The 144,179-nt window shown below is 34.4% G+C and overlaps 9 protein-coding genes and 1 long non-coding RNA gene across 13 annotated transcripts; 6 read left to right on the top strand and 4 right to left on the bottom strand.

Annotated features, from left to right (window-relative positions):
* The first annotated feature begins 41,752 nt into the window (after positions 1–41,752).
* Positions 41,753–58,927, top strand: LOC149905900 (uncharacterized). Of its 3 annotated transcripts, XM_090105415.1 has the most exons (14): positions 41,753–42,048; positions 51,745–51,819; positions 52,024–52,152; positions 52,517–52,626; positions 52,720–52,936; positions 53,288–53,365; positions 53,547–53,677; positions 53,777–53,912; positions 53,984–54,064; positions 55,524–55,796; positions 56,127–56,357; positions 56,579–56,851; positions 57,290–57,408; positions 57,572–58,927. In XM_090105415.1, exons 1-14 carry the CDS (start codon positions 42,040–42,042, stop codon positions 57,639–57,641), a joined length of 1,932 nt encoding a protein of 643 aa, XP_089961541.1. In that variant the 5' UTR covers positions 41,753–42,039; the 3' UTR covers positions 57,642–58,927. The 3 variants fall into 3 exon arrangements, with proteins under 3 accessions (XP_089961541.1, XP_089961543.1, XP_089961544.1); XM_090105417.1 differs by lacking the exon at positions 53,288–53,365; XM_090105418.1 differs by lacking the exon at positions 57,290–57,408.
* A 990-nt stretch (positions 58,928–59,917) lies between these two features.
* Positions 59,918–62,937, top strand: LOC149905899 (protein RER1). Its single transcript, XM_090105830.1, has 5 exons — positions 59,918–60,170; positions 60,505–60,609; positions 61,074–61,170; positions 61,731–61,954; positions 62,751–62,937. Exons 1-5 carry the CDS (start codon positions 60,096–60,098, stop codon positions 62,832–62,834), a joined length of 585 nt encoding a protein of 194 aa, XP_089961956.1. The 5' UTR covers positions 59,918–60,095; the 3' UTR covers positions 62,835–62,937.
* A 6,579-nt stretch (positions 62,938–69,516) lies between these two features.
* On the top strand, positions 69,517–72,537 carry LOC149905898 (serine/threonine-protein phosphatase 2B catalytic subunit 3-like). Its single transcript, XM_090105252.1, has one exon. The coding sequence runs from the start codon at positions 69,761–69,763 to the stop codon at positions 71,246–71,248; it is 1,488 nt and encodes a 495-aa protein (XP_089961378.1). The 5' UTR covers positions 69,517–69,760; the 3' UTR covers positions 71,249–72,537.
* Positions 72,538–74,990: 2,453 nt separating this feature from the next.
* PIG-P (phosphatidylinositol glycan anchor biosynthesis class P) lies at positions 74,991–76,508 on the bottom strand. The gene is made up of 3 exons (XM_090105861.1): positions 76,150–76,508; positions 75,820–75,942; positions 74,991–75,605 (listed from the first exon to the last, which is right to left on the bottom strand). Exon 3 carries the CDS (start codon positions 75,485–75,487, stop codon positions 75,008–75,010), a length of 480 nt encoding a protein of 159 aa, XP_089961987.1. The 5' UTR covers positions 75,488–75,605; positions 75,820–75,942; positions 76,150–76,508; the 3' UTR covers positions 74,991–75,007.
* Positions 76,509–82,555: 6,047 nt separating this feature from the next.
* Positions 82,556–95,005, bottom strand: Dp1 (satellite-binding protein 1 Dp1). Its single transcript, XM_090105930.1, has 17 exons — positions 94,927–95,005; positions 94,782–94,848; positions 92,222–92,489; positions 90,991–91,206; positions 90,712–90,918; positions 90,229–90,444; positions 89,323–89,506; positions 88,996–89,126; positions 88,726–88,909; positions 87,692–88,648; positions 87,027–87,313; positions 85,809–86,054; positions 85,565–85,702; positions 85,384–85,478; positions 85,089–85,302; positions 84,711–84,923; positions 82,556–84,456 (listed from the first exon to the last, which is right to left on the bottom strand). The coding sequence occupies exons 3-17, from the start codon at positions 92,441–92,443 to the stop codon at positions 84,217–84,219; spliced, it is 3,750 nt and encodes a 1,249-aa protein (XP_089962056.1). The 5' UTR covers positions 92,444–92,489; positions 94,782–94,848; positions 94,927–95,005; the 3' UTR covers positions 82,556–84,216.
* LOC149905896 (uncharacterized) lies at positions 91,222–92,027 on the top strand. The gene is made up of 2 exons (XR_016457112.1): positions 91,222–91,396; positions 91,432–92,027. It is a non-coding gene; the product is annotated as an uncharacterized LOC149905896 (long non-coding RNA).
* A 1,454-nt stretch (positions 95,006–96,459) lies between the features above and the next one.
* On the top strand, positions 96,460–105,686 carry Sf3b1 (splicing factor 3b subunit 1). Its single transcript, XM_090105153.1, has 21 exons — positions 96,460–96,643; positions 97,012–97,280; positions 97,455–97,581; positions 97,655–97,734; positions 97,953–98,147; positions 98,639–98,831; positions 99,180–99,430; positions 99,562–99,751; positions 100,109–100,392; positions 100,570–100,773; positions 100,878–101,076; positions 101,190–101,348; positions 101,606–101,898; positions 101,973–102,131; positions 102,948–103,136; positions 103,230–103,412; positions 103,529–103,707; positions 103,873–104,118; positions 104,340–104,552; positions 105,025–105,241; positions 105,451–105,686. Exons 1-21 carry the CDS (start codon positions 96,616–96,618, stop codon positions 105,607–105,609), a joined length of 4,017 nt encoding a protein of 1,338 aa, XP_089961279.1. The 5' UTR covers positions 96,460–96,615; the 3' UTR covers positions 105,610–105,686.
* Positions 105,687–108,571: 2,885 nt separating this feature from the next.
* Pex23 (tectonin beta-propeller repeat-containing peroxin 23) lies at positions 108,572–115,528 on the bottom strand. 2 transcript variants are annotated; one of them, XM_090105431.1, is made up of 6 exons: positions 112,306–115,528; positions 111,425–111,621; positions 111,061–111,270; positions 110,888–110,974; positions 110,462–110,786; positions 108,572–109,867 (listed from the first exon to the last, which is right to left on the bottom strand). In XM_090105431.1, exons 1-6 carry the CDS (start codon positions 115,109–115,111, stop codon positions 109,698–109,700), a joined length of 3,795 nt encoding a protein of 1,264 aa, XP_089961557.1. In that variant the 5' UTR covers positions 115,112–115,528; the 3' UTR covers positions 108,572–109,697. The 2 variants fall into 2 exon arrangements, with proteins under 2 accessions (XP_089961557.1, XP_089961558.1); XM_090105432.1 differs by lacking the exon at positions 108,572–109,867 and having other exon boundaries at positions 110,540–110,698.
* Positions 115,529–127,813: 12,285 nt separating this feature from the next.
* On the top strand, positions 127,814–130,341 carry LOC149905892 (mpv17-like protein). The gene is made up of 4 exons (XM_090105520.1): positions 127,814–128,325; positions 128,399–128,538; positions 128,754–128,885; positions 129,811–130,341. The coding sequence occupies exons 1-4, from the start codon at positions 128,205–128,207 to the stop codon at positions 129,988–129,990; spliced, it is 573 nt and encodes a 190-aa protein (XP_089961646.1). The 5' UTR covers positions 127,814–128,204; the 3' UTR covers positions 129,991–130,341.
* Positions 130,342–135,618: 5,277 nt separating this feature from the next.
* LOC149905891 (F-box only protein 21-like) lies at positions 135,619–141,066 on the bottom strand. The gene is made up of 10 exons (XM_090105676.1): positions 140,716–141,066; positions 140,487–140,618; positions 139,865–140,011; positions 139,425–139,611; positions 138,887–139,072; positions 138,454–138,761; positions 138,240–138,378; positions 138,081–138,155; positions 137,783–137,990; positions 135,619–136,557 (listed from the first exon to the last, which is right to left on the bottom strand). Exons 1-10 carry the CDS (start codon positions 140,892–140,894, stop codon positions 136,379–136,381), a joined length of 1,740 nt encoding a protein of 579 aa, XP_089961802.1. The 5' UTR covers positions 140,895–141,066; the 3' UTR covers positions 135,619–136,378.
* Positions 141,067–144,179: the final 3,113 nt, after the last annotated feature.

Raw genomic sequence — 144,179 nt, 5'->3', positions numbered from 1 at the left:
TCGTTTTATAAGCGAGAGAACCTGTATAAATTATTTAATCTCATAATTAAATCATATTATAATACAGTTCATTTTTAATCGAATATTAAGATCCTTTAATGAACTTAAACAGTGCTTCATGAAAATAGTCTCTAAATATATTTCTCTCTTTGGGCTCTAATAGTCGTTGTCTAGGCTTCACTACATAGTATAAAACAAAGTCGCTTTCCCTGTCCCTATGTCCCTATGTCCCTATGTCCCTTTGTACGCTTAAATCTTTGAAACTACGCAACGGATTTTGATGAGTGATTCAAGAGGAAGGTTTATATGTATAATAACATCCATTAAATAGTGGAGAAACACTGTTATTTTTGAGGTTTCTAATGTGATGTCGTAAATAATTACATTTTTTTCCGCTTACATTGCAAACGCAGGCTGAACTCTACGAGTTTTATCAAAATAATGTACTTAGTATTATACACATTGAAAAGGTCTACAGAAAAGTCCGCGATGGTATAATATGTCTATCTCTTATGGATAACCCACAATAACTTTTTTTTGTCATTTACTTTTTACGACAAAGAATGGCTAATTTTCGAAGCGATTTTAACCAATACAGCATTAATCCTTAACCAATTAAATACCTTAAATACATTGTTCATTTAATATAGATCTATGTGGCCCTTTACACCGTATGATTCAAGTGAATATTTTCGAAGATATTACAGATTTAAAAATTGCGGGACGTAGCGTTGGCGGCCGCGGCGGTATTCCGCGAAGCTGGAGCGGGCCGCTACGTTTTTATATACAACGTTCACAGTTTTTCTGTTGTGTATTTAGTATCAGCATTGCACCCGTGCGAAGCCGGGGCGGGTCGCTAGTTCCTAATAAACGAATTAAATGGCAACATTCTTGTTGGTTGATAACGAAATCTATTCCAATAAAAAACCTTTGATTTCGTTCCTGAAACCGCTAACATCGCCATCCTAGTGTTTAAAACGTAGAAATCCGCATTGAAAGTATCTTATCAAAAACACAATGTAGTTAAGAAATAATATTTTTATCTTCTTGCATTTCACCATAAAGTACGAGCAATAATAGTGTGACCATTTGAGATAGATTGTTAGAATTTTAATTGACAAATATTGACCTGAATGAATCCATTGTTAAAAACTTACGATACAATGAATGTTGTGCTATAATTTCATCAATTAATATAAATACAAAAAGCATTACATAACTTTAATGATTTTTTTATTTTTATATAACATAACTACCTACAAAATAATTTAAAACTTAAACTTGTCTGTTACTCAATCACGCCTGAACTACTGAACCAATTTGCATGAAATTTGGTATAGATATATTTTGATACCCGAGAAAGGACATAGGATAGGTTTTATCCCGGAAATCCTACGGGAACGGGTTTTTCAAAAAAAGGAAAAGGAAATCTAGTACCTACCTACATAATAAACACAAACTCTATTTTGATAGCTGGCTTACACACGCGTAATATTTGCTGATAATATTAATTAACGAATAATTTAATGTACCTATATAATAATACAAATCTAGTAGATACATAGATATACTTAGTAAGCATACTCAAGAGTTCAAGATTCTTATGGCTTCTATCAGAATTAAAGATTTTCCCAGTTATCCCAAAGTTGTCCAGTCATTTGTAATAATGCAACAAACGGGATAGATGGAGAGATAAAAAGGTAGGTTTGCATTGAGATAATATTACTACGTATGGAGGAGACACCACGAACAAAATCTGTGTGCCATTTTTTTGCTCTAACTAAGTTTTAAAAATTATTATCTAGTTAGGTACTTACCGATGAAAGTTATTCCTTTGCACTTTTCCGTATTATTTGTATTATTTGTGCAATATCGTAAAACACACGAAGGCATATTTGATGCGTTTCACTTTAAAACCATTAAAAAAAACCGCTCAAGATACGCCATATGGCATATGTTGAACATAAGTGATGTAGGCGGTGTCGTCTCCATATGTCAATGTATGTTTGCTTTGAGATGGAATACAGGAAAGACACAAGGGGGTTTTTGTTTTTATGGAAGATTAAAATAATAACAAATTCTGGAAATTAGTGTACAAATGAATTGTTTAACTATTTTAAATTATAATTTTATTGGTAGGTACTCTATTTTAAAAAACTATGGTGAAAACATATTTTAATGTAGAGATTTTTAAACTCATCTGTCGAAAATTCTATAGATAGTATCTCCGTCGTCTTCAAAATTTTCTTCCTATCCCAACCAAAATTCTGCTAGCACAATCCCTCCTTTTACCCATACTTGACTACGCCGATGTAAGTTATGTTGATATTTCCGTAGACCAATTAAACAAGCTCGAACGTCTCCAAAATCTTTGTATCCGCTTCATATTTGGTCTGCGGAAATATGACCACGTCTCTGAGTTTCGTTCTCAGCTCAAGTGGCTACCAATTCGTTTACGCCGGGATGCTCATGTGCTGCAACTTCTATATCAAGTTTTGTTTAACCCCAAAACTCCAAAATATCTCAGGGAAAATTTTGTGTTCAGAGGAGAAAACGGAGACTCTGTCCGCTCATCGGAAATGCTCCGGTTAAGAATGCCAGCTCATCATACAGGCTTTCTGGGTAACTCCTTCACTGTTCGTGCGATTAAATTATGGAACGCATTGCCGGAACCAATCAAGAAGGCGCAATCTTTGAATATTTTTAAAAATATGGTTCGTGATCATTATTTTTCTCAGTTACCCTAGTATATATGTATATATTATGTGTAATTTATTATATATTTTATTAGTATATACTTAAGTATATTATACTATTTTTATCTCTTCTCATATGCATGTAATCTATTTGTGTGTATGTATTTTATTTAATCTCTTAATTTTGTGGCTTGTATATTATGCTGTTTTTATTTTATTTCATTTTTTATAACTTTTATTTATTTTTTATTTTTGTTCATATATTTATTTATGCTCTGCCCTACTCCTATCCTTTACTTAATTTCTCTCTGTACAACCGGTTGTCTGGAAGAAATCGCTATTTAGCGATAAGGCCGCCGTTTGTTACAATGTATCCTAGAATAAGTCTCAATTTGTAATTTTCAGAGCAATAAAGTAATAAATAAATAAATAAATAAATAAATAGTAATTAATCATCCTCATAGAATTAAATAATCATTTCGGGACTTAGCTCGAAACGTTAACAGCTAGTCATTTTCGCATATAAATACAATGTTCAAACTTGTCATATCAACGACAATATATTGAAATACAATATAGTGATAACCAATAATTATGGAAACGAGGCAATACATTTTTTGATTAGGCTAGGAAATGCGGGTTAGCGGAGCCGCGGGCTCCTCGGAGTCCCGTGCACCCACCATCCCGAAGCCGCGGCGCCGCCGCCCCGCTCCGTTCGCGGTCTCCATGGCGACCAGCTCAAATGACGTATCGATCCCGCGACGGGGCGGAGGGGTGCTCGCTGCTCGCGGGGTGGCACCGCTCCACCCGCCGCGCCGACCCCCTTGCACCCCTGCCACTGCTCTCGACCGTTGGCCCATGCAAAATGACGGATGTAAAGTTTGGATATACCTCCTTGGAAGGAAATGATATTTTCATTAAAATGAAAATGAGGTTATGTTTTATGATTCATCTTCCCTCGACATATTCAACTCTAATCAAAGATTGAGAGAAATGTTCGAACACAAATATCAAATTAGCAACAATTTAAGGGAATGGAATTCCTGGCGATCTATTTTCCTTTTATTGGGTCGTAAATCGTATTTATTGTGACTTGTAATATTATTTTGGTACGGAATAAGAACATAATTTAATATCAAAATGGAAAATCAAAAGGGCAATTCTGTTTCATTTTCTTTTATGCTTGCATAAATACATATTATGTATAATACTTTTTGGTATTGCGTAATGATTAGAACGTAAGTTGAATGTGTTTTATTTTATAAATCTTTAAAGTTGTCACATGTAGAGCAAAACAAGTTTAAATTGCAATCACTTTTGTTTCAAGGACTTTTCTTAATCATAACTTCAATACGTACCTTAATACCATTAAAAGTTTAGATGTTAATTTTATTAAGTCGTGGTGAATACGATCCTTTTATAATAAAGTATAATCTCTCAATTTTTTTTACTTTAGCGTCCAAGTCACCGTCGCAGAATAGTCTTGCTGCCTAAGATTTTGAATATTTCATAACATATCAATCTTGCAGGAATTAACATAGGAAATTCAAAACTTATTCATTAAATCAGAATAGTATTTTACTTGAATCCATAATACACACACAAACAGCATTTCTAGGATTGTTTTAAGTCTGACGCTTATCATCAGGAAAACTCTATTAGAGCTAAATAGTATGCGGCTTCAGAAACACCGACGAAACTTTGATTAGTTCGAGGTATTAATTTACTGAAGCTAATTTAGTAATGCAATTAGAGCTTTGAAATGAGTATGACGTATAGACTATTTTCAATTCTTAATGTTGTATATTATTCTTTATTATACTTAAAAATACTTAGGTAACTGTAAATTAGGTACTCTGTAATTCAATTTGTATTTTAAATGGATGTAAGAATTTCAAATTTTCAGTACAGTCTGTAGAAAATAAAAAAAAGTTCAACAGTTCTTTGGCATATTATGATAATATACAATAACATATTTTGTAAAATTAAATTGTAATACTGACATGATTGCCGGTTCTTCTCCATAGATACCGCTTTCCGAATCGGTGGTAAATGTTAAAAATATTTATTGACGTTTAAAAAGTGCTTCTGTAAGAAGTCTTATTGAATAAATAAATGTTTGAGTTTGAGTTTAAGTTTTAAAAAACTTTCATGAAAATAATTCCTAATCAATATTATACTTACAGTCATGTGAAAAAAAACTTCAAGCATTTTAGATTACATTTTAATAAAGGATTTTTGAACAACGAAATTTTACCATATTCATCAGAGCATCATTAATTGTAATTTACATATTTATAATATGTTAAAACTTTTATGATTATTTTTGTTATACTAACTTTGAATGAAATAGGAATTTATAGAAAACGTGGATTTAAATATATGTAGTTACGTTTATATTGTTTAAATAATATATGAGAAATCTAAGATAGACGACTTCTAATGCAACTAGCCTATGGCTAGCAATTAGCAAAACTATTACTCTATACCTATTTTATAGTTACATTTTTAAATTGACTCATTGCTATGTTTTAACGTCTCTTCGAAATTTTGTTTCAAACATTAACATAATTAAGTGGTTCTCAAAGTTTTCCCATTATAAACTTAGCGAGAAATTTTATTTTTCCCTCAAGTCACAGGTCTCTGTGTGCGTTCATGTGCACGACACGGCGAATTGGATTTACCCTTGTGTGAGTAAACCTACTTTTGTCGACGGAACAGGGGAGCCTTAGAGGCATTAAATATTTATGCGAATATGAAAATTATTTTAAGAACATGCAACACAAATACGTACCTACTTATGTTGTTGTTTTATTTGGTCTTAATTTTGCCTGTCTTAATTTATTATTCAATAATAGGTACCTACATGTCAATCGTGTTTTATAAATTTTCCCTCAAATTAACATTAATGAAAACGTATAAGTTTAGGTTTTCTTACAAATAATATTTTGTTTATTTTCCCTGTGGCTCTAATAATTTTTTTCTTTGAAATTTGCATTTTTGTTATTAAATTAATTTTTGATTAAATGTTGCTGTACTTGCGGACTAGACTCGAAAACAACATAAAAATATTTTCTGCGTAACAGAGACTCTAAACATTTAATTTTCAGTCATAACGTCCTCCCTCAATGCGAAGCAAGAAATATAGATCTGCGCGAGCAAAACCTGTACTAAATCACTGGTCTGCATTATTTTTATTACATAATAAATAATTCGTAAATATAAATAATTTTTCAATTGAAATCTATTTCTTTTTATATCTAAGCTTTTTATAATCATATTAAATAAATCACACAAAAAGTATTCATATTCGACACGTTCGATTGCGAGAAGATTATGTTATAACGTGGTTATAACACTTAATTTATTAAAATGCATTTTCAAAGATTTTGGTTTGTTCTAGGAGCATTTTTTTTCCATGCCAGGAATTAAATATTTTCGTTGCTAGCTGGATCCTGCGGTTTTACCGACGTGGTGGATTAGTCTTTGCTTATCCATACTATATACATTAATTAATTGTCTCTCTTTATACCAAATTTTATAACTACAGATCCGATCAGATGTTTTTTACGAGAAATACAAACAAACATTCAAATATTATATTCTAAAAAACTTTCACATTTAAAAATAAGTAGGATTATTAATCATGTTAGATGATAATTATCTATAGTATGGGAAAATTAATTTATTCAGATCGAATAATTCGTGTAGTTTTGAAAGTTGCTACAGTTATTCCTAAAGATGTCCAGATGAATATACAAAAAGCCCCCGAGGGAGGGACACAAGCCGGCGGCGGGGGAGGGGGGGAAAGGTCTCTTTTTCAAGGTTTTTGCTTGTAACTCGAAATTTTTTTCATAATATCTCTTTAGTGACTTCTACATTAATTATCTACATTAAATTTCCTATAAATTACGTCTCAACATTTTTACTGTACGATCAATACTTTAGGAGATACAGAGTATTAAAGGTAAGAAAAATAAGAAACAACATAGTTTTACAAATTTTAATTATAAAAAGAAATAACATCTTTTTTTGCACGAGTATGCCGACTTATTAGTCAAATTGTGTTTCATCTTCGTCATCTTTATCACTAACATCGATAGGGGGTCCATTAGTACAAGCTCCTAGGCAGCCGTTACAGATAAGACTACACATTTAATGCCCGCTTTTCGGCAACTGCATTTTCCGGAACATCCACTTTTACATCGGCAAAAAATTGAATTTAAAAACGCTTCAGGAGCAGGAGGATCCAAGGTCGTGATTGGTTCTAAGTATCGACTCTTCGCTTCCAACCCCATATTTCAGGAGGCAGTTGGTTCCCAAGCCACTCCTGTACTTGATGGAATACTCTGTAGGCGTGATATTTTGCTGACCCTTTGGTAGGGGGGAGGGAAGAAGTAGTTTCAGTGGGTGTGATACAACCTCAGCTATTTACAGGAAGGGAAAAACATCAATTATCAAGATTTTTGATCAAAAGCCGTCACTAAAGGAAACAGCAACTGTATTTTATGACCCAACGTCAACTCAGGAGGTTATAGCAGAAGCCGGAGAAAAAATGTTTCTTGCAGTATACCGAGCGCCCTGTACTCAGTCTGAGATCAACAGACATCGATTCACAGTTTTTCTGAAATCTTGTACCAAGCCCAAACCGAATCTTTCTTCCCTCCCCCCTACCAAAGGGTCAGCAAAATATCACGCCTACAGAGTATTCCATCAAGTACAGGAGTGGCTTGGGAACCAACTGCCTCCTGAAATATGGGGTTGGAAGCGAAGAGTCGATGGATACTTAGAACCAATCACGACCTTGGATCCTCCTGCTCCTGAAGCGTTGTTAAATTCAATTTTTTGCCGATGTAAAAGTGGATGTTCCGGAAAATGCAGTTGCCGAAAAGTGGGCATTATGTGTAGTCTTATCTGTAACGGCTGCCTAGGAGCTTGTACTAATGGACCCCCTATCGATGTTAATGATAAAGATGACGAAGATGAAACACAATTTGACTAATAAGTCGGCATACTCGTGCAAAAAAAGATGTTATTTCTTTTTATCATTAAAATTTGTAAAACTATGTTGTTTCTTATTTTTCTTACCTTTAATACTCTGTATCTCCTAAAGTATTGATCGTACAGTAAAAATGTTGAGACGTAATTTATAGGAAATTTAATGTAGATAATTAATGTAGAAGTCACTAAAGAGATATTATGAAAAAAATTTCGAGTTACAAGCAAACCTTGAAAAAGAGACCTTTCCCCCCCTCCCCCGCCGCCGGCTTGTGTCCCTCCCTCGGGGGCTTTTAGTATATTCATCGGGACACCTTTAGGAATAACTGTAGTAACTTTCAAAACTACACGAATTATTCGATCTGATCGACGATTCTGAGTCTAATTTGCTGTGGCTACTACTATGAGTTGAGAAATCGATAATATTATGATATGTATTATTATTTTTATTATATAAGGAAAAATCAATTTGTTTATAGGTAATTCATGTGAAAGTAAATATAAGCTTATACATATATGTAGAGACGACTATATTACGTTTTATTTGTTTAATTTAAAAGTTATTAACCATTTCTGATAATTGTTTAATTTCAATTATCAGAAATGTTAAATAACTTTTAAATTACTTTTTTTCTCATTAGCACTTAAAAAAATTATTAATAGTATTTCTAGATTTTTAAAGCTGCGTAGAAATTTTTATTTTCGCTACGCGATCGGGATGTAGATTCAAACACCATGCATATGAAAATAATATAATATATTTTTTCTCATTTAAGTTTCTAATATGAAGATTTTAATAATATTGATTGGATGTCAAAACTTTTATTTTTAGTAAGTACATAGTTAGCTACTCTATTTCAAAAAATGTAATCTATACTAATATTATAAAGAGGAAAGGTTTGTAATTATGTATGTATGGTTTTCACGCATAAACTACTAGACCGATTTCAATGAAATTTAGCACACATATAGAGGGTAACTTGGATTAACACATGGGCTAGGTTAAAACATAAGGATAAATCCCGGAAATCCCACGGGAACGGGAGATATGCAGTTTTTCTTTGAAAACGCAGGCCGTGGTGGTCGAAGCCGTGGGCAGAAAGCTAGTGAATTATAAAATCATATGTAGTAAGTGCGGTAGTAATGTAGGAAAAAAAGGGATTAGTTTTCGTTCACGTATAAAATTGAATCTGTGCTCAAATATTATTTTATTAAATCTATGAAAAACGAGTAGATACTAACGCTATTCAATACTATGATGAGATGAAACGGATATAAGATGTCCTTCTGCACTGTTTTTATAATAAAACAATAAAGAAATTTTTTAAAAAATATATTAAGTTTGATAGTTTAATCAAGGAGTTGATACGCAGTTTGACTAAATCTATGTGTGAATCACAGATTCCAGCTCACACCTAAGCCCCATATTAGAACACCTGCAATGCAATAATTTTCTAGAGATTCATATATAAACCAACCAAACCAAACCTTTATAATATATAAAGGTTGCCGGTAGGTTTATATCTGATATAGGCAGACAGACGTACACTAAATTATCTAGTTCTATTTTTAGTGAGAGACAATTTAGTAAATAACGTAAAAATTACATGAATTTGAAGCTATTTTTTAGAGCTGCAGCTGTTTTCGATGCCTGACGGTAGACTTAATGTCGTCAAATCCCACAAGTGCTTATTTATAAAAAAAAAATTAATACTTATGTAGTCGAAAAAGATATTTGAAAAATATATTAGGGGATTTTGAAGGTAAGAATTATAAGTCAATAATCGAAACATTTTATAGCTTGAGAAAATTTAGCCGAAAATGGGTCATCAGCGGAAATAATTCGTGTAGTTTTGAAAATCTCTACAGTTGTTATTTGACATGTCCAGATGATCGCATCGAGAGTCCTCAAGGGCTGACATTTTATCGTTTGATTTAGTTGCTAACGATAAAGTAATATCTGTTAACTGTGGTAATATCCGATAAAGCCTGATAAAACACAATACTACCACAGTATTACCATCCTTTTTTTTTTTTTTAACGTTGGGAAATGCATTTACGCATCCCCCTCTGCAGTTTTTCTGCGTGAGGGGGTATGTGGGACTCGCGAGAAGCCCTACCCACTAAAACCCAACGGTGGCCACCATTCGCCTTCGACGGCAGGGGTTAACAGCCAGGCCTTATACCCCCACCGCCTACGTGGTGAGTGCCGCGACTTGGCGACTCTCCCAAGCCCATAATGTGGCAATAGGCGTCGGTATTCAATAAGGATATCGCTGCCCTATTGCCGGGCTATTCCACCTTCTGTCGCAGGGGGGGTCGGTTTACTTGCAGCGAGCATAACTACAGTATGCTCGTTTCTACGTAAACCTCCCCCTGCGTGTGTTCGTCAAATCCTGTCTCAAGGCTGACGCTGGGCGTAGAGACGCCTGCGTCTGCCGGGTCTGCGTCGGCGCAGAGGATCCGCCGTTGGGTCATTCTCCCGGGCCCTCTCTGCAACCTCCTTCGCTTTAATCACAGCCTCGCAAAAGGCCACGACCGTCCTCCATTCCGTGTCGCCACTGACCATCATTTTCGCGAGACCCTGCAGGGTCAGCTCTTCCTCTCCCAGCAAGTCTTCAAGAGGCCTTCGCTCCGCCGTCCATGCCGGGCACTCGGCTAGGGTGTGATGTGCCGTATCCAATTGGTCACTGCAGTGGTGGCAGGTGGGGGCCGGTTCCCGACCTATCCTGTGCAGGTAGCTGCCAAAGCATCCGTGTCCTGACAGGACCTGCACAAGCCGGTAACTGAGTGACCCCCACCTTCTCTCTGCCCACTCTCTGAGCACTGGGCTAAGCGCGCTGAGAGTCCAGGCCCCCACGCAAGATGAGTCAAGTTCCTGACGCCATTTGAGGAACACCGCGTCGCGAGCGTCTCGCTTCCAACTTTCTAGCGTTTCAGTGGACAGTTCTTCGTCCCTCTCTCTTGCCTCCGCTCTACGCCAGTAAACTTCCGCCAGGGCGGCCGCTTCGAGATGCCAGGGTGCAGTACCGGCTATGGCGCAAACCGCGTCATAAGATACGGTGCGATACGCCCTTGCAACCCTAATAGCTATTACTCGCTGCGACCGCCTCAGCACAATCGTGTTGCGCGTTAATAGCTTATCGGCCCATATAGGGCATCCGTACAGCGCCTGCGAGCGCACCACCCCGGCAAAGAGTTTTCGACATGCCCCGTTTGGTCCTCCAATGTTCGGCATGATACGGCAAAGAGCCGCTGCCGTGGTGGTGAGCTTCGCAGCCAGAGTCGAGAAGTGAGCTTGGAATGTCCATCGCGAATCGAGCACCAGGCCGAGGTATTTCAGTCTGGGCCCAATTCGGATGGGCACTCCACTCACCACGATTGCTTCTTCAGTTTGTGGTGCTCTGCGATGGCCATGCAAGCATATAGCCTCCGATTTGTCGAGGGCTACTTTAAGCCCGAGGCTTTTGATCCTGGCAACTACCTGTGCCACCCCCGCCGTGGCTCGGAGTCGCGCCTCTCTGAAGTCTCGGCCCGTGGACACTACTAGGGTGTCGTCGGCGTAGCAGATGGCGCTTACTCCTTGTGGCAGCCCTCCTTGTAGCACGTGGTTGTACCCGATGTTCCACAGAAGGGGTCCCAGTACAGAGCCCTGTGGTACACCGCGTGCAACCCTATGCCTACCCCAGCCGTCCTGCTTTGGAAATGTAATTTGACGCTCTCGAAGATATGAAGAGATGATACGGCGAAGATACGGCGGCAAACGGTGTCGGGTCAGACCATCTAAGATTTTGTCCCAAGGTAGGGTGTTAAATGCATTGGAAATATCCAAGGATATTGCCAGTGCTACCCCACCCTGGGAAACACATCCTTCTGAAATATCACGCAAGCGAGCTATGGCATCCACCGTTGAACGTCCTTGCCTAAAACCGTACTGGGCTTCGTTGAGGTCTGGTCCTATCCTTGCCAGATGATTTTGTATGCGGCTGGAAATAATACGCTCAAAAAGCTTACCGGCTTCGTCAAGCAGGACTATCGGCCTATATGCTGATGGCGAGTCCGCTGGCTTGCCACTCTTCCTTAATAGCACGAGGCGTCCCACCTTCCAGCGATCCGGGAACCTCCCACTCTTCAAGCATTCGGTTAGTAGCTCACAGAATCGCTGGTCTAGTCCATATGAGAGAGCAAGGGACAACACTCTGCCATGCACGCCGTCGGGGCCCGGGGAGGTTGTTTTTCTTTTCAGGCGGTCTACCGCCGCTTTTAATTCTACTAAAGACACGTCCGGGATCATTTCTTCACAGGTCATTTCCTCCTGATCGATATTCCCAAGTCGGTCCGCAGGATCATTTGTAAGACGGCCTGGAAATAAGGTAGTTATTACCTTTTTGAGCAGTGCTGGTTCTAACCTGGCTGTAATTGGAGGGGCCCAAGGACGCAGCTTATTCATAACCAGCATGTAGGGGCGCCCCCAGGGATCCAGATTTAGTGTATCCAGTAGTTCAGCCCAGGCTCTTTCCTTTGCGGTCGCGATAGCGTCTCTTAGTGCTTTTTTGGCATTCTGGTAAACGGCGTAGCGTTCTGCCTCTTCCTCGGTGGAGTAGTCTGCACGTCTTCTTCTTCGTCTGTATTTAGTGTATTGGCGTCTAGAAGAAACACAGACTGATCGGAGCCGCGCAAGATCCTCCGACCACCAGTACACTTTATTCCGTGGGAGAGATCTTTTTAGCCTCGACATTGCGGTATCTGATATTTGCGTCATTGTTTCGCCAAACCATTCTGCCTCAGCGTCGACGTTTATGGCGTCAGGTTTCGGGCACCAAGCCTTAATTATGGACGCTAGTTCCAAAAGGTGTCCATCCATGCTCCTTAGGGACCATCTTGGGCTTCTTTCTATAGGAGCAGGGCATGCGTTCTTCGTAGATCCTGTCATCGGATGAACCTCGAATCTGATATACTTATGATCAGATAAGGTTTCAACCTCTGACAGGACACGCCATCCTCGGACCCGATTGGCGAGAGGGGGACTCGCAAATGTCACGTCCACCACCGAGCCCCCCTGCATGCGCACACATGTGTTTTCGCTGCCTAGGTTGAGTGTAACCAAATTCTGAGCCGCGAGCCATTCCAAGAGGACGTCTCCCCGAGCATTTGATGCCGAGGAACCCCATGCCACAGATTTTGCGTTTAGGTCCCCCGCAATGATGATTTGGTGAGGGCGGCCCCATTGAATCAAGGAGCATACTTCTCCCAAAAACGCTTCAAACTCAGGAAGTGTTTTATTCGGTGAGAAGTATACTCCGATTACAATCGTGTCTTCGAACCTGGCAGCTACGCAGCCATGACCCTTCGCATGCGCACGAATTGGAGGTGATCCTTCCGCTTGCGTAACCACTATAGCAGCAACCTCGTCGAGGTCACCGATCCAATTCTCTCGCCCGGGGGGAACAACATAGGGTTCTGATAGAACTGCGATATGGATAGACCACTGTGCCAGGCTTTGGATCAGCAGGTCTTGAGCCCTTGCACAATGATTAAGGTTTGCTTGCAGAAAGCGTAGTTCCATGTTACACTTTGGCGGTTTCTGTTATCTCCATGTCTGTTCGCCCTACTTGGGTATCTGCGGTAAGCTCATTCGGTTTTCTTTTTGGCGCTTTGTCTGCTGAACAGCCACTGCCACCCAGGCGATGGTCTGCTTTCCTGCCTGCATCCGCGCAGATAGTGCAGTTTGGCTTAGCAGTGCAGTTGGCGGCTTTGTGGTCCGGCTGCCCACAGCGGTAGCAGAGCTGGCTGCGGTCACACTCGGCTGTGCAACGGTTAGCTACGTGACCAACTTCGAGGCAGCGGAAGCAACGTAACTCTCGTGGTTTTTGAATCGTTACCCTCGCCGCAACCCATCCGACGAGGAAACGTTTTTCGGCGATGTTCTTGGCTGCTGTTACCGGGCAGTTCACCCAAGCTGCGTACAAACCAGATCTGTCTTTTTGCAGTTGGCTCACCCTTATCTGCTCCGCTGGGCATTCTCCCTTTGCAGCTACGGCTTCCTTCAAGTCAGTCACTGTGATAGACGCGTCTAAGCCCGACACGCGTAAATCCGCCATTTTAACCGGCCTGGAGACTTTGATGTCTCTGTCTTTGAACAGGGTCTTCAGTTTGGCTGACAGCAGATCAGCCTTATCGCTGCTGTCGGGCCCGGAGATCTGGATGATGGTAGCTCCCGTAACCGCCTGGCGGAATTTGACACATTCAATGCCCGCTTCTTTTAAGTCTATTTTGGATCTCGCCTCCTTTAAGGCCGCAGCGTACGTTGCGCCGCTGTCCCGGGCCTCTGTAGGGATTGTCAAAACCACTGCCGCGGATCGCGGAGCTCTCAGCCTAGATTGTGTTGGCTTAGGTAGTTTAGACTTCCTTCGTTCCGCCGTGTGCTCACCGATCCCAGGCTGTTGGACCTTATTCGTTTTTGCCCTGCCTCTCTTTCCCACCACTGTCCAGTCCCCGCCGGAAGAGATGGGCACCGTAGGGGACTCCGCGTCAGGACACGAAGAAACCACTACTGCAGGAGAGGGAATGGATGCAGGTTCCGCCGGTTCTTTACCAGTTCCTTTCTTCTTCTTCTTCTGCTTTTTCTGTCCCTTCTTATTCTCACCTCCTTGTTTAGTTTCCGTCACATCCCGGGTCAGTTTGGAGAGGGTCTTTGTTTTCCTTGGTCTCGGTCCCACATCCTCCGAGGCTTCGGAGCAACTCTGCTCTCGGATGCCAGCAACACGTCTTCCTATCCCATCCTCCACAATGGAGGGGCGAGGTCGTTGTTGAAGACTCGGTTGAGCCTCTAAGTGTCGGAGCCGTGCATCAATTAGTTCTCCTAGTTGGCGTACCATCCTAGCCTCGAAGTCCTGTGTCAATGTCAACTCCGCTGTCTGTGCAGAGGCAGCTGGGCCCCGCTGCATTAGTAGTCGCATTTCCCGGATCTCGTTTTGCAGAAAATCCAGTCGTATACGCAACCTCTCATTCTCTGCACGAAGCGCTCTCGTTTCGTCGGTAAACGTCCTCATCGCAAGGGAATCGGTATCCTCCCTAATAGCCTTAGCGGCGTTTCGCAGGTCAGCCACAAAGGTGGTCTTTAAGTGGTTGGACACTTTGGCGATCTTTTCGACCGTTGCCAGGTGTGTCTCAATCCTCCTCCGTACATCTTCAGTCGATGTGTTCATGCTATTGGTAAGCATGGCAGCTGTCGAGGGTATGAGCGCAGATTTTGGCTCCGGATCCACCGAAGTTGGTAAACTTGGTTCAACTTGTGCTTCGGTATTCTTCTCTACCCTATGCGCCTTGCGGTAGCCAGTTCTTGGTTTCCTTTCCGAAGGGATAGAAGTATCACTCGAACTTCCATCGTCTAACCGTGAGCGTTTTCCGCACCGCCAAAAGCGTGACTCCTTGTTCGGAGTGCACAGAGCCTCCCGGCGGACCAGGGGACTCATAGTTGCCCGCGAATTCATGCTTGCCACAGAGTTGGAAGAGTCCGACTCTGCGGCCACTTCTGTTACATTAGTAACTGTAGTAGGTGTAGGAGTAGCGCTTATCGCGCGTTCCAACACAGAACTACATCTTCTATCTGCCGATTCTCTCAGCATTCCTCCTTCTAATTTTTGGGGTTGGGGTTTCATAGTGTACTAGGTAAAGGTCCCACGAGCATGGGGGATATATGCGGTCCACCCGGGAGGTGCCCCCTGTTCCCGGGTAACCCTATTACACCCCGGAGGGCGGGCGGTATCCGGGGGTTGGCCACTTCGACTTGATCCACTCGCCAAGCCACCTGCCACCCAAGGAGGCAGGAATTCGGCGCCGTGCTTAGGCCCCGTGGGGCGCCCCAACGCCGAATTGGAGGGGTTTTTTCTGAGGTCACCTTCCTCTTGGGCCAGCCGATTAAGGCAAGCCCCCTGGTCTCTAACGTGCCGCTAGACATGACAACGTCACACGTTAGAGGTAACAGTTTGCCCGGCGGAGGGCAAAAGCCCCAATGCCCAGCAAGAGACATCCTCCTGCTAGGTCCACCGCGCCGCGGTTCACCAACCGCCATCCATCGCTGTATTTCAGCCGCTGGTCTCTAAGGACCTTCTTCAATGATGCCCATAGGCATTCCGTCAACCCGTGATCTTGTTCGGGCGCATTCATACAGACAAGCGGAAACAGTGGTTCACCACCACCTGCCTGCTGGATGAGCCTACTCCAGGGCCGCATCCCGTATAGTTTTATGAAAAACGAATCGGGAGCGGCACGTGTGTATTCCATATTAGCTTCCCCAAGATGCTGGCTTGCAACCCAGGTACTGAGCCCCCCCGCCGCGACAAGGCTTGGAAAAGTGGGAGGGAACAGTATTACCATCCTACAGTATGGCGACGAATGTACTTGTGCAGAGAAACGAAGGGGAACTGGCGGGGGGTCGGGCGACGCGGGCCGCTTAATGCAATGACGCTGAGTTTGCATTAACTATCGCGAAAGGACGACGCAGTCGTATTTTTTGTGTAATAATTTTATTATACATAGGTACTTACATGTTCTATTATGACGCGCAAAAACTGTTCCGTTTACGGATGTAAATCTACATTGAAATCCCAGAAGGAAACAATATTTCAGAAAGATTGTATTAATTGTATCTGTTGAATTAAAATCAAAGCTATGTATATGTTGTCCTCATTATTTTCTAATCAGATTGTACACCCCAATGCGAATGCATTACTTAGTTAAATGGTATAATATACAATTAAGAACATCCAAAAATAAAGTGTCCACGTAAATAATATTTAGCAGTACAATATCTGTAATTATATATTTATGAACAAATAATTACATCAGATTTAATAATCGCAATTATTTTGAATGTACATATGAATAAATGATTTCATCATAATATTAATAATCAAAATTGTTTTATTTCCCATTTGTTGCAACCCTAGCGTATTTTCGTGTGGCAGCGTAAGTACCTACGCTGGCGGCGGCATCGCGCGACATCAAAGGCGATTCCTTACTGTAGGAAATAATATTGTAATACTGTGATACTACCATCTGTTAAGTGGTTCTGTCAAAATAAAGTTTCTTATGAGAGTTTTATTAATCTCTTGAATCTGTAAAATCATTAACATTTTTAAGTTTTCGTATCATTTTCTACATCGATAATTAAATAAATAGGTAATTATTTACTTCATCCATTTGAATTATATGGTTGCACTACCCAGTTGAAAGTTTATTAGATTGTAGTTAAATAGCTTATCGTTTAGTTACAGCTTTTAATGATTCCGATGTTTTCATTACCAATGTTTTTTTGCTTTTGCCTGTTTTTAAAAATTAACATAGTTAAAGAACTAAGAGAAGAACATATTATTGTATTACCAATCGATTTGATAATCAAAAATGTCGGTTTTATACAAACATACAGATTACAGGTGAAGCTAATTAATTAATTATTATTAATTACATAATTGTATTAAAACTACTTAAAAAATAAGAAAATAAAAAGAAAGATACCTACTTATTTTCCTTTTATATCATAACAGAAGTAGATGTATAGTACATATTATAATATGCATATAAACTTAATTTTAAAATCAATCCAGATTTCCACATTCAATTTAATAATGACATACCTACTCAAATAGATAAATGTTTGTAAAATAATAATTAATAATTATAAATCATTTTTACTTACTCATTAAGTACAGTTAACAATTTCTCTCGCTAACCGGTTCCTTAGTTTGAACAAACTAACTTTGTAAGCTTTATGAGTTGGAACTGGTTATTTCATAAGATAATAGCTATGTTCGTTCTTATAGTAACGACAGATTATAATTAAGTTTTTAAAAAGAAAATTCTCACACTTTTCCATCTAAAACTTTGTCTCTAAAGCTTAAAAGCTTAGTTTTTGCTTGCTTGTTTACCTGTGGATTAGAATAATGTAAATTACATAATTATTTTTTTACATAATAATTAATTTACACAATAATTCCTGGGATCAGAAAAATTGTAATTTGGCAGAAAATGACTATTTCTTTTTTAGTTATAGAGGAAAAATAGGTTGAAGTTTGGCCGTAAATTTGCTATCTACAAAATACGTATTCCATAATTATTCTAAGTATGTACAGAAGAAATAAAAACCTGAATGTATGGACTTGTACAAAAACATTATTTTTAAGTATGACATGCAATAAGAGACAAACAAACAACCAACAAAAATACTTATTGTGCACCAAAATTATACCTATACTTAAACGTAAGGAAATATAAAAAAGACACAGTTGAGCACAAAAGACGGTCTTATCGCTTAAGACAGCGATCTCTTCCAGAAAACCTGGTGGTTTAGGAAAAACAGTGTAAGTATAAGTTTATAAGCAAGAGGTGGCGCGTTTATAAAGAGACAAGTGGAGCTTATGAGAATTAGCTTTACATACTATTCGTTTAGACTTTAGACTAATGTTGATTCCATAACTACATTTTATCGAAGAAAATATCTAGGCATTTGTCCTTTTTACTGTTTTGAATCTTCACGTTACACAAATAACTAGTAAGAAGTATCTCTTATCTCTGTCTCCATACATAAAAATGAATCCCTATTTCCCTTGGTCAATTAATCCATCGCGCCTGAATGGTTGTACCGATTTCGATAATTTTTATTTTTATGTGTACGTATTACGTTTAGTATTTAGGTAAAAAAATAAAATTATTTCTCTCACACACAGCACAATACAAATTAAAAAGATAAATTACGCGATATATTTATTAGCGCTTACATATTAAATCTAACATCGAAAGAATTTTCCAAATCGAACCAGTACAACTAAACAAACAAATAAACTCTTCAGCTTTATAATATGTATTATAGATTTCAATAAATACTATATCTATTTATATTCATGCGGTATTTTAAAATAACAAGACCGGATTATAGGCATACTTAAATGCTATAACATAAGTACTAGTAAGTATACAATGTCTTGACCTAGATCTAGACGAAATTACACATAAAAAACTACACTGTGCAAAACTTAAATTTGTTTTATACATTTTACTAGCTGCTCCGCGCGGTTTCACCCCCGTGGCTCCTCTCCTGTTGATCGTAGCGTGATAATATATAGCCTATAGCCTTCCTCGATAAATGAGCTATCTAATACCGAAAGAATTTTTCAAATAGGACCAGTGGTTTCCGATATTAGCGCGTTCAAACAAACAAACAAATAAACTCTTCAGCTTTATAATATGTATTAGTATAGATTAAAATTGTTTTAACGTCCACGATAATACACATATATTCTATACTAATATTATTAAGAAGTAAAGTTTCTTACTATGTATGTTTGTAGGGGGCAATCTCCAAAAAAAACCTACTGATCCAAGCATGAAAATTCTTTCACTAATTTAAGCAATACTACATTTTAGGAGAGTCTTATACTATTTTTTGCGCGGGTCAATCCAGGCGAAACCGTAAACACCTTATCTGATAAAATTCAAATTAACCACTTCTTGTGTTTTTATAGATAACTCCTGGAACCTCACGGTAGCACGCTATATGACGTTTACTGATGCTGAAAATAATCAAATTAATAGGTATCTGGTTTATTTAATGATTTCCTTGACACGTACATTATACGGGTAGCCCGCAAACCTCAAAATCACGCAGATAGTCAAAGGCATTACAATATCACTAAATGTAATCTAAATTAATTCAAATACTTAGATATTTCTTGTCATTTATCGAGGAAAATAATAATATAGGCCATAATATGTTAGTCTAGACAGGCTCGTCATAAAGTTATCGTCTTTCGTAATCTCTACCATATGAAATTACGTGTAAGTAAACACACTAAACAATAGTTTCGTAATAGTAACGCATACTTTCATTATAATGAAGTAAAGTTATTAGTGGTTGATTCAGCAGCGAGGCGCGCGCTGGCCGGAGTGAGCGCAGCTGTCAAGGCCAACTGAGGTCACTCCTCCGACGATCTCCAAGCCACGGTGCCCGCGACCGGTTTTACAATTTTTAGTCTCTTTTTATTTTCATTTTTGTATACACGACGCTGAGACTAAACAATGTTTATAATGCCAGCCTCTGCGAGATTAACTTTTGTTTAATATGAAATAACAACTCTTGACTTTCTTTGTTTAGATAGATAGCTAGGGTGGAATATTTTTGTCGAATCTTATAAGGCTTTGCAACGCCGATAACAACGATTTCGGAAAGCGAAGCTCTGAATGTACAGGCATGGTATTACATTAACCTTTTCCTGTTGAACTTGTTTGTGTTCAACACAAAACACATTTAGTTTAGGTAGGGTAATTCCGGGGTAGATGGCCATACAGGAGAGATGGCCTATTGAAATATTTCAGGGATTCGTTCACTAGGGGTCACTATTTAGCACTTAGTTCGATGCGCGTCGTGCGTGAGGGCAAAGGTACGGCAAAAAATTAATCGAAAAACAAAGAAAAAGTAAGTAAATCCTTTGTTTTTTGATTCGAATGGCTTGAATATTTTTTAGATGTCAACTGTTTTTCACAACTGTGGTGTTAGTTTCTTAAAATAATGGTGATATTTGAATTTATTTTAAAGTATACGAACAGTGCTACGTTATAACCTCAAAATTATTTGTTTCATGTCATTACTTGTTTTAGTTTTTGATGTGGCCATTTCTCCCGGAATATAAGGACAGATGGCCAATTCTAGTCGGTATATGATGGCCATAGTTACATAATATAAAAATTATGTTTTGTAAAAATAATTGATTTATTTTTATATTTATTTTAGATGCCTAATAAATAAGAGAGAGGCAGTGGCTGTGAGAGGTCGGAAGAATCGGTAAAAGCAGCTATTAATGCTGTAATGATAGCTTATCCGTACGCGCAGCAGGGCTCCAGTACCAAATACCAAAAAAACATTAGAATGAAAAATAAAAACAAAAAGAGCGTGTGTGCCGAGCACACGTGTCAGAAGTGAAAGTTTTTTGACAAAATTCAAAGATACCAAAATCGTCGCCTTACTCTATGACGTGACGGTATTGTCTTGACGCGACCTTGAAATTTAATCTCAGCGCGCTTTAAGAGGTTTCACTCCAAAAATAATGTCAAGAAAGCACCAATGGGACCTACTTCATTTGGAGAAGACTTAAAAGACTTAAAATTAAAAAAATGGGACTAAAAAGTAATCGTAAGCCTACAATTGAGTTATGGCCATCTTAACTCTAGTGCCATGGCCATCACACCCGGACACCTCGGGAGAGATGGCCAATTGTGTTTTTTAAAAAACTGAAATAAATAAGGTGTTTTTATTAGAAATTGTTACTTTTATGTTTAGAATATCATAGTTTAATCTTTAAAGTTTAATAAAAAATAAATACAATTACAAAAACAATAGTATTTCATTTCTGACAGAGCTGAGAAAAAACTATGGCCAACTACCCCGGACTTACCCTAATTATATCATTGATGCGAACATTAACCGTTTCCTTAATTATTGTCCCTCTCTTAGATGCAGATATTAACGTACCTAATAAGTTTACAACCACAATATAACCAAAACACAGAAATATTTATTGCACTTGCGTATACAAGGATAGATATTTCTTAAGGGCCCTGGAGGTACTGGAAATCCTTGAGATAGTAGAGATGGAGATTTAAAAAAATAAAAACACAAATCTCACTATAATAACAAATAAAAAACTTACTACATAATTACATATTACATTAGACACAACTTTACATTGTAGATATTTATCGCAAAAACTCTCTATATTTAATACAGTAGAATTATAGATTGATGCAACGTGCCGCCATCTGAAAATTTATCATTATTCATACCTTTAAAAACATTGTATCTTATTATTTTCTTGAAATAATAGAATCAAATATACATAAAAATATTTTAAAAAGAACCGTTAAAAATTCAGTCTTACTCTTTCCGCCGCTCTTGAAGGCGTTGTCTGCAAATCCCTAGATGACACGATGCACTTTCCTCCTCTCCTCTTAATCACAGATTAGGTAGTAGACCGTACACTTTATGCGGATGACTCGAGTAAACCACAGTAAACAGGTGATCTATATACTTTTAATAGATACTTTTAATAATGTATCCTGTAAATCTTACCTATTTATATTTTTGAGAATATTTAGGAAAAAAAATTCTACCGATTAAGTATACAGTAATAAAGGGTTTTATAATAATGGAAGATAAATCTGACCATAGCTTGACCATTGCTGGTTCAGGCATTACAACATAACGTTAACTAGGTACAATAATTTAATGGTTTATACTAAACTAGAGGTCCGCCCTGGCTTCGCCCGTGGTACATATTTCGCAATAAAAGGTAGCCTATGTCCTTTCTCGGGTATCAAAATATCTCCCTACCAAATTTCATGCAAATTGGTTCAGTAGTTTAGGTGTGATTGAGTAACAGACAGACAGACAGAGTTACTTTCGCATTTATAATATTAGTATGGATTATTTACTTACAAAATACTAATTAAAGGCATCAATGGATATAAATTATTGACGACCATACAAAAAGGAGAGTTGAAGGAAAACAACCACATACATCGTTTATTATTTTATTAAGAACTAGCGGTCCGCCCCGGCTTCGCCCGTGGTACATATTTACGTTTTCTCTACATAAAAACCATCCTCGTACTTCAAGGAATATAATAAAAAAACAATTATCGAAATCGGTTCAGCCGTTCTCGAGTTATGCGCTTACCAACACATTTTGCGATTCATTTTTATATATAAGATTTCTTGAATACAAAACAAATTGTATTCAAGAAATTCTTAATAAAATAATACCTAAAACTTTCCCGAAAATTACGATTTCCTTTTCAGTGAAGAATTAAATGTTGACTAATGACTTCATCTTTCTTGAGACATGCAACAATATCTCGTCTCCATCAGGGCTGATGTTGTTTTTATAATATGAAAAACTATAACTTAAAACGCATTAGCAGAGGCCCACCTCTACAAATATATATGTACTTTACGATTTCAATGCAACAATAATATCAAAGCACCTATAAGAAAGCAGCACATTGGTTTATGAAAAAATGCCTATATTTTGCGACTTTTCTCCTCAATTAGTATTAAAAAAAGATTCCGCTTTCTCCTTGTTTATGGAGCTATAACTATATATACTTATTTCCGAAAATAAACTATTTATTTTAAGTGTTTTATCGTTTTGCCAAAAAATTTCGTCGATCACTTCCTGTAATTTTCTTCTTGGTTAATCCTTTGAAGTTAAAAAACGTTTTGTGTGCCTTTGTTAGTTCTGCCTACCTACAATGAATTAATATACATATATGCAAAACAAGTGTTTAGTTCAATTAATAGTAGGTATATAACCCTAGTGGTTATACAAATAATACAAATCAAATAAAATCATTTTTTTCGGTCTGTCCCGCAGCTTTCACGCAAAAGCTACTCTTGCGGACGGATTTTGATGCAATTTGAAATCGCAGGCTTAGCGAATTATTATATAAAAACATAATATATGAAATACCAATATCGTATTGTAAAAATATAATATTATATCAACTAATTATTGAAACAAAAGAAACTTCACTAGTCAAAGTACCTAATTAACTAGAATCAAATAACTTAAAAAAATTTATTATCATAAAATGTGTAATTTTCTATTGCTAAGCTTTTATGTACAGGTACGCATATCAAGTTAAATGAGATTTAAACTTTACATTAAACAGAAATAACTATCTCGAATATAGACATTTGTTTATTTTAAGTACTAGTTTATTTACTTTGATTGCCAACAGATGGCGTGTGTTATGTTCACGTTCCCGTGTACTCCGTACAGTAAACATGCAACCCTCATCGTTAGCTTCGGAATTTTTACACGCACCTCGACTTAAAATGCTTAAATGGCTATTGAGATACTTGAGGGGTTTCCCAGCACCTGACACGGGGTAAAAACTTTGATTCGAGTAGCGGTCAGGTGTTTGCACTTGTTTTTCTTAATTGAAGTAAATCAATCACAAGGTATTTGTGAAATTTTTATCACATAAATCATATGGTCACCCTACTAATGTTAACATTATAAGTAGGTAACTTATCATCATGTTATCAGTGATTTTATTTTTTAATTGAAATTGATTGCCTTAGATTTGCAATCATTACACAAATATGGTATCTAGTAAATTTTATTTTTCCTAATCATAAACACTAGATATTATTTTCATAAATCTCTCTTTTCAGAGCCTTATCAGGGAAACAATACATTATTAAATAAAAGTCTTTGATTCAAATTATCATCATTTCGATACAAAATTGTATTTAAAGATAAAAAGGAGAAATATCAACCAAGTGAAGAACAATGGAGTATTATGTGGTAATAGTGGAAATATATACGTTTACGTATGCGTGGAAAAAAGTATCTAAACAAATCGCGGTATTGTTATAGCCCATACATGAGTAAAACGACTGCTTCATTTAAATATTATTATGGCCATGCATCGACCACAATATATTGAAGACATAGACAATTTATATTATTTTAAGTAGGTACTGTTGTTTGGAGCTCTAGTGCTCCAGCCACGTCTATAATGTTATAATTACGTAATACTTTCAGAATCAAAGTAGTAAAAAAACTATGATTAGACTTACGCCTAGATATAAAATAGATATACATATCTTAAGACGTAATCATATGTACATATAAATCCCATAATAATTAGTATTGAAATGAATGAAAAGTGACCAAAACAGGTTTAGAGCTTATGAATGCCACCTGCATCTATACATGACAAAATTTTTAATCTTATCCTGGTTCAAATAAAAGAAAAAGTCAAACATTACACCAGTGTAAGTTGGTCCCTCTGTTACAATCCTGACTTAAGTAAATATCGTAAAAAGTTTAACTTGTTAGATGAGTCTTAAAGGTAGAGGTCTTTTAATTTGGCTACATTCTCTAAGCGAGTCACTTGTCGGGGTCATAACCTGTTTGCGACCCCTCCCTGCGGGACGTAGCCTTACAGCCATTGAAGCTTTGACCTATCGAAAGAATTATATTTGTTTGTAAAATGTTCAATTCTATTTATAATTTAGGTTGCTTTGTAAAAGGTTAAACTGCTATTTATAAATTCAAATTCCGTTATATCTAAGTTTTAATTATTTTCCTGTTAAGTATATTTACAAAACATAATTTATATACTGATACGTATTTCCTGTATAATAAATTCGTTTGGACTTTCGATTGTTCTTCGTAAAGCAAATAAATATTATAGAGATACGGAATACTAGACCAAGTACCAACCAATTATTTCCATTAGGCAATAATAAGTTGAGTGAACTTGTCAATTAAGTACACATAGATTATTCGATTTACGTTAAGTGACGTCGCGGTCTTGTTATTATAATATGTATAGCATCGTTCTGTGGGTCTGTGGATATTGTTGGGGCGCACAAAGCGCGTGCAGCGGGCCGTTGTGCCTTGTGAAATGTTGCGCGACTACTTTTTTCGTCTGGATTCTATACTCACGATAGTCGTTTTTTAAGCCCCAAGCTCGAGATGTACAGGTTTATCTGTTTAAAATTTATTAACATCGAGAAACAATTTAAAAACCTTTTTCTTTAAATGGCCCATGAGATATTCATGATGAAAGAAAATGTATGCTATTATAATTTATTGATTGTATTCATAAGACAATTTTTCAATACAGGTTTTATTTGGTTCCTGAGTACCTATTGTTGATATAGAGTCGTGCATTGTTTTGTCAGACTTTTATTTACTATTTCATATACTATTTCATAGGTATACCTACCTAATCAATGTAGGTAATTAATTATTCTATATTCTTAAATGTTTACTTGTGATATTATAAATCTCTAATAAAAACAATACGATAACATCAAATGTGTAATTTTGTAATGAACTCACTAATTAACACTTTTTTTTATTCCGAATACTATTATAATAAAAAATATAATTCTAAATGCAATGCAAATCGAAAGAAACTGCCAAATAAGATTTAAGTTTAGTGAGGTATGAATTTGAAATCAAATCTTATACTTATTTATCTTTTCTAAAATACCACACTACATTATCGCTAATAATATGTTTTATGAAACTTTCAATCATACCTTAGAATACGTTATAGGTAAAATATACAAATACATATAACAATTTACTAACTATGATGAAATTAAATGATAATATCAATGAGAACTTTACTCGAATATAAAGAAATGTTGGAGTTTATCTTATGTATACAACACACTAATTACATAACAAAAAGCTTTTAAAGCTTTTGATTCAATCGCAGTCAAGTTGGGGTCGCGCCCTTCTATATTTTATTAGGTTCTTAAATTTCATTGTTACCAAAATTGATGGTAGATTTATTCTAAGAATTGTACTTTTATGTAAACACACATCCTAGAAACAAACCAATTTGTTTTTATGTCCCGAGTAAGGAGCTTTTTTACTCCAGTGTACTTATTTAAATTTTAATAAAGATTTCTTGTAAACTTAATATAGAGTAACGTTAACAGTTACATAATCATATTTCTGAGAAGCTTGAAGCAGCAGAGCAAAATAAGAATAATAAGACATTTTAAAAATTGTCATTATATGAATTACAAATTCTATTAACAATGCCATGTAGATTATTAATTTATTATAGATACATATATAAGGCTTTGTAGTACTAATACATTCCTAAAATCATACCTCATATAGGCTTCATATTACAAATAAATTATGTTAAAAAAATATTTGTATTTATTATAAATTAAAATTTAATTTCAGAAATGTTTGTTTAAATTTTTTCAGTTGTAAATTGGAGTAAAATGAAGGAGCGTCCCAGCGCGGGACGGAGCGGAGAATAACACATGGGGTGCAGCGAAGGGTGCGGCGCGAGGCGGCCCACTGAAAAGTGCGCGGGTGGGGCTGAACAAACTCGCGGGGACATGCAACTTCGCCCTCTAATATTATATTATTTTTATATCTTAAAAAACTAAAAAAAAATACGGTCTTGTATTGTACAGTATACTGTACTTTCTGATAAGAAAGTTAATAAGCCAAATCGTATGTTAAAAAAATACAGTTTTCCAAGAATTCATGGCCCTTTTTTTCGTATTGCACTATCGATTGTAAACTATTTCTTGGAATTTCAAAAATTCTTTAGGTCCTACGTGTGTTAAGCTGGAAAATTTATGATAAAACACAATACCTTGTAGATAAGACTATGACTTAAATAGAAAGTGTGTCACATTCGCGTTTGAATGAGTCCATATCCGGTCGTAAATCTTACGTAAACAGAATACGATAGGTAAAAAGATAGTCTAAAAATTATAAATAAAAACTGTGTTTAGTATCGGCCAACATTGAACATCCCTCCAGCATGTACTCTCAAATAGGGGAACAAGCATTTTAGCATTACCCCCGTGCACAACTCTTCCCGCGGGGAGGGGGTGGCCCACGGCGACGTAAAAATCAATATGCTGGAGTTGTTAAATCACGCTTATAAACGAGCACTCGTCTTCGTTTCATTTCTAAAATTGCCTAAGTATATTGGCACTGTTTGTAAACTTTAAGGTTCGTGTAGCATCGGATGTAGTTACAACGCACAGCCACTATTACCATTGGTATCCTGAAACCGAATCAATTGACATTATTTCTAATCCACACCATAACGTCAAATAAAATGGGAAAGCATATTAATACTTAAATAAAAATTCGTTATTGTAACTGATATATAATATAGATAATAATTCATATTTAATAATTCATAAATTAAAACTAATCTTACCTCAATCACCGAAAAACATACAAATAAGATCATAAAACTAAAAGAAAAACTAACGACCTACTGCTAATGTATGTTCTATCTTAACATACAATATTTAATAACAAACTCTACATAACACAAATATACCCACTAAAGAAATATAATTGAACAAATATTTTATAAATCATTCCATACCCTCACTAAAGCTTCAAATTCTCAAAGTTATATTCAAATATTTCCTCATTGACTTTCAAAGCTCCATCTAAATTGAAATTGGGTAGGTCGGTTATAACAAAGATATGACATTTTTAAATTTAATGAAATTACTTTCGTATTTATAATCTGTGCTTCAAATAAGATATACTGGGAAAGCGGTTTTTGTACTAAATAATATTTTGATAAATTTTGACTAAAATATAAGTAAGCAAGATTTTTAAACAGTTACAAAATTAAATTCTTGTATGTAGACGTCCTACGAGTGAACTACGGCGATAATAAAAGTATGCATGGCTAGGTATACTTAGATCAGTTTGCGGATTTCATGTATGTTAAAGGTACATTGAACCTGTATTTCAGAATTTCATTAAGCTGTTTTTTTATGGAAGAAATTGAACATAAAATGGTTCTGGATTCTCTACATACAATTTTCATCATTTTTGATAATAAAACCAAGATAGGTACACTGGATATTTCACAAATATAATAAACACTATTTGCATAGATCCCATAACTAATAGCATATAATACACATAGTTGGGCAGGATTGATAACGCATTTCAAATTATTTTTTAAGAAATTTATCTTAATTTTTAAATTTGTCGATGAACGTTATATGTTATTATAGTAATAAAATGTGAAATAGTTACCTAAAAGTAAAAAGTAATATTACTTGTCCTGTTAAAGTGGGTCACCCCCCGGGCCCCTCGCGCCCCCGCTCCCCTCTCCGGTGCCGTCTCTCGACCGCCTCACGACTGTCCCCACACCCCACACCACCCCTAACATTCATTGTGCCGCAATATATTTCTTTTTATGTGCAAACAGAAAAGTCATTTATTTAAATTTTCTCACGAATTCGCATCGCAATTTTATTTTATTATATTATCTATATCGCATTTAGATTGCTCAGAATTTCATCATGAAAACATGCAAAGAAACTCTATGGTACAGAATTCGATTCACACATTGAATTATTATTTAGTTTATATGTGAACACGTGACATGTGTATTTATCGTCTCATTCAATACATTATTCCTTAGGAATACTTGAAAATAATCTTAAGAGAACGCGTTTTAATATAATGAATTTCATCTATCTGTAGAGTGAGTTCGCCTCATCGCTATTATGTCCCCAAATAATTAAATTGAAAGCGCTCGACGTTGTAGAGAATAATATTAAACTCAATCACATTGCAAAGATCACAATTTCCTGACATCATATAATACGAACTTCGAAGAACATTTAAGTTAGGGATGTAACGATACCGATACCGATACCGATATATCGGCCGATATATCGGCAAGCCGATATATCGGTATCGCCGATAATAAATCAACCGATACCGATATTTTTTTATTAAATTCTTTCTTTTCTTTTATGTTTTTGCATTGTATTCATTCATATTGTTTTATTTCTGTTTCTGTAATAGTGTTAAGGAAGAGCGGAACCTCCTGACACAAGCATTTTATTTGCTTACTAGGAATGTTCCAATCACAAATTTGTTTATGTAAAGGAAAGAAATAAATAATTTTGATTTTTTTTAATTTTTAACGTGATAACGTTTTTAAAATCGTTTTAGTCGGGTGATATGTTCATAAACTTGTGTCACACCAAAACCTCACGAGCGCGATCGCAGGTATAACGAGAGAGAGACGGACCGATCTCCCGTTTCATCTCGAGCGCTGCCACTGCATTATGTTATCACGTCAACATCTCGATCGTAAACCTACTTTACAAACAACCAATTTTTTTGATATCAAATAATTCAAAAACCCGCGCCCAATGAACGATGCGGGAGGCCGCCCGCGCGTGCGCACTTTGTTTTCTGAAAAAACTCTACCAATATATAATATATATAACTATACAATAGTAAACTTTTATTAGGTACTGATTGTATGTGTATTACTTAAAGTTTAACTGACTTCGTAAAATAATAATACTAAAATAAATGGTTTTGTTGTTTTTTGATTTGGCATTTTTATTTAAAAGAATACGATTAACAGTTGAGTTGAGTCTCTGTTAAATGTTGGTAACTTTTTATGCATAATTCACTATTTATTTTTCTACCAAGCCATCGATATCGGTATCGGTATCGGTATCGCCGATACATTACTACAAATATCGGTATCGGTATCGTATCGGCAAAATCATGTATCGTTACATCCCTAATTTAAGTGAATTAAAACTATATAGGTACTATTTTCACAAAAGTACCTAATTATATCTGTTTCTATCCTTTACAAATAATAAAATCGTTTTAAAGTTTATTTTTATACATTGTTTCCCAATGTTTAGTCACAGACTAATAATAATATACTACGTGTTTAGTGATTTTGATGCTTATTTAAACAAACTTGAAAATAAAGTTAGTATTATTTTTCCCTATGTACGCGACCAATTCTGAAAATACTAAAAGGATTTATATGAGTTTAGAATGAAAGTATCTACGGTAATAGTTGAAATCCTTGAGCAGGTAATAATTGATACATTAAATTACACTTAAATCTTATAAAACGATAGAAATATAAATAGTGAAGGTAACTCCACGTTTGTCAGTTTTTATGATAGGTAAGTAATATTATTTTAATTTTTACTTCAAAGGTCTAAAATTTTGCGACAATTATTTTATTGATGAGAATGGAGAGTATAATAATGCCAAATATATAAATTAAAAAAAAACTTCGGCAAACCAACGTTCTAAACTGAGAGTGTAAACCCAATATGTATTATTAAACTACCTACTAATAAATAATTAGTACCTAACAGTTAAACTATTTTAATTTTCTTTTGTTTTTATAACACCTATAATGTGTAATGGATGTCCCGAATTCCCGATTAGAAATATATCACGGATCAATTCACGTTTTTTTTAGGTAGAGTCATAGAGAAAAATGTGACATAACTATATTAAAAATGCTAAAACTCGAACATATTACCCAAAAAACGAAATTTGTCCAATTTATTGACGAAAAGATACGAAATTATAACCACCCACCAAGATAAATGCTGCTATCTTTTCTGAGAGAACGATAATTTTCTATTGAGAGCATCGAGATAGTAAGATGCACTCCCCTGGTTTACTTATATTTCAATAATTTATTTAATAAAAACAGTCATAGACAATTTAATTGTGTAGAATATGTTACACAAATTGTACTAACGCTGAATTCGTAAAACTAAAAAGCATAAGTAAATATAGAAAAAATTATCGATAGATTTCGGTTAATAATCACTAATCAGTATCCCATTAAGCACACAAATCCCCATAAAAGAATCTGAAGACTTTAAAGAAACATATAAGTAGATATAATTTGTGACTAGAAAGCCCTCTACCTACACATTAAAAACTGTTTTTTAAGATGAATTAGATTTTAATTGGATTTCATAGTAATTGATAATAATATAGGAATGTATAAAAAAAAGACGTGTGGCACTCGGGGACTGCCGCGGTAAAGCTATTGCATGCTGCGCCCGTCGGAGTGGGGAGCGTAAGGTTTTTTCGTTACGGAATTTCTGGATTCGGTCCCGAGCTCAAGGCCCGCGATAGAAGCTATGCAATAGCTTAAAAAAAATCTAACCGGCTAAACAAACGTCCGTACGAAAAGGGCAAACGAAGCAGTGAAAGTAAGTAATATCTAATGTCCAAAATCAAACGATTTTATGTCGGGGAATTGATAACATAGCACCATGTGACATGTCTCGTTTTTTATTGAAGCCTGCAAGAGTTCCATCATCATCATCAGCCCATTATGTTCCCACTGCAGGAACACGAGCTTAATACGAAGATTCAGGTCATAATCGGCCACGATGATGATGATTCGATCGTATTAAGATCGATTCTTCAACATGTCGACACCGACAGGAGAGACGTCGCAAGGACACCCTTGCGACGTCTCTTTACCGTTTCGAGCAGTGGTGGTTTGACAAATATACGCAATTTATTGAAAAATCTTTTAATTCCTTACACGCTCCCGACTTATCGCTTTGAAGTCTGAGGTCCTCACGACTTCTATTATCTTGGACATTATACCGATAATTTAAAAATGAATAGGGTGGAAATGTCAAAAGAACTTCATAAGCGACACAAAAAAATAAGTCACAGTTTATATTTACTGACAAGGAAATTGTTTTTATTTAGAGATATTTTAACAAGCAGAAGAACCGAGCTTAAACTCAAAGCTCTATAGAAGCTTCCCAAAGTACAACATGAACATTATCCGACTTCAATGAGGGACTGGTGGAATGGAGGAGCTGTACAGGAATATCTGAGCCATATTGTGAAAATATGATTATTGAGGAGGTGGTTAAGCGTTTACATCAATAGATCCCATAAATAAGTACCTATGGCCTTTTCAGCAAGACTCAACACCGAGTTAGAAAAGATCATGGCATCCAAGCGTTACTGGAAACGGGCCGTTTCAGTGTTGATCAGATCTGAAGACTTAATGTACCTCTCATTACTATGATATAATCGAAATTTATATTATATATTTTATGATCGATATTGTGTAAGATCTCCAGCTCCAGGCTCCAGCTCTCTCTGATTTATTTTACACATTATGTTTCTCATTCACTACTTTATTCCAACCGTCACAATATTTAGACAGGGTAGAATATTGTAATAACCTTACCCCCATTTCCTTACATTTGACTGAACGAGTTTGTTAGATAGATTACATCCTTATAATTGACCCTAACGATCGAATCAACAAAAGAGGGTTTAATTTTAACAGAAATTAGACGGTTTTGATCCTTGGGTGTAGTAAGCGAACTACACGAAATCTTTGAATGAAGTTTTCTTTTTTCTTTAAAAAAATTATTCAATTTTTAATATGAGATTTTTGACTACAATATTGCACGCCTCATAAGCGAAGCGTTGAGGTGGGTACTACTGTCGCTTCGCGCAAAACATCTGATTTTTCAAACTTAAAATGTCTTTATGTATCATACATTGCACTTGTAAGATAATACATACACACACATATTAAGAAAAAACACTATTTTTAACGTTCATGATATTTTTGATGTCATTTTTGTTATTTAAACTAGTTAAAAAACAGTTTAAAAAAGTTCTGTCTTGGACGTCCGTGTGTCTGTATGTGCGGATCCTTTTTCTTGTTAACACGATAGCGACCGAAATACTTTACTAATCGAGTCTTTTTTTTTCTCTTACGCTTGAGTATGCTCAGGAATAGAACCCTTTCATTTTTCAGGGTCTGATTCGATGTGGTTTAATTGTTATTAAATAAACAAAAATAATTATTAATAAATAATTATTAAAAAAAATTATGAGGCGTGCACTTTTGGATTTTCCAAACTATTTATAGTAAGTACTTTCCCCTTAGGTGGCAGTACAATGTTTTACATATGTAGGTATTAGGTATGTTTTCAATTTTACTTTAGAGACTATCCCTAAATGATGATGATGATGAAGATTTATCCTTATTTAATGTCATACTATTTCTCAATATAAGTTTCCTAAATCAGCTTGATTGATATATATAGGCTACGCGTATATCTAATTGTCGAGAAAAAGCAAATAAAAGAAGGACGCAAAAAATATTCATTGATTATCTAAATGGCTCTGAACATGTAAATATACTCAGAGCTGTATAATTTCATTCACTACACCACATATATACATATACACAAATATATACATACAAATGAACAAAACATATACAAGGACATTGTTTTTATACGATTGGAAGTTTATGATTTTTTTTCCAGTAAGTTATATATGTACTAATATTCTCAAGTGTTGTCATTCAGTTATCAGTCCATTGTGGTTGTTCATCGTTCATAGCTTCATCAATTAATGTTGAAATCAACCGATTAATTATATTCAAGACAAAAATTAATTTTTGAAAAAAAATCACACACTGTAACTCCAACTTCATAAACCTAGAAAACAAGACACCTATAAACTTTTACACATTATTTTACTTTGAAGAAAATTAACAAACCTGAAACCTGTATAATTGCCTGTTCTAATGTTGCGATATTTTTTACACGCTTTTATTATATTATGTACTTAGTTTTACTTGTATGTTTGAATGTAACCGACTACTTTAGACTCAATTTTGACCCACTTTAATTCACCAGATTTAATTCAAACTTTGCACACTTATAGAGTATCGGTTAGAATACAATATTTTTATGAGTTTAAGCGTGTTTTTTAATTGTTTTAAACTAAGTATAATTAATTATTATCATTTACGTATGTTTCACTAGATGCAATTTGATTGACGTAAACAAACAAATAAAGTTCACAGGTGTTTGGAGTCACATTTAACAAAGCGACGATAAAAAGCAACGTTGGCACGTTCATTCATTCAGAGCCGACGGCGCAAGCCCACGCCACGCGACGCACCGCCCGCTACGTGCTACGACATACGCATTCTTTGACAGCTGATAAGCAGACAAACTGCCTTTACAGTGGGTTTACACTTGCTCAATGAAATAACTGCTTAATCACCATACCCTTTTAAAGCATGCACGGCTGTATCGGGATTGTTGATGGCAGATACTTCGCAGTTTACTTTACTTATTTCTTAGTACGTTTGTTTAGCACATTTCTCCGCAGATCTTTATTTTACAGATAAACAAATCTTCTTATAGAGTAAACATTGAAACATTAATATCCAAATTGTACGAATGCCTGCCAAAGACCTTGACCCCAAGGTAAAGTGTCTTGTTTTACTGATAACCTCTTGCGAGCCTCGCTCGGGGTAACACAATAGCTGACAACTTTCAGGTAAAGGAGACCCCATTTAGGGGATTCCCCGTTAAAGCTCAACAATGATCAGTCATACGGAGATAAAAGGTCGTTTCCTTATTTTCAATGAGAGGGAATACAAGCAGTGTAGCGCACGAGTGCGGGCGGGGTCACTTAAAGTTAGTGCCGGCTCGTAAACGTATCGGGCGGCTACTGCTCGCCCCGCGGCGACCGCACTCGACACGCTGCCGCACGTCGCCGGCTCTGAATCGCACCCATTCACACAATATCATAGAATGGATATTCCTTGCAATTTTTCAATGATTATAAAAAAACGCAAAAATCGAATTTTTATTAAAAATAATAAGTAAGTATCAAACAACCAACGCAAGGATTCTTTACATTTTAATTTAAATGCGATTAATACAGGTATGCCTTGTATATTATATAATTCATATGTTTTGTATTTTATTTTGTATATGGTGAATAAAGATCAAAGAACTATTGCTCTTTCTATACCATAAACAACTGTACTACCTACTCCTATAGTCTAGGTAGAGCTCTTCAATATAGGTAGTAGAGCTCAGATAGAGTTATCAATTTGCTCACAGCACACATTACAATATTTGTAGATTGAAGATTTAAATATCATAAGATTTAAATTATATAAAATGTCTACTATCATCAGTCGACGAACGATATAACCAAAGAACAATGCCTTGAGAAATAAATCCTTCATCGGATTCGATATCTATTAGAAAAAGTTTGCAAGGCGTATCCACATCAGGCTCCCTTGGGAAAGGCGGCGGCGGCGTTCCGACAACAGACAGCGGGTGTCAGCCGCCACGTGCTACCCAAGGCCACTCGCTTAGTGTCAAGGTCATTGCCACTCCAGCTCAGTACACGCGGCACCCACGCTTCTCCTGTCACCACAAATAGACCGACCCACTCAAAACAACCAATACATCGCTTAAAGAGGTCAGAAGACCAACGGCCTCTTGCTTGATGTGCTTGGACGAAATAAGAAACATGGGAACACCTTATCTGGCCTTCTTTTCATATGTTCAGAATCTATTATATTGTCGACCATATGCACCGACTTGCACGTCTCTCATAAATTTCAAATATGAAGAAGCTTTTGATGACCCACTAATTCTCATTCCTGCCACTGAGTTCAGTTTATCAAAATTGTGAATGTATATGATATAAAATACCTACTTAATATGAAGATTCACATTAACATACACAAGACTTGTTCCTAAAACATAAAAACAACATAGAATTCTACCTTTGCAAATTGGAGTTATTGTCAATCCAAATAACTACCATTATAAAATGTTTATTGCTTATAAATTCAAACAATAATGCCAAAAATTTAAAAATGCATTGCAATGAAACAGACTCAAACCTTGAGCTACTTAAACCTGAATGTATTGAAATGTATTATAATTTATATATTATGGTTTCTTAGAAACAACCAGTGTTTTAGAAAGTCTATATTACCTTAATGAGTGAGCCAGATAGTTGACTTTTGATTTTTATGTATCATTACATCATATCTAAATGATATGATACATGATACCTAAACTAGAAGTAAAGTATTTTATTAGATAAACCTCTTCTAAAAAAATATACTCGTTTAAAATTTTGCAGACAATAAAGCGAGGGCACCGATAAGGGGATGGACGGGTCAATTGATTGCAATGCGTATGCTTTGAACACAAACAATTATGGCATGTCTGGGTATGCCACCCTTGTTGTCTGGCGTAGGGATTTCCTGTAATAACATTATTATAAGTGCATTATATGCGGTATATAGTCAATGATCGCAATATTAATGCAATTTATACTTACATATTGACACTTCTGTGTTATTCTGTAATCGAAAAATACATAAAGCAATTCAAGTTAAAAGTATGTTTAATATTTCATGACATGCTATACCTAACCGAGTAAACGATATACGTTCACTATAATAACTGAATATAAATATAATGTAAGTAATCAGTTACGCAATTTCCTAATCCAACGTAATGAATGACATCAAATTAAGCTCTAAGCTTAACAGAAAACATTACTGGAAGTTTAATTTGCGATTAAGGCGAGTATAGAATGCGGGGTGAGCGGTGGCGTGGAGGCTTCGGAGTGCATGCGGGGCTCGGGGCGTGGGGGGTGCGGGGTGCGGAGCGGGCGTGCCGCGGGCCGCCACTTCTCTGTACTCGAGGAGCCCTGGTACACCTCGGTTTCCGGCGGTTGCTCCCTCGCGAATTCGCAAGTGTCCCGCCGCATCGGGTTCCGTGCAACCCGTATCGGCCACGTGCTCGCCGCTTGCCTGTTGACGGTTACACCTTGCCTTACGCACCTTCTCCATTGATAATACATAATTACGACGGATTACACTTCGATGCCGGCTTCCTTGACTACCGCCATAAAAGTTGTTACAGTGATCTGCTACTTCATTTTATCTCATTCATTATTTTATAAAGTATTACCACTAATTTCATAGCTACAATTAGTTCTATATTTATGTTATTACTTTAAGTACACTTTACTTCAATTTAAACTTTAAAGTTTGTAAATTAGTTAATTTATAGTAAATGGACCGTAGCACAATAATTTCAGTGTCCCATACTGTTAATAGCACAGTATGGAACCTATTCAAACGTCTGGGGATGATCGTGAACACACGTACAAAATATACAATATGTATAAGGTAAGTCTCCATAGCCTTTTATGCGCTTATTACGGTGTAATATTAAATATGAGAAAAAAAAAACAAAATTATATCATTCGAATAATTTAAGTTATAAAAGTTTTCTATCTATTTTTCAGCTGTATTTTAGACTTAAAATTACTGCTTCATGCTGCTTTTCTGAGCGACAAATTAAACATCATAGAGCCATCTATGATGTTTTTAGTACGATGTATCGCACTAAAAACATTTCTGTATGTTAACATATTCAGATATCGCTTTTCTATAGAAGATTTTTATCTGTTACTAGCCGCTTGTCCCGAGTTCACCCGTCTAAGTCTAGAACATAAAAAAATAGCTTAAATTACTTCGAAAATATGAAATATGTGAAATAATATAAGATTTTTGTTAAGTCGTTTGAGTATAAACAAATAACCAAAAAAATTCTAGTTTTTATTATATTAAATTAAGACAGAGAATTACAACATTTTTGTATGATAAATGGTTATTAATTGATCCATTCTTACACATTATTATGTTATATTATTTTAAACATTTCACCACCGACCAGTAAATTACATAATATATCGAAGCTAGTGAGGAGTCCTTGTTTATAAATGTTAGGAAACACATATACTTTTAGGATATTTATTTCATATAATATGTAAAAATATAAATTGGGCAACGCGGAGCAAGAATACCCCACGGTATTTTCTGCATGGAGCTACGACATACTACATGGTGGTATGTTCTTCACGAACAAAATAATTTCCAAAACGTTTTTTTTATCGCGAGGAAGAATTTATTAATTTGCAGAAGGAAAAGTTAAGAAATAAAGACTTTATGGATATGACTAAAATTCTTAATTACTTTACCAAAGTTCTTAACTGAAAATAAGTGAATGCATCTAAAAATTATAATTGTAGAAAACATAGAATTTGACGGTTAATCACGTCAATAATAATTGTAAAATATAAGAGCGATCTAAAAATTGGCAATATTATTGTTTGCTAATGATTATAAAGTTACCTAAGTAAATAAAATATATTTTAAAGGATAAATACATTTATAGTAGATGGAAAAATATGAAATATAATTCAATGAAAGCTCCTAGACAATATAGAAATAGGAAATTCTACTGGCATTAAATTTACATTTTTAACCCTAAATAAAATATTATATTGTGTATTCCTACGAATTATACTATTAATTATTATACATGGAAAAGTTTCTGTCCGCCGGTGTGTCTCTACATCGCGTTTATAGAACACGCTGTTGCCCGCAGCTTCGCCTGCGTGGAAAAGATAAATTTACATGATACAACTTTTCATCCCCTATTTTACCCCTTTAGGGGATGAATTTTCTAAAATCCTTTCTTAGGGGACGCCTACGTTATGACATCTACCTGCATGCCAAATTTCAGCCCGATACGTCCAGTGGTTTGGGCTGACGTGCGTTGATAGATCACTATATCAGTCACCTTTGAGTTTTATATATATAGATTTTGAAGAAATTTGGTACAGAGATAAGTTGAGAACCGAGAAAATACATAGGATAGATTTCGTCCCGGAAATCCCACGGTCGCTACCGTGTTTAACTAACTATATTTTCTTTAACCTACCCGGGCGGAAAGCTAGTATTATATAAAATATGTTCATCCGATGAAAGCTGAATATTTTCTCTATCATTGCGTCTTATTCCTCTAACCTTTACTTTGCTATACCAATCTTTCTGTAAACTATAAATAAGTTTTACTGTTTTGGAAAACCTAATATATAATTATTCATGTTAAACTAAATATAACTCCACTTATTTACGTGGGCGGTTGAAATATAAATAGACAACACAACCGATAATAACTCGTAATTGTTTGTGTCTCAAGTCGCATTACACACATTGCTACTATTTATTTTATTCAATTATTGTCGATCAATTACCGATCTTATATAGAAATCCGGAAACAGAATCCGTAGACTGTCGCGTCGGAACTCGGTTATCAACATTTATAATTTATCAATATAACTAAAAACTATGATAATTATGATATTATGATTAATGATACATATATATTTTTATCAATCTATTGGTACTTCTCATTAATTAGGATCTGAAACACCAAATGGAAAAATGATCTGCCTGTCCGTCAAGCTCCTTTTTCATAGGAGCGCGTGGAGCTATCAAGCTGAAATGTATATATTATAGAATACTTAGGTCTACCGTCCCTTGAAGATGTGAAAAAAAAATCAAAATTATACGCCAAGGCAATCGAAAGATACATCCGCCTATACTGCAAATTTTCGACATTCGCAAGGGGATCAAATCTACTATCCTTGAACAAACAGTTAAATTTACAGTTACAAAAATCTTAATATAAACAAAACAAATTTTAACGAAACCCTCGGTGCGTGAGTACGTCTCTTTTTTTTCATAAGTTACCGTTAGACATAACACTAGGTTGTCTGAAAAAAAAAATTAGATAAGTTTAAGTATAATAATTAAGTAAAATAAGCAGCAGCTAGAGCTGAAGGGCCAGTTTGAACACCTTTTGTAAAATTAAATATTGATATTTTTAAAATTGTAATCTTCTCTTTGTGCAGTTATTAAATAAGTAATTTTCTTTAATTAAGACCCTGGCTTTCATTGCATAAGTAATTTAATGGGAATTTAAGTTTCATCTTTGTTTATAAGGAACTACATAATGTACATTGTACGTATGGACCTCTTGATGAATAATTATGGTTTAAATTTAATATTATAATAGCAAACAGGAAGAAAAAGTAATTAATATTTGGAATATTACCGCCGGAAAGAGAAGCAAAGAGTTTATTTTTCTGTATTTTGGAAATGTTGGATATCTTAAAATCGACGAACTTTTCTTAACACAAAATAAATTTTTCAAAACCGTCACAACGTGCTCTACCTGTAGTTAACTATTTTCATTTGATAACTATTATCATTACAATATTTAATATTATTACACAACACCTTCTACATATTATATTCTATATAAAAACTGTACCACAATTCAAAAAACATATTTAATTTTGGAATCAATGTCTGCCTGTTTGCTCTCTGTTTGGTTATCATGCGAAAACTACAGATTTTGATGAAGTTTTGTAATATAATGTTATCGGAAGAAAGTCATTTGTATTTTAATCTACGCTAGTGCCAACAAAGTCGTGGGCATATCTAGTATTCAATGTTTGCAAGAAGATCCTGGAGTTCTCCTTAGAGTATATATTTTTATTAAATGTAAAATATTAATTATGTTTATATTATTTAAACAATATCCGACAAAGAAACGGAAGTTAGGTACTTAGAAATATGCGTGCACACTGTTTTTAAAGGAATAAGAATAATATTTACATCATATTTCCTACGAGAAAAGAAATAATCACCACTACCACAAAAGAGCACTCCAAAAAACAGAGGACAACAGAGAGGAAACACGTTCAATTCCAATACCCTGATCGAGAATAGTGTTGAATGTGACATCATTATCATTACCATTATAAGATTCATTTTTTGAAAATTATTTTTTGTCTTTTAAATGACAAAGCAAAGGATATGAGGGATCATCATTATGATGCTGAGAAAATTAAAAAAAATCCTATCCTTTAATATGGAGCTGGTTTTTTTTTTAATTTTCAAGCATACTTGAAATCTACTAATTTTTAATTAGTCTATTTATTTTAGTAAATACTACTAGGTGTCAGGAAATTATTTGATATTTATTTTTAAAAGTTTTATAACTTACGCAATCTCTGGTTAAGAGCTGTATGTTTTCATATAAAAATTATGTCTCTTAAAATCACCAGCGTTTAAATACAGGATTTTTGATAGCTTCGATTTTCAAGCAAGTCAACAACAAAAAAATTAGGAATTTAATAAAGAAAAATCATTTAATAATATTATCTGTTCATACATATTTCAATGTAGAGTCAAAAATTGGTAGATAATTTTTATTTTTTATCTTACCTTAAACTGTAAGATGACTAATAGAATCAAAATCAATAAATGTTTTATTTCAGTAGAAACTAGTAAGTGGTAAGCTGTACTCAATCTTGTTCTGTATAATTTTTGGAACAAAAATATTTTTTTTTTAATAATCATCGGAAATGTTGTATTATGGTATTGTGATTACTGAATATAATTCAGACAACTAAATTTAACTTAGATCATTATGATTGAAATAATTTTTTGTAAAGAGCCGCTAATGTAGAGTCTATACCAAGTCATATTTATTTCAACAGATAGGTATGTATTATAAATTATAAAAAGTAATATACATTCGCAAGTACATAATGATGCAGGCTCGAACTAATAATAGATGTATTGTCCTTGTATAATAGAAAAACTTGCCTCCAAATGACTTAAAAATGTTAGACATTTTATTTGTTCTTATAAGAGCAAAACGTTTTGTTCTTATATGAGATTTATAGCTGTTTGGTCCATTAGATATATTCAAAAGAAGTAAAATTGTTTGTCAGGTTATTTTTTTAACCGTACAATTTATAGAGCCAAGTTTAAAGTGCTTCGAAAACGTTATGAAGACTATATTAGCGCCATCGGCATATGACGGCGGGCATGGGTACTACACCGGGTGGCTCAAGATTACGCGCGGAGCGACGCGGCCAGCGCCCCACCGCAGCTCGCGGTCTAAACGCCACGCAGTCTTCCCGCGCGGTTCGCACGTGTGTCTAGCGCATCACACATAACTCCGTAAATGTTTTCCGCTGATTTCGATAATAATTCAAGAAAAGTAAATATTGCCCAATGTCATTTTGTGAACCTACATTTGATGTGAACTCTAACTATACAATGAACTGTGTACTGTGGAATTAAAGTGCTCTATCAATTAATATTGGAATAATTTCAATTTTACTTCCTCAATTTTTTTATCAAATCTTAATGAAGCCGGACTACCTACGTAAATAATTGGATTTAAGCGTTCTTTATGAATGAAGTAAGTATACGTGGCGGTTGTTTATGCATTCTATTATACTTAATACGTTCTAGTATTGTGTTATCTCAATAATTTAATAATATGTATTAACCATTTCATGTAATTTTACGTCACTTTCATTAACACTTATATATAATTTATGAACATTTAATATATGTAATATCTATTTTAATAAAATAAAATATGCAGATGTGTAATACTTAATACGTTAATTGAATCTTTGTATGCTTAAATACATATACAATATATATGCTTATATGTACTTTATTATAACGCTTTAATATTATATTTATCATGTCTTCAAATATATAAATATTAGAAACTACTGCTAATTAAATACAAAATATGATAAAATACTATCAGAATAGGTACAAACTGGGACAGAGATACCCTGTGATATAAAGATAAGAATTTATATAATACTATGATATATTTATGAGTTTCATTATGAATAAGTACTATGCGTTCATAAAAGATTCTATTTTTATTTTTGCCCCGCTTTACCCCTATTAAGCGGGGCTCTACGGGGACTAAATTTCTCTATCTTTAAATATGATCCACTATACCTTCCTATCTGTTGGTAAATATGAATAAAACAGCTATTACATATCTTTAAAGAATGTAGTACGTTAATGTTTAGTAAATAACTAGAAGCTTCTTCTAAATATATAGGTAGGTACCTAGATAATGAAAAAAGATTAAGTAACTTTTGAAAAACATAAAAATATATATTAAATTTTGAGTTGTTGCTTATTTCAATAATTATACAAAGAAAATCTCATTCACATATTCATAATATTATTATATAGGATTTTTTTCAAAACTCTATTTTCTATTTTGTAAAAATTACATACTTACACATTTATGGTCTACAATTTTGGTATGTATATAATATATTCGATTTCTATAACAAAGTAAATTCAAAGAAATACCTAAATAAACAATCATAACCAAAAGCTACAAAAATATAAAGAAAAAAAGTAAACAAAGCGCTGGGTCGACTTTGACTCTACATTTTTTATACGTGATCTAAAACATTCACCTGCTCGTATTTTTTATGTTCTATTTGAATTCACCCTCAAATTTGTAGACAAGCTATGTTGAGAAATGCATTCCAATTGTAATAACATCAATTGATTTAACGCTATTTTAGTGGGAAGAATTAAATGGGGTCATTGACCGTTACAATTATGTTCTAAATAACTAGCTGACACAGCTCTACATTGATAGTAGATATTATGTGAGAGTAGGTACTTACTTTTATAAGCTTGTATAATCCGAATGTTTTAATATCCATTCTTGGTATGTATCATTATGTATATTTAATTAAACAAATATTATTTTTCCTAATTATTATATTTATTATAGTTCAATTACCTACCTACATGTTTTCCGAATTGAAAGTCATGCGCGGATTTTTTTTAACAACAAATAAACGTTGAGGAATTTAATATAGGTACCTACTATAAAAGAAACGAATACTTACCACTTTAATAAATTGTTTTAAATCTTGTACCTAATATCTGTAAGTATGTGTAACTATAACTACTCATATTTATGTATTTATAGTAAGTATGTACTTATACATCGAGTATGTACCTACTTAATTCAAAAAAATACAAAATTTCCAATATGTTTACTTTTCTTTTTAATATAAATAACTTAAAGTAACTTTTCGATGTTTATTAAAGCTACCTACTTTTTAAAACTTTCTACTTTCCACGCTCTAAAAACATATTAGAAACACAATCATTATGGATGCTTCGTTATAATAATAATTTTCAATTATGATACCTACATCGGTAAACGATGGATGTAAAACAATTATAATTATTAAAAATACACTGATATTAGTTACATTAATGGTTTCATCTAAATATTTACTTATACAAATTAAAAATTATGAAAAAAAACGTAGATAAAAATTTATCAAACGCAAATCCTAAATTTCGAGTAGGCACCTAGCATGAATGTTTCGGCTCGATCGAAATAGTTTATTGCAAAATCGTATATCATATAAAGCAATTAACGTGTCCTTTCACTTACTCGATAGTGGTATGTAATGTTCAGATCCATTGGGTCCGCAGCAGCCGGTGTGCCACAAACCGGTCTGAGGAGAATGAGACCAACTTGCCGTCAAACCAGTACACGCTACACAATACTGATCAATTGATTTTTGAAACTTCGATAATTTTAATTGTTGCCACGTAAAGTGAAATTAACATTATTGCCATACGTATCATACACAGGTATCATATAACTTATTGCGATTTAATTATGTATAACTAATTTTGTTTAAAAAACATATATTATTTATTTTTTGTATTTATTTATCATAAGCACGTAATAACGATACAATATTTAAATCAATGATATAAAAACTCATTGAATATCATTATTCAAATAAAGAATTAATAAGCTACTTGTATTATAGTGTTTTGCGGAAATACTAGACATGCATATAACTCCCAAAATATTAAATAATGTTAATAAGTATATATGTAGTTTGTTAATAAATAGATATAACTAATTAGTGAAAAATATTTATCTGAAGTAGGTCACTACAGTCTGATCCGCCTTTATTATGTACTGTATGTAGCCTTTTTCACCAATATGTACTATAAAAGTTAAAAGATTATTGATTCATTTTATGAAAGGCGAAAGCTCTAGAAAGATAATACTAACTTACCTACGATGATGTTAAGCGACTTTACTTTACTTTGTAATCTATTATTAAGTAAACCTTTAATATAATGCATTATGTTATGTACACTTAATTATTTTAAGTGCCTTGGTTGTAGATCGACTATTATTTTAGGCCTTCAATTTAAATAGATAAATCGTTTTTGCTATAACACATAATTGCTGAATAATTTTATAAAATTGATCTTAAGTATCACGTCGAAAGTTAACGATGTTGTTGCGCAGTAATCACAGTTAGTTTGATGTCGGTTTGTAAACTAACAACTTACTAAGAACGAAGGTCAGGAACGAAGAAAAGCTATTTTCTTGTTAATCCTAATATTTAGATTTTAAGTAGAGTTCAAATTTTAATATAGGAAATAGTTCACCTAGTGATGTGCCGCTGCCGGATCGTTAAAAATATAGTACACTAGAGGTCCGCCCCGGCTTCGCCCGTGGTACATATTTCGCAATAAAAGGTAGCCTATGTCCTTTCTCGGGTATCAAAATATCTCCATACCAAATTTCATGCAAATTGGTTCAGTAGTTTAGGCGTGATTGAGTAACAGACAGACAGACAGTTACTTTCGCATTTATAATATTAGTACCTATGGATATATCCACGGACATTAAAGACACAAGATATATAGACACGGATACAGATCTTTATTTCAATGTACAAATATCAAAATAGTATTTTTACAATATTTGTCTGTCTGTCTCTTTGTTCCGGTTAATCTCTGGAAAGGCTGGACCGATTATGACCGGACTTTCACTGACAGATAGCTGATGTTCTATGGAGTAGCTTAGGCGCGTAGAGCTTTCCTTGCAATGATCAAGAAATGTTTTTGGCTGATATATATACGTATATATATTTCAGAAACCACCTGTTTTGTAGGGAATACAATTTTAGAATTCAATTAGTTATGCATTTTTTTTCTATTTAGGGCCCATTTAAAGAACCGGTTTAACTTTGCTTGGACAATTCCGGTTGGACTACAGGGCGTAAAACCGAAAATTTCAAGGCATAGGTATAATGCAAGCGTATAATATTATATTCTACTACTGGTACTAATTCAACAAATAAATTGAAGAATACATCTTGTAGTACCTACTTAAAAATTAATAGTTTCTTTCAGTACGTATCCACGGATAGTACGTATGTACCTACTATCGGTGGATAAAGATATACAAAACATCACTTGTGACAACATCGCAATATTTAATTAAATAATATATTGACTGAATTATATCATAAAAAACATCAGGCATTTTTCGATATGTATTGAATTTACAAGATCAAACTGTAAGTTACTAGGAAAAATAATTCAGTTATACAGGGTCAGTAATCACTACTTACATATTATAAAACTTTGTTATAAAACAAAGTCCACCACCGCTTTTTGTTTGTCCGTTTTCGATAAAACCTACTACAGTATAACGCTAAATTATCTGTGGTACTACTGCTACTGTGGTTTTTGAAAAACCCACGGGGAAAAGCTAGCCTTATATAAATTAGGTATCTATGTTACAGTAAACGGTACCCCCATGTTATAAAACGGACGACTAAACATATCTAAGTACCAATTTTTTATAAGCCTTTAAAACAATGTCGCGTTCCGCGTCTGTCCTAATGTCTGTATGAATGTAATACTTATGTTGTTATGTTGCTGAGATCTTTAAAACTTGGCAATAGATTATGGATCAGGCTTTTTTCTTGATGAATGTACATATTATATTATAATTGGTTAAGTTTTCTACAAAGCAAGCGAAGCCGAGCGTGGAAAGCTAGTTAAACATGATGAGAAAATAGCATAATATTCAAGACATTGATATAAAAAACTTAAAACAATTTGTATATGTATAAGGTAATTTTTCATAGTGTGATGGATTTTTTTTAATATCTGATTTTTCTTGCAATCTGCCTGAAAATTAGGCATTTAGCTAGAGATTATGAAGGTAAATTAAATGACTTGAATGGTATTAGTCCAATGACCAATTCATTATATTATGCTAAGACCTCATATTATTGGAGGGTGGTTTGGTAATAATTCACTGTCGGTAGTTCTAACAGTTTTTAATAAACCAGTCAGACTCCACACTCGTTGTTTCATTGACGTTCCATTGGCGACGAGTCGGAACTACGCGTGACGTGAGTAAAGTGTTGTGAACATGCCTATAGGGAAATTGGAGCCGTTTGATGTTAACTCCAAACAATGGCCAGCATATATTCGCCGGGTGAGACAATTCTTATTGTTGAACGAAATCAGAAATGAATTGCAAGTGCCATTACTAATTACTGTTGTGGGAGAGACAACATATGCACTAATGTGCGATTTATGTTCGCCGGAGCATCCCGAATCAAAGTCGTTTGAAGAGCTCGTTGACCTCGTGAGACAACACCTAGAACCACAGCGTTCTGAGATAGCCGAGCGCCATGTTTTTCGCTTACGTCGACAACTCGTCGGCGAGCCGCTCACAGAATATTTACATAATTTAAAACATTTGGCGACTACGTGCAATTTCGGCAGCAATTTAGAAGAGAATTTACGTGACCAGTTCGTTTCTGGATTGGCGAGTGAGGCGATGCGATCGCGAATTTTTGCCGAAAAAGACATAAATTATAAACAGGCCGTGGAGCTGGCTCTGGCCTTGGAGGCGGCGGAACGACACGCAGAGGTGAGCGCAGCCCCGAGCGCAGCAGGCGTGGGCGGCGGCAGCGGGTCGGCGGCGGGTGAAGGCCTGCACCAGGCGAGCGTACGGCGCTCGCAGCTTCGCGGGGCCGCGCGCCCGCCCGCGCAGCACGGCGGCGGCGGGAGCGGCGCGGGCGGCGGGGCCGGCGGCACCGGCCGCTGCTGGCGGTGTGGGAGGCCGCACCGGCCGGATAAGTGCCGGTTTGCTAATTACAATTGTGATGAGTGTGGTGTGCGTGGCCATTTAAAAAATATGTGTAAATCAGTGAGTGGCAAAGGGCGGGCGAACGCCCGACATAATTACGTGAGTGACGATGAGCGAGACGAGGAATTTTTCAACATCCAAGTGGACGGTACAGGTGACCAACCTTATTTAGTTATGGTTAAAGTGGATGGACGTCCAATCGAGTTCGAAGTCGATACCGGCAGCCGAATTTCGACCATAAGCGAAGATTTTTTTAGGCGTAATTTTTGTAATAAAACTGTATTATCTAATAATATAAACATACGCAGTTATGTCGGTTCGACGATAAACTCGCTTGGATTTATTAATGTAAATGTAACCCTCGGTAAGGTATCCGTGTATAATTGTAAACTTTATGTAATTAAGAACGGGGGACGTCCTTTGTTAGGCAGAGAGTGGGTACGCGCTCTTGGAGTTAAAAATATAGCCATAGATTTACAGGAAATTAATGTGGATGTAAAGAGCGATCCATTTGTGAGTCAATTAATGTGTGAATTTCCGGAGGTGTTTACGGATAAGTTAGGAACTTGTAAAAAAACAATAACGTTATATGTAAAGGATGAGAAGCCCGTATACGTGCGCGCGCGACCCGTGCCGTTAGCACTGCGCGCTCGCGTTGAGAGCGAGCTGGCGCGGTTAGAGCGAGAGGGAATTATTTACCGTGTTGAGTCATCCGATTATGGGACGCCGATAGTACCCGTGGTTAAAGAATGCGGCGATATAAGAATTTGCGGTGATTATAAAATTACTATAAATCCGATTCTTAAGCGTGATCCATATCCACTTCCTCGGATCGAGGAGTTGTTCGCTTCACTGAGTGGGGGAGAAGAGTATTCAAAAATTGATTTAAAACATAGTTATCAACAATGCTTGTTATCGAATGATTCACAGCGTTATACGGCTATAACTACGCACGTCGGTACATTTGTATATCGTCGCACTCCATTCGGTTTGTCGTGTATCCCGGAGAAGTTTCAAAAGATCATGGAGGAAACCCTTCGGGGTGTTCCAAATACCGTTGTATTCTTGGACGACGTCTGTGTTACCGGGGTGGATAGGAAAAGTCATTTAAGAAATTTACGTACAGTATTAGAACGGTTACGGGCTATGGGTTTTACTGTTAAATTTGAAAAATGCAGTTTTTTACAAAAAAGTGTAAAATATTTAGGTTTTATCATCGATAAAACAGGATTACGTCCCGATCCAAATAAACTAGCCGCTATTACAGAGGCCCCGAGGCCCCAGAATATTACACAATTAAAAAGTTTTTTAGGAATGTTAAATTATTATGGGAAATTCATTGCAAATTTAAGCATTATGTTACAACCCTTGCATGCACTTTTAAAAAAAGACATCGATTGGACATGGGATTCGAGATGTGAGGAGGCTTTTATTGCAGCTAAAAATGCTCTCACCTGTGATAAAGTATTAGCGCATTATGAAGACGGTCGGGAACTCATGTTGTCAGTGGACAGCAGTGCGTATGGGGTGGGCGCGGTCCTGGCGCATCGCTACTCAGACGGGAGTGAGCGCCCTATCAGCTGTGTTTCACGGTCGCTCAATTCGGCGGAGCGGAATTATAGTCAGTTAGACAAGGAGGCGCTCGCGATTTATTTTGGGGTAATTAAACATCATCAATACTTGTATGGGAGATCGTTCATATTGCGTACCGATCATCAACCCTTATCACATATTTTCGGTAAAAAGGGTGGAATACCACAAACAGCTGCAAGCCGCTTACAAAGGTGGGCCGTGCGTTTATCAGCCTATGACTTCAAGGTAGAATTTGTGAGATCTTGTGAGAACGGTCCCGCGGATGCGTTGTCTCGTCTGCCCCTTCCGTGTGAGCGGAGCCCCACGGAAGCGTTAAGTTATGTAGATTTAGTTAAAGATTCATTGCCTGTAAGTTTTAAAGATATTGCGGCGGAGACATATAAAGATAAATTATTATGTAAAATCAAAGGATATGTTTTGTTTGGATGGCCGGCTCGCGCCAGCTGTGAGGAGGAGCAGGCTTATTTCGCACGTAAGGACGAAATCATACACGAATTGGGGTGTCTGATCTTTAAATACAGGCTTGTTGTTCCACCTCCGCTACGCGCGAGGGTCCTGGAGGAAATTCACCAAGGGCATTTAGGAGTGAACAAAATGAAAAGTCTGGCTCGTAATTACGTTTATTGGCCTGCTTTGGATGCAGATATAGAGAATTTGTGTCGATCTTGTGAGGCATGTCGAGTGGTTCGGGACGCTCCGCCCCACGCCACTTTACATCCTTGGGAGTTTCCCCTAGGGCCCTGGCAAAGGGTTCATGCGGATTTTGCTGAATGTGGGGGTGTAAAATATTTTATATTAGTTGACGCTTTCTCGAAATGGATTGAGGTAATTGCAATGAAACGAACAGACACTGAATCCACGGTGTCAGTGTTGAGGTCTATCTTTGCTAGATTCGGATTACCGTCACAGCTAGTTACTGATAATGGCCCCCCGTTCTCGTCTATAGATTTTAAAACTTACTGTAATAAAAATTGTATACAACATGTAACGTCGGCACCGTACAGACCACAAGGTAATGGGGCCGCGGAGAATGCGGTTAAGACGGTAAAGAAGGTAATTAAAAGGGCTATTTATGAAGGCGAAAATATTTCTAAAGCACTGTCGAAGTTTTTATTTCAATATCGTAACGTGGAGCACGCCACGACTAAAGTTTCGCCGGCCGTAGCGCTTTTAGGCCACCGTCTGCGCGGTCGCTTAGACGCGTTACGTCCGGACGTCGCTGCAGAGGTGCGCACGGCACAGCAGCGGCAGATGGCTAACAAGGGAGGTCAGGATAGGAATTTCGAGAACGGGGATCCCGTACTTGTACGTAGTTATTGCAGTAAGTCGCCTAAATGGGTCGAGGGTAATGTGACGCAAAAGACCGGCCCTGTTTCTTATAAGGTGAAGGTTGATGACGGGGTCGAATGGCGTAGGCATCAAGATCAAATTATTTCACTGGATAGCGGGAACCGTAAAAGTCGATTCTCTTTATCCCGGCCGAATTTGAATAAATCGACTGATTGTGCCCCCGCAAGCTATGGTGCTGACGGGACATGTGCTGATGTGGCGGAGGAGGAGGAGGCGGACCAGGACGCGACCGATAAGGATACAGGTAAATCGACCGCAAATTCAGTCACGCGCTCCCCCACCCCTCCTCCTGACGGTGCATCCGCTCGAGCTGTACGAGCTTACGAGCGTTCTCGTAAGTTGTTTAGTAACGAGTAAAAAAAAATTAAAATGTTAAGTTTGTTAAGTTCTTGTTATTTAAAGTTGTATTTTGTATTCAAATATGTATGTATTTTAAAGAGGGGAAAAATGGAGGGTGGTTTGGTAATAATTCACTGTCGGTAGTTCTAACAGTTTTTAATAAACCAGTCAGACTCCACACTCGTTGTTTCATTGACGTTCCAATTATGAGGTCCTGTGGGGCCTTTCTTTTAATTCTTTTAAAATGTCGGATTTCCGTATCCATCAGATTACAGGCAAGTGCGTTTGGATGGTTTTTTAAACGTTTTGCGTAGCTTTTCAGCCTTGTGGAGATCTCCTGTTTCACTAGGGGTATATTCAGGTCACGATATACATAGTTGGTTATTTGTGACATACCACGGGGCATCTGTTATCATCCGCAGCATTTTTGATTGGAACCGTTGCAGGATTTCCAAATTGGAGTTTGATGCCGTGCCCCATAGCTCAATTCCATACGTCCACATAGGCTTCAGTATGCATTTGTATAGGAGTAGCTTGTTATCCAGCGACAGACCGGACTTGCGCGACAGTAGCCAGTACATCTTCCAAAGTTGTAGCCCAAGATTTTTCCTTTTATTAAAAATGTGTTGATGGAAAATTGAAAACAAAACTTATAAAACAATTCCAATAATACGTCAAATAAAAAAAATATGCAACTTAATTTAAACATTTAAACCTTAATAAAATTTAAACATAAAAAATTATCACTTACGGTGCGATTTGACTTTTAATTATTGTAAAGCAATTTATTGATTGATCCTAAAACATTGTTGAATTGTGTTTTATTTTTTACAGCGGACTGAAACTATCGACGCCTCATTATCAAATACCCGCAGCGCCAAAGCTGGTCTGTACGCCATGAGTGACCAAGTACGTTATGATTTTTTTTTCTCTAATAAAAATTATTTGTTTTTACCCATTTTGGTAATCTATATAGATTTAAGTAATGCATCAAAATAAAATATACATTAATTGTAAAAAATCACTTTAAGGTGATATACATATGCACGTGCTAACCTAACGAAGAAAAGGGAAAATAATGAAGTTTTATTTACTTATCTTTATTTCTCACAGACATTTCACACACCATCCTTCGGCGATGAAGAGTTTGATATACCACTGATACATGGACAACACGCAAATAATGGAGGTGCGCAGAATTCCCACATACAGTATACACAAATGCACCATGCTGCACCTCAGGTATGTGATAAGAGAAAAATACGAAAAAAACATAAGTACGTACCTTCAATATACTATAAAATATATTAGGTACAATGGGTACAAGGGTACAAGTACAAATAATAAAAGCCACTTCGCTAAGTCCCAATTTGACTGAATCTCGGCCCATCCCTTTTTGACAGACGTCACTGATGGTTTAAAAAAAAAACAAATGTTAATTGTCAGTTGTCACTTGTCAGATGTCAATGTCCCTAATGATAAAAATGTAGTTGTTTTTGTACATAATCATTGAATTTAAATTTTCCTTTATTTTATTTTTTGTTAAATATCTGTAAGAACTTTTCAAATACGAAATTACCATGATAACTATATCTTATCATTGAAGGTTGGTATGATGAATCCTGCTCAAGATGGTCTAGCTCCGCCGGGCGGTGCACCGTCTTATCAACAACCATTATATTTGCAAGAACCGCACACACCTGTAACAACTCATAGGTAAATTTAATCTTCCGAAAGCGTGATATAACTTGATCAGGATTAATAATTAAGATTTTACATAATATCTAACAGTAATATCTTTTCTCGCAGTGGTGCTGTAGCGCCTTCCGGGAATTATATGATTCAGCAGCAGCCAGGAGGTCAACAACAGCTATTAATGTTGCAACCAACCCAAGTAATGAGTGGCCCACCAACCCCTAGCACACCCACGCAGCAGGCTCCAGTATATGGTTCCCCTCAAAGAGCCTCTCCACCTGGCACCACTAGTGATGACTCTGATGACAGTGTACCATCACAACATTCCCAGGTACTTTCAACATATAATATTATATATAATATTATATATAATATTACATAGCTTTAAGTTTTACTAATAATGATAAATAATTTTAATGATATGAAATATTTTTTTTGTTAGCAGTTAAGTTTCAAACTACTTAATGAATTTATAATTTTATCCTGTCCAAACAATGAAAGAACCATCATTAATTTTATGTCAAAATTTAAGTTCTTACAACACATAACAGACTATTAAAAATTGTACTTAGTTAATAGTTAGTATTAATTGATAATATAGTTCATTGGCATATACACGAGTAATTAGAGATTATGGTATGTAAGTGTAGTTAAATCTAATGAATTGGTTGTTTGTTGGTAGTTGCCTGGTGATGCGGAAAGCCTTCTGCCTATACATTATTGCTCAGCGAGCCGGCAGCAACAAACTGCGCTTCATCAGGTATAGGCAAATTTTTCTAGTTTAGTATCTATAGCTATGTCAGTACTTGAATCCCTTTTGTGTGTTTGCCAATGAATTATCAAATTTAGTCTTTACTTAATCAAACACATAAGTAATACTTATTGTATATATATTTCTTACTCTTTAATAGTGTTGCTAACATTATGTATACTTTCTATAGATGAATATGACAATGGGGGTAAAAAGATCTTCACCTGAACCTATGGATAATGGAATTAATCGTGGACAAATGCAGAAAAAGCCAAAAGTACAAAAGAAAAAGAAGAAACGGGATCCAAATGAACCACAAAAGTATGTGCTACTCTTTTTTTCTATATGTGTTTAATTTTATTGTAAAGTATACAATAAGAATTATCTCTTACAAGTCAAGCATAATCTTTTTTGTTGTAGGCCAGTATCAGCATATGCCTTATTTTTTCGTGACACACAAGCTGCTATTAAGGGTCAAAATCCAAATGCAAGCTTTGGTGAAGTTTCTAAGATAGTTGCATCTATGTGGGATGGATTAGATTCTGAACATAAAAGTGTAAGTATTTTGAAAATTTTTTTGATCTTAGTTTCAGTATTATTCATTGTAAAAATAATTATTGTTTGCAGGTTTACAAGCAAAAAACAGAAGTAGCCAAAAAAGAGTATTTGAAAGCTTTAGCAGCATATAGAGCCAGCTTAGTGTCAAAGGTAAATATCATAAAATTGTCTGTGAATAAAACTTGTGTTATTTATTTATTAAGTGATCACACAAACAATCATAAAGGGCCAGCCCATCATACTCAATAATTGATTAAGTGTAAAAAACTAAAAACACACTCCAATTTGTCGGGGAGATGTGGGGGCAATTACAAACATAATACTGAGTTAAAAAATATATCCAATTAGGCTACAATATTTTTTAATGAAGCCGGAAGAGATAAGAATTACATTAACTTTTTGAGTATTCAGGCTAAGGACAAAATATACTTGAACAATTAAAAACCATGAGAAAATACATAAATCAATGGATGATCTATATAAATTTCAATTTGAATCAATGAACAAAGCGCTAAGTGATTCATTTGGTTAATTTTACCAATGTTTATTTTGGTTGATTTTATTTTAGTGTGTGTACATCAAACAAGCGAATGCTAATTCTAACCCCACTATGTCAAATTCTTCGAAAAGATTCTAAGATTCTATTGAATATTCAATACTGAACATCCCTGAATACGAGTTTTCCATTACAAAAGATCACGAAATAATGCTCTAGCTCTATGTTACGAAAAGGCAGATGAATGTATCAATGACATTGGTTCGCGTCTTGGTTCGCGCTTGATTCGCGTATGATAATTATAAGCTTCTTCGTCGAACATAATATCGTCACGTTAATAGTCAAAAATAATGTGTAAATGCACCTTTCAACGAAATCAATACATATATTTTCGCCTTACTTTAAAAAAATATTGCAATGCAAAATAAAAAATATCTACCTATACTATCTTTCCGCCCGCGGCTTCGCCCGCGTTTTCAGAGAAAGCCCCGCATAGTCCCCTTTCCCGTGTGATTTCCGGGGTAAACCTTTCCTATATCTCTAGTTGGATCGAACTGCACAATATGGTGTACGAATTTTCAATTTTATTATAATCGGTTAAGTGGTTTAGGAGTCCATTGAGGACAAACATTGTGACACGAGATTTATATAAATTAAGATATATCTTTGATATTTTCTGTTTTACTATGAAATTCGTTTGTAAATTAGCAATTTTATTAGTATTAAATAAAAAAATGAAAGCAATTATAAAAAAATATTTTAAACCTGGCAACTTTACAATACTCTATACTCTCTGGTACGAAACTTAAAGCTCTCTAAATGTCAATGTCACTTGCCCACTTGACGTTAGTGAAATGCCGATATTTGAGTCTTTGTTTGAGTCGGACTAAATTATATTTTCATTTTTCATGCTTTACTTTCTGAAATAAACTTGATTGCACGATGTATTTCAATCCAGCCGACTTTGATATAGTACGTTTTATCAACAGTTATGTCAGAATTATCATTTATCCACGCAAATTACTAACGCAACAATGCGTCGAAAGCTCTTTGTTTAAGCTTTGTATACTTGAATACAATCTTGATTCACAATCTTGTTTATTTTTGTTATAGGGATCAGAACAAGACAATCAAGTGATGTTTAATCACAACAATACAAATACCAATTACGGAAATTATTATCAGGGCCAAGGATACGGTAATGGCCATTCACCTCAAGGGTTTGTACCTAATGCGACTCCTCAAGGATATTCTCCACAAAACTATCCTGGTGGGCAACCCCAAACTACATACGCTGGACAACAACCTCAGGGCTACCCGAATAATCCTCAACAATCACCTCAAAACTATCAAGGAAACATAGGACATCCAGGCCAATCATACCAAGTATGTTAAAATTTTATGAATGTTATTATTACCGACCATTCGAATTTTTCGAATATTTTTAAAAAAAAATTATTTTATTTATGTACTTGTCAATCATCATTAAAGTTGGGTTTTGCTGCTTCATCAACACTGTTGTATTTTGTGGACATGAGTGTTTTTCTACAAATGAACAATTAACAGTATTTCAACAATTTTACATTCTCGAAACCCATAAAATAAGGTCAATAATCAAGATTACCTAGTGTGCAATTTTTGTGTCTTGTAATATAACCTTTTTTTGTTATTGTATGTGAATAATAAGTTATATTCATTCATTCAATTTCCTTGTAGGGGGTACCTGGGCAGCCACCTCAAAACTATCAAGTGAATCCAGCTGCGTCCCCACAAAACTGTCAACCGAACATGACTCAGCAGTCCCCTCGGAACTACCAACCTACCCAATCTCCCCCTAATTATGCAGCAAATGCGGGACTGTCCCCGCCTAACTATAGACAAGTGCAATCTCAGTCACCTCCAATGGCTAATGTGCACGCAGCTATGCAATATCATCACAGTCAGCAGGTAAAACTTATTGGATATTGAAAATGGAATTTTAATTTGAACATGCTAAATTTGCATACAATAAAAGTCACAATCATTATTAAACATTATGATTTCTTTTGAAATTTGTATAAATTGAATATTATTACTAATAATTGAATTAGTATTGTCATAACAGCATTCTTAATAGGCTTGATAAATTACTATCTATGAAATTATTGAATATTGAATTGATTATTTAGATGCAGCAAGCGCATCAAGTCCAGCAGTACCAGCAACAGCCCCAACAGAACCATCAACAAACACAGCAACAACAAAATCAGAACCCACAGCAACAGCAGCAACAACTCCATCAGCAACAGCAGCAACAACACCTCCAGCAACAGCAGCAACAACAACAATTACATCAACAACAGCCACCGCAGCAACAGCAAGCACAGAACCAAGCAATAAAAAGTGAACCTCATACAAACAACAATAATGCTGCTTCCGGTATTCCACAACAATCATCAGAGGTAATTTCAAATAGATAATTATCCCTTTTTAAATGACTTTTGTTAAACAAATAAAAATGCTGCATGCTGTTAAATATACTAGACAAGAACAGACATCTTGTTTTTACTACTGTGTACTTTTTAATTCATAAAAGTTAATTGGATAAACTATGATATATAATTATAATACAACTACATACTCATTTTACATTATATTTAAAAGATTATTAAGATTTTTGAGAGAAATATATTACAAATACATTATCTTATTTAATAGAATTTTATGTAACAATTTAAATTACGACTACAGATATTTTAAAAACATGGACCCAATAAATGCAGTCTATGTGTCTATTCTTATAATCAAATCTCCCTATGGCTATTCTCTATGCAACAATAAAAAATATATAAATTTGGAGAATATGGAATAGTAAATTAAATTCTAAACGTTATTTGCAGCAAAGTGAAACAAATACAACAACATCTTGTGTAAGGCAAGGCTGCACCAATCCTGCCATTGCAAACAGTGAATGGGAAAATGAATATTGCTCTAATGAATGTGTAGTCAGCCATTGCAGGTAACTTGTCTCAATTCAACTTTACAATTTAAATATGTATAATGTATTTGTAGATTAATCAATTTGATAAATTTTTTATTAGGTCTCTAACTGATCGTAATATGTTTTATTTTATTTAAAACTTAACTTTTTTCTAATGAATCATTTTTTTGTTTGTTTTCAGAGATGTCTTCAGCTCTTGGGTCGCATCAAACACGAACAACCAAATGCAAAATTTTTCTGCCGTGAAATAAAATGCATATCACAAAATTAATTGTATTAAGGGATAATATTTTATATGTTTTTAACATTACAACATTATGTAATACAATGACAAAATAAAATCATTTTGTCAAACAGATTGTTATGTTTTAAATTATACCTCGAAGTTATCAGTATTGTTTTGTTTTGTATAAAGTAGTCAGATAAAACAAATGTTTTTTTATACTTTTTATGTTGTAATTTAGCTCTTAGCCATATGTAGTTCTGTGAATAACTATTAAAAAGGTTGATAAGATCTTTGAACAGGAACACAACAAATACCTGAAATTTACATATTATACATTAAAAATTAATTCTTCCAAAAAATAAAATTGTTAAATGAAAAGTGTAATGTAACTTGAACTTGTAATTTATCTTGTCAATAAATATAAAGAGATCGTATTTTGAAAGTCCAAATATTGTCAGTAGTCCACTATTGGTTGCATCATAGATAAATTAATTATTAATGTAATTGTGACTAGTGATAACATAAATTCATATTTTTTTATTCTCAGTCATTTGTTAATAATGTAATCTTGACATTTAAGTACACTACCTTGTTAAGTTAATGTAAGTTATAATATTGTTTTATTTTAATAGGTAGAATCTCTTATTCAAAAATCATGTTTAATTGATATTCACAAGTTACATTTTTGCCTTAAATAACATTAAGATACTTAGTTTTAAAGTATAGTTTTTAAGTGTTATTAGGCCAACCACAAAATTTCGACTAAAACATGTCGCGATTATTTTAAAATATAGGTGAACTCCTATGTGAAATAAAAGCATTATCGCAATGTTATGTGAAGTTAGATTTGAATAGTAGATAATTATAGAGATGTTTAACATTGGACTAAATAAGTGATGTATCAAAAATAGCATGACATTAAAAATAATGCATTCTTTATACATTTAGTAGTTATTTCTTGTAAATTGACTATGATAATTATAATCCTATGTACACGGTGGCAATATTTACTCATTCCTCTAGGAGTTGTGCTTAGCATAGGTTTTAGCTGGACCAAAATGTCATTTATATTCAAAGCAATGATATGTTTAAGGTATTGTTTTATTACTGTACATTGATAATTAAACAAATAATGTAAATAAATATTTGCAGTGATAGTAATATTCTAGGACTGCTCACGATACATCGTGTTGTGTTTCGCCTAAGTAGTCCCGTTAGTTCACTTAGTAAGTGGAAATTATCTTTATTAAAATGTAAAATTACAATGTATAAATTATATAACTAGAACTTCATTAAAATTTCTTAAGCAAGTTTTATTTTTAATGCATAGAATCCCTAGACATCCCTGTCCCTTCTATACATAACCCTACACAAGTGATTGGATGAATAGTGTCTCTATAGTCTCAAGAGAACTATAAATAACTGGGGAAAAAAGGAATGTAATAATATTTTTATGAAATCGAAATCTATATATTACCCATGATATTACTAGTGATTGTAGTTTAGAAATATGTAATTCACGTAAATAGCCGAAAATGTGTTGTCTGAACTACAATGCTATTTAGTATTTAGCTAAGAAAGAAGAGGTCAATGACCTTATTTATCAATTTCGTGTCAAATATCACTTGTATTAAAAAAAATCTATATGGATAGGTATATGGAAAACATCATTTTCTCTTATATTCTTTCTCGGGTCTCAAACTGTGTTTGTGCAAATTTCATTCTTAAAATGGGTTTAATTAGTAGTTTATTAGGAATAGGAGTGAAACTTTTTTCACTGAAGAGATAGACAGACTTTAGACTAGAGATACTTTCGTAAAAAGAAATATTAATAGGAATAACAAGATTTCCTTTTATTATCGTTGGTTTAAATCTCAGGAAATACTTTGAATCATGTCTTTGTAGCACATATTCTTCCTTAGATCACAGAGCAAGTAATGTAGTACCTTAGCTGCTACGAGGACTCGTATAAGTATAAAAATTGCAAAATTGCCAATGCATATAAATTAAAAAAAGGGCATCGCCGTCGTGGCATAAAGAAGATTTTATTAACTTATGTGAAAATATGAGGATCCACATCACGCCTATTGTGCTACAAGGATATTTTGGAGCGAGAGGTTTCCCTAATTACGCTATGTCATTTTTCTTATCCTATTTCAATACCAATTCATCCAAAACATATTTTAGAATTTAATAAACATTCATGTTATAGAATAATAAAATATTCTTAAAACCTATACGACCAATTTGCTTGTATCTACATCGATGTATAAAATTTAAAAACATCAAATGTCATTCAATATCAAAAGTGTGATGTGTAGTATTTTGTCAAATCGTGAGTCCTCGATAAATTTGATATTAATTGGCACATAAATGTATGTCTTTACAGAAATTATATAGAAATCTTATCCTCCAGAAAAAAACCTTTAAATTAATGTGATTGTATGCAGTGCTAGGATTCAAAAGTTAGAGTTACAATATGATGGACGGAAATGATTTAGGGTCTGATACAAGAAGAGGTTTTGTATCGCAAGGATGGACGCGTATTTCACAGGTTTTTACTATTTAAGTCATATTTAAAGAAGAATCAATAATATCTTTAAATGATAGGTATTTCATTAAGAAATAGCTGTGACAAACAGATTCATAATAGCAAGTAGAAATGCTTTGCTGTACTTACTTCAGTAAGTTATAATTATTCAAGTTTTGGGACATTAAGAATTTTTAAATTATAGCTTATTTGTTGTTGAGTAAATAGGCAATCGTATCATTACCTTCAAAAATACTTTGACATAGACTAAGCTAAGAGAACATTTATATATACCCATGACACAAACATAAATGTAATAAAATTTTAATTACAAAACGAATTAATTTATATATTACAGATTTATCAAGGACTGTTAGATAAATGGACACCTCATACAAAAAGTAGATGGGCAGCAGCTATTCTACTTATATTAGTATTCATTCTCAGAGTATTCTTAAAACAAGTGAGTATTGTTGCAATTCTACATTAACATTCAACTTGTGTGGAAAATTTTATACACATTCTATTGTCTGTCTCTTATTTGGATGTAATTTGGTATATAGATAGCTTGACCTGAGAAAATAAATTGGATAGGTTTTATTCCAGAAATCCCACGGGAACTTGAACTGTGTGGGTTCTTCTTTTACTATGTGGGTGAGGTCTTGGGCGGAAAGTTAGTAATTCATATAATATATACAGAGGAAATGTATTTTTTTTTGTTTCATAAATTATGTTATTTCATGTATGAAATGTACATAATAACACTACTCAATGTGTAATGTAATGAATTAGTCAATACAATGAATAAAAATTCCTAAATTAAATCCAATCACCAAAACATACTTAACACAGTCTGATCAGTAAACAGACTGAACACATAAGGACCTTGCATAACTTTGATGTTTATATTATGTTTTTTGTTTTTAGGGATGGTATATAGTCACCTATGCACTAGGAATCTATCATTTAAATTTATTTATTGCATTTTTGACACCAAAGATTGATCCAGCCATGGATTTTGATGGTAAGTTATTGTGTTATTAAATGCACCCCATAATTAAGCGTTCTTCTCAACTACCAGCCGCAGGGGCAATATTGGTTGTATGGCGGTTGGAGAAATAACTTCAGCTGTTCTCCAAATTGCCCCTACTTACCTATACACATCACAATTAAGGAGCCAATTAAGGCCGTAATTGCAATATTGTCCCTGCTGCAGGTATGTTAGTAGCCCTCATTATTAGAGTATAACTCTGTTTCATCTATAATTCATTTGAAGTTTGGTGGATTTTTTATGAAGTATTTTAGATATCTGTAAAAATAAAGCTGTAAACAAAATTTTGAATTTAAATTTAAATTTTCAAATTATTCACACTTGCAAGACATATTTGGATGATAGTTGATACATGATTTATCAATAAAATTATTTTATGCTTAGATAATAATGTATAGTAATGATTGTACTATACTGCTGCACTGTTTTAGAACGCTAATGAACATAAACTATTTAAAATAGCATAATGATAATGAAGATATTTAAAGAAATTGTGTTAAACAAAGTTTACAGTCTTATGTTCTATTTTTCAGGAGATGATGAGAATGGTCCAGCTCTCCCGACAAGATCCACGGAAGAGTTTCGGCCATTTATCCGAAGATTGCCCGAGTTTAAATTTTGGCTATCTGTAACCAAAAGTACCATATTTGCCTTTGGATGCACATTCATTGATGCCTTTAATATACCAGTGTTCTGGCCTATTTTAGTAATGTATTTCATAACTCTATTTTGTATTACAATGAAGAGGCAAATCAAGGTGAGTTGTAATTTTGTTGATAAAAATATTATCAATTATCATAATTCAATTTAGTTCCTATCAAATTATGCATGAACCTAAAGAAAACAGTTTTTTAAATTACAATATTACCGTTGTGTTAAGAAGTAATAAAAAACTAATCAACTTTCTGCTTTCTTATATCAAAATGTGAAAGTATCTCTATCTCTTTTATCTCTGTTACATTTTCACAAGTTATTAGTTATTGATCAGTGATACTTTGATTAATGATGTTAAAAAGTTAGATATATTCTTTTTTCATACAATGGAAAATAAAATATGTAGTATTATCAGTATCAAGTACAATAAAAATGATAAAATAGGTAACAACATAACTATGCCCGATTATATTATAAAAACGTAATAAACTGTATGTCTGTCTGTCTCATCTTCTTCACGCCTCAACCACTGAACCGTTTTTTATGAAATTGTGTACCAAATATAGTTTGTGAACTGAGAAAGGATTAAGGATAATTTTTATCCCGAACGAGCCAAGTGCGGGTGGAAAGCTAGTTTAATTTCAAAAAATATATTTCAAGTATCAACTTCTTACTTACAACCGTTTTTTAATAGAGTTGAACTCTCACCCAGTGCAGCTTCACATACATAAATAAATTCAATAAAGCATGTCCAATGAATAATAGATCTTATATAATCCTCATCTATTCATTAATTGTAGCACTAACCATTTCACATTATATTTGGGTTGTAAATGATCAATTTATTAGATTCAGGTTGCAGTTATCAAAAGAGGCAGTAAATTTGTTTTATTTTACAGCACATGATCAAGTACCGCTACTTGCCATTCACCCACAGCAAGCCCAAATACAAAACGGTAGATTCAACAGTGACTGTGAACTGACGACGTGAATCCGAACTCCTCACACAGTGCCGCGAGTTGAGTTACTTGAAAACTGTTGTATACCAACTTATGTTTATAGAAATACAGTTTATATTGTAATGTTTTTCATTTTTAATTTAATTATTAGTTTTATATACATTTATTTATGGTTTATTTTAAAAGTCGAATATCATAGCTTAATATAGATAAATATATTAAACTAAGATTATAATATTATGTGTTTGTAAATCAATGTTACTGTAATATTTTATTATAATTTTACGTTGGAAAGAAGAATATTTTTAGCAAAATAATAAGAAATGAAAACATGCATTCCATTAAATTGAGTATTATTTTTAAAGATCTGCACATACTTTTAATATTTCATGTTGACTCATTATAGCATTTAACTCAGAGCAAGTAATATTATAAGATACTTAATATGTTGTTATTGCTTATTATAAAATAAATGGAAGTATTATGATTAGATTAAAAAATAACGAAGTCACTAATGAATCATTACGTCGGGAAATTATAGATGAAATACTAGCGGTCCGCCCCGGCTTCGCCCGTGGTACATATGAAAAATAGATGTTGGCCGATTCTCAGACTTACCCGATATGCACAGAAAATTTCATGAGAATCGGTCCACCCCTTTTCGGAGGAGTATGCAGACTAACATTGTGACACGAGAATTTTATATATAAGATTATTATTATTTTTATTAAATAAATAAGATTTTGTTTGGATACATTATAGAATCGATATTAATATTTTTATAATAGCATACTTAATATAAAAATATATATGGGCGGGGTTTTAAAATCATGCGTTAATTAGATATGGAGCAACAGTTTGACCTTTACATGCTCACCCTTCCCTATATCTTTCCTGTACCTACGATAGGTACCCTACACCTTTCCTGATTTTTTCATGTGTAAAACCGAAACAAGGAGGAATGATCACCTGTTAAAAATAAAAATAAAACTAATACATATAAGCTTTCGTTATCGATTGATTTTAAGAGTTTCCTTATTTTAATGTCGTATTTTGTGCTATTTTTATCCAGCAAGTTTATTTTTATAAATTATACCAGTCCAATGATTTCAAGGCTCAAGCAGAGGTAAGCTTATGGTAGGTACAGGGGCCGTGGGTATCTTTGGAAGATTTCCCCACTATAAAAAAAAGGTACATATTTTGTAGTTGGTATCAATCACGTGTAGTTGTGATTCTATGACTTCAATAAAAAGGCGTTAAATACTACATTAACAATTTACATTGTTGTATAATTTCTTTCCGTATTTTATTGATTGATTGAAACGCTAGTGTATTTTAAAAGTCCAAAATCGTCATTAAATCCATACTAATATTATAAATGCGACAGTAACTCTGTCTGTCTGTCTGTTACTCAATCACGCCTGAACTACTGAACCAATTTGCATGAAATTTGGTATAGAGATATTTTGATACCCGAGAAAGGACAGAGGATAGGTTTTATCTCGGAAATCCTGCGGGAACGGGTTTTTCTCTGAAAACGCGGGCGGAAAGCTAGTTCCCTATAAATGTGGCACTCCTCAAACGAGCTCTCTGGCAATATGGCTTGGGACCACAAAACGAATCGAATTCTACCTCTTTCTCTGTTTATAGCAGAGGGTTTGGTTAAATTAATACTTCACAGAGAATCCTAGAAAGTTCTATTCTAGAGGTAATTTTTAAATACCAATACTACCTACTAGGGCTACTACAATATGTACAACTTCTGTTTTAAATCATACGCCATAGCCGTATAAATATGTGTGTGCAGTATGCACTATATGTTTGACTAACAAAATAATCCACAATATACATATTATATCTACATCGTAAGTCCGTTAGGTAGGTACTTATTAGTTACTATCACAGTTACTTTGTAGGTACCTATCTAAGGTACCTATATTATAATAATTTATTGCGGATGTCAATTTTTTTACTTAATAATATTTTGTGCATTGAGAAAAAAATTCGTAAGTTTAAATAAATTATTGAGTTGTTACAATTTGTACTTATTTCTTCTACTGAACCAGATAATAATGCTGAAGTTCAAAATAGAAATAGGTAGAAAAACATTTTATTTGCCACCATGTACTTACCGGAATGAAATGAGGATAAGATATTCTTTGACGACATCCAGGGGACCCAGGTAGTGAAAACCATAAAAATAAATAATTCATACAATATTACTTAATTACTACAAAAAAGATAGGTAATCTAGATTCTAGGTACCTATGTACCGCTTGCGGTCGCTTGCCAAGCGAATAAACCCTACTTAACGCTGTGTTATTTCTTTTAATTTTAAAAAAGTATTCGAAAATATAAAGCTTTTTACGGCAAAGGCCAACTGTAGCATAGAACATGTACGCAGCGGCGGCCTTAGGGGGTGGCGAACGGGGCAATCGCCCGGGGCCTCGCTCTTGCAGGGGCCTCGCGCAACAAGCAACCACCCAAGCAAATTTAAAAAATTGAAAATGTGTGCGTGTACTGAGTATGTTCATGCGTGTGTATGAAGGAAACGACGATATTATCTCGGTGCTGAAATACATAATAGAAAACAAATTAACTGAAGTTTACCCCACTATCGAAATAGTCCTGAGAATTATTGCCACCACACCTGTGACAGTTGCGTCTGCTGAAAGGAGTTTTTCGAGGCTTAAAATTATTAAAACATATTTGAGGAATTCGATGACACAAGATCGGCTTTCAGCCCTTGCTATTCTTTCAATCGAAAGTGACGTAGCTCATTCGTTGGATTATTGTGCTTTAATTAAAGATTTTAGCCTTAGGAAAAGCCGCAAACATCAATTTTAAAATTTATCATCTCTGTATTTGTTAATTTGGTAAATCTTTCTATGTATTAATATACAGGGTGTCCCAAAAAGTAGTGATATACTGAAGCTAGGAGATAGAGGACCTAGAGGGCTATCCGAATCACCCCCATGTATGTTATGCGATTTTTCGTATTTTCGGAGTTATGAAATTTTTTTTCAATTTTTCATCTATCGCTGAGTACGATGAGATTTTTATTTATGGTGACGTCAATTATTGCGAAAGATGCTTGATTTTTTTTTGTGTGCTAAGCTGAAAGATAGGCCAATTCAGTATGGCAACATTTACTATCGTTAGATCTTTGAATGGAATAAAAAAAGAATTAAATTCCAAGAAAGATAAAATTACCCAGTATGTTCACCACTTCAAGGGCCCGTAAAAAAATAAAATCACATAAAAAAAGTTTTCCGTTTGGCTTTTAAAAACTTGCTCTATCTATCAGGTAGCTACCCTGAAAATTTAATTTTATTATTCAGAAGGCTTCAATCGAAAAATTGATAGATAGAGCAAGTTTTTAAAAGCCAAATGGAAAACTTTTTTTATGTGACTTCATTTTTTTATGGGCCCTTGAAGTTGTGAACATACTTGGTAATTTCATATTTCTTGGCATTTAATTCTTTTTTTATTCCATTCGAAGATCTAACGATAGTAAATGTTACCATACTGAATTGGCCTCTCTTTCAGCTTAGCACACATAAAAAATCAAGCATCTAGCGCAATAATTCACGTCACCATAAATAAAAATCTCATCGTACTCAGCGATAGATGAAAAATTGAAAAAAATGTCATAACTCCGAAAATACGAAAAATCGCATAACATACATGGGGGTGATTCGGATAGCCCTCTAGGTCCTCTACCTCCCAGCTTCCGTTCATCACTACTTTTTGGGACACCCTGTATAAATATTATAAAACTCAAATTTTATTCATTTGTATAACTTTATCATTTCTCCTCAAATATGACAAATACCTAAACCAAACAACCAGACCTACTTTCGCATCACATACATTTCACAAAGAGCAAAGGGCCTGCCGCCCGGAGCCTCGCAATGGGTAAGGCCGCCGCTGCATGTACGTAAGCCTAGATAATATTTAAAACCGTGAGCAGGTACAAAAGAAGCAATAGCACGTGCATTTGAAGAGAATATCCATCAGAGAACATAATATATAGGTACTCAGGGGAGATATCCATAATCTTCCATAGGATGGACTTCCGTATATTCAATGTAGGTACTCTATGATGGACTTATTATGAAAAACACCAAGCGCGTGACAATGTATCGACAACTGCAGCAGTCATCAGTCATCGTACTGAAATAATTTCATTCATCCTACAAGTAACATAAATACATACATTTGGTACCTAATCTATACTAATATTATAAAGCTGAAGAGTTTGTTTGTTTGTTTGAACGCGCTAATCTCGGGAACTACTGGTCCGATTTGAAAAATTCTTTCGGTGTTAGATAGCTCATTTATCGAGGAAGGCTATAGGCTATATACCATCACGCTACGACCAACAGGAGAGGAGCCACGGGGGTGAAACCGCGCGGAGCGGCTAGTTCTATATAAGTATAAAAATCACTAAGGTCAACTGGGGGAAATGCGTCACATTTTTCGTTTGTTGACTTTCATGACCCACAAAAGTTAAACTATGAAGTCCTTTTAAAAAACTTCATCATATATGTCTTTAGTAACTAATTATGTTCAAGATATAATTATTAATAGCTTTATTTAAGAGTAACGCATATAAAAGTTATCAGAGGCTTACTCTACTCTACGGTTACACAATACACATGTATCATGCTAACAAGTAACATTGTATTCATATTACGATTAATGATCGAAAATAAGCCTACTAAATCCATTACTTGGCTCAGCTAACAATACAAGATAAGATTTTCAAATATTTGAGAGAGATGTTTTGTCGCTCCGTTACATCTTTCCTATGATAACCGATTGTTAGCGTTATCATACGTCGTCCAATGTAGTGTAGTATTTTTATCTTTAGCGGCTATTTATAACTCTAGGGTAATAATTGCTTTGCTAAACCGCGGTTAAATATACTTACATTCACATAATTATAGGATTGTTCTGCAATCTGATACTTTACTAAGATTTTGTTAAGATCTACGCTTTAATTTGACAAAAAAAGAGCGTGTGTGCCGAGAACATGTGTCAGAAGAGAAACTTCTTTGGCAAGATTAAAAGATACCAAAATCGAGGCCTTACTCCATGACGTGACCTTGAAATTTTACTCTAACCAGGCCGTAAGAAGTTTCACTTCAAAAAACTAAAGAATCATTACCTATATTTTTTACTAGCTGCGCCCCGCAGCTTCAACCACGCGCGTGATTAAATTTTCCTTTTAATTCATATGTCACTATGGGAATAACGGTAAAAAAATAGTAACTTCTTATAACAACAGCTATCTGTCTGTGAAAGTCCCGTTAAAATCGGTCCAGCCGTTCCTGAGATTGCCAGAAAAAACAGGCAGACAAAAATTTAAAAAAATTACTATTTTGCAATATGTACAGTGTATACATGAATACAAGAAATACTTATTCCAAATAAAATTAATAGTAGTAATGTAATTTCCATATAAAACCTTCCTTCTTATGTATCATGTATGTTTTTATTCTGCAAGTAATTGTAGGTAAGGAGGTATTTATGAAAGAATAGAGAGAGACTACCTATAAACTAAGCCCATGTAAAACAATAGTATTATACCTCAATACATATAACTGATATTCTCTACCAACCAACCTACCTATTTTAAAAAGACAAAAGTGTATCTACGCTGAATTTAGTTGTTGAACTCATCCGTGGCTCATATTCGTATTATTCTTTTCCCGCCTCATTTCATATTCATGTGCTATAAATTACAATGATTACTTCATGCTGCTATAAATACTTCTACACCTTTACAATAATTTTAATGTTACTACAATGTGGTAAGGTATCTGAGGTAAGGTAGGTTACAATTATTACAAAATACCTACGCAAAGAAAAATTTACATACATTTCATGAAAGTGAGTCATTGTTCTATTAGGCTGTTTATGATGTTTAACGACTATAATAAAAATAAAAAATTATTTACTAAACTGTAAGTGTATTTAATAAACTGAGATATTGCAATTTTTAATTACATTACAGACCTATTACCTAGGTATCTACAGTATTGTGTATGGTTGCCTGGAAGAGACGGCTACTAAAGTCATAAGTCCGCCAATTGTGCTTGTCTCTCTCATTTGTATGTCTTTTTCCTATTATATTTGTAATGGTGTACATTTATGCGTTTTCATTCATTCATTCAGTATTAAGACAATCTTCCACTTAATTAAATTGAAATTATATTATTCAATATTACATATTTTAAGAATAAAATGTTTATTTTGTCAATAAGTCATGATTTTTCAATATTATAAAATTTTAAAAGGCCGTGAAAATCAACCATTTATGGGGGTAGAAAAGAAGAAACACTATAAATTTCACTGTTCGCAGTTCAAGGTCACATTTAACGTGAATGTAAATTTAGCTAAAAACTTCTTTATTTTAATTAGTTTTAGTTCTTATTCATAACTTAATTTACCCTTTTACCTGAATTCTTTATACAATAATAATTTACGTTCTAATATTCAATAAAAATACAAATATTTTAAGTGCAGCTCTCAAGTTACCGAATATCTAATTTTAATATTGATATTTTAAACTCAAAAGGACCATATTTTTTTTAAGAAAGCAGTAAGTATGTTTGAATAATTATTTTCGTATAAATTACATTTTATTTTGACCTAGATAAGCTTTTATGAAATGGCAACATTGGTTCTATTGCAAAAATACTGGCAACAACACAGCTACCTGATTTTGCCAGTGTTAATATTTCAGTTTCAAAAGTAATAAAACGCGCTCGATATCCCTGTTTATTTTATTGACCACTCGCCAGATGTTTGCGCATTGTTTCTCAGTGCGCAGTAGTTTCTCTCTCGTGAAATCGGGATTCTGATTTAGTATTATATCTATTCTGCCATTTTGAAAATAGTGGCGTGTATGGATTAGACCTAGTGTTTTTTATGTGACAAATATGTCCGGGAGCAATGAAAAAGTTTCGACTACGCAGCGTATGATCCAAAGTGTTGCTTTCCCTCCCAGCCATAAGCTCACTGTATCTGAAGTATTCGATGAGAAAACTGGGAAACCTCTACCAGATGTACTGAAGCAACATTTTATCTTAGAGGGTAGGATTGAGGAAAATGCGGCTTTACGAATTATTCAAGATGGTGCCACCCTTTTGCGATCAGAAAAAACTATGATCGAAATTGATTCACCGGTGACCGTGTGCGGGGACGTCCATGGCCAGTTTTACGATTTGATGAAATTATTCGAAGTGGGAGGTTCTCCTTCATGCACCAAGTATTTATTCTTAGGTGATTATGTCGATCGAGGTTATTTTAGTATAGAATGTGTGCTCTACCTTTGGGCTTTGAAATTATGTTACCCGAAAACATTATTTCTGTTACGCGGCAATCACGAGTGTCGACACTTGACAGAATATTTTACCTTCAAACAAGAATGTAAAATCAAGTACTCGGAAAAGGTGTACGATGCTTGTATGGAGGCTTTCGATTGCTTACCTCTTGCTGCTCTTATGAACCAGCAGTTCCTATGTGTACATGGAGGGCTATCTCCAGAAATCAACAGCTTAGACGATATTCGTAAACTAGATAGATTCAAAGAACCACCTGCATTTGGAGCTATGTGTGATTTGCTGTGGTCAGATCCTTTGGAGGATTTTGGAAATGAGCAAAATGCTGAACATTTTTCGCACAACTCTGTGAGAGGTTGTTCATATTTCTATAGCTATGCTGCTTGTTGTGATTTTCTCCAAAGAAATAATTTATTATCTATCATCCGTGCACATGAAGCCCAAGATGCTGGCTACCGAATGTATCGTAAAAGCCAAACAACTGGCTTTCCAAGTCTTATCACCATTTTCTCTGCTCCTAACTACTTGGATGTTTACAATAACAAAGCTGCTGTTCTCAAGTATGAGAATAATGTCATGAACATCAGGCAATTTAACTGCTCACCTCATCCATATTGGTTACCCAACTTTATGGATGTTTTTACCTGGTCTCTTCCATTTGTTGGTGAGAAAGTTACAGAAATGCTGGTCAATGTCTTAAATATTTGTTCTGATGATGAGCTTATGTCAGAAGGTGATGATGCATTGGAGGAAGCTAATCTCAGGAAAGAAGTCATACGTAACAAAATTCGTGCCATTGGAAAGATGGCTCATGTGTTCTCTGTGCTACGTGAAGAAAGTGAATCTGTACTCCAGCTTAAAGGGCTCACACCTACTGGTGCATTACCTCTTGGAGCCCTATCAGGAGGAAAAACTTCATTAAAGAATGCTCTACAGGGCTTCTCTCCTAACCACAAGATTACCTCTTTTGCTGAGGCTAAAGGGTTGGATGCCATTAATGAGCGTATGCCACCGCGGCGTGACGGTCAGCGCACACCAGAAGTACAGGACAAGAAACCACATGTTAACAGCAATGCACACTCGTGAAGTGCTCCTTGATGGTTCTCTTCGATCCGTACTTGTTTGTCCACAATAGGAGTGGTGGTGAAATATGTGTGAAGGAGACTTAAGCTTTGGAATGATATTTCACTTTCATGATAACTAGGTGGATTTGAAGGGAATTTTCATAGATACTAAATATTTTAAAATTTGGATTTAACTTTTTTTCAATAGCTAAAATTAAAATTTCTCTTAAGATATTATCTTTCGATATTTAAAATATATCAGATCTGCAGGCAACAAATTTGTTTAGTCAATTAAATAATAAGGTTGCACATTTATTTATAATGCGCTGCACTGTTTAATTTTTGGTAATGTAATGTTAAATTTTTCATATGAAAAAAAGACATGATATTGTAATATAAATTTATTCAGATTATCTTCTTATATTCTACATTGTTATCTACATTAGTGAAAATTAGACATGTCTATAATTTTCAAAGCATAATTAGCTGTGATATTAAGCGAAGATCAATGTATTATTTAATAGCAATTTGCTAGGGGAGTACAGGCATGTTCATTGGCTAATCATGCATTGAAATTGTAAAGTAAGTGGTGAAGTTCTCAGCTTGGGCGTGTCTTTATAATCTATTAAGTAATAAATAATTATGTACTATAGTGTTCAGCACATGGTGTATTGTTGCCAAACGTGTGTGCTGTGTAAATATGCCTTGTGCGTACACACACGTTATTGCAGCTTTAACACTTGAGATAAATATTACTCTCTTTAATATCTTTGCTACAAGTTGTACTTAATTGTATTTTATTGTACAAAATATATTAAATTACTATCTAAAATATACTTAAATTAATTTATATTTGGATGTATGCTGGCTCCTTGTTGCCTGCATGCAGCTGAACTTGTATGCTGGAACATCACATATTAAAGTTTCTTAGTCATAATGTTTCGGTATATAAGATGTAGCGGCTAGTCTAATTGCAGATTTTCTTACAGCTTCTATTTCATATTTCACTTAATTATTAATAATTATAAAGGTTTAATGACCTTATGCACTGTTGGAAAATCTCTTTTGGTCTGCCAAATATTCTTGATGCAATAAGTTAACATTGTGAATACTACAAGTGGCTTACATAACTTTCAAAGTCAGTTACTAAGTATTTTATCTCAATTTGGTGTGTAGTCCTTCATATGTTTCTGTACTTTTAAATAAATTCTACCTATGTAAAACTAACAATATATTTAATTTTATTTTGTACTAATCATGGGAAGTGTTGTTTTATCCTTATAAAATATATTAACATTGAGCTCCATTAAAGTATAGTTTCAATGTCCCATTGATTTATTGAAAGATTAAGGCATGAAGGTTACGAGTTACGACATTCACACAAATATTATACCGTCCTTTGGTACTTATTTTATAGAATTCAATGCGAATGAACAATGCCGCAATAGTCGCTTGTCGCAATATTATAATTATTGTAACGTAAGTAATAACTAATTATTGTCACACAATTTGAAATATTCTTACTACAAAAAATGTCTTGTAACATGCGATCAGCATTGCATGCTCAAAAATTATTTTACTAAAGTTATACAAGAATTTGAAGTAGTTATTTGACACAGTATGCAACACAAACACACGCATAAAAATCTGTGTTATTTTCTATCAGAAACTCAGACAGGAAGGATTTTACAAAATTTTTGTGTCATGTAGGTATAATAGAATGTGTGTGTATAATAGATACCTACTGTTTCTTCAACCATACTATAATAACATGATCTGGAAGATTAAATGATCCATTCTATTCCTAAAAGACTTGGTTCTATAAATACAGAAATAACGCAGATACACTTATGTAAATAAAATAATTAAGTGACACATTCGCTTACAGAATAAATTATTCCGTTGCCTTCATACGCATTACGAATATTTTCAGTTATATCTTCGACTTATGCAATAGCAATAATAATCTATTCCATTCATATTATGCACAGTGAACGATAGATTGATAATAAATTCTGAAAAATTCAATACATAGATCTCTATCTCACTAGTACTCATCAATAATATTTGGGATTAAGTTTATATATTATAAGTAATTAAAATCTGCCTAATTTATTTCTAAAAATGTCAAAATTGTTTAATATTTTTTATGATCGAGTTGCAAACATTATATTATATACCAGAACTAGCTCTCCACCCGAGACAATGCGCTTTATTACCTACTAGATTTCCGCCCGCGTTTTCAAAGGGAAACCCGCATAGTTACCGTTCCCGTGGGATTTCCGGGATAAAACCTATCCTATGTGTTAATCCAAGTTACCCTCTATATGTGTGCTAAATTTCATTGTAATCGGTTCAGTAGTTTTTACGTGAAAGAGTAACAAACATCCATACAAACTTTCGCCTTTATAATAGTATTAAGACTCTTCTAGCTGTTATTGCGGTAACAGTTATGATTATTATCTTTCTTCGTGATCTTATTTATCTCGATTCAATAATAATAATGTATCCAAGTTTTCTTACCGTGACGAAGGAACTTGCATACATAGGTACCTTCTCTATTGATCTAGTCAAACCTTTAACTACTTATTTTATATTTTACTAGCTGCTCCCCGCGGTTTCACCCCCGTGGCTCCGCTCCTGTTGGTCGTAGCGTGATGATATATAGCCTATAACCTTCCTCGATAAATGAGCTTTCTAACACCGAAATAATTTTTTAAATCGGACCAGTAGTTCCCGAGATTAGCGCGTTCAAACAAACAAACAAACTCTTCAGCTTTATAATATTAGTATAGATTAACGGATCCGGCAAACGTTGTTCTGCCATACTCTCAGACCTGCACACAAAATTTCATGAGAATCGGTCCAGCCATTTCGGACAGACGGACAACAAAGTGATCCTATAAGGGTTCCGTTTTTTCCTTTTGAGGTACGGAACCCTAAAAATAAGATAATTACACTAGCTGTCCCGGCAAACGTTTTCTGACTTACACTTATCATTTAGGGGTATGAAAAATAGATTTTGGTCTATTGTCAGATCTACCAATAGGCTTACAAAATTTTATGAGAATCGGTCAGTAGTTTCGAAGGAATATGGACTGAAGTAACTAACATTGTGACACGAGAATTTTATACATATTTAAATAAGAGATAAAGCTGTGTTTGTTTGAATGCGATCAACGCAGAGCTGGACCAATTTCAAATAATCTTCAGCGTTGGACACGTAGGTACGTGGTGTGCACAATCCCTGGGACCCTGGGACTAGTCGCGGCGCGGCGGACCACTAGTTCGTCTGGTCAGCAGAAGAAAAAAAGAATCATACTTGATCTCTGATGTAAAAAACGGTACCTAAATAAATCTAATTTAAAATTTGAAACTATGTGTGTGAAAATCATGAAAATGGTTCAACAGTTTTTGCGTGAAGGAGTTAAGTACAAACAAATATACAAACTTTCCCATTTATATATGTACATAAAAATGAAACCCGTTTCGCGTTGTCACGGCATCACGTGTGAACGGGTGGACCGATTTCGATAATTCTTTTTTTTATTATGTTCCTTGAAGTACGAGGATGGTTCTTATGTAGAGAAAACGTAAATATTATGAACCACGGGCGAAGCCGGGGCGGACCGCTAGTACCTAGGTAATTTATATATTTTGTCGTGTTAGTCTTTTGTTACAATTTAATTTGTTAATTTGTATACACTGCAGTGCGCTTTTTATCTTTGGGAAATATAGGTAAGTACGTCTAATAAAAACAAACGTAAATCATAACAAAGTTTTATTTTGAATCAAATAGATATAACTTTTTACACACATATCGCATATCAATATCATGCAATTGACGTACAGTATTTTCATCATACTCTTGAGGCAAAGCAGAGTAATGATTTTTCATACATTTTTTTTCATTTGTACATATACAAAAGGTTGGTTTACACTCACGGTTTTTATTATTGTTACAATGAGTACTGCTAAATTTATCACAAATAGTGCTTTTACTGTCAATTGGGCATGTCAATTTTAAATTAGCACTAGGATAAATAATGAAAGCAAATAATGTCAATGCTACCAGACATTGTATTGGAACTGCTGTTGACCAATATTTTTGGGGGAAGTAGTAAATATTTAAATGATATAGATATTGATCTGGAATTATAGCCCATAAACAATAGACTGTTAAAAATGTTTTACTAAACAAATACATAAAAAAGCCATATAATGATCTTGCAGGGGTTGGTGCTGGTGTATGTTCTGGCATCTTGTCTGTCTATTAGTTACCATTAAACATGCCCATAGTTTTTGTCACTAAAATTAAATTTTGGAGAAATCCATTCACTGTTACCCGTAACCTTTTAAAGTCACTGCTTTCAAAATTTCTGTAAATATTAAGAAATATTTCTGTAAGTATCACAATATTGATATTAAATTTTAAGCCCATTCGTACCTTTTATGTAGGTAATTAAACTAAGTAAGAATAATTATTACATAAAAGGCTAATTATTACATAAAACAAGTAAGAATAATTATTACATAAAAGGCTTTTATGTAATAATTATTTTTACTTGTTTATAAAATAAAGTTTATACTTACACAATGAGATTGGCTTTGTCAGTTGAAATATTTCGTTCTACACCTTTTAATTCCTTATCTACATTCAATACTTCATAAGCCAATTGTGCATCATCAGAGGACGGGAATGGTATAGTTAAATACCTTTAATAAAAAGGAATATAGTGTTAGGTCATATACAACTTGTTCTTAAAATATATTACATTAATTTAAACTTTATACATAAGGAGCATAATAGATATAAAGTATGAAGTATTTGTCACAAATTTAAATGAATATGTTTTAGTTAATATAGTATTTTTGGTTAATTTATAGTGTGTGAGCAAAACTAAAACTATAAAAGTTACTTACACTTTTTTATTTTCTTCTGCCATAACTAGTACATATTTATTGAACTTAATATATTTATTTTCTATTTCTATGGACTGTTTTTAAAGTATAATATCAAAATTAATATTATGATTATGGTACTCTGTCTAATACATACTAATTGATGCTTTCTCATAAAACTTCTTACAATTCGACTTATAGTACAAAAGTAAAATGAATATTTTTTTTCTGATTCAATTCTCCCAATTAAAATATGAACTTAATTTCTAAAATATTGGGTTCACAAATCTAAACTAGTACAATCAAATGACATTATTTTGATAATGGGTATTGACTATTGGCAATGGCGATTGGCGGCTGTGATTGGCGGGTATGGTAACTGAATCGGCCGGAAATTGCAAATCGCAATGACATTGGACGTCAAATTGACACCTATGATCCAGAATATATATACTCAGCCTATGATAGTCTATTCATTGCAAGACTACATAGTGCAATTAAGCAATTACTTGCTCTGTGGAATAGTGCGCTTACTTACAAAATTTTATCGACTCTGGACACGTGATTCAAACCATCCTGACTTCTGAATTTCGTATGCTAATAAGGATGCTATATACTTTTAGGGCGGCTGCACATTGTAAGAATTTTTCTGTCAGAAAATTTCTGACGCCCGCCGGACACGCTCTTTTCATATATTTTGTGTTAGTTATGGACCCCGCATACCTGTGCTGCATACTATCAGAATTCTGACGTCCGCTTCTGATGAGTGCCGGATGCAAACGATCAGAAGTCAGAATTTTTTAAAAGGGGTGCCTCCATACATTTTGTGTAGACCTCGAACATCTGTCAGAAATTTCCATCAGATATTGAACGTGTATTGAACGGAAGCCGTGGAGAATGCACGCGTTTACTTTGCACGGCAAGACAAGATGACAGAAATGGAAGATTTGATTACGGAAATTGAAAAACGAAAAATAATTGATCATGGAATTTAGGTATTACATGTTTCATGTGAAATTGGCTGTCATGCAATCTTCTGCAACTGAGTGGTTAAACCCAGTATAGACGTTACATTTTATTTTTATTAACTAAGTAGATTATTGATGCTAATAAAAGTAACTGATCGTCATCCATTTTGTTTCATTTACTTACTTTTTGTACTTAGTTGTGTTTAGACTATTCCTACAATGCTGCCGGTCAACCGCGAACTAAACCTGTGAACTAAACTCATATTTGCCGGAAGAAAATTTCTGACAAGTGTGCGGTGTAATATCGACGAGCTTCCGAAATTTTCTGACAGAAAAATTCTTACAATGTGCGGCCGCCCTTAGGGACCCCACATACTTTCAGAATTCTGACGTGTCGGATGTCCGCTTCTGATGGGCGCCGGATCCAAACCACAAAACGATCGGACGTCAAAATTTTTCTGATCAGAAATTCGGAAGGCAGCCTTTCTGAGCAGCCTTTCCATCATGCTTTCCATACATTTTATATACACCACGCAATGCGCATCTGTCAGAAATTTCCATCAGATATAAATTGAAAAATGAAAATTATTGCTCATCCAATTTAGGTATAATAAGTTTCATGTGAAATTGGCTGTCATGAAATCTTCTGCAATTGAGTGGATAAACCCAGTATAGACGAACTTAGTAGAACAATAACGTAAATACAAAAATAATGAGTAACCGATCGTTATCCATTTTGTTACTTTTTTTTAAACCCAAGACTATACCTACTTGCCGGAAGGAAATTTCTGACAAGTGTGCGGTGTGGTGTCGACGGGTGTCCGAAATTTTCTGATGCTACGGCCACACTACCTTACCGTCTACCGGGCTGTTACCGCAATAATTATGGCATTATATTACCGTCTAAATTACTGCATGAACTGATGTGGTTACACTAGAGTTTACCTAGATATGTCGGTAATTATTGGCATTTGCCGCAGCAAAAAAAATATTAGTTAGGTAATAATTAATATATAATATGGTTTCTGTAACAATTCACCAAGGATTCTTTCTTTTTCAAAATGATTTTTTCTTTTTCAAATAATCTATTGTACTTGGAAATGATAAATTTTGTTTGATCCGACGCCACGCATCATTGTGTACACTGCGATTTTTATACTTAGTTCTTCTGTCGGGTATCCCAAAGAGAAGAATTCCAAGAATTCCAAAAATTAGCGCCATCGAGCGCTTTTTCACTTGACCATTACATGTCGGTCGATACGTGCGTCGCCGGTGAGCTCATATTGCACACTGGACAAACGGTAGTGTGGCCGCATACGCAATAATTACCGCGGTAATCTTCTTTGATGTGCGAAAGAATACCGCCGCCGGACCTATTGCCTACCGCCATTTATCATATTGATTGGCATTGTAGAATTATGGCCAAAAGTCGTGGTTACACCTAGGTGTTGTTAAAGTTGTGGCAATACTGTACTCCTAATAGTTCATTTACATATATCATGAATTCATTAGATAATTTTAGTTTTAATGAAAATAGCATTGTTGTTATATATTATATGGAGATAGTCTTAATCTAAAAAAACATGACATTGATATAGGATTTCAAAAAATGTTGAAAATTAGTAGTGAGACAAAATGCAAATTTATGTTGTGTACATTACCATATTTGCCTGGTTTGACACAAAATCAATATAGATTTATCTATAACATTAACTTAAAATTATATAATTTAACAAATCATCATAGTGATGCATTTAAATATATTTTGACATAAATTCATGTACAAAATCTTTTTGCTTGACAAGGAATACAGTGTATCTGCCATTTAGATATAAGAGAGAACTTGCTATGTTAATAGCATATAAAATTATTAACCAGTCTGGTACATGTTTGGTATCAGACCATCGATCTACTATAATTTTATGTAGTAGTAATTATATACATCAACCGAGGTTAAGTGTTGACGGACAAACTAGCCCTAAGCTAGATTTAAACTAGTATGTAAGACAACAGCTAAGCAGCCTTTTTCCATTGTACATCAAAATATTCAAGGCTTGGCTAGCAAATTATTAGAAATAGAATTATTTTTAAATCATAATAGTATAAAAATATTTTGTGTAACAGAACATTGGCTTAAACAATGTCAGTTGTTATTAAATATTGATAATTATAAATTAAAAAGTATATACTATAGGGCACATGCTATTCATGGAGGTTCTCTTATTTTTGTTCACAATAGTGTTAAATGCAAAGAACGAACTGACATTGTAAGTCTTTCTGTAGAACGCACCATTGAACTGTCCTGTGTTGAGCTTGAGCGTTATATTATTGTTTGCGTATACAGACCTCCTTCCAGTGACTATAATATGTTTGAGACAGTCATGGAAGAAACATTAAAGCGTTTAGGCAGGAGTAAAAAGAAGGTAATAGTATGTGGTGATTTTAATATTGATTTACTTTCACACACACAGATGGCAACACGAATAGTTAATTTGTTTCACTCATTTAATCTGTATAAAGTTTTTGATGAACCCACACGAATTACACCTACTTCTGCAACTTGTATTGATAATATATACTGTGATTGCAACTGTCTAGAAAAAAATATCCTCAATATACTGACTTCAGATCACTGTGGCCAGAAAGTAGTTTTGGAATGGGATTGCATACCTAAGTTTAAAAGAATTAATGTTAGGCCTATAACTAAAAAAGGCATTGATAAATTTAGAGATAATATTAATAATAAACTGCCTAACCTGAATGATCAATCCTTTTATAATAATCCTTGTGAAATGTTTACAAATCTTTTTAATTTAGTTCATAATGAGTTTAAAAAAATATTTAAAGTTAAATCTTTAAGTATCACCAAGGATTTACCATTTAGTCAATGGGCAACACCTAGTATACACAGATGCAGGAACATTCTATATGAGTTATATGCAGGAGTAATTGTATTCTATGGTTATATGGCATGAAGCAATATAACAAAGACTTGTCATTCCATAATTATGTTAGAAATTATTCAAAAACTTTTAAAAAAGTTTGTTTCACTGCCAAGTGTCTATATGTCAGAGATAAAATACGCAACTCTGATAACAAAGTTAAAACTGTTTGGACAATTATTAATGGTGAAATGGGCAAAAGCCGGACAAATAGTACCATAACTTGTAAATGCTGGCAGGGTAATTGACAAAAGTGCTGATGTTGCGCTTGCTTTTGAAGATTTCTTTAGTAGTGTCCCTGTTAGTATTACTAAAAAATTAAATTCATCATCAGTGCTTGCGGAGTCCTACTTGAGGGACCATGTTGCGGAGTGTAATGTATTATTTGAATTGCGACATGTGACTGCAGATGAAATTGTTAAAACTTTTAAAACATTAAACTTAAAAAAAACATGTGATCTCTGGGGAATGTCTGTGAATTTAGTAAATAATATTATAGAAAACATTGCCAACCATTTAGCGTTTATATTTAATCAATGTTGTGACTGTGGTATATTCCCTGATTTATTAAAGTTTAGTAAAGTTATTCCTTTATTCAAAAGCGGTGACCAAGAAGACTGTAATAACTATAGGCCTATTTCTATTTTACCAACTTTGAGCAAAGTCTTCGAGAAATTGATTTTAAACCAATTATGTAGTCATTTTGTTTCAAATGGTTTACTGCACGCCAAACAGTTTGGTTTTACAAGGGGGCGCTCTACCACTGATGCTGGAATAGCTCTTTTGTCACATATATATAAAGCATGGGAAAATTCAAAGAATGCTTTGGGGATATTCTGCGACCTTTCTAAGGCTTTCGACTGTGTAGAACATTCCACTCTATTACGGAAACTAAATTTTTATGGTATCAAAGGTTTATCTCAGGACCTCATAGCTTCATATCTTCAGAACAGGGTACAGACCGTTGTTGTTAATGGAGAGAAATCTTGCGGTGCGCCGATTAACATTGGTGTTCCGCAGGGATCTATCTTAGGACCGTTTTTGTTCTTAGTGTATATTAATGACCTACCTTATTATTTGCAGGATATGTGTGAAATAGTACTGTTTGCAGATGATACCTCATTAATATTTAATGTGGATAGATATGACACAAATGTTGACGAAGTAAACTCTGCTCTTTTACGCATATCTAATTGGTTTAATGCTAATAATTTATTATTGAATGCAAAAAAAACAAATTGTGTAGAGTTTATCCTTCCAAATGTAAAAAAGGTCAAAAGGGATATCATTTTAAACGGGGAGGTATTATACCCTGTCGAGTCTACTGTTTTTCTTGGTTTGACACTAGATGAGAAGCTACAATGGGGGACCCATGTTGCCACCACCGCTGCTAAGCTCAGCTCAGCTGCATATGCAGTTCGAAGAATAAGGCATCTCACCGATGAAGATACGGCTAGATTGGTTTATTTTAGTTACTTTCATAGCATTATGTCCTATGGAATTCTACTATGGGGCAGGGCTGCAGATATAGAAACTATATTTATATTACAGAAAAGAGCCATACGCTCTATATATAATTTACGTGCTCGGGACTCACTAAGAGATCTCTTTAAGAATATTGGTATACTCACTGTACCATCACAGTATATATTTAATAATGTTTTACATGTACACAAAAACGCGGACTTACACACAAAAGTAGGAGATAGACACTGTTATGGCACAAGGAATAGAAATAAAATTGAAATGCCATTTTATAGGTTAGCTAAAGTTAAAAATTCATTTATGGGCCAAGGTATACGTTTTTACAATAGAATTCCTCATAGTATTAAAGAGTTTAGTAGTGTTAAATTTAAAACTTATTTAAAAAATGTATTAGTTCAGAGAGCCTACTACAGCATTAAGGAATATATGGAAGATGAAAATCCATGGAGGGTTGTCGCGTAAGAATAACAGGACAGTTCTTTGGCATATTATGATAATATATAATATTATGTAGTTAGATGTAAGTAACATGTAATGTAAAATTATATTGTATATGGACATGACTTTAAAAGAGCAACTATGGAGTTTCTTGCCGGTTCTTCTCCATAGATACTGCTTTCCGAATCGGTGGTAAATTTAAAGAATGTAATGACGATTCAAAAGTGCTTCTGCAAGAAGTCTAATTGAATAAATAAATGTTTGAGTTTGAGTTTGAGTTTGAATAATTATTGGCATATCACGGTAGTGTGGCCGTAGTATGACAGAAAAATTCCACTGTGCGGCCGGCCTAAATCATCCTGTAGACGATGGTGTCTCCGGTATTCTATTACCAAATCACAGAATACATAATAGTAGCTAAACGCTAACCAAATGCTAAATGTTGCATTGAATAAAAGTAAAAAAAATGCTCAATCAAAAATCTCAATCTCTCACTATGAATCACCAAATGTTTTTTTTTAGCTTGACTACTGCAGAACTACTTACTCTATGGGCACAAAAGGGTGTGTTATGAAATGATAAACTCGAACCAAATTTATGTAAAAGTTTTTATTAATATTTCAAACACAATTATCTATGTACAAATTACTTTGTAAAAATATTAATTCTTGTCTTATGATTTATTCAATCCATTGAATTAGGCAATGCTCTAAAAACATAAAAAAACATGATATATGTAAATCTATTCCATTACATTTATTTCGTCCAATAAGTACATGACAAATATCGTGTACGTAATGTGGTTAAATATATTATAAATATTCCGCATCACATTAAATTTAATTAATTTATAAAATTTGAAGTCATGGGTCGTGAATACAATTATCCAGGATTCCTTGAATACAAGCAAATATCATTCGAATCATGATTTATAATTTTGATATTTAACCACATTAACATTATTTTATTGATGGACTAAATATTAAATATAACATTATCATATATTTCCATAATATATTAAAATATTTATTATGCATATGCATCAATCAAACCATCATGATAAACATCTCAAATAATGGCATATATTATAAAATCATAAATTACATCTATATTTTAACTAAACATAAAACAAAATACAACGGGGTATGGCGTAATTCGGCACAGTAAACAATCTATTACACATCATGTTGTAGATTTGAATCGTGCTGAAATAGTGACATTTTATTGAACACAGAACAAGGCGTAATAATATTGAGAAAACTTATTATGGAACGTAAATAAAGATAACAAATAATTACGATCATTATTATCATTTGAAGTTAATAATTACAGTTTCGCAATAAAGTGAGTTTATAAAATTGTATGTTATATGTATGTTAGGCTTGATCAAAGGACCACAGCGTATTCAAGCTATTTACACACGTCAGCCTTACGTTATTTTGATTATTTGATGAAAGTGAAGTCATTTTTGTAAAACAGAGGCCATAAAAAGTGATGGTTTCTTCAGAGTGGATAACGTGTGTACAGAGCTCGTGTGGGCGGGAAGACATAAGGCCCATCGTGTTCTCGATAATGTAACGTCGATGTTTGCATTCGCAACCGTAACCCTACCTTTAAGCGAATATTATGTTTGTCTATCAACAGTAGACCCAATAATAAATAGTGAGGAAAAGGAGTATTTTACACAAAAAAAAATACGAAATATGAAAAAGAGAATTCATGCAGAAATAGAATAATAAAAAAAACAATTGAAATATATAATATCCAGGCATGCTAACAAAGATAAAATGAAAGCAATTATCATATAACGTACATATTCTAATTTCTAGAAGAGTAAGTCGTTTTTCCTTCCATTCTACGTGAAGATATGACCTTGAAGGAGTATATTTAACTGAAACGGGTACAATACCGGCGTATCTCATCTGAATTCCCCCGAGACACGCGGACCGCACTACATAGAACATAATATAAAAGAGGTTAGAATGGCAATAATTCGCCGTTCCTATAAGAACCGGTGTCGCCTGTGGGTGTGGCCAAGTCCACGCAAGTCCGCTTACGCACATATTTGCAATTTTAAATCTAGCCAATCATAGCGCCGCGCGATCACGCGATTTAAAATGGAACGAATCATACGCATGATGATGATGTGAGCAGTGCTCGTATCCTTGGCGCGTTTGCCTTGCCTACAATGCCTTTCTAACCTCTTTTATATGTTCTGTGGGCGGGGCTACGGTAGCGGCGGGGGTGTCGGTCGGCTAGCGGCGCGGGCCCCAGGCGGGCGGCGCGCTGGCGGGCGGGTCGGCGCGCGGGCCGCCGCGCATGGTGGGGAACTCGTGCGTGGACGCCGTGTCGGGCGCGCGCTGCTCCCACGGCCCGCCCTTCACCACGAAGCCGGTGGACGGCGCGTTGCTCGCGCTTTCACCGCTCAGCGCCTCGCCGAAGTCCGCGAGCGACGGCGCCGCGGGCCGCTGGTACCGCTCCACTACGTCTTGCAACTGAAATTTTATGTATGCGATTAACGACGGCTACGATGCGTGTGATTTTAAACTAGTGCCCGCTGAGTGAGCCTGCTTTAATCAGGATGGAAAACAATTTAAAAAATGCCTACATTGCACAGAATGCAACTACTGAAACAATTAAAACATACTTGATTTTTTTTACAAAACTTGTAAAATGTCATCATATCTATCATGCATTTCAGAGAATTTCAGTATTTTAACAACATATGAATTTAAAAAAATCTACTTACATATTCCTCTGCTAATATCAATAGATGATCTTTAGCATCAAGCACATTGTTCTCTTCTCCAGCTATAATGACGATATTGTCATCGCCCTGCTTCGGGAAACGAATGTCAACTTTGAAATCATCCATAATACGACGAATATTTTTGCCTTTGAGACCAATAAGTCGTCTGTGAACGCGAGGGTCAATTTCTACTTCCTCTCTATATTGGTTATCCTATAAAATTATTAAAAACGGTTAGTATTAATATTAGATTGCATTGTTTTAAAATTGTTATATAAACAAAAAAGGAGACTTGAAGTTATTTTGTTTGTTAATTTTATACTTTATTTAAGCAGTAATAATAAACACTTATTTAAAATGAAATAAAATCAAACGTACCAATTGATGCACAATAGCCATAATGGCTTCTTTAGCTTGTATAGCCTTATCTTCATATCCCTGTATGGTAATAATGTTCGCGTCGGGTTCTCCGCGCTTTGGCAAGTTAATTTGTACTCCAAAATCAGCACGAATCCTTGAAATCACCGATCCACCTTTACCAATTACAAGAGGATGGTATTCAGGGTCAACTTCGAATTTCAACTCAAATGATCTATAAAAAAAGGGAAATAAATTTTAAATTGTCCTAAATATTTATCTTTCTACAAACACACAGAATTTTCGAGAGTTATACCTGAGTAATCGGTCCTCTTTCTCTTGTTCCATTTCCACAATTTTCTCAGTAAGAGCTTGTTTGGCTCTTTCAACATTAGTTGGGGTGCCAGTCACCTGTAAATAACGAGTGAGGATATATTTTCTACAATTAGAGTAATTTGATATTTTATAAATATTTGATTAAAAAAAATTATATGTACCTTGACAATATCAGTAACTTCATCATTAGGCGGCATCAAGATATGTACATCATAGGTCTGCATCAAGTCTCTCCTCTTTTGACCAGCAAGCAGTCTATGCAAGTCATTTGGCACTTCAACATCAATGGTAATTGGAACCTACAAAATTTTCCTCAGTATATTAATTTATATTTGTATATAAATATTTCTTTGATGCATGAAAAATAAGTCACTGAATGCAGACTAATTTTTTTATGAATCTTACCTGATCAAGCAGAGCTTTTTTAGCATCTTCACAGTTTTTGGGGCGACCTGTTATTTTAATAATGTCATTAGGCCCAGGCTCAGAGCTCTCATCATTTTTCACTGGAATGTCAGCACCCTTAGTTGGATCTCGGTCTGGGAACTTAATTTGCACATCAAATTCCGCAGTTATGTCCTTTACTTTAGCACCAGACGCGCCCATTACTGTTCTGTGATGTTTTTGTGGTATGATGCACTCAATCGTAACCTGTTAAAAGGAAAATGTTTGTTTTTCAATTAGATCAATGAATCTTTCTTTTGTGTCATATAATATTAATTGATAGAGAAGATAACTGCACAAGTATTTATACCCGGCGCGGCGACTGATGATCCCTATGACAGTTCATCTTAGTGATTGCTTGTATGATGGGTCGTGTCGATACTTTACTATTTTATAGGCAAAGGCGTGGTTTGCATTCAGCCACGTCGGTAAACATGTTTTTACAAATATTATAAAATTAATTTTTAACTAAAATTTTTAACGTCTATTATGTTGTTGATGTATTAATTTAAGTTTTTTAGCATAGATTAAGTAGATAAGTAAAACGAAAGTTTTCCAAAACATAAAAATGCGCCTTATCATTTTCATGTAATTTTTAACCCGTTTAACATACAATGGAAGCCCCCATTTAATTTGTCTTAAAAACTTATATTATCATAGGTAAGTAAATTAACGCGAATGGTAATTAATTAATTAATTATGCTGCGATCTTCTGTTCCATTAAATAGTGAATGAACTAAAGCTTAAGCATGGAAAAAATGTGAACTCGTTTCCATTATCGAAATTTGTTTATCGATACTTTCCGCACTAGTCGATAAATGCCAACGATGTAAGTTTTGTAGGACGTAGACGTAAATTCAGATTGATATAATAATAATAATTATAATTGATATAATTTCTCGTAAATGTTAAGAATTGTTATAATTCCAACGGAATATCATTGTTATGGCATAAATCCACGTAAAAATTAATAAATGCGATTTTTAGACGCCTCCAATACGTTTCTAATTTAATGGTGACGCCATTACAAGTTTGTCCCTTGAGAATAACTGTCAGTGTTATAGGAATCATCATTTGTCGCGCCGGGTATAATATATATAATTTTTCTATTTGTTTCTAACAAAACGTAAATTGACCAGAGTTTATAAGTTAACAGTTACTTTTAACAAGAATACAAACCTTTGCTTCCAAATCTTCAATAATTTCGTTGATTCGGATCTTGGCCGCTTCAATACATTCCTTGGGGCCCTTGAGTACAACCCGGTCGCTGGCCACTCCCTGGCGAGGGAAGGATATCTGCACGCCGCCGCACTCGTCGGCGATGCGACGCAGTACTTCCCCGCGTCGCGCCACGAAGTGCCGGTGGTGGCGCGGCTCCACGGACATCTCGCCTTCCGACACATTGCTAATGTCTGAAACTGCTGTCTCCAACTGTTTGCGCGCTGCCTCCACTTGATCTTCGCGACCTAGTCAAATATTTTATAGTCTTAAATTATAATATAGAGCACAAATAACTAACAATACTCAGTGACGTTGAATTTTAATGATATTGTACATATCTAAAAAATACAATACCCCATTTTTAACATATTCAAATACAATATGATTACAACAACATTTTGTACAGGTGCAGACTATAGTGATAACCTTCTTTTACATATATTTAAAAATCAATGGACTGTGATAGTGAGTAGATAGCAACATGAGACTAAAAGTTATCAATAATATACATAATAGGTATGAAGTTATCATTGTAATTTTATCAAAGTACAAAATATATTGGGGTTATAATTGTTATAGTAACCAATTTGGTTCCCAAACTTAATAAATGTACAAGAACTTACCAATTATGAAAATGGCTTCCTTATCTTCATCTTTTTCTGTGGGGAAAACGATTCGGGCGCCAGTTTGCTCTCGAATTTTTTTGATGTTAGCACCATTCTTTCCAATAAGGAATTTATGGTGTTCGGGCTTCGCTCGTACAGTGGCCGTGTGCGAAGTTAGTTCTCGTTGTGAAGCATGTGCTAATAGTTGTTGTTTAGCTTTTTCAACATCTTCAATAGGGCCCCTGATTATTACTTTGTCACTATCGCTATCAGCTGGAGGGAATTTAATAAGTACGCCGCCACATTCCTCCATAATGGAATGGATAAGTTTTCCACCAGCACCAATTAAGGAATTGTAGTATTTAGGGGCAATGGTTACTTCTTCAGTTACAATATTGGCTTTTTCATTGTGAATTTGTTGTATCCTCTTCACAGCATCTTCCACATTCTCCCGTTTACCTCGAACAGTAATTACATCACTATCATCACCCTCTGCAGGCAGATCAATAACAGTCTGGGTTTCATCCCGAATTTTTCTTAGATTTGCACCACCCTTTCCAATGATAAACTTATGGAACTGCTTGAAAATAGGCACTTCTTGTACATATGAAGATTCCGCAATTTCTTTCATTAATTTGTGTAAGAATTTCTCACATTTTTCAATATCTTCCTGTGGTCCTCTTAATTTAATAGGACTCCTCTTCTGTCCCTGGTCTGGGAGTGATATAAGTACTCGTTCAAATTTTTCGCGAATTTCTCTTATCTTTTCACCTTTCACCCCAATCAAGGATTTAATGTACCTATGATCAACATAGACCTCTTTTGTCCTTTCGTTTTCCAATTTCATTACCATATCCCTTAATTCCCTTTCTGCATCAGCTACTCCTTGGTGGCTACCTTCTATGCGAATCACATTGGTTCCTTCATTTTCAATAATATTAATAACTACACCAGTCCCTTCCTTCAGTCTGTTAACTAAAAGTAATCATATGATTAGAAACCAAACAATGTGGAAATGAATATACAAATTTCAACCAAACTTCTCAACTTACTGTTTGATCCACTCTTGCCAATAATATGCTTAAAGAACTTAGGATCAACGGACAACTCTACATAAGTAAGGGTTGCAAGTAAATTTTTGACAAACTCATCCAATTCCACTTGAGCACGTTCCACTTCTTCTGGGGGTCCATCAATTTTAACTTTGTCCTCTGAATGTGTTATATCAACATGCACCTAATGAACAATTTGTTTATTAAAATAAATTCGGTATGATCACACTTCATACAATCGAAACAAGTTGGTCATCAGCTAATTTTTACCTTTGACAAACCTTGGGTAATCCTCTTAATGTTAGTGCCATCTTTGCCAATAATGTACTTATGAATCCAAGTTGGTGCATCTACGGTTGCGGTTTTTACAGAATTGGCCTTTTCACACACCTTAGATAGCGCTAAAAACAATTATCGTAATAACATCACCTTAATACATATTAAAGGATAGTGTTTAAATAAATTACACTATGTCTAAATTATACAATTCCTTATTTAAGAAATGTTTTACTTTTCTTTTAATTAAAAAATTGTTTCTTTTTATTAATTAAATATTCCAATATTTAATGAAAAGAAACAATGAATAAATTAATTTACCTAATCCAATCTTATTATGTGGTCCATGGAGGGTAATTGTTCCTGTAGGAGAATCAGGAGGTGGCATTTCTACAGATACACCAGTTTCTTTTAATATTTCCTGAATGGTTAATCCGCGGGCACCAACCACATACTTGTGTTGCGATTTTGGAACTTCCACTCGTACCGTGGAGCATTTCTTAGCCTAAAATATAAATTAATCAAGATTACTAGTCATTCATCATCAGAGAAGTCTCTGTAATAATAATAAAAATAACTGCGTTAAAAACAACCGATGCACGGGCTTAATACTAAGTGTTTGGCACCGACTTCAAACCTATTTAATAAAAAAGCACATCTAAATAATATGTAGTAATTAATGATATCAAATCTTTTTTATTTTGTACTTTTCCGTTTTTGAAGTCGGTTGTTTTTAAGGCAGTTATTTTTATTTATTCAATACTTTTTAGTGTATTTTTCAACACAAATCAAACGAGCCTAATCCCGATAAAGTTGAGTCAATATATTACTAAGTTCCTATGGCCACCTTCCGATTCCAACATCAAATCAGCTCTATGTCATGATAATGTTTCATCCCTATCCACTTTACATATATGTATACAAAATTTCAGCTAAATCGGTTACCGGGAAGTGAATTAAAGTAACTTGCTACATTTCAATTAAGTCATCGAGTACAGACAAAAATGCTCATAAAATAAAAACAACTGGGCCTATCCGAATAAAAATTTTCCAATAAAAATCCTGCATCGAACAAAAAAAGTATCACGTAAATCGGTTAAGAAACCTCGGTCTACATACATGAAAAAAAAATATATATACCGGCCGAATTGATAACCTCCTCCTTTTTTTTAGTCGGTTAAAAATACATTTTATATAATAATATGTGTCTTTAAAAGGAAATATTACCATCTCCTCATAAATCTGTTCAACTTGTGCTTTAGCGGCCAATACGCCATTCTTCTCCCCTGCGATAACGATTTCGTCGCTCTGCGTGGACGCGGGCGGGATGTGAATACGCGCTCCCGTGTCATCGCTAATTTGCTTCGCACGTATACCATGTGGCCCATGGATGAATGGATGATAGATCTTCGGTACGGTAACACGTTCCAATGCTTTCCGCGACTAAAAATACATTTTATTTATTATCATTGATTTTGTATTTCATTTTTTCATTTATTATTACAGTACAATAAGTTCCCGTTGTTTTAGAAATATGTTTAGACATTTAGGCAATACAACAAATTTTCCGTTAGAATTCGTAGATGATAATCGGCTTGAAATTTAGGTTATTAATTTAAGAACAACATATACCTATTATTATATTATTAACTTCATGATAGCATCATATATATATATATATATATATTTTTTTTTTTTATTAAAATTTACCTGTTCTTCAGAGAGAACTCTTATCTCATGTTCTGCCTTTTCAATCCCCTCCTTAGTACCAGTGATTGTGATAATCTCACTGTTGTCCGCAATGCTAGGTACACTAATTTTAGTAGCAGTTGATTTCTCTAAATCCTTCATTCTTTGCCCTTGTTTTCCTAGGATCCAGCGGTAATGCTCTTTTGGAATATTGATTTGCTTGCTTGCCTGTAAAATTGGATTGCGTTATTCAGATATTTCTTTTGGGTAACAAAATATGACTTCATGTAAAAAAATTACCTGTTGTTGAAAATGAGTTAAAATAAGACGTCTTGCATCAAGTACAGCACTGTGTTTTCCAGTAATTAAGAATGTAAGGCTTCCATCCTTGCTAGTAGATATCTCAATATGAGCTCCAGTATCTTTGGTAATGGCTTGACAGGTCCTTAAAGATTCGCCTTCTCCGAAAGTATTGGCATTATCCAATTTTCTTTCTTCATAAGGTACATGGAACACCTAATAATGAAATAAGATCATATAGCTCTCTTTGCTAATACAACTATAACATAATAAATTTAATAAAATATAATAGTAGCACCTCTATAAGTCGAATATCAAGGGAGACGCCAAAAAATTCGAGTTATAGAGTTTTCAACTTATGGAGGATTTCGACTTAGGCGGATTTTGATTCGACATAAAGAGTTTGGTGTATGAGTAGGTTTATTCTTATAAATGAGTTAGAGAGGTAAAGTACATTAAAATTCAACTTGCAGAGGTGACAAACATGTTTTTATCTATTATAAATCAACATTATTTCAAATCATTTTAAAATAAAAAATATGGCATTAAAAAAGTATTTTTTTTGCTTTAGATAATTTGGTTGTTCTCTAGCATTGTCTAATCTATAAAGAACAGAAAATTCTTCTTCTTCAGAGATACTGGTTTGCTCTATAAAATTTCGTAAGGTATTCAATGCGGTTCTTGCCTCTTTGATGGAAACGCATGGAGCGCATGTACGATTCACGTCTTCTATGTCATCTTAATCATTAGTATCGGTTTTCTAAGCTACTGAATCGATAATTTCGTCATCAGATACCTACTTAATGCAAACACGTGTTTACGTGAGTCATAAATTTATTATCGTATACTCCTAAAATGTTTTCTAAGAAACAATTATTATAATGTACTGCACTGTCGGCAAGTTGTTAAAGTCGGTAACTTTTGTTCGAACAATAGAGGTAATAAATTTCAAACGATCAAGTTATAAAGATTGTAAAATAAAATGTTGCTATGTTCGAGATACAGAGGTCAAATTTAATTTTTCGAGTTATAGAGTGTACAGTGTAAATATGTACCAAAATGGCTTGGAGGGACTCGGTGATTATTTCGACTAACAGAGAGCCAAGATTTCAAGTAACGGAGGTTTTCGGGTTTGAAGGGAAGGGAACAAAAATTTTTTTCGAGATTTGGAGGTTTTTGACTTATCGAGGTTCGACTAAACAAGGTGCTACTGTATTATAATATTTCATACCTGAGTGTGCAGAGAAGAGCCAACACGCAGTTTATTGGAAACTTGTTGAATGTTGCGTTGTACCGGTGGCTGTGAGTGAGGCAAGGCAGGAAAAAGATCGTCATAGGCATATGAACTGTTGTTTTCAAACGCCACATTGTTCATGTCATCATTATTATGCACAGGTATTTCAGAGTGTACGGGAATCATATCTCCAACCATCATGGATTGCTGATGCATCATTTTCGTCCCCTCCAGCAGTCCTTGTCCGCGCCAAGTCGTTACAGTACTAAAAGGCAATTTCAATTAAAATGTAAATTTAATTATACAATTGAAAAAGCCTGTAACTTGTTTAAACAGGTGTTGCATAAATGATTTTATAGTTATTATTTCTTTCAGTGTTTCATTAATTTACATTGAAACTTTATTTGTTAATACTATTGAAGGTCATGACAAATACAAGTAGGCGAATTAAAAAATTCACCTTCTATTAAGAATTAAGATAACAATATCTTTAAGGACTTCTAACTAGGTACATATTTTCTATAATCTATAAATATTATAAAGAGGAAAGGTTTGTATGTATGCATGTATGGTTTTCACGCATAAACTACTGGACCGATTTTGATGAAATTTGGTAGAGATAATCTTTAGACCCTGAGAAAGAACATAGGCTACCTTTTATTGCGAAATATGTACCACGGGCGAGCCGGGGCGGACCGTTAGTTTTCTATATGAGGGTGACTTATTCACAACTTTTACACAATGGAGGAGTATGATTGAAACAAAAATGTATATTTTAAGTATTATTTTTAGACAGTGTTCAATTTCAATTGCTAATCATTTTTGTAATCATGTAAATTTTAAGTATAACGCGTTTCATTAAAGAAACAAATCTTTAATGGCAGGGGTCAGTAAAAAAGAAAATAAAAATAATGTAACTGGATAATTATTTTATTAATTATTTCAAATTGTTTATTGATAAACTTTTTTGTTATGGTATTTGTGTATTTATATGAATTATCATATTTACGTATACAGAATACAACAAAATCCTCATAATATTTGTAATGCCCATAAAACTGAACATCTTTTCCCAAAGAACATATTTTGTCAAAATACAATAAAACATTATTTACTATCGCAAATAGTAACCTACATAATTGTCATTGTAAATTTATGATAAAAACTATTATCGGGAAAATCAAATACATTTTAGTGATTTTACTTTTCCCTGTTATTTTTTGCATGCCGTACGGCCGTGTGTAAGCGAGAGGGAATGATAAGCGCCGCCATTTAAGATTCGTGTCTTTAATGAAATGCGTTATACACCAAATTTTTTTATAGTGCAATTTCATTTGGATAGTGTGATGTATTACAAACCTGCATGTAAACAGTGCACTCCCAAATGAGAATTGAAATTTATGTATTCACAATAAGAGTAGTATTTTGACATTCAAAACTGATTAAAGGAGTGGTATCTGCTATCACTGTAGGTATCGGTATCCCGATGTGTACTGATACCCATGGCGGTAGCAGATAACTCACTGATGTAAAAAAATTACTACATCCAAAATTGAAGTATTATTCTTTAATAAAACTATAATAATTATGAGCAAATACAAATTCTAAATACTTTTCACATCCATCTTCAATTTCTAAACTCTGTATATATAATCCTATTTTTAATAAGTTTAGGGATATAGGGACAGAGAAAGCGACTTTGTTTTATACTATGTAGTGACTAGCGGTCCGCCCCGGCTTCACCCATACTACATACATATTTCCATTTCCATTTTACATAAGAACCATCCTCGTACTTCAATGAATATAATAAAAAAGAATTATCGAAATCAGTCCATCCGTTCATATGTGATGCTATGACCTAGGAAAATGGGTTTCATATTTATATATATAGATTATGGAAAAGTATTTAAGTTTGATACATAGTTTTAAAATTAAAAAAATGTTATGTAAAATGCAATTTATAAAAAAAATGTATGTGTGTATGAACACACCACATTTTTTTTATAAATTGCATGCAAAAATCTTGTAATATCATTTTATAAAGTTTAAATTAATGTGACATAAAAAGAAATCATTAATCTAATTAGAACGAAATTAATACGATATTTAATGGCTTTAGAATGTAAGGAACACCAGTTAAAATGTAACACATGTACCACAATAGCCCTGTTATTAAATTTTTTTAACATTTTATGTGGAAGGTGTAAAAGAGTTGTTATTCATAAGTTTTTATTTAGTTTGGCATTCCTTTTATTGTGAAATACATACTAATTTAAAGGAAAGGTTTGCTTCAAACATGGATAATGGAATTAATAAATGTATATTAATACGTAGGTATTATAATTTATTGTGAATTATAGAAAGAAAGATTAAAACATTTTAAAAGACACACGACCATCAATCCTACCTTTTTAATGTTTATATACATAAATCATGAGTATTTTTATAGTTAAAATAAATTCATACAGGATCGGCAATCCAAATCGTGATAATACGTGTCACCTCCAACACATTTGACGTGGAACTTGTGTGTATGAAATGTATCAATATTTACCTTATGTACTGTAGCTAATCAACCAGAACGTTTATCCTTGACACGCCAGGGTCAGATATTCTTCTTCCTGAAGACAAAATTATAATAAAATATTGATATTGAATGAAAAATTCGGAAATATTTGCTAATCTAAACACAGACGTACCTAGCGCCGCCGCGGTCAGAGAGAACATAAAGAATAGAAATTTGAATAGAGTATAGACTCTAGTCTACCATATGCAACTGAAACAAAGTCATAAAAATTTTATCGTAGTTCACTAGTGATTAGCTCTACGTGAGCTGTACATTATCATCAAATCATATTAGGAAGTTTTTCTTAACAATAGTCTAAAAGACTTAGTAAATGATATTAATATATGTGAAAAAAATATTTCTTTCTTGTGAAAAAAATATTCTTTGTCGCTCGTTCCGCGCTCTCGCTCGCACTTCAAGCCTTAACATGGAACGCCTCAGATGAGTCAGAGCGAGGTAACGCCGCATGAGTCATGTTTTTTCGTGCATGCAGCCGGCTTTATCCAATTACAAGACGTTGTCACGTCAAAAAAACAGAACAAATCTATGGAACAAATAAATCTAAAAATATAAATTTGCACGGGAAATCTTGTTGGCAACAAGTCTTGTTCGTGAATGGTGAATAATTAATAAATGACAAAAAAATATATGAATAGTAATGCTGCGTACAAACCGGCCAAACAAACGCCAATAAATAGGTTAACGTGGCGGTAACATCAAAGGAATCAAGCTATTTGATCGAACTCTTTTTGGACGCTCGTCGCTCACCAAAGGCCAACGTACGAACGCTCCATAGAGTAAAGTAATATATTGGAACGCATTGCTTGGATATTGAACTCGTATCTATTACATTTTACATAAAGAATAATATAGAACAAGTATAGAACTGTCATCGTGGTTCATGATTAAATTGCAACTGAAAGAGATAAGAACCGGAATAAAGTGCCAACGAACGTTCGTTCAAGCACTAAATGTATTTGGATGTAAGAACTCCAACGAGCGTGCGGCAGCCAACGCTAGCGAACGATAAATATCCATCGTTGCGTTTGTTGGGCCCACACCTTCGTATTAGTCAGTTCAATAAAGAAACGAATCTTCAATGGCGGCCAAAGCTGGCTTTGACAGATGGTAGGATCATCAAAAAAGAAAATAAAAATAACGTAAATTGATAATTATTTTATTAATTATTTCAAATTGTTTGTTGACAAACTTTTTTGTTATTGTATTTGTGTATTTATATGAATTATCATAATATTTACGTATACAGAATGTAATAAAATCCCCATAATACTTGTAATAAGCCCATAAAACTGAACAACTTTTCCCAAAGAACATATTTTGTCAAATTCCAATAAAACATTATTTACTTTCGCAAATGCATAATTGTCATTGTAAATTTATGATAAAAACTATTATAGGGAAAATCAAATACATTTTAGTGATTTTATTTTTCCATTTTTTTTGCATACCGTACGGCCGTGTGTGAACGAGAGGGAATGATAAGCGCCGCCATTGAAGATTCGTTTCTTTAAAGAACTAACTAATACCTAAGCGTCGTACGCACCCAGTACGCACCATAATAGAAATTCTATTGTGGTCTGTGGTGTCGACAGTCTATGGCATGTCTTACATCATTCATCTATAATCTATGATGAATGATCTATCATCTATGGTAGTTCGCTTGGTTTTTTGGTGGTTTATTGCGTATGCATTGTCAATTTGTGTATTTTTAGGGATATCAAAGATAGAATAACATTATTATAGGCATATGAAACACAATTATCAATAAATTTAGCTTAGAGTATGAATATATGAAGGTAAAATGGACAAAATACCGAGAACACACGAAGGTAACCTTTTATTATTGCCATTCCAACCCCACCCGCCAGCCATTTTCGTATAAATCTTTAATGTAATTTTTTATTGTATCTGCAAATAATAAATAAAGAATGTTTAAATTTAATTATAAACTTATCTGATATTAGTTAAAGTATCACAACTATGTTTCAAATTGCGGAAAGATATAAATATTATAAATATATATTGAGAATAATAAGGTTATTGTAGTCACAATAATTATCACGCCCTCAATAAAATATATTAGTTACATACTTATTATTATTATTAGCTGAAAATAGTAATCGATAGGTATATAACAAACATTATTAAGTTACTGTTTTGTAGAATAAAATATCATTTTTTTCCTTATCTCTTGCAGCTATTGAGGCTCAGATTCGTGAAATACAAGCAAAGAAAAATGAATTGCCTGAAAATGGATCTGGCAAAGGTGTATCACTAGCTGAGACATACTATGACAGTGATATATATGATAACTCAGCTCCAGGTGGCAAATCCAGATATGATGGTTATGTGACCTCAATTGCTGCCAATGATGAAAATGAGGATGAAGATGTAGAGAATGTACCAGTTACTCAAAAACGACCGGGCTATACTGCTCCCGCATCATTATTAAATGATATTGCACAGGTTGCCATGATTTCTCCTTTTTAAACACTTATTTATGCCTTGTATACAGTTTAAGAGTAAATAAATTAAATATGAAAAACAAGATCATTAAAATGTATATTCTTACTCATATTGCTTAAATTATTTTGAAGCATTTATTGTCAATGAAATAATAATAACATAACTTGTTTTCAGAGTGATAAGGACTATGATCCATTTGCTGATAAGAGACGGCCTACTATTGCAGATAGAGAAGATGAATACCGTCAGAAGAGGCGTAGGATGATCATATCTCCTGAGAGAGTTGACCCTTTTGCTGAAGGTAAGAAGAATACCATTTATCATTATTATTTTTTTCTTACTCAATTTTAATAAAATATTTTTTAATTTATTAGGTGGCAAAACACCAGATGTTGGATCCAGAACTTATACAGAAATTATGAAAGAGCAATATCTTCGAGCAGAAGAAACAGAAGTGAGTTATAAATTTATTAATAAATTAATAATAATATATACGTGGGAAAATTAAAGATTCACAGGGAATTTTTTATATTATTGTAAACTGTAAAATCATCAAGTATTAAATACCACAATGACTAATCGTTTATTGAAAAATAAAAACTCAAAAATATACCGTTTGTGATTAACATTACATGTAAGGTTTAATAAATTAGAAATTCATTGGTTTTTTAGTTACGAAAGAAACTTCTAGAGAGGGCACGTGAGGGCACCTTAAAGCCAGTCGCTCAATCAAATGGAGAAGCTGCTAAACCAGCTGCTAAGCGTAAAGGGCGCTGGGATCAAAGCTCAGAAGAAACACCAACAGTCAAGAAGCCTGTAGTTTCAGCTACACCAAGTTCTCAAGCTACTCCATCGTGGGAAAATGAGGTACATCTTTGTAGATCTGCTTTTAAAAGTCTAAAGTCTAAACTCATGTACTGTACTGGGATTCTTAAAGGAATAGTAGAAACAAGTCATATTTAATCCATCAAATTAGTTCTATCATAATTGGCAAGTCAATCAATGATAAGCTTAGAAAAAAATCTACACAACTGTTTCCAGTCCTGTTCTTAATTTTTAGTTTGTTGTTCCTTAATTTTCAGTAAAAATAAGTAGCTAACAATGATTAAAATGTAGGAAATGACAAGTTTTCATAGTTTAGAAAAAATTCTATCATTACTGTGCCGTGGCAACACCTGCAGCATTTGATTTTTTCTCTTTCTCATCTGATTTTTTGTGTCTCATCTCATGATTGATTGAAATAATTTGGCATGTTCTACTTTAGTTGAGGAAGAGCGGGTCCTCCTAACACAGATTTTCTTCTAAACTAGTTATGTGGTCCCATCGATTACTGTCTTTAAAAAATGATACAAATTTAGAGAGGCGCCTGGGAAGAGACACCGGGCGCGGGCGGGCGCGGCGGCGAGACGCCCGGCGCGACGCCGTCCGCCCGCGTGTGGGACGCCACGCCGGGCCACGCCACGCCCGGCCACGCCACGCCGGGCCGCGAGACGCCCGCGCACCACGCGTCGCGCAGGAACCGCTGGGACGAGACGCCCAAGACTGATAGGGGTGGGTGTTTGCGTGTTTGTGAGATTGTGCTTTCAGTTTTACTTACGAATTATTTCACGCAAATATTAACAATATTATATTTGTTTTAATCATGTAATTTATTCAGTGTATTCAACCAACACAATATGCTTGTCCCCAAAATACGAAATATAAAAATAATTTATGTTTACAACTTTTAAATTAGCATAATTTCGTTTCCATTTATCTAATCATTTTATAAAATGAAATAAAAAATATATTTTTTTGCATTTTTACAATATGTTAATATTTGTAGCAAATTGAATTTGCTAAAAGTGTTCTTATAGGAATTTTATCAATATTAATTTTGATGTTTTAATTGTTTAACAGAAACACCTGGTCATAGCAGTGGTTGGGCTGAAACGCCGAGAACAGATCGAGGTGTTGGCGTGGACACAATTCAAGAGACTCCCACACCAGCTACAAAACGTCGTTCTCGTTGGGATGAAACACCAGGCGCTACGCCGGCCGCCGCTACGCCCACCCCGTCTCATGCTACGCCGTCTCACGCTACGCCGTCACATGCTACGCCCGCTCATGCCACGCCCACACCGCATACACCTGTGTTTACTCCGGGCGGTGTAAGTATTTTGTACAATATTCTTTGATTGTGTTTTTAAAGATCTTCCTGTTTGATCAAAATATGTGCCATTTATTTGATAGTGTCATATCATTGTATTTATTTTCTAATTATATTTTGTTTCCTTTTTAGTCTACCCCAGTTGGAGTCAAAGCGATGGCCATGGCGACACCAACACCAGGCCACATTGCTGCAATGACTCCAGAACAATTGCAAGCATATCGATGGGAGAAAGAAATAGATGAACGAAATCGGCCCTATACAGATGAAGAACTCGATGCCATGTTCCCACCTGGGTACAAGGTTTTGCCACCTCCAGCCGGTAAGTGCATATCTATTCGGGTGTAGCTTTTCTTAGGTTGAGTTTTTTAAGTTTCAAACTCTCTGTACAACAGTCGAGTAATTAAAACAAAATTTAGTTTCAGGGTACATGTAAAAGCCTCGATCGTCACATGGATACACATACATGGTGTTCATTGCATACATGTGCTTTCGAATTCGAATTTGCAAATCGATATTAAATAAGAAATTTTTCTTTCAGATGAATGATGTCAAAGTGTAGTGCCGTCGGAAACGCTACGCGTTGCGCTTTAAAAAAAATACAGTCGCTGTACTGCGTAATCTATCGATGCGTATCGTTTCCGCGGCGTCCGTTCTTACTTGTCGAATTGTTGCCCAGGTTACGTCCCGATACGGACGCCGGCTCGTAAGCTGACCGCCACGCCTACCCCATTGGCTGGTACCCCAATCGGCTTTTTCATGCAGACGGAGGAAGTGGGGGGCTCCGCGGCGGCGGCGGCCCGGCTGCTGGACCCGCAGCCCAAGGGCTCCCAGCAGCTGCCCTTCATGAAGCCCGAAGACGCGCAGTACTTCGACAAGCTGCTCGTTGACGTCGACGAGGACACGCTCTCGCCCGAGGAGCTCAAGGAACGCAAGATCATGAAGCTCCTGCTCAAGATAAAAGTGAGTGCCAAACGTGAAATTAATAGTAATTACAAATAATCAAATCAATGTAATATAAAAACGTGAAATATTACATATTCATTGAAAACTTAACAAACTATTAACACGAATAAATTAATCTTGTATTTTTTGTGATGTCTTAAGTTAATAAAGGTTTTTTTGCTTTTCTAATTACAGAACGGAACTCCTCCGATGTGCAAGGCGGCACTTCGGCAAATTACAGACAAAGCTCGTGACTTTGGCGCAGGTCCGCTTTTTAACCAAATTCTACCACTTCTTATGAGTCCCACACTTGAAGATCAAGAGAGACATTTACTTGTAAAAGTCATTGATCGTATCCTTTACAAGTTAGATGATTTAGTGAGACCCTACGTACACAAAGTAAGTTTTCTAAACATTTTTGTCATATAAGAGCAGCATACTTAGTACTTGGTAGATCAATTTTTTTAATTTTTTGTGGGTACTAAAATATTTGTTCATTACAGATTTTGGTGGTCATAGAGCCGCTTTTGATTGATGAAGACTACTATGCTCGAGTTGAGGGACGTGAGATTATATCGAACTTAGCAAAAGCAGCTGGGCTTGCTACTATGATTTCTACAATGAGACCTGATATTGACAACATTGATGAATACGTGAGAAATACGACGGCTAGGGCGTTTGCTGTTGTCGCATCTGCATTGGGTAAATAAACTTATTAATTCTTGCTTCTATAAATGATTAAAATATATACACATTGTGTTTATGAATAATTATTGTATTGTTTGAACTGTTATTTATTTGTTTCATGTCTTTAGGTATCCCGTCACTCCTGCCCTTCTTGAAGGCTGTGTGTAGATCAAAGAAGTCTTGGCAAGCTAGGCACACAGGAATAAAGATTGTACAACAAATTGCTATTCTCATGGGCTGTGCTATTTTACCACATCTCAAGTCACTGGTGGAGATTATTGAACATGGTATGTCATGATAAGATTATTTTAGTTAATTCATATCTCATTTATTATTTGTCACTATATTTAAAAGCATTGAAAAGAACAAGTCTATCAATATAATAAAAGTGGCGATTCATTTTTATATTTATAATTTATATGTATTGGTAAGCGTAAAACTCGAGAATGGCAACACCAAGTCAGCATTTTTTTTTTCGTTTTTTTTTTTAATACAAACTGCTTGGGCAAATGGGCAGCCAGTGATATATATTTTTTAATTATAGGTTTAGTAGACGAACAACAGAAAGTGAGAACAATCACAGCTCTGGCGAGTGCCGCGTTGGCGGAAGCGGCGACGCCGTACGGTATCGAGTCCTTCGACTCGGTGCTCAAACCCCTGTGGAAGGGTATCAGGACGCATCGCGGTAAAGGTCTAGCTGCTTTCTTGAAGGCCATCGGTTATCTCATCCCGCTTATGGACGCTGAATACGCGAACTATTATACTCGAGAAGTGATGCTTATCCTTATCCGTGAGTTCCAGTCGCCCGATGAGGAAATGAAAAAAATTGTATTAAAGGTCGGTATTAACTCTCAAATTTTGTCTTTGTTGTCTTACGGCAATGGTCTCACTTAATTCTATTATGATTATAGGTCGTAAAACAATGTTGCGGTACCGATGGTGTGGAACCACAATATATTATGGATGAAATTTTACCACACTTCTTCAAACACTTTTGGAATCATCGAATGGCTCTCGACCGACGTAACTATCGCCAATTGGTTGATACGACTGTAGAAATTGCGAATAAAGTGAGTATGGTTTATAATCACTAGATGACCCTAAGAACTTTCTCTGTTATTGACTACACGAATTTTGTCCCATTTTTAAATTATTTTTCATTGATACTCTTAGTCCGGGATCCATCGCCCATTTTTGCAAGTGATTACTATCAAGCTAATTTTTCGTGAGTAGCTTTATTTTGATGAGATACCCAATAATTTCATGTACGAAACTCTCGATTGTGGTAGCTTACAGAGGTAACAAGGATAAAAAATTTTGATTTGACGGTTCTCAAATATTTATAACGCAATTTGTAGGACAATATGTCTGTTGAATTATATAAGTATTAAATAAGTGAAAATAAAAAAATCAGCTGGTTAGTAATCATTTATGATGACTTCGTTATCGATACATATTGGAAAGGGGGACTCTTTGATCAAACCATAGATTTTGTAGGACAAATATTTTTTCGAATAATTTAGATAATTATCTTAAGATTGAACAAAAAAAAAACATTCAGTTAGTAATTAATATTTGAGAACCATCAAATCAAAATATTTTATCCTTGTTTCCTTTGTTAGCTACCACAATCGAGAGTTTCGTATATGAAATTATTGGACATCTCATCAAAATAAAGCTGCTCACGAAAAATTAGCTTGATAGTAATCACTTGCAAAAATGGGCGATGGATCCCGGACTATCTGCTCTTATTAGTCGTAGCGTTTTGTTACCGCTTATTGGTTTCCTTTGAAATAAACACTATACCTTACTATAGCTTAGTTATATATTATACATACATATCACATTTCGTGCGCCAAAATTAAACGATTGCAAATTTATTTAAGGTTGGTGCATCAGAAATCATTAACAGGATTGTAGATGACTTGAAAGACGACAATGAACAATACAGAAAGATGGTGATGGAGTCCATTGAAAAGATTCTTGCCAACCTTGGAGCAGCAGATATTGACTCAAAACTCGAAGAAGCTCTTATTGACGGTATACTTTACGCATTTCAAGAACAGACAACTGAGGTAATATAATATTATATTAATAACCTATCAACCAAATATTGTCTTTTCTATTTTTTAATAGGTTGCTAATAATTTCATATTTATATGTTTTAGGATGTGGTAATGCTGAATGGGTTTGGTACAATAGTAAATCAGTTAGGAAAACGTGTGAAGCCATATCTACCGCAGATCTGTGGTATCATTTTGTGGAGAATGAACAATAAGTCGGCGAAGGTGCGGCAACAGGCCGCGGATCTTATATCCAGAATCGCAGTCGTAATGAAAACGTGCCAAGAGGTGAGTTTCCTTCCTAAACTTGGAAAAATTATCATTTAAATTTTTTTAATTAAAGTGAAACTTTTATTACATCGTCTCAAACTCGAAATAAATAACTTTTTTGTATTTTTTTTTAGGAAAAATTGATGGGCCATCTTGGTGTAGTGTTGTATGAATATTTAGGAGAAGAGTATCCCGAAGTATTGGGATCTATACTCGGCGCGTTAAAAGCTATCGTGAATGTTATCGGAATGACCAAAATGACACCACCCATCAAAGATTTACTTCCGAGACTGACGCCTATATTAAAAAATAGGTGACATTGCGTTTATTTTTACTTACATTTATTAATTTACTGGGACTGTTTTTATAGTACATATATTCAAAAAAAATTCATGTATCTAAATATGTTAGGTATTTTAGTGTCCTTCAAGTAAATATATTATACATATATCGTATTCAATAACCTTTATTTTTACAGGCATGAAAAGGTACAAGAGAACTGTATAGATCTAGTCGGTCGTATCGCCGATAGAGGACCGGAATTCGTTTCCGCTAGAGAATGGATGAGAATATGTTTTGAGCTTCTAGAATTGTTGAAAGCGCACAAGAAAGCGATCAGACGAGCGACGGTCAACACATTCGGTTATATCGCTAAGGCTATCGGTCCGCATGACGTTTTGGCAACTTTACTCAACAATTTGAAAGTTCAGGAGAGACAGAATAGGTAAGGCAATAATTACAATTCATAGAGTGAAATTTGCTTTACTGTCAGGCGTCAGCATAAAAATAAGTAGGACAGTTTTTAGTCACATTTCAGAAATTGATTTGAAATTTATAATAAAAAAAGTCTTTTTTTAGTGTGAAAATTATATTCTATTGTCAACTTTATTTCTTTATACATTACATAGCTTTGTCACACAATGTATAATGATATAATAATTTCAGGGTGTGTACAACAGTCGCCATCGCTATTGTAGCGGAAACATGTTCACCGTTCACAGTATTGCCAGCTTTAATGAATGAGTACAGAGTACCAGAGTTGAATGTACAAAATGGTGTGCTCAAGTCGTTGTCCTTCTTGTTTGAATATATTGGGGAGATGGGAAAAGATTACATTTATGCTGTATGCCCACTATTGGAGGATGCTTTAATGGACAGGTAAAAAAATACTACCTATAAAAAACTCATATGCAATAAGTTATTTCTATCATGCGAAAAATGCGTTAATTTTAATCTATACTAATATTAGTTGTTGAATTTGTTGTTTGAACGCGCTAATCTCAGGAACTACTGGTCCGATTTGAAAAATTATCTCAATGTTACATAGCCCATTTACCGAGGAAGGCTATAGGCTATACATCATCCCGCTATGACCAACAGAAGCGGAGACACGCGGGTGAAACTGCGGGGCACAGTAAGAAGTGAAACTTCTTTATGACCTTATTTTTCAAAAAAAAACTTTTTTTTGAAATAATTTTTCACGCGTGGTAGGGATAAAAACAAGATGGCGCGTAACGAAAAAATGTTACACCAAATTTTTTTACAACCCCGATAAAGAAGTTTCACTTCAAAAATACGTAAGCGATAATAAAATGACGAGAAAAATAAGAAAATGTTGCAATTATTTCAGAGATCTTGTTCATCGTCAAACAGCCTGTGCTGCGATTAAGCACATGGCGCTGGGAGTGTACGGGTTTGGTTGCGAGGACGCTCTCATACATTTGCTGAACCACGTGTGGCCGAATATCTTTGAGACGTCGCCACATCTTGTACAAGCGTTCATGGACGCGGTTGAAGGCATGCGAGTCGCTTTGGGCCCTATAAAGATACTGCAATATGCGCTACAGGTTTGTTTGCGAAAATATATTTTATGACTTAACTTCATCATTATAATTTTAAATAGCTATGCCGCCTATTATAATAGAATAATGCTGTCAATAATTAGGAGAAATATTGACAAAAGGATAAAAAAATTCCTAAATCTAAATTTTATGAATTGCATTGATTGTCAGATTGTAATAAAACGTTTGTGACTTATTGAAATAATTATTTTCAGGGTTTGTTCCATCCAGCAAGGAAGGTCCGAGATGTGTACTGGAAGATTTACAACACTTTGTATATTGGTGGTCAGGATGCCCTTGTAGCTGGATATCCGCGAATACAAAATGATCCTAATAATCACTTTATTCGTTATGAATTAGATTATATGTTGTAAAAACTTCACTGTATGCAAAAAGTTCGACAATTGTTGTGTTTAGAATCACACATTAAAGAATGACCAAAAAATTGTTTTTTAATTGACATCTTTTCCATCGGATATTTTTTTTAGACACCTATACCTAAAAAAAGTGTCTGTTTTTATTATTGAAATAACTGATTTTTACTAATTGCATATGGATGTATGCACTGTACATATACCAAAATAGTAATTTTTATAATTTTTGTCTTTCTGTCTGTCCGTTTGTTCCGGCTAATCCCAGGAAAGACTGAACCGATTTTGACGGGAATTTCACTGACAGATAGCTGTTGTCATAAGGAGTAACTAAAACTCATACAAGGCGCAACTAGTATTATAATATACATAAGTATAAGAAGGACCTCTAGCCTACAGCAGTTCCTGTATTTGAGTACGTTTCGGAAATCGCAATCTTCAATTAGCAATATAGCAACTAGGTATCACATTTAACGTCAAAAACATCTCGGTAAATAAGAGCGCACGAGAGCTATAAATATTAATTTTCGATTCGAAGATCATTTTTTTGACGGATGATCGCAAGTTAGTTTTAGATAACGTTTTTACGAATTACGCCTTTAGGTGTCAGAGCTGTAATTTGGTAGGCAGAATGTGCATTCACTAAACATTGAAAACTGTGATTGAAAACAATAGATTCTTAAGCCTATTAGCAAGATGTAATCTAAGGCCCGGCGCCATAGAAATCTAAATAACAAGACACATAGAAGGGCTATAATGTCATAATTCGTATGAAAACCGCTGTCGCCAAAATCAACACATTCAAACCGAAAGCTAAACAGTACACACAAGTAAACTATGCCTTTTATTGGACAGCTTGATTTTAGTGAAAACTAACTTATTTTTTAAATTAAGCATTTGAATATGTATCCTAACGCACGAATTTACGGTTTATTTTAGAATAACATCCCTAAGTATATGAGACTTTTTGCTCCAATACGAACAAACGTGATAATAAGAATGGTCGACTGTGTCATTCATTGTTATTTCGATTACTATGGTGACACTCGTAATACTTGTAAATATTCTATAATTTTAAGGAAAAACGGCATTATTTCTAAAATAAAAATATTTTCCGATGAAATATTATTCCTTTATAAGTATAATTACAACTTGTGGAAGAATTTCCGGGATTTTCAATGGGAATTGCTGAAACACACCATGTATACACTCATACGTCTCCAGAGCAACTGAACAGTGACGAATGCACTGGTGATGTGCAAATCACCTGAGTGGCGACAAGGTCACGCACGCTTACGACTTCTAGTGTCTTGTTATTTAGATTTCTATGCCCGGCGCAGATATAGCGAAGCGTAGCGCAGCGCATTTTTCATTATCAAACTATGTCCTACTTAAAATAATATTCAAAATAAAATAACAACAATTTATTCCCGAAGAGCATCGAAGCGTCACATGCGAATGGTAGCGCGCGACGCTCTACTCCGCGCGCACCCGCTTTCGGTAGCCTGGGCGTGCCACCGACACGCTTGCACGGCACGCAAATTGCGTCAACCCAAAATTATTTCGTCTTATTCTTTTACAAGTAATGTAATCAATAACATGTCTCCCATTTATTCGCGAATCTACAAGTGTATCTCTCGAAAAATTGCAAACGAATGACGATGACTCATCGATGAGTGTGTACGTGCGCGTACTCGCAAAGAATCACGCGTCCGAGCGCCACCGCGGGTAGTGTGCCATATTTCGCGGGAGCGGGTTGTATGTCATATTTAGCGGGCGCTCAGCGCAGTGCATCTGCGCTGAGCTTCGCAATATCTGCGCCAGCCTTAATTATATACAAAAAAATAAATCCAACTTTATTCGGCTGAATTAAAGTCGCATCTACAAAGCAACACGACTCCCCCATTATATTTTATTGGTGAGGAAATTTTTGACGCTGAATTTGTACATTAATAATGTTGTAGCCATAATAATCACAGAGCAAGTAATATAGTAGAAAAGAAAGAAATATGCATTGAAAGGTTATCGAAAATTTGCTTGACTTACTTGTAATCGAACTGACGAAAATGTGTAAAAAAAACACCCTACTTTTATTGCGTCGATCGTTATACCCCAGTTACACGACTCGACGAGTGGTATGGGAATTGGGAAGTGACGAGGGAAGTAGGCAGGGACGTAGTGTGGCCACGTTACTCGTCATGCCACTCGTCGTGCTCATCGTCCTGCTCACTGCTCCCTATTTGTCGGCTTTTGCGTGCGAGTCAAAGGACCGGCAATAGTCAATACGAGTGCGAATTAGGGATGGGCGTAATGGAATCAACGGACTAGTTAAATTAACCGTCTATAAGAATTTATTTAATACCTAATAGCTATTTATTTTACACATGGACTAGTCGAAGATTTTAACTAGTTGAATGACTAGTTGATGAACGACATTTAACGATCTAGTCTCGTTGATGAAAAATACGTCGACGACCCATCCCTAGTGAAGAGCGTCGCGATTAATCGCGCGAGTAGAGCAGTGTGTGGCCAGACGGCAATATCGAGGCGAGCGGCAGCGCGATGAGCAGGACGAGTAGCATAGTGTGGCTGGGGTATTAGAGACAAATTATAGGGATGAAATGTCTCAAACCAACTTAATAAGTAAAGATTTTGTGTATATTTTAAATGTTTGTATACAAACGACATTTGTAATAGGTATCGGAAAAAATGGGTCGTCCAGCGATAAAAAGCTTCTAATGTTTAACCGACTCCAAGACAAGGTGAGGTCCTTATAAATTCATGTGTATGTAGGTATATTGTTTAATACGTATGAAATAAATACTGAAAATAATTGAACACAAAAATCGTTTTATAAAACGACATTTTTTTTACTTTCTTATAAAAAAAAAATCAAAAGGACAAAAATCCGAAACCCTCTTTTTCGCATTAAAGGAATAACATCAAATAAAAGACAATTTTTGGATATACATAATATATTCGATACTCATTTTTCTTACAATGCACCCATAAAACATTTAAGCGCACTAGCGACTTGCAAGTTTAGTATACAATTCGTCTAATAAATCTATAAAAATATGACATGGAATACAAGAACTAATTAATACGTGACTAGAGATCTTTGTCTTTTTAACAAATCATTCATAAAAATCTTAGGAATACAAAATCATAGAAACAAATTCCATCTTCAGAAGACATAACTAAATACCTTGTACAGTCTTTTTTAAATTATAATACAGACATAGATAAATATAATATTTATTATAAAAACAATAAAAAAATGATTGCAAGCCTCGAAAAGAAATACAATTTTATAAATTTAGATTTAGTTAGATCAAATCATTGAGGTATTATTATAGAGAGGACACCACGAACAAAATCTGTGCGACAAGCACTGCGGCGCGGGGCGGCTAGTGAGTCATACAATTTGTAGATATTCTGCCTATTATTACTTAGAAATTAAAACCAATCAATGTAACAAATAAATATTGGTTATCTTATTAAAAAATATGAATAAACTTTTCGATTAAAACCGATCAATGTAACAAAAAAAATTGTTTGAGACGATTAACTCTAACTCGTGTTACAAAAAGTGTAGTAGCGATGGCCTCTCTAGTACGTAGTACATAGTAGAAAAATAGGTTGCGACTAGCGTGTTAAGTGACATGTCATCGAATTGCATCTTAATAACTTTTAACGTGACAAATGAAGGTAATAACTAAATACTTATTTTTAAAACTTTACCAATGAATTTGATTTTTCTAAAGGAAAATTTAAATACAATGAGAAATTTAACATTAGGTAAAAAGAAGATTATAAGAATGTATTAGCGTAGGAGAAACAAACAGTTTAAAAATATCAAGAATATTTTATTTAATAATTAAATATATCACAATTATTACAATACGAATAAGACAAACACAGATCTGAAAATAAAACTACGGAAAAAAGTAAATAGCTTCCTCTTAATAAATATTACCTACTATTGTTATTGCTTGTGCGAAAAAACGCGAAAGCTAAATATAGAATACACTTAACATATTTATAAATTATTATAATAATATCTATATGAGCAAATAAGGAAATTAAAATCAGCCTCTCACAGATACATAAACTAAAGGAATGTTTAATATTTGCTGCCAAGCGATACCAGCCACGTTGTCCGCGGTGACGCCGAGCCGCCGGTGCAGCGTGCCGTCCGCTCGCACCGCCCACACCTCCTGCCCCATACACGACACGTGCTTGTATGTTATATCACAATCTGTAATCAGAAAACGTTGCTATTAACAACACATTTTAAACGAAATGCCAATGTAAATTGAGATAATAGGTATGTTTACATCACAGGGAACTTGTTGAAGTGAAAACTTCTTTAGCGGCGTTGAGCACTTTTTCTGTAATGGGTATAAAATCTTAAACTCGCGTCAGGACACGTGACCTGATGGAAAAAGCGTAAGAAAGAAAAAAAGAAAGAAAGAAAATACATTTATTTGTACCGATGCACATTAATACATAAAAAAGAAATAAAATAAAATTAACTTATAACTAGTTACAACGGCACAAAATGGATAATATCCACTCAGTGGTTTGAGAATCTAAGGACAAGACACTTAGATTCTCCACTGATTTTCAGTGGACACCACATTAAGACGGATACCATTCCAAAATATCAAACATGCTCAACGTTAATAATCAAGTTTTCACTTCTGCCGGCACTCCCGGAGTGCAACCCGTCTTTTTTTTATTTTAAAAAATGCAGGTGGACATTAGCACTTTCATATATGCCTTTTCGAGTATGCCGAGTAGCTTGTCTTGTCAAAAAAAAATCGTTGGACAAAAAGTCGTTTAAAATCACCTGTTAGATATTTCCAATGCGTGCCACCTTGTTGCATTGGTGAAATATCAGTTCTTACAGCCAGGATCCCATTAGCGAGGAGGACCCAGGCTGAAGACATGGTTAAAGAAACCAGCTTAGCGCCAATGCCGTTCTTATGTTGGCCATAAGGATAACTACACTTGGGCGCCTCGATGAGCCTCCAACTTGCACCTCCTGGGTTTTCTTTGGTCACACCTTCTCTGTAATAAAGCTCTCCTTTTCTCCCGACAGCCCATATTATATTGTTGCATGTACTTATCGCAATGAGGGATTGAGGACTATTTACGTGTTCCCAATGGAGTCCCTGCAATTATTTTAAGGTATAACAAATATATGATATAGCAGCTAAAATCTAACTTAATCACTATCAACATAAAGTTAGTATCTTCGAGTTGGATAACTTACAGCAGGAGTCGCTGCGGTAACACCGGTTCTATAAATGGCGTCTCCACCCAATGTGACTGCCCATACAGATATTTCTTTATCATTGGCCTAAAAATGAAATATAATTTGGATATTTAATATACTTATGTAAGACTTCTATGCATAAAGAAACCATGATATTTGATTTTTTTTACCCATAATGATATATCAAGTAGAGCTGTAGAACCCGCACGAACCCAGGGTCCCTCTGTGTGAATTTGAGCTTTTCTGTACCACCGCCGCCGTCGTACACAATCTGTGAATATTTTCTTGCCATGGTAAGGCGCTGGGAAGTCTGTCGCGTATTGCCATCCGTCACTATCAACACCGCCGGGAGTGCTATAGTCTATCATCCATTCCGATATCTGGAAATTGAATAATAATAATTCAAAAAAATATTTATGATGATAAAATGTTTATTTACATGCAAAATAAGGTAAATGATAAAATTAACTGTTGAGTCAGATAAAAGGAGCTAAGTCGTCAGATAAGTGGAATTCTATGTAATGAAATAAGTACCCAGTGCCAATGTCTGCTGAGTAATTTAGTGTGCTCGCGGGTCCGCTTATGCTTTCCTGTTATGTCGCTCCACATGTATCTATCAGTTGGTAAGCCCGTTGAAGTGTATCCAGTTAAGGGATTCCATCTTTGATTTTCATAAACACAATATGTTTGAGTGTCTGTCATAGAGTGTATACCCTCATTACTGCCAAGACCTATAAAAAATCAATCATAATAATTCATTCGATTCAACATAGAAATAGGTAGGCAGTACTACACAGTACATGCTATAAAACAGCTTATTTCCGTAAATTAATAAATACAACTTAGGGAAACTACCCATACAACATAACCAGTTTAGGGGAGGTCTTCAAAATACAACGATCAGTCACGAGAGATAGGGGGGTGGGGGGTTGACTTAGATTTTTATTATGTAGTCTATTTCGCTGTATAAAGCGTTCTCTATATGAGACCACTCGAAGTTTTGTGTGATATGGGAGAAAGCGTGAAGTGGTTAGATGTCGAAACCGTCGATGAAGAGGAAATGACCAAGCCTGACGAAACTCTTGATACTACTGCTCCCGTGATCAATGATGTATCCGAGTGGATTGACGCTGAGAATATGGTCATTGAAGACGTGTGACATGGATACTAATAATATTAAACATAAAATAATTGTTCTTTTTATAACTTTTTACAAATGATTTTCTTTTGTTAATTAAAATGATTGAAAATCATTTTGTCACTAGTACGTAAAAACTTGAAGGAGGGAGGGGGGGATCGTAACATACATTCCCTTAGGAGGATGGCCTCTGAAGTTGTATTTGTGAAGTTCCCATACCAAATTAAGTAACTAATGTAAAATAAATAAATAATTTTGTTTTTTTTTAACTGCTTACCTTTTAATGTTCCTCCACCCCAACCACCGGTATAAACCCAAGCTCTATGATCATGGGATATGCCCCATACCACAGTATTTGAACAACATTCAACCTTTCGTAAAAAGCCGCCCATTAATTGCCAAAACATCTCATCAGGTCCAATTATAACACTTGTAGAACAATACTCCATAGTGTACAATTTCAAACCTCCCATTACTAATACTGATGTTATAGTTTCCGAACTCAGTCTATGTTTGAAAGAACAGAAATTTGCCTCGTTTACAATGACAGTAAATCCAGCATCATCACAAATCATTTTGATGGTAAATTCTTGGCCTGGTTTTAATGGCAATTGATAACGTTCTTCCACCCCCCACTGTCCAGATTTCTTTGTATTGCACACAACTACACCCTCATCAAAACGCATATTAAAGTGAAATGGTATTTCCGTAACTTCACTTTCAATTTTATGCCTTTGTTTTTGAATTTCTGGTCCTTGTAAATTTATATGAAACCGGTTTATATCATCAAACAAACATCCAGATATTTTAAGAGTACTGCCCGATGGAAAATTGTTGTGCAGAGTCGTCATAAATCCCTTTTGTATGTCTTTCCCAAACACCTGAAACTCTTTAGTGTAACTGCCACTCTTTTCAGCCATCAATTGTGCTGGTGCAGGATCCCAGTTGAGAACATCTCCTGAATTAGTAACAACCCAGATTGAACTGACTGAAGGTCTTCCAGACACCCCATGTATTTGTGATGTTATATCAACCAACACATTCAGCCATTCTTCTTGCTCCATTTCTGAGATAAACTGTATTTTTAAAATTTGTGTGTTTTGTGTAGGGATGGTAATTGATATTCTAGGGTTGCCTGGTTCAGATGATGTAGTAATACTAGTTACTTCTCCCAAATTGAAGATAAATTTGATTGTACCATCGGGTTGAAATACTGATAGTGTTCCTGTATTTTCTAAAGAATGCCAGTAAAGTGAAATTATGCAGTCTTCACTAGAGTTATTTATATTAACTAATCTTGCCTCACAACTACGAGTCCAACCCTTTTCTTCAATAGCTACACCAAACTTGGTGAGATCAATGTTTAAAGTATTTCTTACTTTTAAATCATCTAATATTTGAAATCTCCATCTGGCTACTATGTCTGTATTATGCACATTTTGGGAATCAGTAAACCAGTGGGGTGGTTGTATGGCATCCACTAGACAAGCTCCTGCATCAACAAAGCTCCATGCTGTGTCACATGTACCCCATGCTGTTTGACTTACTTCTTCATCAAAATACATGCCAGAATCCAGATCAAATACACTGCTATCACTATCAGGTTGAGCCTCCATTCCAACCACAGAACCCACACTACGAACAGGGCTCCAAGCTCTAGGATTTTTCAATGTTGTTTCATAGCTTTTACCAGTCAAATCTATATTCTCTACATTCATGCTTGCTTTTTGCTTTAATTCTTTTGAAGGTTTAAGGGGCAGAGTGTTCTCTATGGGAGCAGAGTGTGATTCTTCCCAAGAATTTTTTAGGTTAATATTAGATTTTAGCTCAGTTGTATTTTCATTAAGTAAATTTAAACTTTGATGTTTTTGATTTGATGCAGATGAGATAATGCTTGCTGAGCTGGATGTTCGACTGACTTGCATATTAGCTTGAACCATTCTCCATCTCTTGCCTGTAAGTTCAGCTGGTGTAATACCACTTCTCCAATATATACTTTTGTTTGAACCTCCTATAGCAAATACTTGATCATTTATACCAACTGAAATATGAACCATATTACCATTCACCTCTAGCCATCCACTTCCCATAGCAGCTGATTCAGAAGTCCCTGCAGCATTGCCGTCTATACCTTTTCTGAACCAAACCCTTGTATCTGAACTCACAGCCCACACAACATTATGACCAACTGATATAACAGATAATTTTGCTTCATTGGGAGACTTGACTTCCAACCATGCTTCTCCACTTGGTGAATCTTTAGTAATACCTTTTCGTATAATGGCTCTTCCAGACCAAAGCAATGCCCAAACTAAACCTGTTGGACCAACTGAAATTTGCTTTATATCACAGTTTGGAGGAATGCTTACATTTATCCACTTTAATCCTTCTGGTGAGGTAGTACTTACTCCAGATCTGTACATAACCCTTCCCTGAGCAGTGATAGCCCAGACAGATAAAGACCCTGGAGAAGAATATGGTATATGATTACCTCCAATACTCACATCAATAAAAGGTTCTTGGGTTGGATCTTTATGAAGAGGTGCAATGGCACACCAAGAATTCATAGCACTGAACTTTCTATACCTTATCCATTTCCTTCTCCTTACACAAGATTTCCACTGTTTGACTGGTCCAAACTGAGCTGGGAAATCAACTGCATAACTCCATCCATCATGGTCTAATGGTTGACCATCTAAGGTTAGCTCAAGTTGCCAATCACCTTCCCATTGCCAAGCCATAGATGGCAATCTAATACAGTCAATAGATCTATCTTTGGTACCATCCTGAGATGAAAAGTGATAACGGTCTGTAGGTAACATCCTACCACTAAATCCTTCCAGAGGTAGCCAACGTTCATTCTCATAAGATTCTTCTTTCACTCTTATTGGTATTTCCAATCCATGAACATGTAAGTAAATTTGGCGATCACCTCCGACTGCCCATAGGAAGTGAGGTACAGCTGATAATGTTTTGAACTCCAGACCAAGATACATAAATTCCCTCCAACAAGAGCCATTGGTTGACAGAGCGTACACTTTACCTTCATTATTTATAGAAAATAATAGAGAATTGCTCGACATTTCAATGAGGTATATGAAAATAATTTATCAACCTTAATTTTTATTTCACTTTTCACATGAACTCACTACATTCTAATTCAAATACGAGAACCTTAAACTTATATCAATTTAATACACACATAATAAGTATTTATGTACTGTTTAGAAAAAAATAGGTAAATATGTATAGATCTAACATACAGCTTTTAGATTTTTATTTTAAATAGGTAAGCATTCTGAGCTCGTTGTTATTACTTGAAATATCTTTGGTGAATATTATTCTATAAACTGTATCACCGTAACCCTATGGTACTGCTTAACCGAATTTCTTAAATGTTTAATGTTTTTATATTTGTAAATTATATTATAATTTATTTTAAATATTTCTTTAAAATCGAAAAAAAAGTACCTAATTGGTAGGCTAGTTTGACCATTTGACAGTTAGCTGATATGACAAATGACAATTGCGAATGTTCGGTCACCGGACCCCGTTAGAGATCACATCGGCGTATACCCGAACGAGATGGCGAATCCTTACGTCAATGTTGCCAACTATTACAAAAACTTTTTATCCGAAAAACTGGCAAAATATCTATAAATGTTTGGGTATTTTTTTGTAAGATAGGTTTATGAAGAAAAAGACAGATTTGAAAAGATTTTGTTATTTATTAACTTAACTAGCGACCCGCCCCGGCTTCGCACGGGTGCAATGCTGATACTAAATACACTACAGAAAAATTATGAACGTTGTATATAAAAACATAGCGGCCCGCTCCGGCTTCGCACGGGTATAAAATATATAGCCGGGCGGCTGGCCGGTACCGCGGCAAACGCTACGTCCCGCAATTTTTAAATCTATACTAATATTATAAAGAGGAAAGGTTTGTATGTATGTATGTATGTATGGTTTTCACGCATAAACTACTGGGCCGATTTTGATGAAATTTGGCACAACCTTTTATTGCGAAATATGTACCACGGGCGAAGCCGGGGCGGACCGCTAGTATATATATATATATATTCACTGTTGTATTGTATTGGTTCTTTTTCCACACCACCTGTGAGGTAAGAACCTTAGGTGCGTTTTTTTTAAAGAGGTATCCCCAGTAGGCCTAGTCCTCCTTTTTGGCATGCATCAATATCTGGAATAAATCGGACATAAGGTAGTTTATATTATATCTTATTATATAATTATTATATATAATTATAATATCTATTTATATTATATAGAAAAAAATTTGGACTTTGTATGGAAATCTGTCAGCTGATTAGCGAAGTTTCCTTACAAAGTCCAATTTTTTTTTACAAATTCAGCAAAGTTGTAGAACAAAAGTTGTTCAGTTTCATGAGTAGAAGCTCCTGTCTAAATTTTTCAAATGTCTTACCTTTCACCTTGTATATCTATATCAAATGAACAATGTATTCAAGGTATTTAATTGGTTAAGTATTAATGCTGTATTGGTTAAAATCGCTTCGAAAATTAGCCATTATTTGTCGTAAAAAGTAAATGACAAAAAAAGTTATTGTCCATAAGAGATAGACATATACCATCGCGGACTTTTCTGTAGACCTTTTCAATGTGTATAATACTTAGTACATTATTTTGATAAAACTCGTAGGGTTCAGCCAGCGTTTGCAATGTAAGCGGAAAAAATGTAAATTTTTACGACATCACATTAGAAACCTCAAAAATAACAGTACTTCTCCACTATTTAATGGGTGTTATTATACATATAAACCTTCCTCTTGAATTACTCTATCTATTAAAAAAAACCGCATCAAAATCCGTTGCGTAGTTTCAAAGATTTAAGCGTACAAAGGGACATAGGGACAGAGAAAGCGACTTTGTTTTATACTATGTAGTGATGACTAATACAAACATAAAAAAAATCTTATAATTAAGAGTTAAGGATGGTGTTGAATCCTTGACCTTCAAAATTATTGACCTTTAAATAAAATTAACTTGTTATAAAAGTTGCGTACCTTGTCATCCACCTCAGACATTTTTTTTGTTGCATAGTGCATCCTAACTTTTATATATTTTCCGCAGATGGATTTAATTAAAAGTGAATAGTGACAGTCTAAAAATAATTGATTTTTAAAATGATCACTTATTCTTGAAAAAAGATTTTCATTAAGGCATCTTTTGAGACATTCTTGAGAAATAGTATGAAAATAATTTTTCTTACTCATATCTCTATTTTGACGGAAAATTTTCTCACTAAATGTACAAATGGCAACTACATCTTTACTAGGATATTGCAGTCCCCCCTTGTCTTTTTTATACAAGAAACTTTTAAATTTATCCGCAGTCAAAACTGACGTACAATCAGGACACTTAAGTTCTTTTTTCAGTTGACTTACAACAAACCCTGCGATATAAATAATAATTTGTTTCGAAAATTCGGTCAGTTTACTAGGATCACTTAAATAGTCGTGGTCATCCATAGTGCGGATAAAATCAATGTCACGTATCTCAGAATCATCAGTTTCATCTATTAGTTTAATTCTTTCTGTGGTTTTATTTATTGCAATTTCCGGTTTGGTATATGTTAGTATATTTATTTCCTGTAGAGGAATGCAATTACCTGTAGTGATGTGTTTAAGTTCACCATGGACTAGCATCCGTTTGAAAGCGGATTTAAATTGTTTGGCTGTAGGGTTATTGTTAAATCCACCTTTAGCCCTAATCGCGCTAAAGAAATACTCCAAGTGATCTTGGCTAAGCTTATACGTACACAGAAATTGTAAGGATTCACTTCTGGCATAATTTTCGTATAGAAAAATTATCCCTCGTATACAAATCATAAAGCCCAAAAATCCAGTCTTTCGGTTTGTATTAAGGATGGGCATGCCACCTAAATGTAACTTCATTAAATATTGATATATTTGTTCAAGAATCAATTTAGTATTTAAAAAGTTTCCCTCGAATAGAGGTTTTTTATGTGTATATGCATTCATATTTCTTGAATTTAATATGTCAAACAAGTCATTTATATTTTTAATAAATTCTACTGTAGCCTCCGAATTTGAGAAATTATCTATTTTAAGTTCTTCGTTACAAAATTCTATGGCATCAGCAACAGAATTACTGAAAGTCTGAGCAGCCAACTTTACTTTCATGATCTGTTGCCTAAAATTCATATGAGATCTTTTCAGTTTATTAGCTAGGTGAAGTCCTTCATTTTCCTGCAAGTCAATTAAATGTTTGATGTATTCCCAGGAAATAGTGCGTCCCTGCCTATCAATGATGGGTCCTTTCTGAGCCAAAGTATTCCGTACTAATTTAAGCATATGTGATGGATCTGGGTATATAATAATTTTTTTGTCACCTACTTGGAAAGTAGGATCTATTTGAGTATCTTGTAAACAACACCCTAATAATTTAGCCATTGCAAAGTTTGTTGGACAGCCATCGAATGTAAGTGATAAAATTTCTACTCCACATTCATCATGAACGGTTTTAATACAGGTCTGAACTAAATTGGCGAAATACCATCTATTAAAAAGTACCCTAAAGGTATTTTCCAACTACCATTTATAGCAGTTAGCATAAAGACAAGGGCTTCCTTAGCTAATTGACCACTACTTATATTATTGCCACAATCTACAAACCCTATACAGTTTTGACCATCAAAATCTACATGCTTTCTAATAGCCATTTCATCGAAACATAGGGCGCAAAATAATTTGCGAAATGGATTCACTATACTATTAGCTAATTTGAGTAGTTTTATTGATTCTAAAGATTCTTTACTGATCCCTGGACTACCGTCTATACACTGGTACCACCGTGAAAGAGTTCGTGGGTGAGGAAGGCATGTATTGAAATATTTTCGAACATGATCGTAGGCTCTTGGACTTATAAAGTGGAGAGTTAATGCAAATTTTCTTAACTCTACAGAATACTTCCTAGGTGCGGATTCTTTACAAATATATCTTTTTAAAAAGTCCTTATTTGCCGTTTCTATAGATGACAAAACATCAGCAGATTCTTGATTTATTAAACATCGGGCTTTTAAATCTTCTAATATGCTGCACAGTTCTGCATTCTTTTTCTTTAACCGCCACGCCCTTGTCCTCAATACTGCAATTTTCTTTTTTCTTTGCTCGGCTACACGTTCTTTATTTATTAATTTTTTTCTTAATTTGATTTTTCTCGGTGTTTCCACCTGGAAAAAAAAATATTAAGTTATTTTTTGCAAACTTGAAACAGAAATATATAATAGAAAAAAAATCTTTAATTAAAAAGTATTAAAATAATACAGTTTATATATTTGGGGAAATTAAAGCATGTATTAGTTCAAACTTCAAAACTATGTTACAGGCTTTAGATTCCCCTCACAATTATAGTAGATTTGATTCCTTTTCCAACTTAAATAATTTTACAATTTTAAAAAATATAAGACCACACAGATGTACCTAAATAAGACAAAATATACTACTTATACAAATAACTCTAAACAGTTACAGTGCTCCCACGGTAACTCTTCAAAATATATTTTTTGGTCACGCTATAAAACCACGCTGTGGCAACATTTCCTATACGCCATTAAAGATATCACTTCGGCTGTTCTTTAACATTTGCTACGGTTTTAGTTATTGCGCGAGCACTATATAGTTTCACAACGGCGGCTCCTGCTCCTGGCCCCGTGATCGGCCACAAGCGCTGTCACCATGCGCTGGCACCGGCGTGATGAAATTATTACTATACTCTACTTCATTGTTTCAGAAATAAATGTATTCATTCATTAATTTATTGTTGTATATGAAATAATGATATACCTCAAAACTTGGTTCAGGGGCTTTCGACTGTTTGCTAGTACTAGGTAGCTCAATAATATCCTGTAAAGATAAAGTTTAACTTCGGTAAACCAGAAAATTCAAATAACATAAATGTACAAAATGTACCCAAATGAAATTATTACTAACTAGCTATGTCCCGCGGTTTCACCCGCATTGCTCCGCTCCTGTTGGTCTGTTGAGATAATATATAGCCTAAAGCCTTCCTCGATAAATGGGCTATCTAACACCGAAAGAAATTCTCAAATTGGACCAGTAGTTCCTGAGATTAGTGCGTTGAAACAAACAAACAAACTCTTCAGCTTTATAATATTAGTATAGATATATATTTCACCATAATTTTATAATATAATCAATTTACCTCAAGACTTGGTTCAGGGGTTTTCGCCTGTTCTCTTGTATTAGGTAGCTCAACAACATCCTGAAAAGATTAAGTTAGTTGAATCAGATAATACTAAGAACATCCATGTACAAAATAAAAGGTGTAAAAAAACCGGTGACTAATCCAGGCTTCACACATTCATATGAGCCGTGTACATACACAACAACACCTCATAAACTTCCTCTCCACGGTATGTCGTGCAGTTCTAAAATAGTGCAGTGTTGTTGCTCGTGGGAAAGTGCAATGGAATTATTAATTTACCTTAAGACCTGGTCCATGGACTTTTGATTGTTGGGCAGTACTCAGTCGCTCAACAATAATATCCTAAAAAAATAAAATTTGATTTAGTATAAATAGAAAATATACCCCTATAAAAATAAATTAATAACTTGTTTTGTTTATTATGTAGACGTAGCAACAAAATCGGTCTATGAATATTTAAACTACAACATTTAAATCCAAACTAAATGCATCACAAAAATTACTCACTGTTGTAAAAAGTGTTGGAATTGCATTGGGCATCAAATAGGTTTTTTTTTTCGTTTTTCGAAAATAACGCGACTCAAAATGTATAGAACATATTCTGTGACTTTTTCCTGGTAACCAGTTCTTCCTTCCGGTAGCTCGAATCCATCTGTTTAATGTACTTGTTTCTTTTGGAAACCTAAAAAACATATTTAATATTAAAAAAACATTTCACGATTTTGGGGAAAATTTTACCCTGTACTGGTATCCCTAATGTTAATCACATGATTATACCATAAATTTGAAACTACGTAAAAACAAATGGCGTCCTGAACAACAAGAACACTTCGTAATTTAGTCGGATAACACAAAAAAATGTTTACGTCTATTTCGATGAAAATATTATATATTTGTAGATAATTTCACATTAGAGTTAATGAAAATGTATCAACTATATCCAGTTCTATAAAACAATATACTTCAAATAAGTTTACTTACGTGTGAAAGGTAATATTTGGTAATCTTCGTTCCGGCCGATTTTTACAACCAATCACACTACAACGCACCATATTTTCACTTAAAGTCGGATTAAAACAGATCACTGTCAACGTTTATTAAACTTTGAAGTCACTTAACAGCGAGAAAAAACAGAAAACTAGCAAAACAATGGACTGTAGCCGCTTGTTTGGGACAAACTGCCTTTGTCCCCAACAAAAGAAATCGCATAACATGAGAGAAACAAAAAACAATGTTTCTGTCTCGCTTGCTCTTAGCTTTATAGTCATAAGTGTATTTCTCTCACGCATTACTTGTCATTTTAGTGCCTCCTCTATGGTTCATTCTCACTCTACGCCGGACCCATTTGGCAATTGGCATTTTACGGAAAAATGGTTATGGCCACAGAGCATGTAATAGTTATGGCGGCTCTACATGCATGCCGTGAAACTCCGTGAACAGATGTGAATGTGAATTGGATTGTTCATGGTTTTCAAGTTGTCGTTGGGGCGTTTAGTCCATTGAATGAGTACCTCCAAGGGGGGTCTAGAGTGCGTGAGTTAGTAACGTAAGATGTTTCTTCGGAAACATGTCAAGAATCCCTAGGTAATAAACATGCTAAAACCGGGACACTAGCCCCGTTTTCCAATTACAGCACTAGAGCGCATTATGCGGCATAATGCTTAACGTTGAATGTTCCAACTACAGCAACGCTTCGCACAATCGAGCACTATAAAAAGTAATGCGCGTGAATTGATGCGTCCAATCGATTTATCGTTAGTAATTATTAATTGTTGGAAAACATTTTAAAGCTTTCGTTTCATTGTAGTTTTTTTCGAAATAATCAAAGTTAATTCAAATTGTGTAAAAAAAATAAATAGTTGTATGGATGAAGGTACAAACATTGAAAAAAATGTTAATGAAATAATCAAAATCCAAATTACTTAAAATAACCGTAAATATTTTTCAACCAATTATTATGTATACCACTTTATTTACACATTATTGAGGTTATTCGCTAACTCTATGAATATTTTTTTTTCAACACTGAACTTAGCGCAACCTGCTGGTGCGTTTCACGTTTCAATTAAGCATCAGCATAATTCGGCATTGTGCGGCACTGAGTCGCATTATGCTCTGTAATTGGAAAACAGCCTAGGAGGAGCTCCGGAGTGGGGGGAGGGGGGGAATGTGTCTATTTTTTCATTTTTTTTTTATGTCTAGTGTTTCAAGTGTTTATGTGCGGTGGTGACCACTTAAAATCAGGTGGCCCACCTGCTCCTTTGCTTGCTATGACATAAAAAAAAATTTCGCTTAAATCTCAAAAACGGTACATATTAGAGAAAAACTTTCAAGGAAAAGTTGAAAGGCCATAAAATTATCTACAAGTTGTACCAAAATCATTTTTTCCTATATCCTACCGTTTCTGAGATTACTGTGGCACGAATGTTCGTGCCACAGTAATCCTTTCTATTTCATGGCGGGTTTTACAAACGACTGCGAGCATTCTATGAATGAGGAGGACCAAGGCAGGACACGACTAATGCCGTAGTTTCGTAGCATGAATTTGTGCGAGAATTCACGGCACTAATCATGTGAAGTCGCCATTAATACGAGCGTGTTTAAATGTCATGATACATATTAATATATTGATTGAAGATACGTTCCCTAATTTAAGGTATGTATGTAAAAATAATAAATAAACTAAAACATATTGTAGGTAGGTAATAGGTATATATCTATATTATCTTAAAATTATAAGCCCCGCGGCTATATTATAATCTATCCTGCGAGATCCACATTTTGTTTAAAAATAGATGCACTGTTGAGATTTACATAATATAAATATATAATGAAATGTATCTAAAGAAAAATAAGAATTTTAAATATTTTATACCGATAAAGAATTTGTGAGATGCAAAATGAATCAAAATTCATGGTCACCCTGACTATCATTTCTACTAGACATCAGTGCAGCGCAGCCGCCCTACACCTACTTATATTACTTGCTCTGTGCCGTAGACATACGCGCTATAGACGCAGCATTTGACCTCTCGATCGGACATCTTTTGGTTAACCTCCATTTATAACGAACAATCAACCGCGCGTTTTCGTTTCGCGAATTCATTCATTAATTCATTTTTCCCACTGACTTCACACATGTGTGCTCACCATCAGAAACGCACCACTACTACTTACTTCATGTAAACAGTTACTTAAAGTTAGTCGCGGCGACGACATTGGCGCTGCGACTGACTTGTCTACTGACTCTGTGTAAATTAGCCATTAATAAAACGTCTGGAAAAACTGACAACAAACGCACCGGTAGCAATTACCTACCACCGAGCCTACCACCACTACCACAGATGCTGAAATCACCCACTCTACATGACTTCGCAGCTGCAGAGTGCGGATGTATCCGGAGATGACATCCGCCGACGTGTAGAGGAGATTTTAGATAGCTACCGTATGGAACCCACACTCCCTAAGAAAAAGTGAAGTCAAAAAATTTGACCTTGAATCTTATCGTTTCCCCTCCGTCTCTTTCTAGTTACGGTGAGTCATGGAAATATATATAGTATGTCTATATTTCCGTGGGGTGAGTATAAATGTAAAAAATTCAGGATATTAAGGAAAAAAATAACGGATACATCAATTTTATTCGTATTAAAATTTTACTATAATACTAGATTTTGCCCGCGACTTCGTCCTCGTTGAAGTCATAAAACATAAAATCCCATTTATCCCGTGGGGATTTCGGAATAGCCTTTCTAAGTGCACCTTTAGGATACTCTAGATATACAGAGTGTGCCAAATTTCATGTCTTTAGGTCCAGTGATTTTAGGCTGTGCGTTGTCTGTCAGTCACTAAGGAACGGGAGAGTTTTATATTTATTGATTGATTGATGGTTGATGATTTACGGCGGAAATAAATTACGTAATTGCATTTATTATTCTAATATAGTTACTGTAGAGTTTTTGCAAATAGATAAAAAATAGATGTTCAAGTGTTTAACATTGGAAAATTGTAATATTCCTTTCAGCGTTTTTTCATGTTTGCGTCTTCCGCTATCTGTAATGCATCTTCAGAACACAGGACCGCTATAAATTATGACAACATTTTGCTGTATAATTTGGCGTAACGTCCAGTCATTTGAGGAATTAATGAAGTAAAATATCAATGTGTTTTTATAATATTTATTTATCATTACAATGCCAACTGCCTTTACAAATTTGCAAATTATAAGATAATAACAATAAAAAGTAACGAAATCGGTTCACTGAAAATATTTTATCATTCCATACCCTTAAGTATTTAAATAGTTTTAAGAGTACTTGAAATATGAGATCGTGGTCTAGCGCTTCCCTATCATACAATAAAAAACAAAATATATATATTCAGGGTGTAATCGTTAAGTGTGCACAGGTGATTATTCCGTAACTATTGCAGGTATCAAAAAACTTTAAACTGATATCGATATGATACTGATATGATACTTTACCTAATGAGTAAAATAACAATAATAACTTTTTTTAAATATAACAAGAAATATCTAAAAATGTAACTTTAAACCCTCCCATACATTTTATTTCCCGTAACGTATATATTACGTTCCCACTGCTGGGACATGGCCTCCTATGAGGTTACAGCCACATCCACCACACTGGCCAAGTGCGGGTTTAAAATGAATGTTGCATATCTTCACTTTTTCAAAACAGGATATTTTTAATTCTACTATATTTAGCCATGTATTACGTTCCGCTAGATTGGACGGAAACCTGTAAAGAGAAAAGAAGATTATTTGCAACTCGGAGCAATTAACAAGCCTGGAGAAGTAACAATTAATTGAACGTTTCTTATATAGTGGTTCTCTTTTATTCAATACCCTAATTAATGCGATAGAAAGAGACAACACACTGTTATCTGCTTGGCATTCAAATCCACATGTAGCCACTTTTTGTTCTAAAAATGTAGTGCTTGCCTTTACTTTATCGAATACTAAAATATCGATAAATAAAAAAATTAAGTTATAAAATTGCTTGAAGATATTTCAAGATTCGTTTAATTTGGAATTATTCATTTACGATGCGTATTGACTGCCGTGCATTGTATGGTAGTGGTATTTATAAAAAAATATTATTAGGTATTTCGGTTTAGGTTGTTTTTATGGTTTCGTAAAAAGGTACGTATTTTTTCCTGTTTTCATAGATTCAGTTATAGAATTATACGGAACCCTTCGTGCGCGAATTTGACTTCCACCTGGTTGATCTTTTTACATATCAATAGTCGTATCCTACTAATGTTATAAAAGCAAAAATATATAAGAATGGACATATTTTGATACTCTTTCACGTAAAAACTACTGAATGAGTTTTTATGGAACTTTACAATTATATAGTTTAAACATCAGAATAACATATAGGCTACAATTTACCGCAGGAAAATAACTCATTCCCACAGGAAAAAATTGGTACAAGTTTAAAATAAATTGCTTCAAATAAAACAAATAAAAATTTATTATTTTTACAACATTTTAATTTCGATACTTACATAACTATCAAATTAAAATATTTATTATTTAAAATAGATGCCACCTTAAACTTGTGGCACAGCATCTCTGCAAAGCATTTTACTTTTCTTTCCGTCTGATTCGAAATGATTTGAACAAGGCCGAGAATGTTTTGAAGGCTTCCAATTTTTCCTGTGCTTTAACCTGAGCTTTAACCCAAACATCTTTTAATTTTTCTCAAGCCAGAAACCTGCAAATAACAATAAAATCCATACTTAAATACCTTTTTTTTCTCCTAACCTAAAGCAGTCATTATCAATGAAGTACTTTGTTCCTACTCAAGTATCGATAATTGCACAACACTATGGAAGTTATATTTTGCATTTTTTCTAAAAACTAAGCTGATTATGATTTCATTTCAATGATTACGGTTAGATAACACATAGATGATTAAGAAAATAAGGTAATTTAACTTATTTATAATACAATTAACAAAAAAATTGATCAAAACACTAACCTGTGAAATGACAAATTTCTATCTTCGTCCGATTTCACATTACAACGGCTTTTACAGCCGTAAGCAACACAAGCCATGTTATCTTTAGTCAATTGTCTTTTCATAAAATAACAAATTAAACTAAAACACTCGTTTTTCACTTCAAAAAAAATAATTAAAATAACCAAGCGATGATCACCAGACTGGTGATCAAAACAAATTGAAATGGGCCATGTCATTTCAAACTGTCGAACTGACATATATCTGTCCTCTTTTTTCGCATGACATTTTGCCATAAGCTAAAAAGGCCAAACTAGTGCGTTATTGTTCAATTAATTGTTACTTCTCCAGGCTAGTTAATTGCTCCGAGATTTGCAAAATATAAAAAAAAAGTCATTTAGATACAGATAACACAAAATTTGTGCTGTTGTCTTGTGCTTCTATTTCAGTAGGTACCATATATGTATGTACTTTGAGTTTTTGATTTTACAATATATCATTATATAAAAGTAGTAAACAACGCTTTTATACCATTAACTTTCACGCCAATTGAACTAACTCAAGTGGAGAAAGACTTCTCCTCATATAAAATACCATACCGAATAAAATGTACACAATTTTATAAAGTATGGACACCCTAGTCTAATATTTATTACAATCATGAAACATTTAATAATAAGCAAATAACGATGTTAAATGGAAAAAACCTAATCAAAATTAACATTATAATCACAACTTCGATCTATTAATCCAGATTTAACAACAATTAAAGTAGAAATATTACTAAACTACAATTTTACATGAAGCGTAGTTTATGCATGGTTTTTTGTACTTACGAATGAAATATAATATCACATCATGGATGCCATTCACTTTTGCAACCGCGCACAATATATTATTTACAACCATTTCTAATTATTTTGGCTCAGAATAATTCCAAAATACAAGAACAAACTCACGAAATGAACATAAACATCCGCCATTTTGCAGTAAACATTATTTGACACCTAGAATTGGGGCTGCCGCGCAACGATTTTCATAACATAATTCAAAATATGGGAAAAAAATTATGAGCGTGTTCGATAAGCAGTCCATTTTAAAAGTTGTAAACCTTTGTTATTTCAATGGAAAAGCAAACCTGCATGAATCTCGTTTAAATTTCATTTTTTTAGCGGATTTTATTAATGATTTTTGTCATATAGACTATTATTACTGACAGTCGATTTTTTAATGCACGTCAATAGGGGAAAAATTTACAATCACGCTGGCTACCCTATGGGGTAAACAGGGGTTACTTGCGGTCATTCTATCAGTTTTTTATTTATTCTTAGGAGTTTGGGTTCCAGTATGACTATAGTTCCATGATAGCTACAGTTTTGAAATGGTTTTGAATCACTTGTACGTTGAAAATTGAAATCTGTGGATTCTGTCAAGATGACGTTATCAATTTGTCAAATGTCAATCACAGATGTCAATATTGTCAAATGAAAATTGATAAGTGATAACACAGTATTATGTCAAAGTCCGTATTCTAAGTTCTAACCATCCTATATAAGTTACTCTATGGTTCTAACCATGAGTAGACCGTCTTATTTAAATTTGCATTTTGTGATTTAATTCTTAGACTTTTACATATAAAGTCTGTTTTCCTACTAACACATCGAAAGATTCTTCTCAATTATATTATATTTATTACTTTCTCTTCAAAACAATACATAGGTATTGTATGTCCACTGATTTCCATTTACGTATCTGGTAGGTACGTGACAATAACGTATAAACTATATGTATATAGGTACGTTCTCTCCACTCTCCACTGAATAATTATCCAAGACGTCGATATAGGAATTAGAATTTATGAAAATAACTCGTGAATTTGGCAGAACTTCAAGAGAATAATGAAATGCGCCATTCTTATCCTTGACAAAAATAGATTTATAACCAGTAGTAGTCAATTGACAAAATGAGTTACAGTAAATTTTCAAGTATCCTTAGACATCCTTTGACCAGAGGGATGGCTTCATATGGAGTTATTTGGCCAATATCAAGTTTCATACAGCAAACGTTCGAAGGCAAAAGTTTCAGTAAGTTAGTAGAAATAATTTTAAAGAACACACTTCATTTGTGTTAATTTAAATTAAATGGTTTCTTTTTTAGATGATAATTCATATGATTGGTGGCGATGTGCACGATTTGGACTCTATGGATCTTGTTATGTAGCTCCAACACTTTATAGTTGGCTGACAATAGCAAGTATTATGTGGCCAGCAAATACATTAAAAGCTGCATTGATTAAGGTGGGTACAACTTCTTTAAACCTTATTGTTGTCACATTATTTATTGCAGGCAAAATTTTGCCCTTTTATTTTATATTGTTGGGAACCAGAGCTATAACAGAATTGTTCAATCCAGATTTACTTAAATTGATAGCATTATTGAAGTTCCATACATGCAAAAAACAGTAATCTAAAGTAAATTTTATACTACTCTTAATAAATCGTTCACTTTTCAGACATTATGTGAAACTGTAACTTACACACCATTTGCAATGTGTAGTTTCTATTTTGGAATGAGCTTATTGGAATCTAAAACATTTGATGAAGCAGTGGATGAGGTTAGAGCAAAGTTTTGGCCAACATACAAGGTAATTTGATAAAAAACATCTTTCTATGTACATGGTACTACCTACATAATATTATAATAGTTCATTCATGTTAGTATAATAAGATATATCCCTGATAAAGGTACATTATTATTATTGAATTTCTAAAGCTATGACACTGATTTTTTAATGAGTGCTGAAGTTAATTTTTGTTTCACTGCAATTTAAAATGTTACGTGCTGGCCACGGACAATTCGCTATACTTAGCGAAAATTCGCGCGGCGCGACTGGCGGCGCGTCTTGCGAATGAATCAAATGTATGGAAATGTACTGGGCATGCCACGCGCAGCGGCGACCAGCGAGACGACCGGCGAATTTCCCCGAGCGAATCGCGCGGCACGACTAGCGATCGAAACAAATGTATGAGTTATTACGGCGCAGGCCACGGAGTCGAGCGGCAGACGCGGCGACTACTCCCGGAGCGAACTTAATTTAAAATAGTTTTTTCGCGAAAATGGAGACGGAAGCTTTTATTGCAGAAATTCTAGCTAGACCAGCTATTTGGAAGTCTAGCCACCCGCAACATAATTTTTCATCATGCCTATATTTTTCATATTTTTGGTGGAATTCTCCGTCTGTTACACGATTTCTATTTAATTCGTGTACTCCACAATATCTTCCAAACATTAAATCTTGAGCAAAAAAGCTGCTACTCTCCAAACAACGTCGAGCTAACTTTGATAAAGCCATCTCGTCTCCTCGTCTACACTGGTCGCGGCGGCGAACGCAACTGCCCGTGGCGTGCTTACCGCGCCGCGCGAATTGCCGCGCCGCCGCCCGTCGCGCCGTCGGTCGCGCCGCCGGTGTCCGTGGCCAAGGTGTTAAGGATTTTCACTAAAGTACATTTTTTTGGGTATGTAAAATATTTGGTTGGCATCATAATATAACTCATATTTTGTTGTTTCAGGTTGGTGCTTCTGTGTGGCCTGCAGTAGCTGTAATGAATTTTTGGCTTATTCCTCCTGCTAATAGAGTACCATTTATAAGTGTATGCAGCCTTATATGGACATGTTTCTTAGCCTATATGAAACATTTAGATAAAGAGGAAGTTCCTCAAACATTTGTTCAACGATCTGTTAAACTATAAGAATTTTTATATATTTTTAGTCAAATATTTAGGCAAATTTATAATGACATATAATGTCAAACATATTTTATTAGGTATATCTTGGGTATATCATTGTTATTCTGTATTAATATATTATGTATATGATACATACCACTACTTTATAGTGTGATATTAAGTTATTTATTAGAGTATTATTTTTGTATCACAATTAAAAGCTTTTATATTGTAAAATGTAAAGCACAAAAATCACAGTATTTTATATCAAAATAATTTATGATAATCTACCTCTTATATATAAATGTTATATGATGTGTGATAATCAGCTATATTATAATGTTAAAAAAAACATACCTATCCAAAAAAAATGTTACAATAATGTTACAATACCTAAAATAAATATTTACCATTTGTTTTACAAAAATAATTCATACCTATATTCATACCTGCCTATTTCATAATTTCCTCAATTTAGGGCGTATTCAGAAAGAAAGCTTGAAACTTATAAGCGCTTATCGGCGCTTGTCATGTTCATATATTTTCCTGTCAGTGCTGTCAACCCGCGCAGGAAAATATATGAACATGACAAGCGCCGATAAGCGCTTATAAGTTTCAAGCTTTCTCTCTGAATACTCCCTTAGATATCATAAGTTTTTTATTATATGACATTGTATGTTGAAATGCTGTGTTAACATGTAGTCTCGTTGTTGGAAGAATGTATTAGTTACATTAAACACACAAAGAAATATAAATGAAATGCTTTAAATAATTAGTAGATGCGTTTATAAATTTTTTCTTTATCAGTATTCATTGATTTGAATAAACCATTCCACAAATGACTTGATTTTCATTTTCTTCAACTTTTACTTGTATCCTTTATATTGGTAAAAACAGCGTAATAATTAAATAACCAAAATCGATCCATAGTGTAACCACATCTATCTTAATATATATAAATCTCGTGTCACAATGTTTGTCCTCAATGGACTCCTAAACCACATAACCGATGCGTATTTCCAAACTATACATAGCCAGAACGCAACCATAGGAAACTGCTCGTGTATACTTTGTAATGCTGTTTTTAAGTTTGTTATTACAATATATACACGAATTTTGCGTACTGATCGTGTATACTTTGTAACGCGGATGCTTGCTTCTTCGTTCCAAACTATACACGATCAGTACGCAAAATATGTATAACTAAATATAGCTACTACACCACTTACGCTTGAGCGAAATAATAAATAAATACGCAATCAAAGACTTGTACAGCTATATCTATCTACTTTTATTCTTGATTGATTCAGTAAAATATGGAATAAAAATATTATTAGGTAAGCTTAGAAAAATAAATAGGTAACAGATATAAGGGTTACCTATGGGTTAGGTTTGGTTCGTGTTTTTTTTAACTACACAAAAATAGGAGCCCCGCGAAGCGAGCTCCGTCGCCTCGCAACCGTCTTCTTCTGGACTTATTAGATTCTTATAGCGGCAGTACACATGGGGCCAAGGCGTTGGGCCAACGTGTTGGGAAAAAATGAAGGATATCAAGATTCCTGTTCACACATTGGCGTACTGATCATTCTGCATTGGCGCTTCAAGGATGGACGTAGTCCGTAGAAGTTCTTGCAGCCGCGGCAATTTATTTATACAGTGCGTTTAATTATTACGTACATGTGCATCAATAACAATGAATGTACTCTGCCGTCTGCGATGATATTATTTTCCAATCTCTATTGTCCTTTTTTATTTCTGTATAAATAAAACATTATTATGTTTAGATTTTTTCAAATGTTTAAAATGTGTACATTTTACACTTAATTTAATTTTAATTACCTATAAAACGAAACTTTAAAGATTATATAATATTATTATATTAAATGATAATATGTATTATTTATGTAATAAAGCACAATTTGATCAAAACCATGCTCATTGTATATTGTTATTTAATTTTTAAGAACAAGTAACTTTTTAATACTATTTTACTCATTTTATAAATATATATATTTTTTTTATCGCATTGTATGAAAGTGAGATAAGAAAAACATCTAGAATAATATAATAAATAGAAAATAAAACATCTGATTTATTGAGATTGGTTTTTATTTTTGTGTAGTTCATGCCGTGGATTCCAAATTATTCCTTCATGTCGATACAATTCTACGAATTGTAAAACCTCATTGCTTGTCCACATCGGCGCCTCGGGCCTCCATCGATATTGGAACATGGTTAAACGTAAATTTCATTGACGCGCAACGATACTGTCTCCGCTGACGCGTAACAACAAACTGAACAAGACACCAACGTGTGAACGCTGTTTGCGGAGCGCGCCAAGATCCTTTGATGTGTGCACAAAAAACCGACAACATTCGGTTGGCCTGCCAATATTGGCGCCAACTGGGCTAATGAAGCCAACATACCGCCAAGTAGCTCTCTACACGTTGGCCCAACCCGTTGGCCCAACACGTTGGGCCCATGTGTACTGCCACCATTACATTTTAGCACTATTGTCAATTATAATTGTAAGTCGTGCAGTATAGTCGGGAACGAAGACACAAGCATCCTCGATACAAAAAATATACGATCAGTTCGCAACATTATATCCACTCAAGTGCGGGAGCCATTTTGCAAAAATCGGGTCTTGTGCGGAACCGGCTCCCGGTGCCGCCGCAGTTGGGGTTTTTGGCGGTCCAATATTTTTTTAAAGTCGATTATCTCAGATTCCTTTATCTAGCACATTTGCAAGTATATATGTATATTCATAGATAATAAAATAGTCTATGCCTTGTCAAAACATGGTAACATTTAAATAAATAAAAACAACTTGTAAGTCAAAGCAAATGTACCCTTGTAATTTTTGTTACATTTTGTCTGCTAATAAAAAATTAAAACAGCTGTTCAGTGAGATTTTAATATTTATTGATCCTTTGTTACACTCTTCTTACGAGAAAATAAAAACATCATACCCTCCCATACATTTTTTTTACACATTCCTTGTTTATTTTTTTGTACAAAAAACTACCTACTCAATGTGTCATGAAAAGTGGGCCACTTAAATCATGTGGTTATGTTGTTATCTTGATTTATAGCTAGCCTGTTCTTTCCTTAACATGTCATATAAGTTAGAAAGAGGAAGGTTATTAGACCGTTTTATAAAGCGAACGCAAAACCCACGACTGTTGATCGACCGGGAGCCGGTCGCAACGCACAAGCCCCTGAATGTGGATCGACCGGCTCCCGGTCGTTCAGCACTTGAGTGGATAAGCGCAACACACATGCATTTTAATAATAGATTTCAAAACAGCAATACAATAATATAAACGCGAGCAATGGAAAGACGCCGCGCTCACTCCGAAACATACACGATTAGTCCGCATGCGTACTGGCGCTGTATATTTTGGAGCGCTATTCTTACTGACTTCACTACAAAGTATACGCGAGTATTTGCGTACTGCTGATGTATAGATTGGAAGAACTTTGTAAAAAAGTTATTTCCAAACTATACGTGATTAGTTTCACACCGTTGCGTAGCGTCTTTCCAAACTATACAAGGCCAGTACGCAACGGTGTGAAACTAATCACGTATAGTTTGGAAATAACTTTTTTACAAAGTTCTTCCAATCTATACAACAGCAGTACGCAAATACTTGCAAATACTCGCGTATACTTTGTAGTGAAGTAAGTAAGAATAGCGCTCCAAAACATACAGCGCCAGTACGCATGCGGACTAATCGTGTATGTTTCGGAGTAAGCGCGGCGTCTTTCCATTGTTCGCGTTTATATTGCTGTTTTGAAATCTATTATTAAAATGCATGTGTATTGTGTATATAATGTTGCGTACTGATCGTATATTTTTTGTATCGAGGATGCTTGTGTCTTCGTTCTCGACTATACTGCACGACTTACAATTGACAATAGTGCTAAAATGTAAGAATCTAATAAGTCCAGAAGAAGACGGTTGGTACTTGCGAGGCGACGGAGCCCCGCTTCGCGGGGCTCCTATTTTTGTGTAGTTAAACAAAACACGAACCTAACCTAACCCATAGGTAACCCTTATATCTGTTACCTATTTATTTTTCTAAGCTTACCTAATAATATTTTTATTCCATATTTTACTGAATCAATCAAGAAGAATAAAAGTAGATAGATATAGCTGTACAAGTCTTTGATTGCCTATATATTTATTATTTCGCTCAAGCGTAAGAGGTGTTAGCTATATTTAGTTATACATATTTTGCGTACTGATCGTGTATAGTTTGGAAAGAAGAAGCAAGCATCCGCTTTACAAAGTATACACGATCAGTACGCAAAATTCGTGTATATATTGTAATAACAAACTTAAAAACAGCATTACAAAGTATACACGAGCAGTTTCCTATGGTTGCGTTCTGGCTATGTATAGTTTGGAAATACGCCGTTGCGTACTGGCCTTGTATAGTTTGGAAAGACGCTTAACCGATTATAATAAAATTCGCACACCATGTGCAGTTCGATCCAACTTGAGAGATAGGATAGTTTAAACATGTAGGTACCACGGGCGAAGCCGGGGCGAGCCGCTAGTACATAAATGATAAATATAAATCTTGTGTCACAATGTTTGTCCTCAATGGACTCCTAAACCGATTATAATAAAATTCGCACACCATGTGCAGTTCGATGCAACTTGAGAGATAGGATAGTTTAAACATGTAGGTACCACGGGCGAAGCCGGGGCAGACCGCTAGTACTAATATTATAAAGCTGAAGAGTTTGTTTGAACGCGCTAATCTCAGGAACTACTTGTCCGATTTGAAAAATTCTTTCGGTGTTTGATAGCCTATTTATCGAGGAAGGCTATAGGCTAAAATATATATATATATATATATATAAAATATATCATCACGCTAAGACCAACAGGATCTGAGCAATGCGGGTGAAACCGCGGGGCGCAGCTAGTCTTCTTCTTATATATAAAAATGAATCGCAAAATGTGTTGGTAAGCGCATAACTCGAGAACGGCTGAACCGATTTCGATAATTCTTTTTTTATTATATTCCTTGAAGTACGAGGATGGTTTTTATGTAGAGAAAACGTAAATATGTACCACGGGCGAAGCCGGGGCGGACCGCTAGTATAGTATAAAATTATATTGTAACTACACCATTATTCGGATTTTTAGATCCGTTAGGAATAGTATAACACCGTATTACGCAAACAGGTTGTTTTACAAATAAAGAAACTGGCCAAGTGCGAGTGGCTGTAGATAAGTATTAGGTGTTCCCGCGACCTCGACTTTTGTAAGGTTATAAACGCAGCCTAAATTATCCTAATTTTATCAGCTATCAGGCAGCCCCGCCCATCAATAGAAGTCCCGTCAAAAGTAGTCCAGCCGTTCCAGATATTAGCAAGAACAAACATACAGATAGTTGATTAGATATAATTATTACGATTGTAATATTATTGAAAATATTAAAATAACGATTGCTCAAGGTTTCGTCCAGTTACGTCATACAATTTATACGCATATAATATTGTCACGGTATGGTCACGGTAGACGGTAATAGTTGTGGTTATAGTCATAATGAAGTAATAATTGGAACTTTAAACATATGCTGAAAACATTTAGGCACTGTCACAATAAAACATTGATTTTTATTTTATATAATATGTCAACATTTATTTTTTAACATAACTTAATAATATCACATAGGAAGATACATTAATTTACAGGGACACTAGGCGGCACCTACATAAATAAATTTAAAATTAATATGATTTTTTTTTCTTTAAAGTAAACATTCAGACATCATTTAATTACACAAAAAATACATTCATTTTATGTATTAATCTTATATCTTAATCGTATTATCGTAGGTAATTATATAAAATAAAATGCAAAATAAAATATTCAACATGATTCTCAAAATAAAAATAAGAAAAAAAGAAACCCTTTAGATAAATATTAAATACGAATGTCTCCATAGTATGTACAAAAAAATGTATAAGTAGTATACTGTAATTTATATTATAAGTTATTTAATTAAAAAACAACTATCAAAGCCAGTTTGCAGAGTCGACGAGATCAAAACATCTAGTATTTTTTAATGTCATCATATTATAAGATCCCACAGAAATATGTAGTAAAAAGTAAAAACATTTATCTCACAACTAGTTCTTAATCAATCTAATTGAATCGGATACACCAAAAAATCATTTGTAAATGATTAAATATTGATTAAAATACTTGTACATAAGTATTATATTACTACCATTACATTTGCATTTTGCAACTAATTCTTATATAGGTAATATGACGTACTAGAAAAAAAGGAGAGACCCTTTTAATATAATGGCTTCTCTGAAGAATAAAATCATTTCATGAATTCTGTATCGTTTGTAGATTATTTTCTATCAGTTTGTTAGTTTTTTAATGCCTTATGAGTGAACGACTTCTATACATTTCAATGATGGGTGCTTCGGTAGGATACTCAATTTTCTTTTCGTTATTTAGTACGTATGCAAATCCATCAAAATGGCTGAATTCCTTCGATATTTGGTCTTCCAAATGGTATAGACGACTAGGATGTGTCAATTCTATTAGGTTCTCTGAAATACGTAAGTCAAATTTTTAATAAAAAGTAAAAATCATAACACCAAATCGATTTTTTTAGTATAGTCAATAGGTAGTGTATACGACACATGTCGGCAAAATCAGGGGAACAGGCAAAAAGTTGAATTTTTATATTTGGTTTTTTAGTAAAACTGGATATGAGTTTCTTAAAAAGCAACATTTCAAATTGAAATTGCTTTAATTCAAGGAAAAAATAACAGATTTTTCGAAATTAGGCTTCAAATTGATTGCATTTTTTTTCCATGCAATCAACAAACATTAATGGTGCGCATGGCTTCCACCGCCACGGGTTCTTATGAGATCCTGAATGCGTCATTCCCCGCCTCCAATGATATCATCATTCATTTCTTGATGCAAATTCTCCCACTCTTCGACTAAGGCCAATTTGACCTCTTCAACCTTCCTGGGAGATTTCTCGTACTCTCCTTTCGAGATTGTCCCAAACCTGGTCTATAGGGTTCATGCCTGGAGAACGTGCTGGCCAGTTCATTTGGGTAATGGCGACCTCATGAAGGTAATTCTGCACCTCGCGCGCTGTGTGCTATCGAGCGTTGTCGTGCATAAATGAAAAATCATCGCCAATAAATGAGGCAAATAGCATAATATAAGACTCTATGGTCTTGTTTGTCTACACACGTAAAACTCTGTTTATCTATACCGTTGAACATTGCTTTAGTCCACAGATACCAACACACTCAACACTACACTTGCTGTACGGTAGTTGTGAACCTCTTCGTTTTTGCTATGGCAGGCTCTGGCATCTTCAGTCACAGGAAAAAATTTTAATTTTTTCTTTCATACAATGTATACTTTTCAAAGATTCGCAGTAGAAAGAAACTGAGTTTAAAACATGTTAGAATATTTTAAATTTGTAGTAGCTCTAGTCGTATAATAGACAAAACCACTCTTACAGTTAGTTAATTAAAGTTTAAACCGATACACAAGAATAATTTTTCGTCGTCGTTCAAAAGATGTGGTATGCAAAAAAATTATCCACTTATAAAAATATCCAACAAGTTCGAAAAAACTGGTCTTAATTCTTGTCTGTTCCCCTAACTTTTGAATCTATAATTATTATAATCTATCTAATTGATCTTTCCATTTTATAAAGATTAAGTATCTTGTACTCCCGAAAAAAAAAATCTGTAAGTACTAATGCATACTGAATTTTAAACGATACTTACTAATTTATTTTCTTACCTTGTGCGACATATCTCTCAGATTGGTCTGCGGCGGTGACGCGGTAAAAAGGTTGTTTACGACCGAAGTACAAGTCATCGACGGGTATATGTACGTGATCTCCGGTCAAATCCCATCCGCGGATAATGCATATATAATCATACTTCTTATGATAACATATCATTCCTACTGCAAACAGCACATTGTTATCGTGTTTCTTGAAAACAAACTGAAAGAAAAAGTTATGATCACAATTAAATTAAAAATATTTTAGTGGCCTTTAGATAATTGATAAAGTAAGATAATTTTATTGACTTACATTGTGGTTTGCTGATTCTACGGGTTTATTTAATGTAGATAAAGCAATGATGACTTGACGATAGATGGGATCCAGCTACAAGAAAAAAAAACATCTTAACAATGTTAATATTTTCAAGTCAACTATTTTAAATAATTTATCTATTCCTATTCTTCTTACATATTTTAAGTCCAAAGTTGTATTATTAGAACTTAGGCCTTGATGTTCAATCAAATAAGCAAAGAAATTCTTATAAGGATTTTGATGGTTTTGGTTTGTTCCCAAGAAGTTTAATAAATGCAATGCATTCTGTGTGTTCCTGTAATAATAATTTTATTGATTAAGTACTCATTAGATTCTTTGAAACAAATGAGAACAATTATGAGCTTTATACCAATTCCGAATGGCTCCCATGGTGATTAAATATGATGAATATACATATTGCAGCAAAGAATCAGGGCAATATGAATAATTTGATCTCTGGGTACTGCTTGAAAATGGGCATCGGCGTTTTGGTTGCAGCTCTCCAGTTTCAAGCGAAATAGTGAACAGAAGAACATTGTGAGGATCTGTATCATCCAGCCACTCTAAGAAGAGGTGATTGGGAAATGCAATCAGCTCTAATTTTACCCCACATTTCCTTGCCACTGCCTGATATATAGCCGCCATTACAATAGCATTGCCACATTTGGTTTTTAGGACCTGTAATTAAAAAATTAAAATAAAGTAACAATCTACAAGAAGTTGTTTGTTAATACATATAATATTTTCTTCTCATAAATTTTTATTCAGGAATTTTTTTATTATTTTATACAGAGTTTAATCACCTTGACAATATTTAAGGTATCAAGGTCAGCAGTTGGAGTGATTGCAATGCGCTTTTGACCAAAAAGCACCCGAGACATGGCTGTAAGTACTTCTCTATCTGTAACTTTCTTCCACCCTGGAGGTGGCGGCTTGCGGGCACGCGCCTCGCGAATCGAATCTTTTACATTTTCAACAATATCATTCAGCTGTAAAAACATATTATTCATATTAAAACTTTATAAAGAGATAAAAATATCAATATCTTTAAGATTATCAGAATTAATGAAGGAAATGAAAGGAAAATTGTTAGATATATACATAATTAGGTACATGTTGTCTGAATGATATAAAACATTGGATTTTTCATTTCAAAATTTCTTGAAGGCACATGAGGTTTAGAATGAAAGATACCCTGTTGTTGGCTCCCCAAAAAAATAAGTTAATGACTTTCGCCTGTATGATTGAATTTTACTGTAAAAATCATATTGCAATTCTTATAAAAGTTAAAAAATAATAAGCAATATTTAAAAGTTTAATAGTAGTATAATAAATACTGACGGCATCATTGACATTTTCGTCCAAGTAAAGGTTGGCTGGATCAATCCACTGGACAAAGAAATTTATTACAATCTCCGGCATGAGCTCTTGTGCCATTTGTAACTTCACCCATTTGATGGTGAGGTATGTGTGGAATAGAAAACGAAGAGTACCCTTTGCATAATGCATATCGGTTAAAGTGTATGGCCTGTAATAAATTTGATATTGTATATTAAGCAGCAAAAAGAAATAATATAACTGTATTTTTTTAATGCTCAAATATCAATTGCTTTATTGTAACTAATTGATTCTAATTTATTTTGCAATATATTTTATCCTGCATAGAAAAAAGAAACAGTCTACAATCTTCTCTTTCTTTCTAACCAAAGGTCTGGTTATCCTACTTGATCTTTAAAATATTTATGGGAGTAAAAAACCTAATATAATTGATAGCTATTTACCTCTCACAAACATATTGTTCCAGATACTTTATCGCTTTCCGAACTATATCTTGCAGAATATGTATGGTGTAAAAATAACTCAGTTGGTCATTCGTGGCAATTTTGAAGAATTCTTTAACGTCTTCTATTGACAATTGATTCATCCTCCTAAAATTTTTAATAAATAATGATAGGTGATGAAAATTGTTGTAGGGTAAAAGTAAATTGTATTAAAGTCACAAAAGGTGAGACAACATTTTTACATTTCTGTATATTTTATAAAACCTTTTCAGGGATTTATATTTTATGACTAATTAATCCATCAGGCCCCGGAATCACAGACACAATAGAAAATCTATTGTGTCGCCGTCGGCCGTCGGCCGGATCTGGCCGTTCGGGGCTCAATGGGTTAAATAACATTAAATAGCAATTATCTGGTAAAATCAATCGCATTGTTGTGCAAACTTGTTTTCTTATAAATTATTGTTCTCTAGATTATCATAAAGCTTATCCCTGCGAAAAATTGCAATATGGAATTTGAATTTCAATTACTTTTAATAATTTCAAAACAGTTTCATGATATACCTTAGATAACGATTATAAATATAAATATTAAATACAAATAAAATATGTTTCTACTTACCAGTAAAATTTCGGTGACATCGACAGTAGTTCTGATATGACATCTTTATTTATTTTGTTAAATTTTTTGAGTTCATTTAACCAATTACCATCAGATTGTTTTTCGACCGTTTTGAAAATAGGCGGTGGAAGCCTGTAAATTAGATTGTTCATGTGTATAATAAGCGTACAAGATCATATATTTTGAATTGTAACACCATTTTGTTATCTAGAAGATACTTGTTACTTACGCCTCGATACATTTGCTTTTCCAAAGATATTGGTCATGAAAAGTTATGTTATAAAAACGTTTACACGTCAATCCAAATGAGATAATATCATTGCATGAACTGTAATTTAATATAACAGCAATTATTTCATCCGGTAGTTCTGTAATATAACAATTCATATTTTCTTTTCCTTCATCCATGATTTGTAAGAGTCAACTTCTTTTTAGGCGTTACATTAAGATATTTCTTAATATTCTTTTAAATATTTTATAAAACACTCATCAAATTCTTGTTTATTTTGTAAATATAAAATTGCGTATTGCAAAGATTTGCCATTTGCCAAACGCCAAGTGAGATGAAAATGGAAAAGCGCAAATGACATGACATTGAAATCTGAAAAGTGACAATCATAGAGTTGAGAGGCATAGAGACATACGACCTGCGACATGCGACCACTCACGCCTAGATTATTCAAAATAAGACTACTGCTTCGACTGGCTTCGACTCTTTGGACCTTACTTTGGACCTGTGCTTTGGACTATTGATACCGTAGGGTACTCAACAGACGATGTATTAAAATATGTTGAATGCAAATATGTACCAATATATTATTAGTATACGATTTTTACATAATAAAACATTTTTCTATTCATAGTTTTTGTGTTAACTTAAAAAGCCTGATGAATTATTATGAATCGGTGTACTGTGTAGGTAGACTCTATGTGATCTTATTAACATTTTAGAGGAATCTTCAATCTACCCACTTGAGTCCCACTACATAATATGTATATGATAATTGATATTACATTGTATACTAGCTTTCCGCCCGCGGCCTCGCCCATGCTTCGCCCGCGTAGTCGTGGAATACCCGCATAGTTCCCGTTCCTGTGGGATTTCCGGGATAAAACCTATCTTGTCCTGCCTCAGGTCTCAAGCTATCTTTGTACGTGTTTTGTACCAAATTCTCATGCATTCTTTAAAAAAATATTCAATGTACACATAGAAATCTAAATAACAAGACACTAGAAGTCGTAAGCGTGCGTGACCTTGTCGCCACTCAGGTGATTTGCACATCACCAGTGCATTCGTCACTGTTCAGTTGCTCTGGAGACGTATGAGTGTATACATGGTCAGCCGTACAAATAAACGAGTTATAACATTTTATGCAAAGAATAAACTAAGAATAAGGAAAAATCATACAAATAAACACGAAATAAATGTAACCTAGTATAACTTCGTAATAAATATTCATACTAATGCTATTCCGTCCTTATTACGGCTACCACCCTAGTATAAGTCTGACATAACCGAGTTATAACATATCTTTTAGTACATTGTGCTGTGTTTTACAAGTTTTAGAAGCAATTTTCAATCTAAATTTGAGATAATAGCAATGAGAGTAATACGAGAAGTAGAAAAAGTTGAGCAAATTAATAATTTCATTACGTACCTATTGAAATGGAAAATTTTGTATGAAATGTCAAAATATACGAAATTATGAAAAACCCTTTTGATATTTATAATGATTTATTTATTTACAACATGCGCCAAACCATACATACATAAAACTTATTTCTAAACTTATCACAATAATATACACTTTCGTTGAAAATATAAATCTTCTAAGACTGGAGTTGTATGTTTTGAGTACCAGTTATTTGGCAACTCTCTATCTCAAGGTGGGTTTATCTTCTGTTCTCCAGATATTGGATAGCGTTATCTATCATTTGCTTGCATATTTAATATTGATATATTTAAATTATTTCCAATAAATATTTAAAAAATAAATAAACAGAACATCGTATGATGAAACTTCACAACAAATTCGACGAAGTCAAACGAGCGTCAGCAAAATGACAGCACCAAGGCTTAACCGTAGACAATTTCAATGTTTTTCATAATTTTGTGAATGAATTGCGACGTTGCCGCTTCGCGCCTATTGCATAGCGTGAGCATAGATACATCGACGTTATTCCAAATTTATTTGTAAGAAATTATGACATCCTTATTCTTTATTTATTCTTATCATATCTATGCATTGCATAAGGTTTGAATAAGCAAGTTTTTATTTGTACGGCTGGGTGTGTTTCAGCAATTCCCATTGCGGAAATTCTTCCACAAGTTGTAATTATACTTATAAAGGAATAATATTTCATCGGAAAATATATTTTTTTAGAAATAATGCCGTTTTTCCTTAAAATTATAGAATATTTACAAGTATTACGAGTGTCACCAATCACCATAGTAATCGAAATAACAATGAATGACACAGTCGACCATTCTTATTATCACGTTTGTTCGTATTGGAGCAAAAAGTCTCATATACTTAGGGATGTTATTCTAAAATAAACCGTAAATTCGTGCGTTAGGATACATATTCAAAAGCTTAATTTAATAGATAGTTAGTTTTCACTAAAATCAAGCTGTCCAATACTCAAACTTGAATGTGGACAGTTAGGTGGCTTTGAAAACAATAGAAAAATCAAGTTGAATTCACACAACAAATTAAAAAAATTTCTCAAATTAAGTAGGTTTATTAAACGCACTAAATCAGTTATTAGAAATAGGTTTTCATTAAAAAATGTAGCACAATTGCAAAATAAAAATAAAAGCCTTTTGAAAGAGTTAGATAGATATCATAGGGACTTAGAACATTATAAAATGATATATGAAGTAGAAACTACTGAACTTCAGGAGAAAATAGACTCATTAAATGATACATTACATGACCTCAAACAAGAATATTCTGCTGCCCAGTTACAAATTACTGAACACATAAAAGAGGCAGATTACTTAATAAAGTTAAGCAATGAAAATATGGATCGCTTCGAGTCCATGACCAATAACTATGTATGTCAGTGTTCCATAAGTGACAATGAGCAACCGTCGCCCCATAAGCCCATTGACTGCACTGACATACATAGTATTCAACCAATGGCAACAATTTCATCTTGTAAAACAAAACATCTTTCCACGCAGGAAATTATTGTGTTGTCAGATAATATAGGTCAGGGATTTGGCGCTTTGCTTAACAACTTAGGGCATAAAGTAACCAATTTTTGCACTCCTAATAGTTCATTTACATATATCATGAATTCATTAGATAATTTTAGTTTTAATGAAAATAGTATTGTTGTTATATTATACGGAGATAGTTTTAATTTAAAAAAACATGACATTGATATAGGATTTCAAAAAATGTTGAAAATTAGTAGTGAAACAAAATGCAAATTTATGTTGTGTACATTACCATATTTGCCTGGTTTGACACAAAATCAAAATAGATTTATCTATAATATTAACTTAAAATTATATAACTTAACAAATCATCATAGTGATGCATTTATATATTTTGACATAAATTCTTGTACAAAATCTTTTTGTTTGACAAGGAATACAGTGTATTTGCCATCTAGATATAAGAGAGAACTTGCTATGTTAATAGCATATAAAATTATTAACCAGTCTGATACATGTTCAGTAGC

Source organism: Colias eurytheme, chromosome 9, assembly GCF_061535395.1.
Source record: "Colias eurytheme isolate Ceu_HAF_F1 chromosome 9, ilColEury1 Martin Lab GWU primary, whole genome shotgun sequence".
Taxonomy (NCBI): domain Eukaryota; kingdom Metazoa; phylum Arthropoda; class Insecta; order Lepidoptera; family Pieridae; genus Colias; species Colias eurytheme.
This window is presented reverse-complemented; position numbering and strand designations above follow the sequence as displayed.

Bases quoted from the DNA above. Each gene is read 5' to 3' on its own strand.
- LOC149905900 (XM_090105415.1), top strand. The intron at 51,820-52,023 runs GTACGTTATGAT...TATTTCTCACAG, and splicing joins TGTACGCCATGAGTGACCAA to ACATTTCACACACCATCCTT. The intron at 54,065-55,523 runs GTAAATATCATA...TTTTTGTTATAG, and splicing joins GAGCCAGCTTAGTGTCAAAG to GGATCAGAACAAGACAATCA.
- LOC149905899 (XM_090105830.1), top strand. From the start codon at position 60,096: ATGATGGACGGAAATGATTTAGGGTCTGATACAAGAAGAGGTTTTGTA. The intron at 60,171-60,504 runs GTTTTTACTATT...TATATATTACAG, and splicing joins GATGGACGCGTATTTCACAG to ATTTATCAAGGACTGTTAGA. The intron at 61,955-62,750 runs GTGAGTTGTAAT...TTTATTTTACAG, and splicing joins CAATGAAGAGGCAAATCAAG to CACATGATCAAGTACCGCTA.
- LOC149905898 (XM_090105252.1), top strand. From the start codon at position 69,761: ATGTCCGGGAGCAATGAAAAAGTTTCGACTACGCAGCGTATGATCCAA.
- PIG-P (XM_090105861.1), bottom strand. From the start codon at position 75,487: ATGCCAGAACATACACCAGCACCAACCCCTGCAAGATCATTATATGGC.
- Dp1 (XM_090105930.1), bottom strand. From the start codon at position 92,443: ATGATGCATCAGCAATCCATGATGGTTGGAGATATGATTCCCGTACAC. The intron at 90,919-90,990 runs GTAATTTTTTTA...CCAATTTTACAG, and splicing joins TAACTCATTTTCAACAACAG to GCAAGCAAGCAAATCAATAT. The intron at 85,703-85,808 runs GTAAGATTCATA...AAAATTTTGTAG, and splicing joins AAAAAGCTCTGCTTGATCAG to GTTCCAATTACCATTGATGT.
- Sf3b1 (XM_090105153.1), top strand. From the start codon at position 96,616: ATGGACAAAATACCGAGAACACACGAAG. The intron at 99,752-100,108 runs GTAAGTGCATAT...ATTGTTGCCCAG, and splicing joins GGTTTTGCCACCTCCAGCCG to GTTACGTCCCGATACGGACG. The intron at 101,349-101,605 runs GTATGTCATGAT...TTTTAATTATAG, and splicing joins GGTGGAGATTATTGAACATG to GTTTAGTAGACGAACAACAG.
- Pex23 (XM_090105431.1), bottom strand. From the start codon at position 115,111: ATGTCGAGCAATTCTCTATTATTTTCTATAAATAATGAAGGTAAAGTG. The intron at 111,271-111,424 runs GTACTTATTTCA...TTCAATTTCCAG, and splicing joins TCAGCAGACATTGGCACTGG to ATATCGGAATGGATGATAGA. The intron at 109,868-110,461 runs GTGATTTTAAAC...TTCTGATTACAG, and splicing joins GCATTGGAAATATCTAACAG to ATTGTGATATAACATACAAG.
- LOC149905892 (XM_090105520.1), top strand. From the start codon at position 128,205: ATGAGTTACAGTAAATTTTCAAGTATCCTTAGACATCCTTTGACCAGA. The intron at 128,539-128,753 runs GTGGGTACAACT...TTCACTTTTCAG, and splicing joins TAAAAGCTGCATTGATTAAG to ACATTATGTGAAACTGTAAC. The intron at 128,886-129,810 runs GTAATTTGATAA...TTGTTGTTTCAG, and splicing joins AGTTTTGGCCAACATACAAG to GTTGGTGCTTCTGTGTGGCC.
- LOC149905891 (XM_090105676.1), bottom strand. From the start codon at position 140,894: ATGGATGAAGGAAAAGAAAATATGAATTGTTATATTACAGAACTACCG. The intron at 138,762-138,886 runs GTGATTAAACTC...TTTTAATTACAG, and splicing joins ATACCTTAAATATTGTCAAG to GTCCTAAAAACCAAATGTGG. The intron at 138,156-138,239 runs GTAAGAAGAATA...TTTTTCTTGTAG, and splicing joins CAACTTTGGACTTAAAATAT to CTGGATCCCATCTATCGTCA.